Genomic DNA, 144,179 nt, shown 5'->3' on the forward strand with positions numbered 1-144,179 from the left:
GCCTTCTTAACCACCTTATCTACCTGTCCTTTACAGTTGCACCAGATAGGCAACACACCCTCCTGGACTCTGGGTTGCGACTGCAGAAGACGCTATCTAACCCCCTGATTATCAAATCCCCTATGACTACAACCTTTCTATTCTGATCCTCTCTCCCCCCCCCCCCGCCCGCCCCCTAAGACTGTCTCATGCTCCACGTGCCCTGGTTAGCCTTCTGGGAATCCTCCCTGCAGCCTTCATCCTTATCCTCACAGATATCAAGTACTTCATGCCTGTTGGATAGGACCAGTGTCTGCGGGACCTCCTTCTCTACCTCCCCCACCCCACCTTATTTGTCAGAGTGTCTCTAACTCTCACTCCAGCTCAAAGCCTCTGAGCTGGAGGTGTCTCAAGCCAGAGACATTTACTGCAGAGGTGGCAATCTGAGACAGTCTCGCTGTCCACAAACTCCCACATATTACAGTACCGACACACAGCCTGTACTGCCATCTCTAGTTTTTATTTATTTAATCAGCAGTTCATTTCTGGGACTAATAGATTCACTTGAGATCTAGATTATATTTAATAAATGGATTTAGCTTGAGTTCAAAATAATTAGTAATTGCTGAATCTTTTTTTCAATGCATATCAACATCTTTCCTAAGAGCTGCCTGAATGTTCCCAATGAGTACTCTGTACTAATAATGGCTGCAGGCTTTCCTTGTAAACAGTAAGATTGCAGGTATATGACATTTGTGAGGTACGGGGGGTAAATTTTAACCCCACGAACGGGTGGGCTGGGGTGGGTGGGAAGGTAAAAATTGTAAAAATATGAAACCCAACCCCAACTCGCTTCCGGTTTTAACAGAGGCAGGTCGAGGGGCGGACGACCAAACCGCACTCAGGAGGCGGGTCCGTCAGTGAAATCTTTTAAGGAGGCTGCAGGCCTCCATTTTGACAGGTTTTTTTTATTTTTAACTCCTGGGGGCCGGGATTCCCGGGCCTTCTGCTTCACTTCACGTGAGAGGAGGCGAGAAGGCCCCCATCAAAAGGTTAGTGCCTTTACTGCACTGCTTGTGGGCCAGGAGGAGCAGGAGTGTTTCCTCCAGGCCCAACAAGCCTAAGTGATCCCACACATGTGATGGGCCGCCCCCCAACCCCCCAATATCAGACCCCCCCACGATCTCCCCCACCCCCATGATGATCTGACCCCCCCCCCCCCCCCATGATCTTCAACTCCCTCCACGACCTCTGAGCCCCCCCCACGATCTCTGACCTCCCCCATGATCTCCGACCACCACCCCACGATCTCCGACCCTCCACCCACGATCTCCGAGCTCCCTCGATGTCCGACCCTCCCGATAACTGAGCCCCTGATGACCCCTTAATGACCACCAATCCCAATAACTCCCCCCAATGACCGACCCCCACACTACCCCTCATGGTAGCCGAGCCCCCCACCGATGACCGCCAATCCCCCGATGGCCCGATGAACCCGGCCCTGACCCCCCCACCCCATCTAATTATCTGCTCGCATCCGCTCCCTGTCTGTTCTCTCGTCCGACTGACAGACAGCCGCTGGCCTGTCAGGCGGGAAATCTACAGAAAATAAATTAAAGTCATCCTTACATCAAAATTATAAGGACGTCCACGAAACCCGTAGTTCCGGGTTTCCGATAAGGAATTTACACCACCCCTGCCCTCTTCCCAGTTCCCCGTTAAAATTTACCCCATGTGATTAAGAAACAACACATTGCATAATGAGAGCCTTATGGCAATGTCAAGGGAAAGATTTCATTTTGGCGAGTGAGATTGAGATATACTACGCACCCCAGGCTCAATTACTGCACACTCACAGCTTGGTGCTCGAATATTTTAAAAATAGTAAGTACTTGAGATATTTTGCCTTTTTTGTTTAAAAAGGATTGCGCAAACACCTCTGCTTTTTCATTTCTTTCACGCAGATTTTAGGTCAGAGTGGTTGAATTTCAGAAAAAAGGTGTCCTTTTACCTCTAATATTTCGGCTCAGTATCAGCCCAGACAGATGGGAGAACCTGTGCTCTTTAGAAGATCTGTGAAGAGCTGAATGAAATGAGTCCAGGTCCCAGTAGACACAACACAAAACCTCATTCCAGTTTAGCACTTACTTGCACTGATTCTGCAAGATTCTCAGAAAGTGCGTATGGGCGTAACATGGAACGATCACACAGGGACAAGCAACCAAGGTCTTCGCTAATGCTAGGTCCCAGAGTGTCCATCAGCATTCTGACAAGTTAAGCATTTCTCCATTGAAATGCAATAACAACTAAAAATGAGAGATCTGAAGCGTTTCTTTAGCATTTTCTCACAAGAATAACTTCTGTGTTCCTTGCATACATGACTTATACTCTTAATTATGTCTTAACAGTTTCCTTTGTTGCAACAAGGGTAAGATGTGTTACATTCAACAATTGACTGCACACGCAACATTTTATTTTACTGTTGTTTTAATAAAGGGAACCCAACAGGGAGCTGTACTCGAAGGGAGAAATAGGGCTACAACTCTGCAGTGTCAATCCTCCGATCTGCCCTTCCTTCGGGCTGAGAGTGCGGGGCCTTGAATTTACACTTGTATCTCTTTATTGTCTTGAACTGATCAACTACGTTATTGTTAAGATGATGGGACCATTAATAAAACTGCTAAAGAACAACAGATAAACAGGAGCCATCAATAGTGGTAATGATCGTGCTGTTTTATGTGACTGTTTCTGGAATTTCAGTGGATTAAGGAGAATTGCTCGTGTTGGTTTGTATTGTTTCTTCCAGTCAGTCTACAACGTACTTCCTCAAAATCTCAAACCCTGTGTTCGGTGACACAAAGCAGCAGGTTGTGACCAGTAGCCTCCAGAGTTATTAGCAAGAACCCGAAGCAAATATGGATAAACTCGAGTACGTCAATGAATCGGTCTGAATTTAGATGACTCCTGTTAATCTAGGTGCATCTCCTGAAGGAAGGCAAGCCCTATGTCCAATCAACTCAAAAGATAAATGTGTGCACTAACATTCTGCATAAACTGACTCTGTGTTAAGTGTCACAACAAACTAGGTTAAAAATACTTCTACAATCTAGGATAAACACCGCACTACATATTGGGCTGGGTTAACAACCTTATTCCAAACTTTAGACATGCACTGCAAAGCAACAATTGATCATCCAAACCAATAGCATAAACAATGTAACACGCAGTGCAATATTAAATTATTTAACACCACAAAACTAATCAAACTTCCCCAACAGTGATATTTCTATTTGAAACAACAGAACCAAGCAACTACTCCCCCATCGGTGATGCCCGACATAACCACCTACTTCACACCTTCACCTCTACTTCCAAGCTCGATATGTTTCTTCCCATAATTAATGCAGAGCTATGTAGTCCAAACTGACTTGAGCTTCTCCATCGATTTTAAGTGCTTGAAGCAATCACTTGTGAAATGCCTCTACTCCCATCATTACGTACAGCTCCCTAAGCAGGCTAATATATGATTTATACAGTTTGCAACTTCTATATTCTTTGCATCGCCCACTCTGTATCTTTTCTTCTTAAAAATGTATGCAGTCTTCCCAAAGTCCATCATACTCAGAGTATTATATAACTATATCGTTGATTTTAAGGTGAATCAAAGTGAATCTATCTCCCCCTGGAGGGCAACTCTCATCAAAGCGAGGTTAATCTTCAGTAACAATGCTTTGTCCCAAAAAAATCAACCACTGCCAATTAAAGTGGTCAGTGAACAACTATTCCATAAGATTTAATCTTAATGATCTCAGACATATATTGCTACATTAAATTTAAACTATTCAGGTCTTTCTCTTGGGATCTATTGGTGGAAATAGCCTGGGAAATTCAGTAGATGAAGCTTGCTGTATCTGTTCAGAGGAATGAATCGCAGTCTTCCAATAGAAGATTTGTTTTGCTCTATTGATTTTCATTGACAATGAGATAGGTCAGAGAAGGGTATCAACCAAACATTTTTAAATGAATTTCACACTTCTTCCTAAAGAACACCATGAAATGGACCTTATCTGTAGATTTAAGCAACATGAACCTGTTTGGAGATGGGTACTTGATCTAAAGTAATATTGAACTTTGAAGGTGCGGGGAGATTTATTTTGGTTGCTTTGCGTTATCATGAGGGACAGGTTGTATAAACTTGGTTTGTATTCCCTTGAGTATGGGAGATTGAGGGGTGATCTAATCGAGCTGGTTAAAAGGATTCGATAGTGTAGATGCAGAGAAACTATTTCCTCTGGTGGGGGAAACAAGAAAAAGAGGACATAATTTTAAAGTTAGAGCTAGGCTGTTCAGGAGTGAAATCAGGAAGCACTTTTTCACACAAAGTGTAGTGGAAATCTGGAACTCTTTCCCCCAAAAGGTTGTGGATGCTGGGAGACAATTGGTGCTTTCAAGAGTGAGATCGATAGATCTTTGTTGGGTAAGGGTATCAAGGAATATGGAGCAAAGGTAGGTAAATGGAGTTGAGGTGCAGATCAGCCATGATCTAATTGAATGGTGGAACAGGCTCGAGGGGCTGAATGGCCTATTCCTGTACGTAATGTTCATATGAGCACAACAACAACAATAACAACTTTTATTTATATAATGTCTTTATCGTAGTAAAACGTCCCAAGGCACTCCACAGGAGCGTTGTCAAACAAAATTTGACACACAGCCACGCAAGGACAGATGAGGCAGGTATCCAAAAGCTTGGTCAAAGAGGTAGGTTTTAAGGAGCATCTTAAAGGAGGAGAGAGAGGTAGAGAGGAGTGGAGGTTTAGGGATGCAATTCCAGAGCTTAGGGCTTAGGCAGCTGAAGGCACGGCCGTCAATGGTGGAGCGATTAAAATCAGTGATGCACAAGAGACAAGAATTGGAGTAGCACAGAGATCTCAGGGGGTTGTAGGACTGGAGGAAGTTACAGAGATAGGGAGGGGCGAGACCATGGAGGGATTTGAAAAAAAAAGGATGAAAAATTTAAAATGGAGGTGTTGCTGGACCAGGAGCCGATGTAGGTCAGCGAGCACAGAGATGATGGGTGAACAGGACTTGGTGTGAGTTAGGATACAGGCAGTAGAGTTTTGGATGAGCTCAAGTTTATGGAAGGTGCAAAGTGGGAGGCCGGCCAGGAGAGCATTGGAATAGCAAAGAGAGGAAATTTTCCCACTGCGTTTACAATGTCGCCAACACGTAGCAACCTGATGGAATGACGTGTCCACCCTGCAGAGTTTGAATATATTGGGGCAATTTTCTGACTTTGTGCTCCTGGGAGGGAGCCTCACCCGCCAGGATCACATGTGAACATATGAAACTGACGGGCAGGAAAAGACCAGTTAATCCATCAAGCCTGCCCCACACCATGATGGCTGGAGCATCATGACTAAACAATTCTTCCCCCCCCCCCCCCCCTCAACATCCCTCCCTCCCCACCATCTCCCCTCGCAGCCACATAATCTCCTGGGAGAGGGGAAACAACAGAGAAGAAATCCAGGGCCAATAAGGGAAAAAAATACTCTGGAAAATTCCTCTCTGACCTCCTCAGGCAATTGAAACCAGTCCAGGAGATTGCTATCGGAAATTCAGATGCACGGAGGTAGGAGAATCACCACAGTGCATAAAATTCCACCACATGGGGAGCACGGAGTCAGAAAATGACCCTTGTTTAGCACAAGAGGAGGAGCCTTAAGCAATAAGGTGATGGAGAATGTCGGAAAATTCAGGCGGCGAGGCCAACCATAAGCGCCGTCAGTGTGAGCTGTCGGGCCGTTTCTGCCCCTTTAGGGTCTTTCGCCACCTCTTCCGGTGCTGCGAGGTCCCAGTGGCTGCACTGCCAGAGGTTCCTCCCTCGCAATGGTGGACTTCCTCTTTATCTTTAATACGTTCGTTCATGAGATGTGGACGTCACTGGCAAGGCCGGTATTTATTGCCCATCCCTAATTGCCCTTGGGAAGGAGGTGGTGAGCTGCCTTCTTGAACTGCTGCAGTCCGTGTGGTGAAGGTTCTCCCACAGCACTGTTAGGTAGGGAGTTCCAGGATTTTGACCCAGCGACGATGAAGGAACGGCCGATATATTTCCAAGTCGGGATGGTGAGTGACTTGGAGAGGAACATGCAGGTGGTGTTGTTCCCATGCACCTGCTGCCCTTGTCCTTCTAGGTGGTAGAGGTCGCTGGTTTGGGAGGTGCTGTCAAAGAATCCTTGGCGAGTTGCAGCAGTGCATCTTGTAGATGGTACACACTGCAGCCACGGTGCGCCGGTGGTGAAGGGAGTGAATATTTAAGGTGGTGGATGGGCTCTCGATGCTGGGAATCCTGCAGTGAGCCCACCGTGCATGCGGAATGATCCCTAACCCAGGAAAATGGGTCAGGCCTGAGGTGGGGGGGATACAGGGAGGCAGCAGAAGTCTTGGCCTGCTCCAACACAATCCTGAAGAGGAGAATTCCTCCCCCAATATGTGGCTTGAAGGGAGCTAAGACTTTTGAGGTCCTCACAACCTTAGGTTTAAGGTTCCATAAGATGGGTTCCAGTAGAAGAATGCTCTTATTACAGAGAATCACTTTCCACTTCATTTTTGCTATTATGCTGCATATTCAATCACTTTTATTCCTAACTCAATGAAAAATTGTTCTCAGATTGGAAATATTTGATGTAGGTGAAAATGATGCGATGGTGAAATTGTCTTTATTCTCTGCAATAGGGCCAGTAAAGACCACCAATGGCAACGGCACAATATCTGTGAGGAAATATTTAATGGAGTGAGTCTTTAGCTTAGTGTTCGGCACTCCTGCCTCTGAATCAGTAGATGTAGGGTTTTAAACCCCGCTCAAAACAGTCCTGGTGAGTGGAGACCGGAGCTCCAGGACTCTGAATTCTGGGTTGATGTCCAGCGGAGGTACTCACATCTGGTGGGTGTGGGTGCCCCCTCACCCCCCCCCCCCCGACCCCGGTGCCCCCCCACCACCACCTCATCGATGGGTTAAGGGATTCCGAAAACCCTTCCGCTGCATAAGGCTAATCGCCCCCATCAACTGGCGCAATCTGGTTACAGAAACTGCCAGTGTGAAAGCTGACCGAGGCGACGCTGCTTCTAATCAGGATGTGGCTGCAGAAAATATTAAATGCATCACCTCATATGAATCCTGCCGTCATTTATAAAGGTGCTGTAGATTCATTTTTCTACTATGGCACCTCACTAAGCACTCATTGTTTGGTGTTGCACATTATGCTTTTCCCCAACAACGTACCTCAACCCCGACCACAAAATAGCAAACTCTCTATTGCACTAGTGTGAGTGTCCTGTTCTCGTGCCAGTACCCTGGAAACCTCTCCGAGGAGGCGTGTCAGTTTAGTGCCAATTGGGCTGAATTGTGCAGCGAGTTCGCACTCATTGAGAGCGAGGTTGACTGACTAGACAGTACAACTGTCAGAACGTAAGATTTTCATCCCACGAGCCTCGAATTAATTTGAACCAAGGCCCTGCTGCCCCACCTAGCTTCCAGAATTGTTAATTAAGGATGAGACGGCGTTAGATTACAGAGATATTTCGAGTCTTAACATGTCTGAAACCATCTTGCGCCTGCAGGCCACATGACCTTGGGTAGCGTATTCTAAATATAAATCATTACTTTGTGCATTGTTAGACAGTGATAATCACTTTGATTATACATCAACTAAACCTACAGTAGCAGCAAGGCTGAGAAAAAGCCACCTCCAGATTTTCATGTAATTAAGAGAATTGTATTGCCTCCCATAGAACACAGGTCTCAATAGCTCAAAGGCCCTCAGAAAAACCACAACATAGCGACAAAGTCATCTTATCAGTATTTAAACATGTATAATTTTTAATGCATTTTTCTGCACGTCATCTTTTCAACATTGTTGCACTCTGCGTTGTGGTAATTTTTCAGATTTTTTTTAATGTGTCACTCAGTCCCTTTACTTTATCATCACAAGCTTTGCTGGTAAATATGTTCAAGTGATGTGAACTGCCAGTTTTCACTATACTGCACCCTTGCTACAAGTGTAATAACTAGCCAATTAGTCAACTACACTTGAAATCATTTACATTTTTTATGGATGATAAATAAAAAATTGATTAGAACTGAGCTCTATTCCACAACATAGTACCGCCCCTACAGTTTCTGCAGAAAGAAATTAAAGGGAATGAAGTATAAATTTAATTTGTCATTGACCCCAGTAATTACGAGCTCCAGTTCCCTATGCCGACGCTATGCTTCCACTGTTTTGTTGGAGTATCATCTTTCAGTTAGTTCCGTTCCAATTCTTTCTGTTTTGTTATGGCATGGTCTCTCGGACAACACCCCTTTCTCCCTTCCTTGTGCCTTAACCTGCTCCTTCTCCACCAACTGCCCTAGCAAGACGCCTCCTACCAACAGTGATAAAAAGAGCTACAGCCACCATTGCCTGCCCATCGCAGATCACCTTATCCCACAGCTGCTGTGTGTTGCAATGATTTGATCCCCAGTACGCGGTCATCCCCTCCTGTTAAGTTAAATCAGCCACTTACAAGTGTGTGTTAACCTCAGGGGTAAAGTAGCTTCTCCCCAAACTCTGAAACAATGCGGGTGAAATTGGACTTGGGGGAGAGGAGTGCAAAACGGGTGATTACACCCAGTCCGATATCCATTTCCACTGAAGTCAGTGGAAAAGACAATCGGGCAGGGTGAAAAACAGGCTGCAATTCTCTACTGCCCATTTTGCATCACCGCCCAAGACAGTTTCACCCCCAATATGACTTGGTGTCATTGCCCATAATGCAAAATGCTGGGGTAGATATTCAACTAGCCGTTTGGGCATAAAGCTAGAGTTGCTGGTCGTTATAGAAATCACCAGATTTTCATTTCCATTGAAGTCAAGCGGTTGGATTTTATATCGGGCAGCCAATCCACCATACCAGTTTGACACCTGGATTGCTAGTTAAAGATGTAGTCCACTGTCTTCAATTACATTGCAGAGGGCATGGAGCAGAAAGGCCACATGGTCCAGGCACTTCAAAATCGTTTGGTAAGATGTCAGTGGCCATTGAGTCGTACCAGGTTCTTAGATCAAAATTTCAGAAAGGGGATCTTACACATACTAATGTTATGTTGTCTGGTCAGGACAAGAAAGGGTCATCGGGTGCTCATTCTACTTCTTACTGGTCTTATCCCCATGTACCCACCATTACTTCCTCCAGTCCCATCTCCTGGAAGAAGCAAAAAGACACATAGACCCACAGCAAATTCAGGAACCCATGTCAAAAATTCCTCTCCCACCCTTAAAAGGCAATCAGGCAAGTCCCAGCAGGCCCCGAATCCATTAGTAATTACCCAAAATCTTACCACCCCTCCGCCAGATCTTGTAGATTTCCAAACATGGGTCTTAACACCTTCCTGATGGACGGCAAGGAGTCAGTCCTTACTAACACCTCCAGAATCCATAGGTCGATCACCATAGGGGGAAAAGAAATATTGGTCTGGATCAGGCCTTTCAATTTGAGTGTTTTATCCTCACTGAAAATTCTACAACCGAATGGACCATTGCAACCTAGATACAGTAATGGACTGGTGAACTAGTGGCATTTGTCTTGGACGGTGACTCAAAATGGGCACTAGCTAATCGGCAGGCCATTTAATGCTCCGCCTTATTTTGTTTTCCCACTAGGTTCCTGCCAGGGAGGCTAGAAGGGGCCCAAAGAGGTAAACCTTTTGACTTTTTTTTATATTCCTTGAGGGCCCAGGAGGATCAGGAGTGTCCCTCCAGGACCCACAAGCAACGTATAGGCCTCCTCTGTCCCGGGCTCCCCCCCCCTGCTCCCTGAACGTGAGGACCTCCCGAGACCCTCTCCCCGCGACTAACCTGAGCGCCGGGGGCTTAAGTGTTGAATCAGCCTTTAGCCGATATTCTGTGGAATTACTCATGGCTAGGCTGGTCCATGCAGTGGGGATTTCTGATGCTTACTCTCATCCCTCAGCTGTCAAAACATGTCAGCAGTTTACTCATTGCAACAAAACAGAAAATTTACTGAAGCAATATATCACATGATTGACATGAGCTAAAAATATTGCAGGCTTTACTGTTACCGCAAGGTGAAGACTTCAGAAATACAATATTGACAATAATATTTAGCTGTCATTTTATAAAACTCACTTAAGATTCAAGTAACGCTGCTCTTCCCTCCCCCAACATATCCCTCAAATTCTCAGTTATTTACTTTGTGTAAATGAATTTTTTTGCCTTCTCTCCCATGTTGGATTTGGTTAGATGCAAGCAATTTCATTTATCTATTTATTCCTCCTTCCTTCCTCCCCATCACCTTTTTTCTCAGTTCTTTACATGATAATAAAAGGTATTTTTTCTCTCCTTACTTCACACTGTGGAAGTGTAATTTTACAAAGACCTTCACACACCAAAGCCAATATTGGGAATTTGGGCTTGCTCCTCCCACTTTTTCCTGTCCGTCAAAATTAATGCTAGGAAAGTCAATGCTACTGGGATGATTTTATCCCTCTATCCATGTCCATTCCTTTCAGAAGTGGAGTGCCTGGACATTTGGAGTGCATTTTCCATCTTATTATTCAGACCTTATTATAATAACTAGAAATCTAAGCCCGAGAGAACAACAGTTAGGTAAATGATGATAAGATTACTTTTTGTACTGCTATTGACTACCATGGACAAAAAATCCTGGCAAAGGTCAAAGGTGAATTAAGCAGTGGGCCCTTCCCGGGCATTCTTCAAAAAGGCAGGAGTGGTCAAGCAATATTAGTGAAGCTACTATCTGAAGTAACCCTCCAATCCTCACGCATTTACTAAATGTTGATGTTTAGACTTAACTCCTATAGGAGATTCAGAGTTTGGAAAGTTAGTCCTTGGTGACGGTTTCAGATTCCAATCTGGAGATACACTTCTTCCTCTGACTGCACTACTGCATCAGAATCATTGGTAAATAGAGGATGACAAATGCAGAACAAGGGTAATTGATTACTTCAATAGAGTCTTCCCCGATCTTCCTCCACTCACCCAACACATATTGACTGACCCTACTTACTTAATGTTGGCGTTTGCAAGAATTAGTGAGCCCTTCCATTTTCTGTTGGTGATTTATTAAGTGTTTTAAAATATTAACAAGCATACTTATTTGTTGTGTGCCTACAATTTCATGTGAAAGAACCAAAGGGAGTGCCTGAAAGGGAGAGCTAAATTCAGAATGATTCCCCACTTTCCACCTCACAACCATTGTTGACTTGAGCCATCCATTGGTATAATGGACAGTCACATCATTTGAAAAATGAGGATGGGTCCACCAAGATACGTAAAGTGTCTTTATGTGAACATTACTTTGTAAGTTCATTCATGTTTCGAATAAGAAGATTGACACAAGAAGATATGTAGCTTGCTGCAGTAAAGTTCACAACATGACATTCAATAACATGTAGCACATGAATAAAGTGCTCCATTTAAGATGGGATTCTGTTGTAAATGGATTTGCTCTAAGTGCATTATGTCCCAAGGAAAATAGAGTGTGAACGCATTAAAGTATTAAATTAGGGATCGATAAATTTTATGGATGAAGGGAAAGGGACTGTAGATTAAAAGTGCACTTTATTTTAGCATGACCATTTACAACAATTACTTAAATAAAGTGGAGATGTGAAGTTTTGTTTTGCGCAGAACTGAAGCTGCACTTAAACATGTGGAAATGATTTTGAAAGAGGATTGGATTGCGTCAATAATTTCAACTGCAACATAATTTTTTGATCAAAACTGTGCCATAATAGGGGCGCTCTATGGCTCAGTGAGTAAACTCACAGCATAGGTGATACTTAAACCATAAAGGCCAGGGAGGTCCCAGGTACCATCCTTGATTTATGTTGAGTTAGTTGGTTTCAGCCAAGGCAGCAATGGGAATGCTACGATTTTAAAATTCTCCTCCTTGTTTTCAATTCCCTCCAAGGTCTCGCCCCTCCCTATCTCTGTAACCTCCTCCAGCCCTACAACCCTCCATGATCTCTGCGCTCCTCCAATTCTGGCCTCTTGTACATCCCCGATTGTCTTCACTCCACCATTGGCGGCCTTGCCTTCAGCTGCCTAGGCCCTAAGCTCTGGAATTCTCTCCCTAAACCTCTCTGCCCCTCTACTTCTCTCTCCTCCTTTAAGACGCTCTTTAAAACCTACCTCTTTGACCAAGCCTGTCCTAATGTCTCCTTATGTGTGCTCGGTGTCAAATTTTGTTTGATAATGCTCCCGTGAAGCGTCCTGGGACGTTTTACTACGTTAAAGGTGCTATATAAATACAAGTTAATGTTGTAGGAAGGGGCAGGGTTGCTATTTCTGATTGCTGTCTGGTATATCCCACTCGAAAGTGCAACAAATGTATAGACATTGGCATGGACAAATAAAATGAATGGATGGAAAATCCTGGGGAGTGTGTGCCTGAGTTCATGACTAGCTGCTTGGATTGGGTTCTCCAGGGCTGACATCACCAGTGGAATCCATCTACATGCATAAAGGCGGTTTCCACCAAAGTCCTGGCAAGGTTATGACAACGGAACGGAAGAGGGAACTGAGGAAATTCAGCTGCTAGCGTATCACCTTGGTAGCACTCTTACCTCAGACTCAGAACGTTGTGGGTTCAAGCCCCGCTCTAGAGACTTGAGCACAAAATCTAGACTGACACTCCAATGCAGTACTGAGGGAGTGCTGCACTGTCAGAGGTGCCGTCTTTTGGATGAGATGTTAAACTGAGGTCCCATTTGCCCTCTCAGGTGGACGTAAAAGACCTCATGGCTCTATTTCCTGGCCAATATTTATCCCTCAAAAACATCACTGAAACAGATTATCTGGTCATTTATAAACGTAAGCCTTTCTTTCTTTTTATTATGTGCAACACACAGGAGATCTGCAAGTATTTTTAAAACATAAGCTAAGATAAGCAGTAGAAGCCGTGTCAAGTGCAACATGAAAGATTACTTCACTCACTGAACCCGATGCACTCCAAAGACTTTTTCCGTGCTCCTCCTCAATATTAATTTGTAATACTTCTGCACCACAGACGACAATTAATTTGTTGGGTCATCGATATGACAGATGTGATAGCAATAGAAATTACCAAATAAATTGAGTACATGTCAGCACTGAGAAGGAATCAATAGGGAGAAATTAAATAGCTTCTCCAAAGTATTGATGACATGACAGCGTTCTACGTCCTTTGAATGCTTCATTTGAAGAAACTGAGACTTTTAACAGTAAATGAAGGTGATGTATGAGGCTTAATTGCTCCTTGGCACAAAGCTACAGAATTTGAAGTAAAGAAACTGTTGCTACAACATCATAAAGTGGGTCCTTGCGATCGTCACATGCTGAGTTCTGTTTGACGAGAGCAGACCTGCCTTAAGGACCAACAGTTATTTGTTTTGGTTTAAACACAGAATCGATGTTGAGCCAAATTTCACATGCAAAAATACTTGAATTGGACCAATTTGAGTTCATTCGCCAAATAGCTTAATTTGGCTCAATTTGGATTCTTTGATATTCCTCAGAGTGCTATATAAGAGTCACACTTTTTTTACTGTCTTTTTAATCCACTACCAGGGACTCACAGCTTTGCTCTGCGCACTTTCGGAGAACTCGGGTGTATTCGAGCGAGCTAAAACAACTCCAATACACTGCCTTCCTCAAATGTCTGGCTCAGATCCCTAGCAGGTTGCAACTTGAGTCTGAGACTGAACAGGGAAGTGTAAGGCTTGCTACGTGTTGAAAGAGTGGAAGGATTATCCAGATTTACACTTATTGAGAGCTCATTAGTTGGGCTGAAGAGCTGGAGCAGCAGACTTACTTTGGCTGGAACTAGGAGCAGAAGAAAGGTCAAATTTGTACACAGATACACCAAAGGGCTGATTTTCCTCTTCCGTCGTAATGGCGATGAATCTTCAGCAGGTGAGGATTTCTGCCTGCCCCTTGCCCACGTCCCGGCTCAATTACTGGGGCTAGGCCAATTTGCGCACGGAGAGCAGGCATTTATGGTACTAAGCGGATGCCTGCCTCCCGTGGGGGGAGGGGAATTGCTGTGGCATCTCGCTGCGAAAGAGCCTGGCAGATGGCGCCAGCTGAAGATTGGGGAAAAATGCTTTCAACTTTTACATTTTTGAAATTGCGGCTTTGACTCAGGCAATCGGTCACTCTGCGATCGGTTGCAGCCTCAGTCAAAGTGGCCATTTGGACTTTAACTCCCCTCCACCAACCACTCCCAAGCCCATTGCAATGCTGAAACACACCCAGCATTTCTTGCACTCAATGCTGCTCAGGAGCAGCAAATGATGGGATATATGTCGTATGGCACATTCCCAGCCCATTTGCCTCTACTTCTACTATGCCTGATGTCACTTTTGGTGAAAGCGTCAGAACTGCTCCGGGGAGAGGCTAGGAGATGGTGGAATGGCCACCTGCTTGATATTCCACCCTTCCCTGCCCAGGTTACACCACTTTCCCAGTGTAACCCAGCAGAAAATTCGACCTCAACTTTTTAAAACATTGCAAAGTCAAAGATAAGTATCACTTATCCTGTATAGCAGGAGTTAAACTAGTCCAAGGCTTTCAGACTGGGCTTACTAAAAGATAAAGAAAGTTGGTAAAAGTCAGCACTGTGTTTCTGTCTGTATGCTGCATGAGAACCTGTATTAACCCTATTAACATCATTTCTATTCAGTAGTGAATCAAAATACTGAGGCTATTTGTGGTAAGATATAACAGGCGACTGGGTTGTCCTCCAGTAACTCTTTTTGGCAGCTTTGGGTGCTATGTACCTGGACCTGCGGCTGTTACTTCACAATTCTGATAGGGAACTGGTAGGATTTAATAAACACCAATTCTTGAACTTGCTCCAGATGTAATTTTGATTTGTCAGTTGACTGAACACTAGCGGTGATGATATTTATGTGGCAACTTAAGTGCGATAGCGCTGGCCAAGCCAAGTTCCAATGCGTCATGGGAATGGGCTTTGAGACGTCCTTTGTCTCCTCCTAGCAAGTATAGGGTTGACCTTTGGAGCAGGTCCTTAACGGCGCTGTTTGCTTTGCAGCTTACTAAAATATTGAATATTGGTCTTTAAACCAGAACCTCAATTGCCCGTGCTTGCTTGCTAAACAATGATAATTTTTTTTATTTCTATAGATATTCCTGGACATGTCTGCTTGAATTTCATGTGCCTTGACTCTCCCTGCTAGAACGCTGGTAGTTGCTCTCAGTTAAAAACACCAGATAAGGTGGCAATAGTCATGCCTTCAATAATGAGTAAATGTGCTGAGGTTACTAATGATGAATTATTAAAGCTAGCTCTGTTACCCTTCCCCTGTCCCCAAAAGAATTACATAGAATGTACTGCACAGAAACAGGCCATCTGGCCCAACTGGTCTATGCCAGTGTTTATGCTCCACACGAGCCTCCTGACGAACCCTACTTCATCTAACCCTATCTGCATATCTTTCTATTCCTTTCTCCCTCATGTATTTATCTATTTCTCCCTCAAGTACTTACCGAACCTCAGTTGTTCTGTAAAGTCATTGCATGAGAATCCAATCCCACCTGCCTCATGCTCTAATGTCATGACCTGGATGACCATTTCCTCCTACAACTCAAGGTCTTTATGGTCTCCCAGACCTCCGTTCGTAATGATTGGGTGCAGGGTATGAATAGGAGATATGTAGGAAAGAGCCCTTCTCACCGTGGCCCCTCCAATGGTTATCCAAGAGGGAAGGTTAGAATGTACCGAGCGCTCTGGCAGGATGGATCTTCCGCCCACTCCTCTGACCTCCCCACCACCACCATGTCCCTGGGTTGGGCTAATGAAAATGCACAGTGCCTTCTGATTAAGCATATCCTAAATGAGATGACGTGTTCTCCCTGTACCTGTACAAATTATCCGATGGCAATTATGAATCATAAGAAAGTTTAAAGAAATGTTTTTATTAAAGGTTATAGCATTGAAGACAGATCCCTAGCAACATAGGAACAGGAGGAGGCCATTCAGCTTCTCGAGCCTGTTCCGCCATTCAGTTAGACCATGACTGATCTGTATCTTAACACCATTTACATGCCTTGGTTCCACATCTCTTAATACCCCGACCTAACAAAAATCTAACAATCTCTGATGGTTAATGGAACCTTTCTTTAGATTTTAGTGGTATTTTATAGGGAAAAAACAAGCTGAAAATAGATTAATGCATGATTTCCAAATTTTGTTTTCAAGGGTTTTTATGCAGGTACTTATTTTTCTAGAATCATTTTATGCTTTGATTGCACGGTGCTTGTGGGAGGTATAAAAGTATGTTACTATCAGGGCTGTACATGCACTGGAGGCAACGCATGTTTAGTGCAATTAGTTTGGTCTACAAAATCTATATGTGCTGTGACACATTTTACATTATGCATCACATTCCACATTCATTTGAGTGTTTTGATATGCTTTTCTCAAATGTCTTTCAGCACATAATATGACTCAATCATAAAATGGATATTTAAAGTGTCCAATTTCCATATCAAACTTAATTTTGTAGAGGGATATATTATACCAAAAAGTATAAAATGGCTTCTGCCCTGTTGCTTTGCTGATTTCAAAATGGCTGACAGTTATTGATGGTAAAAGCACAGAAGCAGGAGCGTCTCTTAGAGTTTGTCATTTTATTGATCGGGTTAGTTAAGCACAGTTTTTGTTTACATGGAACTGTTGGATGACCAGTGTGATGGGTCAGAGGATTTGGAGTGTCAGCTTCACACAATAATGATTGTCTACATAAGTGACTGACTGTACTCATCTTTCGTGGCACAATACCAAAACTTTGTAAACTTCTTCCAGAGCAACTGCCTGGGCCCAATCTATTCATTAGGCCCTCAGAATCATTTTTCATGCCACAACTGCCTTTTTTCCTGGAAGACACCTCACTCTATCAGCTTCTTAATGTCCCTGTAACAGCAAAGGAGAAACACGGAGCCATTCTTTACCATGACTTTTCCAATACCTTTGCAATCTATCAACAGTACCTGTGTGGGATAGCACCTGCCCACTGTAACAGGAGTAGTTTTCACCTATTAATGAGCAGGTGGCATACACTACCAATAATATCCTGACAGATGTGTAGGAAATTATCTGGGGAATATCTATGATTCTCTTACCCTTGAAAATCTTTGTGCTAAGCAGGCCGTTCACAGAAGGAGAATTGGACACTGTCGACGTTCTCTCTCTCAGTGCTCTGTTTGATTACAGCCATTCTCTATTTGATAGATAAGGCTCTGGTCTAAAGCAATGTTTCATAGCTTCAAAACAAAATCCCAAGTGCAAGACAATTACGGAAAGGCATAGACTCCTAGAAAGTTAATATGAGAAGCATTATTTGGAATTTTGATGTTTAGGATCAGTGTGGCCAGATCACGTTTACAGTCCGAGGAACATCCGGGTTTGTTGCACGCTCTATGTCATCGTAAGGTTCTTACAGGTGAGCTGTCGGAGGCTCCAATAGCAGAAAGGTGAAGTGGACAGAACAAGGCTATTGGAAGCGTTTTTTGTTGAACTTTTACTTTCTTTTTGGGAGGTTTTATTTTAAAATTTTGACCTGCTTTTCAGATCAGAACATGGAGAAAAGTATGGGCGCTAAATTGTGCCGTGTAGCGCCCGTTGTTTCGGCGCGATGAGGCCTCTTCGACATCCAAGATGGCGTCTTGGATGCGCATGCACGTTTCCTGCATAACGCACACCAGACGCCATCTTGGTATAGGAGTTAGCGCAGGTGCAGATAACGAACGCTGGTATCATGTAAAGTAGGAAGAAACTGGCTTCAATCAGTGTACAACGCTGATTTAAATTGATAGACACCATTTTGGGACTTAACGCTCAACTCAACAAACAGTCTTAACCCCAACCATCTGACCGTGTCTTAGAGTGCCTGGAGGACCCCTCACCAGCGCTATTTAGAGGGACCATGCAGGATTTACAGGTTAGTGGCTGGATTATTGCTTCTGGCTGCCGAGACATTTGTAACAGTTTTTGGAGGTCTCCTACACTTGAATACTAGGACACGGAGACATAGCCTAACATTTAGAGCCAGGACGTGCAGGAGTGAAGTTAGGAAATGCTTCTACACGCAAAGGGTGGGAGAAGTTTGGAATTTGGAACGGTCTTCTGCAAATGGCAGTTGATGCTAGCTCAATTGAGAATTCTAAGCCTGAGATTGATAGATTTCTTTGAACAAGGGCATTAAGGGATATGGGGCTAAGATGGGTATATGGAGTTAGGTCACAGGTCCAACCTGATCTGATCAAATGTTGGAACAGGCTCGAGGGGCAAAATGCCACCGCCACTTGCAGCCTCCTGATATGTGCCAGCTTCTCCTGCAAGAATGCGGGACGTGTGTTTGAGTGATGTGCCTATCATGGTTGAATAGCTGCCAGAGTGTGTGGCCTGTGAGCTGTGGGTGGGCGGCTTGCAACGGTGGTAATGTGTAAGGGTGAGAGGGTTGAGTACTGATGGAAAGAGTTTGTTGGTATGTGGGTGATGGGGGGTGTAGTGTGTGTAGCAGTGGATGCGGCTAGTGGTGTAATTGGTAGGAGACGCCACTTGACAGTTGACCTCACTCATCATGTCAAAGCATTGAACTTCTTCCCGTACTGCATCCATGTTCATGATGCTGTGCGCCTGGCATTGACTTCATCCCCTACTGCCTCCCACTGCCTTTTGGGTGTATGTCTGGAGGGCCTCTTGCTCACTCCCCCCCCCCCCCCCACCGTCGATATAGGATGTCCCTCCTTCTGTCCACCTCTTGCACCAAGGCATCTGGTGCATCAGCAGAGAACCTTGGTGCACAGAGTCTCAGATCGGCAGATTGGTGAGGTATGGCGTGCAGATTGGAGGATGTGGGATTTAGTGGTGCGCAACCTTTATTCAATGTTTTAACATAACTCATCAGTATGTAAAAATAGGGATGGGACCTGCATCTGTGCTTTACATGTGCGATGTCTGATCTCCGTTCAGACTCCGTGCAGACAGCAGGCTGTTATATTCAGCAAATAACAGGTACCAGCTCCTTTAAGAGATTTCTGACAGACAGCCCGCCTTTAAGAGATTGGAGCTTCCCCCTGCTGGTGGAAAGTGTGAATTGCATGGAATCCTCGCTCAACGCTGATTTCCAACACAAATTGCAAATAAGTCCTCAGGCCTGACGAAAGTCTCGTCCTGCCTGCGCTGGGATAATTGGGCGTGGGGTAATAGTGGATCGTGCTACCCCCGCCCAAAAACAGGCCATATCCAATTATCCCCCCAATGTTTCTGCCACGAGACAAATTCAAATCGTTGCTTCCAATTTCACCGAGAAATCAACTGCAAAGAAATTTCCAAGAGGGCAGCAGAACAGGTGGATCATTAAACACTGTCCCCTCTGAGTCAGAAGATTGTGGGTTCAAGTCCCACTCCAGAGGCTTGAGCACAAAATCTAGGCTGACACTCCAGTGCGGTACCGAGGGAGTGCTGCACTGTCAGAGGTGCCGTCTTTTGGATGAGACATTAAACCAAGCCTCTCTCAGGTGAACGTAAAAGATCCCATGGCACTAGAATCATAGAATCATAGAATCATAGAAGTTACAACATGGAAACAGGCCCTTCGGCCCAACATGTCCATGTCGCCCAGTTTATACCACTAAGCTAGTCCCAATTGCCTGCACTTGGCCCATATCCCTCGATACCCATCTTCCCCATGTAACTGTCCAAATGCTTTTTAAAAGACAAAATTGTACCCGCCTCTACTACTGCCTCTAGCAGCTCGTTCCAGACACTCACCACCCTTTGAGTGAAAAAATTGCCCCTCTGGATCCTTTTGTATCTCTCCCCTCTCACCTTAAATCTGTGCCCCCTCGTTATAGACTCCCCTACCTTTGGGAAAAGATTTTGACTATCGACCTTATCTATGCCCCTCATTATTTTATAGACTTCTATAAGATCACCCCTTAACCTCCTACTCTCCAGGGAATAAAGTCCCAGTCTGTCTAACCTCTCCCTGTAAGTCAAACCATCAAGTCCCGGTAGCATCCTAGTAAATCTTTTCTGCACTCTTTCTAGTTTAATAATATCCTTTCTATAATAGGGTGACCAGAACTGTACACAGTACTCCAAGTGTGGCCTCACCAATGCCCTGTACAACTTCAACAAGACATCCCAACTCCTGCATTCAATGTTCTGACCAATGAAACCAAGCATGCTGAATGCCTTCTTCATCACCCTATCCACCTGTGACTCCACTTTCAAGGAGCTGTGAATCTGTACTCCTAGATCTCTTTGTTCTATAACTCTCCCCAACGCCCTACCATTAACGGAGTAGGTCCTGGCCCGATTCGATCTACCAAAATGCATCACCTCACATTTATCTAAATTAAACTCCATCTGCCATTCATCGGCCCACTGGCCCAATTGATCAAGATCCCGTTGCAATCCTAGATAACCTTCTTCACTGTCCACAATGCCACCAATCTTGGTGTCATCTGCAAACTTACTAACCATGCCTCCTAAATTCTCATCCAAATCATTAATATAAATAACAAATAACAGCGGACCCAGCACCGATCCCTGAGGCACACCGCTGGACACAGGCATCCAGTTTGAAAAACAACCCTCTACAACCACCCTCTGTCTTCTGTCGTCAAGCCAATTTTGTATCCAATTGGCTACCTCACCTTGGATCCCATGAGATTTAACCTTATGTAACAACCTACCATGCGGTACCTTCCCCTGCTATTCGAAGAAGAGCAGGGGAATTCTCGCCAGTGTCCTGGCCAATATTTATTTCTCAACCAACATCACTGAAACAGACTATCTGGTCATTTATCTCATTGTTTTTTGTGGGACCTTGCTGTGCGCAGATTGGCTGTCGCGTTTCCCACATTACACTAGTGACTACACTTCAAAAGTACTTCGTTGGCTGTAAAGTGCTTTGGGAATTGTGAAAGGTGCTGTAAAATGCAAGGTCTTTCTCAATTTAATGTCTCATCTGAAAGAGGTGAAGCACATGAGTGGACTCCAACCCCCCCGAATCACCACGTGGAGCAGCACCTGTAAGATTCACAACTTGAGGCTCTTTAGCCCAAACTGCAACTCCCGCCTCCTCTCCTTCTTTCGACAGAAGCTGCTCACTCTCATTCATGCTGTGCCTCTGACTCCTTTCGACAGAAGCTGCTCACTCTCATTCATGCTGTGCCTCTGACTCCTTTCGACAGAAGCTGCTCACTCTCATTCATGCTGTGCCTCTGACTCCTTTCGACAGAAGCTGCTCACTCTCATTCATGCTGTGCCTCTGACTCCTTTCTAGCTCACAGTCAGGGGCGGTGTTTTGCCTTGCGGAGGCCCCCCCCCCCCCATGCCAAGTTTTGGTTTGGGGGAGTTGGGGGACGGGGGTCTGGATCCCCCTCGGCGTCCTCTGATTGCACAGGTGGCATAGACCCTAACAGCCGATCTCTGACTGCACCGATGACGGTGAAGATCCACCTAGGACGGTCGTGCAGAGACGGTGTGCATTAAGCCAAGACCTGGGCCTGCCTGGACTGACCGATGCTTGCCAGCAGTGGCCATTTATGGGGACTGGATCCACTTGGGGCCCCTGAATGACTCGTGGGGCCCCGTGCAATTGCACGAATTGCACAGCCCTATTGCTGCCCCTGCTCACTACCCTTAATGGAAGATCTGGGTGGGTTATCTTACCTTGCCTAGTGTTGTTCGTCCCAGTGAGACCCTTTTACAGGGTGGAATTGAGTACACAAGAATTATTTGTCAGACCCTGGGGGAGGGTTGTACCATCAGATGCCCTCCGATCTGTCAAAGCACCTGAAGCACAGCTTTACAATCCCATTGGTGTGTTCTATAATCATTCTAATGGTTGTAGAAGCCTTGTCCTTGCACTCTGTGTTTATCTGTGGTTGGAATCGCTATATGATTGTGAGTTGTTGTTGTTGTTGTTTCTCTGTGATTGGTGAGAGAGTATCATTCGGCATGGCTGCAGAGAAGAGTCTTGTTCTACAATGAACGAATGTTCTTCTCTGCCATCCCGTTCAATTAAGCCTGAGACAAAAGACTGCCTAAAAATGAAAGGATAGTGAGAGCTCCCAGGAGGAAGCAGACAGCCAGTCACCTGCATCACTCTGTGCCGGTGGTCATTGTATTCCTGTGGTCACTCTGTTCCTGTGGTCACTATATTCTGGTGGTCACTGTTCCTGTGGTCACTCTGTTCCGGTGTCACTGTTCCTGTGGTCACTCTGTTCCGGTGTCACTGTTCCGGTGGTCACTCTGTTCCTGTGGTCACTGTTTCTGTAATCACTCTGTTTCTGTGATCACTCTGTTCCGGTGTCACTGTTCCTGTGATCACTCTGTTCCGGTGTCACTGTTCCTGTGGTCACTCTGTTCCGGTGTCACTGTTCCTGTGATCACTCTGTTCCGGTGTCACTGTTCCTGTGGTCACTCTGTTCCTGTGGTCACTCTGTTCCGGTGTCACTGTTCCTGTGGTCACTCTGTTCTGGTGGTCGCTTTTCCTGTGGTCACTCTGTTCCTGTGGTCACTGTTTCTGTGATCACTCTGTTCCTGTGATCACTCTGTTCCTGTGATCACTCTGTTCCTATGGTCACTCTGTTTCTGTGATCACTCTGTTCCTGTGGTCACTGTTTCTGTGATCACTCTGTTCCTGTGGTCACTGTTTCTGTGATCACTCTGTTCCTGTGGTCACTGTTTCTGTGATCACTCTGTTCCTGTGGTCACTTTTCCTGTGGTCACTCTGTTCCTGTGGTCACTGTTTCTGTGGTCACTCTGTTCCTGTGGTCACTGTTTCTGTGGTCACTCTGTTTCTGTGATCACTCTGTTCCTGTGGTCACTGTTTCTGTGGTCACTCTGTTCCTGTGGTCACTGTTCCTGTGATCACTCTGTTCCTGTGGTCACTCTGTTTCTGTGATCACTCTGTTCCTGTGGTCACTGTTCCTGTGATCACTCTGTTCCTGTGGTCACTGTTCCTGTGGTCACTCTGTTCCTGTGGTCACTGTTTCTGTGGTCACTCTGTTCCTGTGATCACTCTGTTTCTGTGATCACTCTGTTCCTGTGGTCACTGTTCCTGTGGTCACTCTGTTCCTGTGGTCACTGTTCCTGTGGTCACTCTGTTCCTGTGGTCACTGTTTCTGTGGTCACTCTGTTCCTGTGATCACTCTGTTCCTGTGGTCACTGTTCCTGTGGTCACTCTGTTCCTGTGGTCACTGTTCCTGTGGTCACTCTGTTCCTGTGGTCACTCTGTTCCGATGGTCACTCTGTTCCGCTGGTCACTGTTTCTGTGATCACTGTTTCTGTGATCACTCTGTTTCTGTGGTCACTCTGTTCCTGTGGTCACTTTTCCTGTGGTCACTCTGTTCCTGTGGTCACTGTTTCTGTGGTCACTCTGTTCCTGTGGTCACTGTTTCTGTGATCACTCTGTTCCTGTGGTCACTCTGTTCCTGTGGTCACTCTGTTTCTGTGATCACTCTGTTCCTGTGGTCACTGTTTCTGTGGTCACTCTGTTCCTGTGGTCACTCTGTTCCTGTGATCACTCTGTTCCTGTGGTCACTCTGTTTCTGTGATCACTCTGTTCCTGTGGTCACTGTTTCTGTGATCACTCTGTTCCTGTGGTCACTCTGTTCCTGTGATCACTCTGTTCCTGTGATCACTCTGTTCCTATGGTCACTGTTCCTATGGTCACTCTGTTCCTGTGATCACTGTTTCTGTGGTCACTCTGTTCCTGTGATCACTCTGTTCCTGTGATCACTCTGTTCCTGTGGTCACTGTTCCTGTGATCACTCTGTTCCTATGGTCACTGTTCCTGTGATCACTCTGTTCCTGTGATCACTCTGTTCCTATGGTCACTCTGTTTCTGTGATCACTCTGTTCCTGTGATCACTCTGTTCCTGTGGTCACTCTGTTCCTATGGTCACTCTGTTTCTGTGATCACTCTGTTTCTGTGATCACTCTGTTCCTATGGTCACTGTTTCTGTGATCACTCTGTTCCTGTGATCACTCTGTTCCTGTGATCACTCTGTTCCTATGGTCACTCTGTTTCTGTGATCACTCTGTTCCGATGGCCACTCTGTTCCTGTGATCTCTCTGTTCCTGTGGTCACTCTGTTCCTGTGGTCACTGTTTCTGTGGTCACTCTGTTTCTGTGGTCACTGTTTCTGTGGTCACTCTGTTTCTGTGGTCACTCTGTGTCAGTGATCAATGAGCCACGGCTTTTTTTTTATTTGTTCATGGGATGTGGGCGTCGCTGGCAAGGCCGGCATTTATTGCCCATCCCTAATTGCCCTTGAGAAGGTGGTGGTGAGCTGCCTTCTTGAACGACTGCAGTCCATGTGGTGAAGGTTCTCCCACAGTGCTGTTAGATAAGGAGTTCCAGAATTTTGCCCCAGCGACGATGAAGGAATGGCGATGTATTTCCAAGTCGGGAAGGTGTGTGACTTGGAGGGGAACGTGCAGGTGGTGGTGTTCCCATGTGCCTGCTGCTCTTGTCCTTCTAGGTGGTAGAAGTCGTGGGTTTGGGAGGTGCTGTTGAAGAAACCTTGGTGAGTTGCTGCAGCCACGGTGCGGTGGTGTGGAAGGGAGTGAATGTTTAGGGTGGTGGACGGGGTGCCAATCAAGCGGGCTGCTTTGTCCTGGATGATATCGAGCTTCTTGATTGTTATTGGAACTGCATTCAACCAGGCAAGTGAAGAGTATTCCATCACACTCCTGACTTGTGCCTTGTAGAGGGTAGTTTCACCAGGTTGGCACCACATTTTTAGGTAAGCCTGGTGCTGCTCCTGGCATGCTTTTCCACACTCCTCATTGAACCAGGGTTGATCCCCTGGCTTGTTGGTAATGGTAGAGAGAGATATGCCGGGCCATTAGGTTACAGATTGTGGTGGAATAAAATTCTGCTGTTGCTGATGGCCCACAGCGCCTCATGGATGCCCAGTTTTGAGCTGCTAGATCTGTTCTGAATCAATTCCATTTAGCACGGTGGTAGTGCCACACAACACGTTGGATGGTGTCCTCAGTGTGAAGACGGGACTTCATCTCCACAAGGACTGTGCGGTGGTCACTCCTACCAATACTGTCATGGACAGATGCATCTTGCGACAGGTATATTGGTGAGGATGAGGTCAAGTAAGTTTTTCCCCTCGTGTTGGTTCTCTCACCACCTGCCACAGGCCCCGTCTAGCAAATACGTCCTTCAGGACTCGGCCAGCTCGGTCAGTAGTGGTGCTACCGAGCCACTCTTAGGTGATGGACATTGAAGTCCCCCACCCAGAGTACATTCTGTGCCCTTGCTACACTCAGTGCTTCCTCCAAGTGGTGTTCAACATGGAGGAGGACTGATTCATCAGCGGAGGGAGGGCGGTAGGTGGTAATCAGCAGGAGGTTTCCTTGCCCATGTTTGGCCTGATGCCATAAGACATCAAGGGGTTCGGAGTCAATGTTAAGGACTCCCAGGGCCACTCCCTCCTGACTGTACACCACTGTGTCGCAACCTCTGGTGGGTCTGTCCTGCCGGTGGGACAGGACATACCCAGGGATGGTGATGGAGGAGTCTGGGACGATGGCTGAAAGATATGATTCTGTGAGTATGGCTATGTCAGGCTGTTGATTGATTAGTCTGTGGGACAGCTCTCCCAATTTTGGCACAAGTCCCCAGATGTTAGTGAGGAGGACTTTGCAGGGTCTGACTGGGCTTGGTTTGACCTTTGTCATGTCTGGTGCTTAGTGGTCTGTCTGGTTTTATTCTTATTATGACTTTTTGTAGCAGGATTGTATAACTGAGTGGCTTGCTAGGCCGTTTCAGAGGGCGACTAAGAATCAACCACATTGCTGTGGGTCTGGAGTCACATATGGGCCAGACCAGGTAAGGGCGGTGGGTTTCCTTCCCTAAAGGGCATTAGTGAACCAGATGGGTTTTTAACAATCCAGTAGTTTCATGGCCACCATTACTGATATTAGCTTCTTATTCCAGATTTTATTTTTTATTAACTGAATTTAAATTCCCCAGCTGCCGTGGCAGGATTTGAGCCCATGTACTCTGGATTATTAGACCGGGCCGACTTGATTACTAGTCCAGTAACATAACCACAATGCTATCGCACCCATACCCATAGGTGATACTATTGCTAAAGTACCTCTTATCGAGCAATAATAAGCTTAACTGCCCTAATGCATTTCAATGGCATGTAGGAGCCACTACCTCTGAACAGCAATTTGGCAGCATTTGAGAACCAAATGGCAACTGTGCAATATTTCAGCCTCCCAATATTTCTGCTCCTTAACACTCCAATTGTGCCCGTCTTAACAGTAATTTTCAGCCTTTGATGTTTTGACTGACATTCATTGCCCAACCATCATTTCCAAACATAAATTAACCGGCCGCTTTCTCCACCTTACATTTGTTAAACAAATTGTTGTTAAACATGGCCCGGAATTTCCTGGAACTTTTCGGCGTAAGTACAGCGTCGGAGTGGCATTGAGCCGTTTTCTTTCCCGAGGAAATTCGAGTGGACCTGAGTTACGCACTCACTGTTACCCCTATTGGCAGCGTTGCATTCGCATTTGTTCTACACTGGATTTTATGTTCTGGCATAAGTAAATGAGCTCCAGAGGAAATTTCGAGGTAAGTTCCTGTCGGCGAGATCGGCATAGAAACCGATGTAAATTTCGGTGTAATTTCTGCACGGGTGCCATCCTGGCAATTCTGGGCCATTAATGTCGGCTCCGCATCTTCCAAATGTCCCTCTGAAGCAGCAATCCAAAGGTGAAACGTTTTATAACACATATTGATTGTGAGATAAGGAAGATCATTAAAGCAGGCAACATAAATAGGTTTTAAAAGACAATCTGATGAGTTTCTGCAGAGAGTTGAGGTTTGGTGGCAAGACAGGTAGGCCGGGGTTAATCTGTCAAAAAGATCTGGGTTTGTTGCCGTTAATGTTCTTTTCCTGCTTGTAAAGATTTTTACTCTCTTGAATTTTCTGGTCACCAGCCACTGATTATCATTTAGTCAATAATCCTTCAGAATGGAACATTAACATCTATCAACAATGTCGAGCACAATGATCATCGATTCCATTCCAACACCCACTGCCACCCAAAAACAAACTGACTCAATAAAACTAACTCAGGAACTCCCCATATATCTGTACGGTTTAAAGGCTTGCATCTGCACACGTGTGACAGCACACATTTAAGGTGTCACACTTCAGCATGTCACACATCCGTAGGGCAGAATTAGGTATTGGCTGCAATGAAGATTTATCTGTTAAATTAGCAATCAAATATCCAATTGGCTAGACATAACTAATTGAAGGCACTTTGATTCAGTCAGTAACTACCAATGAGGAACAAGTAACTAGGAGAAGACTAAGCAATCAAATCGATCATTTTTTTAATCCAAATCACCATTCACGAGGCAGCAAATATCACAAAATTGGCCAATAAAATCGGGCGAATAATTTCTTCAGACAATTTTGGCTACAATTTCTCAGGTAAAAGTATATATAGAAATAACATTTTTAACATAGCACATAAAAACTGAGACAATTCTGAAAAATATCATTAAACCAATCCATGAAAATGAACTAATCAATGTTACAAAATGAATGCAAGATGTTCTCCTCAGATAGGCTTGCCCTTCTGTCTGGAAATTCAAAATTGGAACTTTCTTCTGGGCTGGGTGCTGGAATGTTCACTTATGACAAGTTCTATGTGTGTGTGTGTGTGTGTGAGAGAGAGAGAGACTGCGAATATGTGTGTTTGTGTACAAGTGTGTGCATGCGAGTGAGTGTGTGCGAGTGAATATATGCGAATGAATGTGTGCAAGCAGGTGTGTGTGTGCTTGTGTGTGCGAGTGTGTGCGTACGTGTGTGTGTGCGAGCGTGTGTGTGTGAATGCATGTGTTTCATGTGCTTGTGTGCGAATGTGTGTATGTGTGTATGAGTGTGCGAGTTTGCATGTGCATGTGTGTGCACAAATGTGTGCGCGAGTGAATGTGTGCATGTGTGTGCGAGTGTATGTGTGCGTGTATGGTGTATGTGCGAGTGTGTGTGTGAGTATATGTGTGAATGTGTGACCGAGTGAATGTATGCGAGTGTGTGTGCTAGTGTGTGTGTATGTGTGAGTGTGTGTGTGCAAGTGTGGTGCATGCAAGTGTGTGTGTGTGAGTGTGTGTGTGTGCGTGTATGATATGTGTGTGTAGGATGTATGTATTGTGTGTGTGTGCGCATGAATATATGTGTGAGTGAGTGTGTGTGCATGTGTGTGAGTGAGTGTGTGTGAGTGAGTGTGTGTGAGGGAGTGTGTGCATGTGTGTGAGGGAGTGTGTGAGTGAGTGTGTGCTTGTGTGTGAGTAAGTGTGTGTGAGGGAGTGTGTGTGCATGTGTGTGAGTGAGTGTGTGTGAGGGAGTGTGTGCATGTGTGTGAGTGAGTGTGTGTGAGGGAGTGTGTGTGCGTGTGAGTGAGTGTGTGTGAGTGAGTGTGTGTGAGGGAGTGTATGTGCATGTGTGTGAGTGAGTGTGTGTGAGGGAGTGTATGAGGGAGGGAGTGTGTGCATGTGTGTGAGTGAGTGTGTGAGGGAGTGTGTGTGCATGTGTATGAGAGTGTGTGTGAGGGAGTGTGTGCATGTGTGTGAGTGAGTGTGTGTGAGGGAGTGTGTGTGTGCATGTGTGTGAGTGAGTGTGTGTGAGGGAGTGTGTGCATGTGTGTGAGTGAGTGTGTGTGAGGGAGTGTGTGCATGTGTGTGAGTGAGTGTGTGTGAGGGAGTGTGTGCATGTGTGTGAGTGAGTGTGTGTGAGGGAGTGTGTGCATGTGTGTGAGTGAGTGTGTGAGGGAGTGTGTGTGCATGTGTGTGAGTGAGTGTGTGAGGGAGTGTGTGTGCATGTGTATGAGAGTGTGTGTGAGGGAGTGTGTGCATGTGTGTGAGTGAGTGTGTGTGAGGGAGTGTGTGTGTGCATGTGTGTGAGTGAGTGTGTGTGAGGGAGTGTGTGCATGTGTGTGAGTGAGTGTGTGTGAGGGAGTGTGTGCATGTGTGTGAGGGAGTGTGTGTGAGGGAGTGTGTGCATGTGTGTGAGTGAGTGTGTGTGAGGGAGTGTGTGCATGTGTGTGAGTGAGTGTGTGAGGGAGTGTGTGTGCATGTGTGTGAGTGAGTGTGTGTGAGGGAGTGTGTATGTGTGTGAGTGAATGTGTGAGGGAGTGTGTGCATGTGTGTGAGTGAGTGTGTGTGAGGGAGTGTGTGCATGTGTGTGAGTGAATGTGTGAGGGAGTGTGTGCATGTGTGTGAGTGAGTGTGTGTGAGGGAGTGTGTGCATGTGTGTGAGTGAATGTGTGAGGGAGTGTGTGCATGTGTGTGAGTGAGTGTGTGTGAGGGAGTGTGTGTGAAGGAGTGTGTGCATGTGTGTGAGGGAGTGTGGGTGAGTGAGTGTAAGTGTGTGTGAGTGAGTGTGTTTGAATGTGTGTGCATGTGTGTGAGTGAGTGTGTGTGAGTGAGCCTGTGTGAGTGAATGTGTGTGTGTTTGTTTATTAGAAAGCGAGCTATCCATGATGGGAGTTGTTTACATTCTGCAACTACGATACACCAGAACAATCATGCCACACGACAACCACAGAATTCCAGTTCCTGTTTGTGTGTGGATGTGTGAGAGAGAGAGTGAGAGAAAGACAGAGAGAGAGACAGAGAGAGAGAGTGAGAGGGACAGAGAGAGAGAGTGAGAGAGATACACAGAGAGAAAGTGAGAGAGAGACAGACACAGAGAGACAGAGAGTGAGAGAGAGAGACACAGGGAGATAGTGAGAGAGACAGAGAGAGAATGAGAGAGAGACACAGAGAGAGTGAGAGAGAGACAGACACAGAGAATCAGAGAGTGAGAGAGAGACAGAGAGAGAGACAGAGAATGCAAGAGAGTGAGAGGGAGAGAGAGACAGACACATAGACAGACAAAGAGAAACAGACACACAGACAGACAGAGAGACAGAGACAGACAGATAGACAGAGAGAGACAGAGAATGCAAAAATGCAAGTGTGAGAGGGAGAGACAGAGAATGCGAGAACTTGAGAGAGAGAGAGAATGCAAGAATGAAAGGAGGGGCATCTTCATCAATGGCCCAATCAATGCCAACAAAATTGATGTTTTCTTTGCCGATGATAACACCCTCTTCAAAAAGACAAGCAGCAATCAAATTACCAAAGGTCAATTTAGACAGGACTGAAGAGTGGGTGGACAAATGCTGCATTATCATCAGCATTGAGAAGGCCCAGTCAATAAAACCATCAGGGAAGATTGAGTATGATGTTTCCCACCCATCCCACTATATGAGAGGAGCAAATTCTCTTCAGCTTCTTGGTAATCACATTTAATCGAAGTTGGCATAAGTGATGGAAATTGATGCAAACACTGGAAGGCAAAGAGCTTATACCTGCTCAGGGATTGAATTTGATTGGGACACTGCAGAAAAAGCCCTTCTCTTCTTCTTGCACTCAGTATCGTCTCAAGCCACAAGGACATGTGGACTTGATGAGGATAGCCTATTTGATGCAAAGACAATCTTCTACAGTATCGAAGAAATGTACCAATCGTCCACAAGATTGCCACCCAAACAGCATCACCAGATCGTGTATGTGCCAGAGTTTCTGGAAATGAATCTTAAGGCCCGATTTTATCCTAACCCGCCCGACGAGAACGGGATGTGTTGGGGTTGGGCACCTGTTTTACACCCCGCTTCGATTTTATTCTCCATTGACTTCAAAATCGGACGGGTTGTAAAACGGGTGTTTGACTCGAACTTGCCCCGTTCCCGCTGGGTGGGTTAGGTTAAAATCGGGGCTATAGTATTCTGCACACAATGCCCAGTGGATAACACTTCACAGGCCAATCTCCCTGGCTGCAGAATTCATCCAGATAGCTCTATCACCTGCAATTCTGTAACTTTGGCAAACGATCAGCAGAATTCCTGAATAAACGGTGTTATAGGCCCATTTTTTGCCATTTACACCATATCTAAGGTTCCAATGATCTCCTAGAAGATAACTCCACAGAAAATCCAGCCACAAATTCAGAGTTAACTATCATTTTCTGAACTAGAGGCATTGCAGTCTGTAAAGCTATGATCTGGATCTTTTACGTAGCTATATTTATCTATAACATATTAAAAATCTTACCTCTATCTGCACTTCCAGTCAACCTTTTCCACTTACTTCCATTATAAATTACATACAGCAAAGAATGACTAAAAGAATAATAAGGAGGGAGAAATTAGAGTACAAGAGAAAGCTAGCTAGAAATATAAAAACAGATAGTAAGTGTTTCTACAGGTATTTAAACAGGAAAAGAGTAAGTAAAGTGAGCATTGGTCCTCTAGAGAGAGAGTCTGGGGAATTAATAATGGAGAATAAGGAAATGGCAGATGAATTGAACAAATATTTTGTGTCTGTCTTCACTGTAGAGGATACAAATAACATGCCAGAAATAACTGTGAATCAACAAGTGAAAGGGAGGGAGGGACTTAAAACATTTACAATCACCAGGGAAAAGGGTTCTGAAAAAAATATTAGAACTAAAAGCTGACAAGTCCCCAGGTCCTGATGGACTTCATCCTAGGGTCTTAAAAGAAGTGGCTGCAGAGATAGTAGATGCATTGGTAATAATTTTCCAAAATTCCCTAGATTCTGGAAGGGTCCCATCAGATTGGAAAATAGCAAATGTAATTCCTCTATTCAAGAAAGGAGGGAGACAGAAAGCAGGAAACTACAGGCCAGTTAGCTTAACATCTGTCATAGGGAAAATGCTAGAATCTATTATTAAGGACGTTATTGCAGGGCACTTAGAAAATCTTAATGCAATCAGGCAGAGTCAACACGGCTTTGTGAAAGGGAAATTGTGTTTGACTAATTTATTAGAGTTCTTTGAGGAAGTAACAAGCAACGTGGATAAAGGGGATCTTGTGGATGTGGTGTACTTGGATTTCCAGAAGGCTTTTGACAAGGTGCCACATCAAAGGCTACTACACAAAATAAGAGCTCATGGTGTAGGGGGTAACATATTAGCATGGATAAAGGATTGGTTGGCTAACAGGAAACGGAGAGTAGGCATAAAAAGGTCATTTTCAGGTTGGCAAGATGTAATGAGTGGAGTGCCACAGGGATCAGTGCTTGGGCCTGAACTATTTACAATCTATATCAATGACTTGGATGAAGGGACTGAATGTATGATTGCTAAATTTGCTGATGACACAAAGTTAGGTAGGAATGTAAGTTGTGAAGAGGACATAAGGAGTCTGCAAAGGGATATAGATAGGTTAAGTGAGTGGGCAAGAAGGTGGCAGATGGAGCATAATGTGGGGAAATGTGAACTTGTCCACTTTGGCAGGAGGAATAGAAAAGCAGTATATTATTTAAATGGAGAGAGATTGCAGAACTCTGAGGTACAGAGGGGTCTGGGTGTCCTAGTACATGAATCACAAAAAGTTAGTATGCAGGTACAGCAAGTGATTAGGAAGGCAAATGGAATGTTGTCGTTTATTGCAAGTGGAATGGAATATAAAAGTAGAGATGTTTTACTACAGTTGTACAGGGCATTAGTGAGACCACATCTAGAATACTGTGTGCAGTTTTGGTCTCCTTATTTAAGAAAGGACATAATTGCTTTGGAGACGGTTCAGAAAAGGTTCATTCGACTGATTCCTGGGATGAGGGGGTTATCTTATGAGGAAAGGTTGGACAAGTTGGGCCTGTATACACTGGAGTTTAGAAGAATGAAAGGTGATCTTACTGAAACATATAAGATCCTGAGGGGACTTGAAGGGGTAGATGCTCAGAGGATGTTTCCTCTTGTGGGAGAGACTAGAACTAGGAGCCACAGTTTAAAAATAAGGGGTCCCCCATTTAAGACGGAGATGAGGGGAAATTTTTTATCTCAGAGGGTCGTGAGTCTGTGGAACTCCCTTCCCTAGAGAGCGGTGGAGGCAGGTCATTGAATATTTTTAAGGCTGATTAACAAGGGAGTCAAAGGTTATAGTAGGTAGACGGGAAAGTAGGGTTGAGGTCACAATCAGATCAGCCATGATCTTATCAAATGGCAGAGCAGGCTCGAGGGGCCGAATGGCCCACTCCTGCTCTTAATTCGTATGTTCGTAAATCCCCATGCCCGCATTTATAATGTAAACAGACTATGTATAAGTAAAAATAAGGACAGAATGTATGATTTTAAAATGGGGACTGAATTACATCTGTGTCTGCTGGTCCAATTACCCTCTGGCCTCTAACCCCACTTCACCTGAAGATGACACTTGGTATCGACTTCCTCTAAGAAGCATCATGGGAGATCAACAACAACTTACACTTATATAGAGACTTTAATGCAGACAAACATCCTAAGGCGCTTCACAGAGGCATAATCAGATACAAATGGACACCGAGAAAAAGGAGCTATTAGGAGGGTTGATCTTGGTCAGACAGGTTACATACAATTACATAGAATGCACCGTACAGAAACAGGCCATTCGGCCCCTCAGATCCATGCCGGTGTTTATGCTCCACACGAGCCTCCTCCCTCCCTACTTAAGAACACAAGAAATAGGAGCAGGAGTAGGCCATACAGCCCCTCAAGCTTGTTCCGCCATTCAATCAGATCATGGCTGATCTTCCTCCTCAACTCCACTTTCCAGCCCGATCCCTATATCCCTTGATTTCCTTAGAGTCCAAAAATCTATCAATCTCAGCCTTGAATATACTCAACAACTGAGCATTCACAGCCCTCTGGGGTAGAAAATTCCAAATATTCACAACCCTCTGAGTGAAGACATTTCTCCTTATCTCAGTCTTAAATGGCCGTCCCCTTATCCTGAGACTATGCCCCCTAATTCTAGATTCTCCGCCAGGGGAAACAGCCTTTCAGCATCTACCCTGTCAAGCCCTCTCAGAATCTTATATGTTTCAATGAGATCACCTCTCATTCTTCTAAACCAGAGAGAGTATAGGCCCATTCTACTCAACCTCTCTGCATAGGACAACTCTCTCATCCCAGGAATTAATCTAGTGAACCTTTGTGGCACCGCCTCTAAGGCAAGTATATCCTTCCTTAGGTAAGGAGACCAAAACTGCACACAATACTCCAGGTGTGGTCTCATCAAAGCCCTGTACAACTGCAGCAAGACTTCCTTACTCTTGAACTCTAACCCCCTTGCAATAAAGGCCAACATATCATTTGCCTTCTTAATTGTTTGCTGTACCTGTATGATAATGTCCTGTGTTTCGTGTACAAGGACACCCAAATCCCTCTGAACACCAACATTTAATAGTTTCTCACTATTTAAAAAATATTCTGTTTTTCTATTCTTCCCACCAAAGTGAATAACCTCACATTTCCCCACATTATACTCCATCTGCCGCCTTCTTGCCCAATTACTTAACCTGTCTGTATCCTTTTGCAGACTCATTGAGCGCTAAATTGGGCCGTGTAGCGCCCGTTCTTTCGGCGCTACATGGCCTCTCCGACATCCAAGATGGCGTCTTGGATGAGCACGCACGTTTCCAGCGTGACATGCGCCAGACGCCATCTTGGTATAGGAGTTTGCGCAGGCACGAGTAAAGATAGCTGGAATCATGTAAAGTAGGGAGAAAATGGCTTCAAACAGAATGCAACGCTGATTTGAAGTGAAAGACACCATTTTGGGACGTAACGCTCAACTCAACGCACAGTCCTAACCCCGACCATCTGAACGTATCTTAGAGTGCCTGGAGGACCCCCCACCAGCGTTATTTAAAGGGACTAAGCAGGATTTACAGGTTAGTTGCTGGATTATTCTTCTGGCTGCCGAGACATTTGTAACTGTTTTTGGAGGTCTCCTAAACTTGAATACTAGGACTAGGGGACATAGCCTAACATTTAGAGCCAGTATATGCAGGAGTGAAGTTAGGAGATGCTTCTACACGCAAAGGGTGGGAGACGTTTGGAACGCTCTTCTAAAAAAACAGCTGTTGATGCTAGCTCACTTGTGAATTCTAAATCTGAGATTGATAGATTTCTGTGAACCAAGGTTATTGAGGGACACGGGGCTAAGACGGGTATATGGAGTTAGGTCACAGGTCCACCATGATCTCATTGAATTAGTCCCATTAATTTCACCAGTACCTTTTATTTACTAATCTTAATTATTTTAAGTTCCTCATTCTCATTAGACCCTTGGTTCCCCATTATTTCTGGTATGTTCTTTGTGTCAGATACAAAATATTTGTTTAACGTCTCTGCCATTTCCTTATTCCCCATTCTAATTTCTCCTGTCACAGCCTCGAAGGGACCCATGTTTACTTTTGCTACTCTCTTCCTTTTTACATACTTGTAGAAGCTCTTACAATCTGTTTCTATATTTCTTGTTTATTCTCATATTCTATTTTCTCCCTCAATATCAATTTTTTGGTCATCCTTTGCTGGTTTCTAAAACTCTCCCAATCCCTAGGCAACATTATAAGCCTCTTCTTTTAATCTAACACTATCCATAACTTCTTTAGTTGGCCACGAATTGATCATTTTCCTGTGGAGTTTTTTTCCTCAAGGGAACGTATATTCGTTGAGAAATATGAATTATTTCTTTAAATGTTCGTCATTGCTTATCTACCGTCATATCTTTTAATCTAATTTCCCAATCTACCTTAGCCAACTCGCCCCTTATACATATGTAATTGGCTTTGTTTAAGTTTAAGACTCTAATTTCAGACTTAAGTATGCCACTCTCGAATTCAATGTGAAATTCTATCATATTATGATCACTCTTCCCCAGAGGATCCGTTATTATGAGATTACTAATTAACCCTGTCTCATTACAGAAGACAAGATCTAAAATAGCCTGTTCCCTGGTTAGTTCCATGATGTATTGTTCGAGGAAACTGTCTCGAATGCATTCCATGAACTCGTCCTCCAGATCAACCTTTGCCAATTTGATTTGCCCAGTCCATATGAAGATTAAAATCCCCCACGATTATTGCATTACCTTTGTTACAAGCTCCTCTTATTTCTTGATTAATACTCAGTCCAACACTATAACTACTGTTAGGGGCCTATAAACTACTCCCACCAGTGTTTTCTGCCCCTTGTTATTTCTAATTTCCACCCATACTGATTCTATTTCCTGATCTTCCAAGACAAGATCCTTTCTCACTACTGTCCTTATCTCATCCTTTATTATCAGGGCTACACCCCCATCTCTTTTTCCATTTTGCCTATCTTTTCTAAAAGTCAGGTACCCTAGAATATTTAGTTCCCAACCTTGGTCACCTTGCAACCACGTCTCAGTAATGGCTACTAGATCAAACCCAATTATCTTCATGCCCCATGAATTGAAATCCCTTCCTCCCACACCACTCTTTGAGCCATGAATTTAACTCTCTGATCTGTTTGTCCCTATGCCAATTTGCGCGTGGCTCAGGTAGTAATCCAGAGATTATTACCTTTGAGGTTGGGCTTATTAATTCAAACTCCCTCAGCAGAACCTCATTCCTATGTCGTTGGATCCTCCCCCTCATGTTCCAAGTTCTTCTTCAGCCGTGAGGAGATATCCTTAACCCTGGAACCGGACAGGCATACAGCGTTTGGGACTCCCGGTCCCGGCTGCAGAGAACAGTGTCTATCCCCCTGACTATACTATCCTCTAACACTACCACATTCCTTTTTACTCCCCCTTTTTGAATGGCCTCCTGTCCCACGATGCCGTGGTCAAATTGCCCATCCTCCCTGCAGTCTTTGATCTCATTCACACAGGTAGCAAATACCTTGGGGTAAATTTTAAAGGAGAGCCGGGAAGAGGGTGGTGGGGGGAGGAATTCCTGATGGGAAAGCTGAAAGTACAGGAGTTCCCGGATGTCCTTGCGATTTTGATGTAAGGACGTCTTTCATTTATTTTCTGGAGGTTTCCCGCCCGACAGGCCAGCCAGATTGACAGGCTGGCTGTCAGTTGGACAGGAGATCAGCCAGGGAGCGGATGCCAGCAGGTAGTCTTAGATCGGGGGGGGATGGGTCATTGGTGGGGTCTGGGTTAGGGGTCATTGGGGGGTCGGGAGTCATCGGGGGTCGGTCATCGGGGTCGGCGGTCATTGTGGGGTCTTCAGGGGCTCAGTCATGGGGCTGGTTGGACTTCTGGGTGGTCGGACATCAGAGGGGTCAGAGATCGTGGGAGGGTCAGAGATCGTGGCAGGGTTGGGGTTTGTGGGGGACGTGGGAGACCATGGCTGTGTTCTGAGATCATGGGGAGGGGTCAGGATTCCCGGGGTCGGAGATCATGGGGGGTGCGGGGGGGCAGGGATCATGGGTGGGAGTCGGAGATGGGGAGGGATCTGGCCGATTGCGTGTGTGGTATCGCGGCAGGTCGGCTTGTTGGGCCTGGAGGAAATCCTCCTGGCCGACAAGCAGTGCAATAAAGGCACTTACCTGTTGATCGGAGCCTTCTCGCCTCCTCTCATGTGGCGAGAATCAGAAGACCTGGCCTCCAGAAGTTAAAAATAAAAGAGCTATTAAAATAACCGCAGCTTCCTTAAAAGATTTCACTGACCGACCCATCTCCTGAGAGCGGATTGGTCGCCTGCCCCTCGACCCACCTCCGTTAAAACCGGTAGTGGGCGGGTTGGGGTCAGGCTTTACCTTTTTTACAATCTTTACCTTCCCACCTGCTCCTAACCTACTCGTTCGTGGGATTAAAATTTACCCCTTTGTACCTGTTGGACAAGGTCAAAGGCTGAGGCTCCTCCATCTCTGTATCCTGGGTCCCTATACCTGCCTGACTCGCAGTCACATCCTCCTGTCCCTGACCACTGAACAGAAACCACTACCTAACCTAAGGGGTGTGACTGCCTCCTGGGTCAAAGTGTCCAGATAACTCTCCCCCTCCCTGATGCATCGCAATATCTACAGCTCGGACTCCAGCTCAAAACTCTGAGCCGAAGTTCCTTGATTGCAGACACTTACTGCAGATGTGGTTGCCTGGGATCACACTGCTCTCCACAAACACCCACATGCTGCAGTTACAGCACATCACATGCACTGCCATCCCTATGTAACATTGTTTTATATATTCAATTAGTTAAAGTTTTTATTCACTCAATACTTTTAGTTTTATTAAGTAATTAGTTTATCTAATTTAAGTTATTAATTTAATAAAGTAATAGCAAGTTATAGTTTCCCAGCTCTTAGTTTAAATCACTGCCCTAGTTTAGAGAGTAAAAAAAATGGTAATACTCACCGACCACTCACCTATAAAAGCGGTGGTGACATCACTCCGCGATGATTTTTTCTGTTTTTGATTTCACCCTTTTATAGGGAGTGGTTCCAGGGCCTCTTGCTCAGATCCGCTCTCTTGCTTATCCAACCCTATCAACAAATCCTTCTATTCCTTTCTCCCTCACGTGTTTATCTAGCTTCCCCTTAAATGCATCTATGCTATTCGCCTCAACACTTTGTGGTAGTGAGTTCCACATTCTAACCACTCTCCAGAATTCCCTATTGGATTTATTAGTGACGACCTTATATTTATGGCCCCTGGTTCTGGTCTCCCTTTAAGGTTCGTTTTAAGGAGGGTCTTAAAGGAGGAGAGGGTGGGGGAGAGGCCGAGGGGTTTAAGGAGGAAATTCCTGATCGACTAAGTTGTGAGATAAGTATATTGACTCTTTGTTAGGTTGTTGCATGTAAATTCTTGCTGGAATCTAAAAGTGAATTAGATTTTACTTGCTACTTTTAATGGTCTCGGCGACAAAATCATAACGATTGTCTTTTAGTTGAGTCTGAGTTTCATACTGACCTGTATTTTTTAAAAAAGGAATGTTGCATTTTTAACTCACTCCCATTGTTATGTAATTGTAATGCTGATGGCATCTCTCTTATTCTTAACACGGAAACTTGGATGTCGTTTAAGTGGTGTGCCTGAAGAAAGAGGTTGCATGTGTCACAGGGTCAACAGAATGGAAAGCTGATTAAAAACTCTAGAAAACTTAACAAAGACATTAATGAGAAAGCTCTGACCTTTTCCTCTCGTGCAATAGATTTGACTGGTGTGGGCTTACCTTGACTGACAGATCTGAATGAAGAATTGGCCTCCGTTCTGTCTATTCTGCTGACTGAGTAGAGCCTAGCCACAGAAAATCATCTTAGTGAATGACAGACAATATAATGTAGTTAAGATTGTGTACCATCAAAGAAGCCCTTTAGAGAGAGAAAAAAAATCATCTGCCATTCTGGGAAGGAAGCAGAAGCCTGGGTTAATACTCCTGCAAGCCTCTAACTTGTTTGTATCAAAACTGCAGTTAATAAGATATTGGCCCTAAAATCCCATGAGGTGATTTCCCTGGGATTTGCGCCAATGCACCCAGAGTTGTATCCACCAATGCACTGCATAGCTCAATTTGCCAGAAATTTGTATGTCACCTCATTTGAAAATCTATATTTTTTTAAACGTTCTTCTTGGAATGTGGGCAACACCAGCAAGGCCGTATTTATTGCCCATCGCTCGTTGCCCTGAGGTGATTAAGAGTCAGCCACGTAGTGTGGGACTGGAGTCACATGTAGGCCAGACCAGGTCGGGGGTAGTAGGTTCACTACCCTGAAGGGTGTTAATGCACCAGTTAGAATCTCTAGAGCAAGTCCCTTACAAAACAGGAACAATGTACTTGGGGGAGTTTGGAAATTAGAGTGCAGCCATTAAAAAGTCAAGTCGGACTGAAGATTGCAGAAGCAGGCTGGGGGGTTGGGAGGTAAGTAGGAAAATGTTTGCATCACAGAGTTAGGAACACAAGAGTAGGCCAAACAGTCCCTTGATCCTGTTCCGCCATTAAATTAGATCATGGTTGATCTGTATCTTAACTCCATTTACCTGCCTTGGTTCCGTAACCCTTGATACCCTTACCTAACAAAAATCTATCCATCTCAGTTTAGACATTTTTAATTGACCCCCAGCCTCAACAGCTTTTTGGGGGAGAGAGTTCCAGATTTCCACTACCTTTTGTGTGAAGAAGTGCTTTCTGACATCACCCCTGAACGGCCTAGCTCTAATTTTAAGGCTATGCCCCCTTGTTCTGGACTCTCCCACCAGAGGAAATAGTTTGTCTCTATCTGCCCTATCAAATCCTTTAATCATCTTTAACACCTCAATTTGATCACCCCCTAATCTTCTATACTTAAGGGAATACAAGCCTAGTCTATGCAACTTGTCCTCATAATTTAACCCTCCAAGTTTGCTGTCAATTGGCTGCACTGGATGGTTCATGTGTGATTTTATCCCACTTTCCATTGGAAGATTTGGCACAGAAGCTGAGGAAGGGATAAGAGGAACAGAAGAAGTGCTTAGAATTTCAATGAGACTGATCTCCAAACCTTCTTCGAGGAGAGACAGACTGCTGGGTTTGCACACAGAAGACCTTACATACCAACTTGCTGGCCATAAAATATACTTCCCCAATTTTGCACTAAAGGACCTCTGAAAACAGTGTGTAAGTTCACGGCCATAGTATCTGTCAGAGTCCTGTTGAAGTTACACCGACCGCAGAGGAGAAGCTCTGAGGAGATTCGCCCCAATGATTTCATTTCTTTTTCTAGGCAGAAAAGGCTTTGGCAACTGTCCAAACAATATTGAGTTCTCCTTTAAATAAAAATCACAGATAAATATATTAGATCCTGAACGCCAATAAACAGTAAAAGTTTGCATTTATATAGCACCTTTCATGACCTCAGGACCTCCCAAAGCGTTTTACAGCTAATGAAGTACTTTTGAAGTGTAGTTACTGTTGTAATGTAGGAAACTCAGAAGCCAATTTGCGGACAGCAAGATCCCACAAATAACAATGAGATAATGATCAGATAATCTGTTTTAGTGACATTTTTTGAGGGATAAATGTAGGCCAGGACACTGGGGAGAACTCCCCTGCTCTTTTTCATAATAGTATTGTGGGATCCTTTACATCCACCTGAGAGGGCAGACAGGGCCTCAGGTTTAATATCCTTCAATACTGCACTGAAATGCCAGCCTGGATTTTGTACTTAAGTCTGTGGGTTGGGACGATGAACCTGCAAACTTTCTAACTCAGAGACAAGCGTGTTACCACTGAGACACAGCTGACACGGAATAGAAAACATTGCAAGTGCAGGAGAGAAAGCTCACACAGACACGAGTGACTCTCGAGAGTGGGAAATCATTACTGGGATCATGGCAGCGAACCATGAGCCAAGTGAAGAACGACAGGCAGAACTTTGACATTTATTCCAAAAAGCATCAGCATTTAAATTATTCAAAGCTCATATAGTGTTACATAGAGTTACATCTGCACTGAGGACACCATCCAATGTGTTGTGTGGCACTATCACCGTGCTAAATGAGATAGTGCGAGTGACTGCCCTCGACATCAAGGCAGCATTTGACCGAGTGTGGCACCAAGGAGCCCGAGTAAAATTGAAGTCAATGGGAATCAGGGGGAAAACTCTCCAGTGGTTGGAGCCATACCTAGCACAAAGGAAGATGGTAGTGGTTGTTTGAGGCCAATCATCTCAGCCCCAGGGCATTGCTGTAGGAGTTCCTCAGGGCTGTGTCCTAGGCCCAACCATCTTCAGCAGCTTCATCAATGACATTCCCTCCATCATAAGATCAGAAATGGGGATGTCCGCTGATGATTGCACAGTGTTCAGTTCCATTCGCAACCCCTCAGATAATTAAGTAGTCTGTGCCCGCATGCAGCAAGACCTGGACAACATCCAGGCTTCGGCTCACAAGTGGCAAGTAACATTCGCGCCAGACAAGTGCCAGGCAATGACCATCTCCAACAAGAGAGCATCTAACCACCTCCCCTTGATATTCAACGGCATTACCATCGCCGAATCCCCCACCATCAACATCCTGGAGGTCACCATTGACCATAAACTTAACTGGACCAGCCACATAAATACTGTGGCTACAAGAGCAGGCAGAGGCTGGGTATTCTGCGGCGAGTGACTCACCTCCTGACTCCCCAAAGCCTTTCCACCATCTACAAGGCACAAGTCAGGAGTGTGATGGAATACTCTCCACTTGCCTGGATGAGTGCAGCTCCAACAACACTCAAGAAGTTTGACACCATCCAGGACAAAGCAGCCCGCTTGATTGGCACCCCATCCACCACCCTAAACATTCACTCCCTTCACCACCGGCGCACAGTGGCTGCAGTGTGTACCATCCACAGGATGCACGGCAGCAACTCGCCAAGGCTTCTTCGACAGCACCTCCCAAACCCCCGACCTCTACCACCTAGAAGGACAAGAGCAGCAGGCGCATGGGAACAACACCACCTGCACATTCCCCTCCAAGTCACATACCATCCCGACTTGGATATATATCGCCGTTCCTTCATCGTCGCTGGGTCAAAATCCTGAAACTCCCTTCCTAACACCACTGTGGGAGAACCTTCACCATACGGACTGCAGCGGTTCAAGAAGGCGGCTCACCGCCACCTTCTCAAGGGCAATTAGGGATGGGCAATAAATGCTGGCCTCGCCAGCGACGCCCACATCCCATGAATGAATAAAAAAAAACATAGAGTCGACAGCACAGAAACTGGCCATTCAGCCCAACTTGTCTATGCCAGCATTTATGCTCCACACGAGCCTCCTCCCACCCCCCCTTCATCTAACCCTATCAGCATATCCTTCTATTCCTTTCTCCCACACGTGTTTGTCTTGCCTCCCCATTAAATGCATCTATGCTAGTCATAGAATCATAGAAAGGTTACAGCACGGAAGGAGGCCATTCGGCCCATTGTGTCCGTGCTGGCTCTCTGCAAGAGCAATCCAGCTAGTCCCACTCCCCCACCTTATCCCTGTAGCCCTGCAAATTTTTTCCTTTCAAGTACTTATCCAGTTTCCTTTTGAAGGCCATGATTGAATCTGCCTCCACCATCCCCTCAGGCAGTGCGTTCCAGATCCTAACCACTCACTGTGTAACAAAGTTTTTCCTCATTCATATTCACCACAACTACTCCTTGTGATAGCGAGTTCCCCATTCTAACTGCTCTCTCGGGAAAGAAGTTCCTCCTGAATTCCCTATTGGATTTATTCGTGACTATCTTATATTTATGGCCCCTAGTTCTGGTCTCCCCCACAAGTGGAAACATCTTCTCCACATCTACCCTAATCAAACCCTTTCATTATCTTAAAGACCTCTATCAGGTCACCCCTCAGCTTCCGTTTTTCAAGAGTAAAGAGTCCCAGCCTGTTCAGCCTTTCCTGATAAGTATATCCTCTCAGTTCTGGTATCATCCTTGTGAATCTTTTTTGCACCTTCTCCAATGCCTCTATATCCTTTTAATAATATGGAGATCAGGGGGGAAAAATTGGATAGTTTTTGGGCGCAGGTAATGTGATGTGCTATTACCCCGTGCCCAATAACCCCCGCACAGGCAGGATGCAAGTTTCGGCCGGCCCGAGGACTCACCTGCAATCAGAGTTCCATTCCACGTGGAATCAATGCAATTCACACTTGCCACCATCGGGGGAGCTCAATCTCTTAAAAGGAGGATGTTTCTTAGAAATCTCTTAAAGGTAGCTGGTACCTGTTATTTGCTGAAAATAATAGTCTACTGTCTGCACCAAGTCTGAATGTAGATCAGACATCGCACACGTAAAAGACAGATGCAGGTCCCATCCCTATGTTTACACACTGATGAGTTATGTTAAAACATTGAATAAAGGTTGCGCACCACTAAATCCCACATCCTCCAATTTGTACGTCAGACCTCACCAATCTGCCGATCTGAGTTGATACCAGGCCTGCGAGAGTGCATGCACCAAGGTTCTCTGCTGATGCATTAGAGATCTTGGTGCAAGAAGTGGAGAGAAGGAGGGACATCCTATATCCGCAGGGTGGGTGGGGTTGGGGGTGGGGGCAAGAGGCCCGCCGGACATATACTCAAAAGGCAGTGAGAGGCAGCGGGGGTCGAAGTCAATGCCAGGCAAACAGGGTCATGAACATGGATGCAGTGCAGGAAGAAGTTCAATGATTTGACACAAGTGGTCAAGGTGAGTGAGGTCAACAGTCAAGTGGGGTCTCCTATCAACTACACCACACACTACACCCCCCCATCACCCACATAACCCACATACCAACAAACTCTTTCCATCAGTACTCAAATCTTCCAATCAGATGCTTCCTCTCACCCTTACACATTACCACTGTTTCGAGCCGCCCACCCAAAACTCACAGGCCACACACACTGGCAGCTATTCAACCATGACAGGCACATCACCCAGACACATGTCCCGCTTTCTTGCAGGGGAAGGTGGCGCATATCAGGAGGCAGCAAGTGGAGTGGCATTTAGCACCTCGAGCCTGTTCCTCCATTCAATGAGATCATGATGAACCTGTGACCTAACTCCATATACCCACCTTAGCCCCATATCCCTTAATACCCTTGGTTCACAGAAATCTATCAATCTTAGATTTAACTTTCACAATTGAGCTAGCATCAATTGCCATCTGCAGAAGAGTGTTCCAAACCTCTCCCACCCTTTGCGTGTAGAAGCATTTCCTAACTTCACTCCTACATGTCCTGGGCTCTAAATGTTAGGCTATGTCCCTGCGTCCTAGTATTCAAGTTTAGGAGACCTCCAAAAGCAGTTACAAATATCTCAGCAGCCAGAAGCAATAATCCAGCCACTAACCTGTAAATCCTGCATGGTCCCTTTAAATAGCGCCGGTGGGGGGTCCTCCAGGCACTCTAAGACACGTTCAGATGGTTGGGGTTAAGACTGTTGTGTTGAGCCATGCTCCCCAGCAGCCCTCCGGACATCCTGGCGTCAATAAATTCCATCTTCACTCTCTCCCCTGCTTGGCTGCAGCTGTGTGCCTGTCTGAAGTGTGTTTTAACCTAACTTAACCCCAGTTATTCTAGCTTAATATCTATATAATGTCAACCAGCATATTCTATTTAATAATCTATATGTACCTATCCTTACAAGAACTTTTAAAAGATCCGTTATCAGTGTGAACATGTTGGTGTTTCAGCAGGCTGGATGACCGAGTGAATCCCTTCCCACACACGGAGCAGATGAACGGCCTCTCCCCGCTGTGAGTGCGTTGGTGTGCAGTGAGGTTGAATAACCACCTGAATTTTTTCCCACAGTGAGAGCAACCGAAAGGTCTCTGGTCAGTGTGAACTCGTTGATGTTTCATCAGTTCCTCACAGCTTTGAAAGTTCTTCCCACAGTCAGAGCATTTAAAAGGTCTCTCCACCATGTGAACTCATAGGTGTGCCAGTAGGGTTGGATGACTGACTGACGGAACAGGTGAACGGTTTCTCTCCAGTGTGAACATGCTGGTGTTCAATGAGTTGTGATGACTGACTGAATCTCTTACCACAGTGAGAGCAACTCAACGGTCTCTCATCAGTGTGAACTCGCTGGTTTTTCTGGAGGCTGGATGACTGAGTGAATCACTTCCTACACACGGAGCAGGAGAACTATCTCTTCCCAGTGTGACATATACATGTATGGAAACTATATTTCTTCCTCCCCACCCCCCAAGTAAAAAGTTTTTTTTTAAATGCCAAGACACTGCATTACCTTTGAATTAAGATTCCTGAGCGCCCTACAAATGGCAATAACCCGCTTGTTCAAAGCACAGTACAGATGATGAGCTTCCTGCAAGTTTTTGCAGCGAGTGTCATCCCTTCCCTTTGGCATTTAAGTCAAAGAGAGATTAGTCTTCAAGCTGTCACTGAGAGATAACCCAGCAGAAGGCATCAAAAGCAGAGACAGCTCTGCACCTAAAATAAAAAGATCAACATTTTATGCAAGGCCGAGTGGTCAATATTGGCACTGTAGGGCAGAAGGGTAATTGGAGATGGAGGAAATGGTAGGAAATCATGCAAGGGGCAGGATTTATTTCTACTGCAGATTGACATTAACATTTTTATTGGTGTGAGTTTCCAACAACAGTGATTCTGCGTTTAGTTGTTAGTTTTATTTTCCAATTTGCTCTTCAATGTAGCTCAGCAGCTTTCAATTTCAATTAGATACCAGGACGCACAAAAGCTAGATTCTGAATACGTATATTTTCTTGAATTTATATACTTCATGTTACATTCTGAATAATACATCAGCAATTTTTGCTGCTGCTAGAATATTAGTAAAGGGCTGTCCTAGCAATAGTTGCTTTTCATTCTTTGACACAAAGCTCCATCAGATGCACAGTAAACCCACTGCAGATGAAGACCATGTACAGATAAAGGAAGAAAGAGCTTGCATTTATCTAGTGCCTTTTACAACCTCAGGACATCACAAAGCGCTTCATATCTAATTAAGTACTTTTTGTTTTGAAGTGTAGTAACTCTTATAATGTAGGAAATGCAGCAGCCAATTTGCACACAGAAATGTCCCACAAACAGCAATATGATAACGACCAGAAACTTAACTGGACCAGCCACATAAATACTGTGGCTATAAGAGTAGGTTAGAAACTGGGTTTTCTGTGACGAGTGACTCACCTCCTGACTCCCCAAAGCCTTTCTACCATCTACAAGGCACAAGTCAGGAGTGTGATGGAATATTCTCCACTTGCCTGGATGAGTGCAGCTCCAACAACACTCAAGAAACTTGACACCATCCAGGACAAAGCAGCCCGCTTGATTGGCACCCCATCCACCACCCTAAACATTCACTCCCTTCACCACCGGCGCACCGTGGCTGCAGTGTGTACCATCCACAGGATGCACTGCAGCAACTCGCCAAGGATTCTTTGATGGCACCTCCAAAACCCGCGACCTCTACCACCTAGAAGGACAAGAGCAGCAGGCACATGGGAACAACACCACCTGCACGTTCCCCTGCAAGTCACACACCATCCCAACTTGGAAATATATCGCCGTTCCTTCATCGTCGCTGGGTCAAAATCATGGAACTCCCTTCCTAACAGCACTGTGGGAGAACCTTCACCATAAGGACTGCAGCGATTCAAGAAGGCGACTCAGCATCACCTTCTCAAGGGCAATTAAGGATGGGCAATAAATGCTGGCTCACCAGCGATGCCCACATCCCATGAACAAATAAAAAGAAAGATAATCTGTTTTGTGATGAATATTGGCCAGAAGAATTCAACTCCCTCAGTTGTTAGTAAAGGAGGAAATCAATGCAATAGTGAGGAAGGATATTGGCTCGGAAAATCACGATGTGGAATCTGTAGGGTGATTCTAAGAAACACCAAGGGGCAGAAAACATTGGTGGGAGTTATCTATAGGCCCCCAAACAGTAGTGGAGATGTAGGGGAGGGCATTAAACAGGAAATTAGAGACGCATGCAAGAAGGGATCAACTATAATCATGGGTGACTTTAATATACATATAGATTGGTCAAACCAAATTAGCAATAATACTGTGGGGGAGGAATTCCTGGAGTGGGTACGTGATGGATTTCTAGACCAATACTTTGAGAAACCAACTAGAGAACAGACGATCCTTGACTGGGTATTCTGCAATGAGAAAGGATTAATTAACAATCTTGTTGTGCGGGGTTCCTTAGGGAAGAGCGACCATAACATGATAGAATTCCTCAATAAGATGGAGAGTGAAGTAGTTGAATCTGAAACTCAGGTCCTGAATCTAAATAAAGGAAATTACGAAAGTGTGAGGTGTGAGTTGGCTATGATAGATTGGGGAACTTTACTAAAAGGGATGACGGTGGATAGGCAATGGCTAATATTTAAAGAATGTGTGCAGGAATTACAATAATTATTCATTCCTGTCTGGCACAAAAATAAAACAGGAAAGGTGTCTCAACCATGGCTTACAAAAGAAATTAGGGATGGTATTATAAAAGAGGAGGCATAGAAAATTGCCAGAAAAAGCGGCAAGCCTGAGGATTGGGAGCAGTTCAGAATTCAGCAAAGGAGAACAAAGAGATTGATCAAGAGGGGAAAAATAGAGTATGCGAGTAAACTAGCAGGAAACATAAAAACTGACTATAAAAGCTTCTATAAATATGTCAAGAGAAAAAAATTAGTGAAGACAAATGTAGGTCCCTTACAGTCAGAAATGGGGGAAATTATAATAGGGAACAAAGAAATGGCAGAACAATTAAACACATACTTTGGTTCTGTCTTCACAAAGGAGGACAGAAATAACCTGCCAGAAATGTTAGGGAACAAGGGTCTAGAGAGAGGGAGGAACTGAAGGAAATCAGTATTAGTAAAAAAATAGTGCTAGAGAAATTAATGGGGCTAAAGGATGACAAATCCCCAGGGCCTGATAATCGACATCCCAGAGTACTAAAGGAAGTGGCCCTGGAAATAGTGGATGCATTGGTGATCATCTTCCAAAATTCTATAGACTCTGGAACAGTTCCTACAGATTGGAGGGTGGCAAATGTAACCCCACTATTTAAAAAAGGAGGGAGAGAAAAAACAGGGAATTACAGACCAGTTAGTCTAACATCAGTAGTGGGGAAAATGCTAGAGACTATTATAAAAGATGTGATAACAGAACACTTGGAGGGCATTAACGGGATTGGACAAAGTCAGCACGGGTTTATGAAAGGGAAATCATGCTTAACAAATCTACTGGAGTTTTTTGAGGATGTAACTAGTAGAATAGAAAGGGGAGAACCAGTGGATGTGGTGTACTTGGATTTTCAGAAGGCTTTTGATAAGGTCCCACACAAGAGGTTAGTGTGCAAAATTAAAGTACATGGGATTGGGGGCAATATACTGGCATGGATTGAGAATTGGTTGACAAACAGGAAACAGAGAGTAGGAATAAATGGGTCTTTTTCCGGGTGGCAGGCAGTGACTAGTGGGGTACCGCAGGGATCAGTGCTTGGGCCCCAGCTATTCACAATATATATTAATGATTTGGATGAGGGAACTAAATGTAACATTTCCAAGTTTGCAGATGACACAAAGCTGGTGTGGATTGTGAGCTGTGAGGAGGATGCAAAGAGGCTCCAATGTGATTTAGACAAGTTGGGTGAGTGGGCAAGAACATGGCAGATGCAGTATAATGTGGATAAATGTGAGGTTATCCACTTTGGTTGTAAAAATAGAAAGCAGATTATTATCTAAATGGTGATAGATTGGGAAAAGGGGAGGTGCAACGAGACCTGGGTGTCCTTGTACACCAGTCGCTGAAAGCAAGCATTCAGGTGCAGCAAGCAGTTAGGAAGGCGAATGGTATGTTGGCATTCATTGCAAGAGGATTTGAGTACAGGGGCAGGGATGTCTTACTGCAGTTATACGGAGCCTTGGTGAGATCACATCTGGAGTATTGTGTGCAGTTTTGGTGTCCTAATCTGAGGAAGGATGTCCTTGCCATGGAGGGAGTGCAATGAAGGTTTACCAGATTCCTGGGATGGCAGGACTGACATTTGAGGAGACATTGGGTCGACTGGGCCTATATTCACTTGAGTTTAGAAGAATGAGAGGCAATCTCATCGAAACGTACAAAATTCTAACAGAACTAGACACGGGGAGGATGTTCCCGATGGCTGGGGAGTCCAGAACCAAGGGTCACAGTCTCAGAATACGGGGTATGCCATTTAGAACCGAGATGAGGAGAAATTTTTTCATTCAGAGGGTGGTGAACCTGTGGAATTCTCTACCACAGAAGACAGTGGAGGCCAAGTCATTAGATGTATTCAAGAAGGAGATAGATATATTTCTTAAAGCTAAAGGGATCAAGGGATATGGGGAAAAAGCAGGAACAGGGTACTGAGTTAGGCGATCAGCCATGATCATTTTGAGTGGCAGAGCAGGCCCAAAGGGCCTATTCCTTATGTTTCTATGGTACTGATGGATTAGCCTGGATTTTGTACTGACGTCTCTGACTTGAACTCATAACCTTGTAACTCAGCTGAGAAAGTGCTACCCACTGAGCCACAGCTGACACCTGCAAGGACGATGGTATATTATTCTGATAGTGTGAAAAGATCATGTTTTTCCCCATCCCAGGATGAAAGGATGTGTGGTTGCTATGGACTGTGATTGCCGTCTGCATTGCAGGGCTCCTTCTAAGTGAGCACAAACAGGAAGAGCTGGGCATAAAAGGTTTCTTCACTAAGGAAAGACAGGCTAATGCTTTTTTTTTCTGTGAACCCTTTGCCAGAATTGGATGTCTCCTGCAGGCACCATGTGGAATGTTAACCTATATTTTCTCTTTCCCGGCACTGACAGCCCTGTTGTCCATTTCCAGTGGTTTGTTTTTATTTCAGAGGTCCAGCATCCGCAGTTGTGCTTTATTCAAACAGATTTCCGACTCTCTGTTTGAAACTTGCTGCTGTGCCCATGAAATCCGGCACTCGTTGAAGAGAACTGCTGGTTTAATGAACACTGAAAGAGACTGGCCCTATGCCAATTTCAACCTCAATCATCCAAAAATGGACTGGTTACCAAAATTGTAATGGGCTTGTATTTCTGCTGTGCCCATCAGATAGTTCCAGTTTCAGAAATAGGCCACAAAGGGGTAAACCTGCAGGTGTTTGTCACCCAACTGTGATGGTGACGTATAAGACTTATATCGCAGAACATCGCCAGAGGCCCGAGGAGCGGCTACATAAGGAGCGGGAGAGAACAGGCAGAGAGAGAATATCGCCAGAGGTCCGAGGAGCGGCGACATAAGGAGCGGGAGAGAACAGGCAGAGAGAGAATATCGCCAGAGGCCCGAGGAGCGGCTACATAAGGAGGGGGAGAGAACAGGCAGAGAGAGAATATCGCCAGAGGTCCGAGGAGTGGCTACATAAGGAGGGGGAGAGAACAGGCAGAGAGAGAATATCGCCAGAGGTCCGAGGAGCGGCTACATAAAGGAGGGGGAGAGAACAGGCAGAGAGAGAATATCGCCAGAGGCCCGAGGAGCGGCTACATAAGGAGCGGGAGAGAACAGGCAGAGAGAGAATATCGCCAGAGGCCCGAGGAGCGGCTACATAAGGAGCAGCAAGTCTGAAACAGACAGGAAAGAAAATTAAAAAGTCAAAAAGTGACGTCACAAGACAAGGAGGAGCGCCGAGGGTAAGTCAGTTTAATTATTTAGTTTATTGGTTAGTGTTTTTAGTAGTTATTGTTTTTAGTGGTTAGTATCTTTAGTGGTTGGTTAGTGTTTTTTAGTGCTTGGTGTTTTAGTGTTATATGAACAGTTAAAAAGCCTTAAAGCTAAACAAACAGTTTAAATAACTGTAGCTAACATGGCAGGACAGCTGTGGCCCATCGCATGCTCATCCTGTGCCATGTGGGAACTCCCAAACACTTTGTGTGTCCTGGAGAACTTCATGTGCAGGAAGTGCCGCCAACTGCTCGAGCTCGAGCTCTGAGTTTCTGAGCTTGAGGGGCGGCTGGCGTCACTACAGTGTATACAGGAAGCTGAGAGTTTCATTGATAGCACGTTTCAGGAGGTGGTCACCCTGCAACAACAGAGTGCTCAGACGGAGAGGGAGTGGGTGACCACCAGACAGAGTAGGAGGAACAGGCAGGCAGTGCAGGAGCCCCCTGGGAGTGTGGCACTGACAAACCGGCATTCAGTGTTGAATACCAGTGAGGGTGTTGATATCTCGAGGGCGTGCAATCAGAAGCAAATCCACGGCACCGTGGGAGACTTGGCTGCACAGGGGGGGCACAAGATGGTGTAGAAATGCAGTTGTTATAGGGGATTGATAGTCAGGGAGATAAACAGCCATTTCTGCAACTGCAGACGTGAGTCCAGAACGCTGTGTTGCTTCCCTGGTGTCAGGGTTAAGGATATCATTGAGAGGGTGCAGGACATTCTGTGAGGGGCAGGGGAACAGCCAGAAGTCATGGTCCTTGTGGGAACCAATGATATAGATAGGAAAAGGGTTGAGAACCTTCAAACAGAGTTTCAGGAGCTAAGGAGGAAGTTAAAAAGCAGAACCTCAAAGGTAGTAATTTCTGGATTACTCCCAGTGCCATGTGCTTGTGTGGCTGGAGAAGTGGTGCAGGAGGGAGGGCTTCAGATTCCTGGGGCATTGGTACCAGTTTTGGGGCAGGAGGGACCTGTACAAGCTGGACGGGTTGCACCTGACAAGAGCTGGGACCAATGTCCTCGCGGGAAGGTTAGCTAGTGCTGTGGGGGAGGGTTTAAACTAATTTAGCAGGGGAGGGGAACCAAGACGTAGCAGCAGAGAGGAGAAACAAGGTGCATAGAAAACTAGGAGGGGCAAATAGCAACAGAATAAAGAATAGTGTAGAAAGAGCAGGAATTAGATGGAGGAAAAAAGCAAAGCAGATTAGCATGGTGTTGGAACGCATGTGTGTTAATGCGAGGAGTGTTACAAATAAGGTTGATGATCTACAGGCACAAGGCGCCACATGGAGTTATGATATATTGGCTATAACAGAGACCTGGCTTAAACATGGACAGGAATGAGAATTAAACATTCCTGGTTACAAGGTATTCAGGAAGGATAGGGAAGGAAAAAAGAAAGGAGTGGGGTGGGGTGGCAGTATTGATCAAGGATAATATTACAGTTCTACGGAGGGATGATATACTAGAGGGTTCAAAGACTGAATCTATTTGGTTAGAATTATGGAACAGAAAAGGAGCTGTTACATTGCTGGGTGTTTACTATAGATTCCCAAATAGTGAGAAGGAGATAGAGGAGCAAATCTGTAGGCAAATTTCAGAGAAGTGTAAAAATAATAGAGCAGCAATAGTAAGGGACTTCAATTACCCTAATATAGACTGGGGAAAATGTGTAATGGGCAAGAAGGGTGAAGAATTCCTAAAATATGTACAGGAGAACTTTCTTAATCAGTATGTTTCCAGCCCAACGAGGAAGGAAGCAGTGCTGGATCTAGTTCTAGGGAATGAAGTCGGGCAAGTGGAGTGTGTTTCAGTGGGAGAACATCTGGCTAATAGCGATCATAATATAATTAGGTTTAAAGTAGTTACGGAAAGGGACAAATAAAAATCAACGGTGAAAATACCCAACTGGAAGAGAGCCAATTTCAGTGATTTGAGAAGGGATCTAGCACAGGTGGACTGGAAGCAAAGATTGTCCAGGAAAACAGTAAATGAGCAATGGCAGGCCTTCAATGCAGAGACAATTCGGGTACAAACTAAGTATATTCTCATAAGGAGGAAAGATGGGGCATCCAAAGCTGGCGCTCCCTGGATTACAAAGGAAATAGAGGTTAAAATAAAACAGGAAAAGGAGGTTTATGACAAATGTCAGGTACAGAATACAATAGAAAATCAGGCAGAATACAGAGAGTGCAGGAGAAAATTGAAAAATGATATAAGAAGGACAAAGAGAGAATATGAGAAAAGATCAGTGGGTAACATAAAAGGGAACTCTATAATCTTTTATAAACATATAAAAAGTAAAAGGTTAGTTAAAGGAATGGCAAGGCCGATTAGGGACAAAGAATGAAATCTTCTTGTGGAGGCAGAGGACATGACTGAGGTACTAAATGAATATTTTGCATCTGTCTTCACAAAAGAAGAAGTTGAAGTTAATGTCACAGAAGAGGAGGAGGAAGTAGAGATATTGGATAGGATGAAAATTGATAGGAAGGACATGCTAAATAGGTTGGCATCACTCAATGTTAACAAGTCACCCAGTCCAGATGGGAAGCATCTTAGGTTGCTGAGGGAAGCAAGGATGGAGATTGCAGAAGCTCTGACCACAATCTTTCAATCCTCCTTAGATATGGAAGTGGTGCCAGAGGACCGGAGGATTGCAAATGTTACACTCCAGTTCAAAAAAGGGAGAGGGATAAACCATAGGCCAGTCAGTCTAATGTCAGTGGTGCGTAAACTTCTAGAGACCATTGCCAAGGACAAAATTAATGCTCACTTGGAGGAGCATGGATTAAAAGGGACAGCCAAAGGTAAATCGTGTTTGACAATCCTGATTGAGCTACTTGATGAAGTATCAGAGAGGATTGATGAAGGTAGTGCAGTAGATGTTGTATATATTTTCTTCTAAAAGACATTTTAAAAGGCATTTTAAAAGCAAGGAGGTTATGATGAACCTTTATAAAACAGTGGTTCGGCCACAACTGGAGTATTGCTTCCAATTCTGGGCAAAGATTTACTAGAATGGTTCCAGGGATGAGGGACTTCAGTTATGTGGATAGTCTGGAGAAGTTGGGGTTGTTCTCCTTGGAGGAAAGAAGATTGAGAGGAAATTTGATAGAAGTGTTCAAAATCATGACTGGTTTAGATAAAGTAAATAAAGAGAAACTGTTCCCATTAATGGAAGGGTCGAGAACCAAAGGACACAGATTTAAGGTGATTGGCAAAAGAGCCAAAGGTGAGATGAGGAAAAACTATTTTTACGCAGCAAAGTAGTTATCATCTGGAATGTGCTGCCTAAAAAGGGAAGTGGAGGCAGATTCAATCATGACTTTCAAAAAGGAATTGGATAAATACTTGAAGGGAAAAAATTTGCAGGGCTACAGGGAAAAAGCTGGGGAATAAGACTAATTGGATTGATCTTACAAAGAGCCGGCACAGGTTCGATGGGCCGAATGGCCTCCTTCTGTGCTGTACCCGTTCTATGATTCTATTCTATGGTTCTATTTGATAAAGTACCACATAGCAGACTTATTCGGAAAAGAGAAGCACGTGGGATTAAAGGGACGGTGGTAACTTAGGTACGTAATTAGCTAAGGGATAGGCAGCAGAGAGTAGTGGTGAATGGATGTTTTTCTGACTGGAGAGAAGTATGCTGTGGGATTTCCCAGGGGTCGGTATTAAGACCATTGCTTTTCTTGTTATATAGAAATGACCTGGACTTGGAGTACAGGGAGTACAATTTCAAAGTTTGTGGATGATACAAAACTTGGCAACATAGTAAATAGTGAGGAGGATAGTAGCAGACTTCAGGAGGACATAGGCAGACTGGTGAAATGGGCAGATATATGGCAGATACAATTTAATGTGGTTAAGTGTGCACTTTGGGAGGAACAACATGGAGAGGCTGTATAATCTAAACTGTACTATTTTGAGGGGGTGCAAGAACAGAGGGACCTGGGGGTGCATATTCACAAATATTTGAAGGTGGCAGGGCAAGTTGATAAGGTGGTTAAGAAAGCGTATGGGATACTTGGCTTTGTAAACAGGGGCATTGAATACAAAAACAAGGAAGTCATGCTAAATCATTAAATCACTGATTAGGCCTCAGCTGGAGTATTCTGGGTACCACACTTTAGGAAGGATGTCAAGGCCCTGGAGAGAGTACAGAGGAGGGTTACCAGGATGATTCCAGGGATGAGGGACTTCAGTTATGTGGAGAGATTGGAGAAGCCGGGATTGTTCTCCTTAGAGCAGAGAAGGTTAAGGGGAGAGCTAATAGAGCTATTCAAAATAATGAGGGGTTTTGATAGAGCAAGTAGGGAGAAACTGTTTCCATTGGCAAATGGGTCAGTAACCAGAGGTCATAGATTTAAAATAATTGGCAAAAGAACTAGAGGGGAAATTAGGAGATTTTTTTCACACAGAGGATTGTTAAGATCTGGAAGGCACTGCCTGAAAGAGAGGTGGAATCAGATTCCATAGGAACTTTCAAAAGGCAATTGGACATGTACTTGAAGGGAAATAATTTGCAGAGTTATGGGGAAAAAAACTGGGGATTGGGACTAAATTGGACATTTTATTCAAAGAGCCGGCACAGGAACATCAGACCGAATGGCCTCCTTCTGTGCTGTAAGATTCTGTGATTCTATGAGTCTATATTATTTTTTTCATAGAAGTTACAACATGGAAACAGGCCCTTCGGCCCAACATGTCCATGTCGCCCAGTTTGTACCACTAAGCTAGTCCCAATTGCCTGCACTTGGCCCATATCCCTCTATACCCATCTTACCCATGTAACTGTCCAAATGCTTTTTAAAAGACAAAATTATACCCGCCTCTACTACTGCCTCTGGCAGCTCGTTCCAGACACTCACCACCCTTTGAGTGAAAAAATTGCCCCTCTGGACCCTTTTGTATCTCTCCCCTCTCACCTTAAATCTGTGCCCCCTCGTTATAAACTCCCCTACCTTTGGGAAAAGATTTTGACTATCGACCTTATCTATGCCCCTCATTATTTTATAGACTTCTATAAGATCACCCCTAATCCTCCTACTCTCCAGGGAAAAAAGTCCCAGTCTGTCTAACCTCTCCCTATAAGTCAAACCATCAAGTCCCGGTAGCATCCTAGTAAATCTTTTCTGCACTCTTTCTAGTTTAATAATATCCTTTCTATAATAGGGTGACCAGAACTGTACACAGTACTCCAAGTGTGGCCTCACCAATGCCCTGTACAACTTCAACAAGACATCCCAACTCCTGCATTCAATGTTCTGATTATAATACGGTATGGTAATGTAACAGTTATGTTGCAGTATTAGTAATTCAGAGGCCTGGACCAATAATCCAGAGAACGTGAGTTCAAGTCCCACAAGGGCAGTTTGAGAATTTGAATTCAGTGTATAAAATAAAATCTGGAAATAAACAGCTGTTATCAGTAAAGAATGACCATGAAGCTGTCGGATTGTCGTAAAACCCAATTGGTTCACTTGTGTCCTTTAGGGAAAGAAACCTGCCGTCTTTGCCCGGTCTGGCCTATATGTGACTCTAACTGGTTGACTCTTAACTGCCCTCTGAAGTAGCCTATCAAGAGTTGTATCAAACTGCATCCTCTTCTCAGGGCAACCAGGGACTTTGCCAGCGATGCCCACATCCCGAGAAATTTATGTGCTCTTGAACCTGATCTACTGCTCCTTCTACATGCCCCCCCCCCCCCGGGAGCTGAGGTCGGTGACAACAATGCACATTGAACATCTTGGGACTGAGGTGGCCCTGCTTCTCCTTAGAGCTGGGTCTTCGATGACCATATTCTCCGCTGCAGTGCCTGCCTGCTCCTGAACACTTTCTGGCACCTGTACAGAAAGTGGATGGTAGGACGCGGATGTACGGCTGTCCAGAGAGACAGCTGTTTTATCTTTGACAGCCTCGACCAAGGACCTGCTGCTGGGGCTGTGGGTCACCAGGCCAATTAATCTGTGTGGCAGCAGACCTGATAGCACCAGTGTGAGGCCCGTGGGGGTGCTGCTTCAGTAACAAACTCATGAAATGATTCTCTTAGAGTGAGAATAAAGAAGATGATCAAATTGGCTCTAGCCACCAGCTTGGACAGGTCCTTCAACCTCCCCATTCCCCACATCCCCCACGCCAAGTTCCCCTCAATGTTCCTTCTTCAGGAGGACTGAGGGGCCAGTATTTGCATTCTCCTCTTTCCTTACAGATCTGTCCTATAAGGAACGAAGCAGAGATAAGAAGTTCACATTGTTAGGATATACAGTAATAAGTAAGGGCCATTGTGCATTCAACATGTGGACGTGCAATAATAGTTTTACATAGGTTACATACCATTTTGGACTTTCAGTGGACATTAAACGTGCACTAGAGCAGGGGAGTGGGACTAATTGGATAGCTCTTTCAAGGAGCTGGCACAGGCACGATGGACCGAATGGCCTACTTCTATGCTTTATGATTCTATGATTCCAGAGTATTGCTCAGAAACAACATTTCAGCAAAGAGCCTCTCACGGACTCAAAATCCCTCCATTGTGGAGGCGAGAGAAGAGCACAACCTGAGTGGGTGGGGGCGGGAATTTGGGATAGGACTCACTAGTGCCAGATCTCCACTGTGTCCAGCCTAAGTGCCAACCAGAAATGGGGACGAGTGCTAAAGTGAAAGAAGCAGAACTGGTGGAATGTCGACTTCTGCTCTAAATCCCACCAGTCTCGCCTCAGTTGCCCCGACACAATGTAAGTCTACACAGAGCAGGCCGAAGTGTTCACCAGGACCTGATCCTGTCAGAAGTGGGGCCAGCTCTAATAACAGTGATCGACTGCCATTGTCGTCATCATCTAGGGGCTCATCTGTAAGATGACGTTGCCGCTACCAGCTTCTCCCAACCGTTACGGTACATGGCTCTCCCTTGTGCCTCATCGGCAGCAAGGCCCGCTGGTAAGGAGAACTTTTATGTTGTCTGCTCCATCTTGTTCTGGGTCTGCCTTTTCCATGTTGGTGGTGGTTTGGTGGTGAATGTTCTGGCTGGGTCAGACTCGAGGTGGTAATTGCGGTGTCCATACCAGAGGAGCTGGTAATGATTGGTAATGGAGGTGTCAGCTGTGGCTCAGTGGTAGCACTCTGGCCTTCTGAGTCATAAAGGTTCTGGGTTCAAGTCCCACTCCAGGCTGGTACCTCAGTGCAGTACTGAGGGAGTGTAGCACTATCAGAGGTGCCATCTTTCGGATGAGATGTTAAACCCTGTCTGTCCTCTCAGGTGGATGTAAAAGATGCCATGGTGCTATTCAGAGCAGTTCTCCCTATTGTCATGGCCAATATTTATCCCTCAACCAACATTACTAAAACAGATAATCTGGCCATTATCTCATTGCTGTTTCTGGGACATTGCTGTGCAAATTGACTGTTGCGTTTCCTAGCTTACAACAGAGTCTACACTTCAAAAAGTACATAATAGGCTTTAAAGCACTTGGGATGTCCTGAGGTCATGAAAGTCGCTATATAAGTGCAAGTCTTCCTCTTTTAAGCAACCAACCAGGACAGTGGTGGTTGATTAGTCAGGTTATGTACAGTATCATTAAGACTTTGTACTGAGGCTTAACCTTTAGTGGTGTGTGAAGTGATCTAGAATCGAATGCATCAATTCACCTGTTCATTATCTTGGTGCATACCCACATCTGAGCAGTGTTTAAATATGGATATTACTAATGCGTTGTAGAGCCGTACTTTGAGATCGCGACTTATGTTCGATCTCCATATATGGGATAAAGAGTTCATTGTGGAGCTCGCAAGTGCAATGGGCCCACAGCAGTCAGGCAAACAGTTCCTGTTGGAAGAAATCACGCTGCCTATATAAGTGAATTGTGTCACTGCTTCCATTGTTTTGGATGGATCACTATCTATTAGCCAACTCTTGTTGGACGTATTTCTGTAGGTATCGTCACGTGACCCTCCCGCCATTGGTCACCGACACAACCATCGTCATGGTACCTCGCCTTCCTGCGCCAATTGGAAAGTGAACAGACTCTCCTAACCGATTGGATGATTCTTGACTGTCAGTCAATCAGTCTTTTTTCCTCATTTCCAATATTTTTTAAATTGATAAATGAAAGTGTTCAAAGAAAATGACAAAAAAAAAACATTTTTTTAACGCCCCAATAATTTTTTCTCCCCGATTAATCTTTCATTCCTGGAGACTCCAGGACACTCCTGGAGGGTTGGCAACCCTGCCAGCAATTGCACTTTCGTTTTGTTCCAGTTGACCTGAAGAATAAGGTCAGATGCCTCTTGATCAAAGGGCTTCTATGAGCAGTGTCCACAGTTTCAGTCCAAATTTAAAACGTTTTTAAAAACCTTTGGCCCGCACGGGGTGGGGGGCGCCCAGTTACTCTACGGCAAAGCTCCCTCCCCACCTCACCACCAAAAATGGTGCAGGTGTGTGCGGACCATGTGAAAATGGCCCTGACCCGGTGATTCAGGAGGGATTGGGGATGTATCATTGGAGTGATGAGAGCTTCCACCCTCACCAGATCCAACCCAAACAGGTCTCCCCAGGAACCTCTCGGTTTACTGAGTTACTCGGAGGGGGAGTAAGAAACCAAAAGTGTTTGCTTGCTTTTGGCTTTCCGCAAATTTGATAAACACGTTTCTTCAGAAGGTGTGTTACTTCCATTTCTGAATTTTTAACTTCAGTCCATAATTAAGAGATCTGTACATTTGCATATTGTTGAATATCAGGTTGCACAAAAATGTCATTTCATTACGTTAAAGAAAGAAAAAAAGAAAAACTTGCATTGATATCATACCTTTCACAAGCTCAGGACATCTCAACGTGCTCTACAGCCAATTAAGTAGTTTTTTTGAAGTGTAGTTACTGATGTAATGTAGGAAACGCAGCGGCCAATTTGCACACAGCAAGATCCCACAAACAGCAATGTGATACTGACCAGATAGTTTGTTTTTAGGTGTTGGTTGACGGATAAATATTGGCCAGGAAACCAGGGAGAACTCCATTGCTCTTCTTCAAATAATGCCATGTGATCTTTTACGTACAACTGAGAGGACAGACAGGGCCTGGGTTTAACATCTCCTCTGAAAGACGGCACCTCCGACAATGCAGCACTCCCTCAGTACTGCACTGAAATGTCAGCCTGGATTATGTGCTCAAGCCTCTGGTGTGGGGCTTAAACTCACGACTGACTCAGAGGCAAGAGTGCGACCACTGAGCCACATCCATTGGTAAGGAGAAAAGAAAATTGAAGGTTGGATAATCAAGGTCAAGAATTTTCACCTCCAACAAATCATCGTTCTCAGAACTCTCCTGGTGCTCCAGTCCCCTGGGTCACAGAGACACGCACCGGTCTCCCAGTCCCCTGGGTCACACCGGTCTCCCAGTCCCCTGGGTCACACCGGTCTCCCAGTCCCTGGGTCACAGAGACACGCACCGGTCTCCCAGTCCCCTGGGTCACAGAGACACGCACCGGTCTCCCAGTCCCCTGGGTCACAGAGACACGCACCGGTCTCCCAGTCCCCGGGTCACAGAGACACGCACCGGTCTCCCAGTCCCCTGGGTCACAGAGACACGCAGCGGTCTCCCAGTCCCCTGGGTCACAGAGACACGCACCGGTCTCCCAGTCCCCTGGGTCACAGAGACACGCACCGGTCTCCCAGTCCCCTGGGTCACAGAGACACGCACCGGTCTCCCAGTCCCCTGGGTCACAGAGACAGGAACCGGTCTCCCAGTCCCCCTGGGTCACAGAGACACGCACCGGTCTCCCAGTCCCCCTGGGTCACAGAGACACACACCGGTCTCCCAGTCCCTGGGTCACAGAGACACGCACCGGTCTCCCAGTCCCCTGGGTCACAGAGACATGCACCGGTCTCCCAGTCCCCTGGGTCACAGAGACACGCACTGGTCTCCCAGTCCCCTGGGTCACAGAGACAAGCACCGGTCTCCCAGTCCCCTGGGTCACAGAGACACGCACTGGTCTCCCAGTCCCCTGGGTCACAGAGACACGCACCGGTCTCCCAGTCCCCTGGGTCACAGAGACACGCACCGGTCTCCCAGTCCCCCGGGTCACAGAGACACGCACCGGTCTCCCAGTCCCCCGGGTCACAGAGACACGCACCGGTCTCCCAGTCCCCTGGGTCACAGAGACACGCACCGGTCTCCCAGTCCCCTGGGTCACAGAGACAGGAACCGGTATCCCAGTCCCCCTGGGTCACAGAGACACGCACCGGTCTCCCAGTCCCCTGGGTCACAGAGACACGCACCGGTCTCCCAGTCCCCCGGGTCACAGAGACACGCACCGGTCTCCCAGTCCCCTGGGTCACAGAGACACACACCGATCTCCCAGTCCCCTGGGTCACAGAGACACACACCGGTCTCCCAGTCCCCTGGGTCACAGAGCGACGCACCGGTCTCCCAGTCCCCTGGGTCACAGAGACACGCACCGGTCTCCCAGTCCCCTGGGTCACAGAGAGACGCACCGGTCTCCCAGTCCCTGGGTCACAGAGACACGCACCGGTCTCCCAGTCCCCTGGGTCACAGAGACACGCACCGGTCTCCCAGTCCCCTGGGTCACAGAGACACGCACCGGTCTCCCAGTCCCTGGGTCACAGAGACACGCACCGGTCTCCCAGTCCCCTGGGTCACAGAGACACGCACCGGTCTCCCAGTCCCCTGGGTCACAGAGACACGCACCGGTCTCCCAGTCCCTGGGTCACAGAGACACGAACCGGTCTCCCAGTCCCCGGGTCACAGAGACACGCACCGGTCTCCCAGTCCCTGGGTCACAGAGACACGCACCGGTCTCCCAGTCCCCCGGGTCACAGAGACACACACCGGTCTCCCAGTCCCCTGGGTCACACCGGTCTCCCAGTCCCCTGGGTCACACGCGGTCTCCCAGTCCCCTGGGTCACAGAGACACGCACCGGTCTCCCAGTCCCCTGGGTCACAGAGACACGCACCGGTCTCCCAGTCCCCTGGGTCACAGAGACACGCACCGGTCTCCCAGTCCCCTGGGTCACAGAGACACGCACCGGTCTCCCAGTCCCCTGGGTCACAGAGACACACACCGGTCTCCCAGTCCCTGGGTCACAGAGACACACACCGGTCTCCCAGTCCCCTGGGTCACAGAGACACGCACCGGTCTCCCAGTCCCTGGGTCACAGAGACACGCACCGGTCTCCCAGTCCCCTGGGTCACAGAGACACGCACCGGTCTCCCAGTCCCTGGGTCACAGAGACACGCACCGGTCTCCCAGTCCCCTGGGTCACAGAGACACGCACCGGTCTCCCAGTCCCCTGGGTCACAGAGACACGCACCGGTCTCCCAGTCCCCTGGGTCACAGAGACACGCACCGGTCTCCCAGTCCCCTGGGTCACAGAGACACGCACCGGTCTCCCAGTCCCCTGGGTCACAGAGACACGCACCGGTCTCCCAGTCCCCTGGGTCACAGAGACACGCACCGGTCTCCCAGTCCCCGGGTCACAGAGACACGCGGTCTCCCAGTCCCCTGGGTCACAGAGACACGCACCGGTCTCCCAGTCCCCCTGGGTCACAGAGACACGCACCGGTCTCCCAGTCCCCCTGGGTCACAGAGACACGCACCGGTCTCCCAGTCCCCTGGGTCACAGAGACACGCGGTCTCCCAGTCCCCTGGGTCACAGAGACACGCACCGGTCTCCCAGTCCCCTGGGTCACAGAGACACGCACCGGTCTCCCAGTCCCCTGGGTCACAGAGACACGCACCGGTCTCCCAGTCCCCTGGGTCACAGAGACACGCACCGGTCTCCCAGTCCCCTGGGTCACAGAGACACGCACCGGTCTCCCAGTCCCCTGGGTCACAGAGACACGCACCGGTCTCCCAGTCCCCTGGGTCAGAGAGACACGCACCGGTCTCCCAGTCCCTGGGTCACAGAGACACGCACCGGTCTCCCAGTCCCCTGGGTCACAGAGACACGCACTGGTCTCCCAGTCCCTGGGTCACAGAGACACGCACCGGTCTCCCAGTCCCCTGGGTCACAGAGACACGCGGTCTCCCAGTCCCCTGGGTCACAGAGACACGCACCGGTCTCCCAGTCCCCACAGAAGGCAGATGTTGCCATCTACAAGCTGCTGTCAATAGAAGGTGACGGGGCATTAAAAATATCAGAACCATTCTTGTCGCCCTGCTTTGCGGTTTCAGGAAAGGTTAAGCTTTGTGGTATTTCAGCTCATTCAGCTCTTGCCAAAGGCAATTCAATTTCCCGTGCAAGAAGTCTAGAGGCTCTGCCCAAGGTCCTTCCAAATTTCTATTTGTAAACTCTGCAGGACCTCAAAAGTCACCTTTGGAGGCCAGATTGATGCATCAGCAGCTTGGAAATCATATTGTGCTGCATGGGCCCCAACCCACTCAGAGCAGAGAGTGATGTGTCTTTAAATGTAATGAAGCATTTCATGACACTATTTGAGTCGGTGAAAAACTATCTGGGCTTTGCACCAATGCAAATGACTCAGTGTAATTCAGGTGTGAAATCACCATTAGTGTACTTAAGCGAGGAGACCAGACTGCCTGCAGGAGGTGGTATCACTCTGCTTTAGTTCAAACCCCCACTGCGTTATAACTGGGAACTTTGCAAATCGCTTTTTAACGTTAATCAGACAGGGGTTTGCTAATGTTAACATTTAACTGGCATTCAGTGAGCCAGACTTGGCATGAAGTCTGTTTTCCTTGGCTGGAGAACACAGCATGCTGATTGTATGGCCTTCACATTGGGTCGCCAAACTCTGGTTGGACATATTCCTGGAGGTTTCATCACATGACCTCCCGCCTCCAACAGCCCCACCCAGTCAAACATCCTTTATTCCCCCTCCCCAATATATTTATAACCAATAAACGAAAGCGTTCAAAGAAAATAAAAAAATACCCCATGTAATTTTGTTAATGCCACTATGATGTTACTCCCAGGTTGCTTGCCCCAGTGTCCAGAGGATGAATCTTTAATTGCTGGAGACTCCAGGACGATCCTGGAGAGTTAGTGACCCTAGTTTTTCAGAGGGTAACAGTCACAGACCAGTAGCTGTGATGTACCAATGTCCTAATTGTAAAGCAAATATTACGACACCAAGATAAAGCGTGAGCAACAGGAAAATTTAACAAGCTTGAAAGGAACAGTTGAGCCGAGAGTCACACCAGACTGTTGCATCTTCCCTTGTGTCTCTTCCTTTCCCATTGTCCACTGATATGAAGCTAATGTCCCAGTTGGTCTTTCATATCCTCGACGATCCCTTAGCTGGGCTCCTCTGGCCCTCTATAAAACCGGCCCTGTGTAAATCAACATTCAAAGTGTCAAAATTCATGCACAGTTCCCAGGAAGCAACAGATGACTTGTGGCATGTATGCAAAGAAAGGAATAAAGATAAAGCAGCCCGTTTGATTGGCACCCCATCCACCACCCTAAACATTCACTCCCTTCACCACCGGCGCACAGTGGCTGCAGTGTGCACCATCCACAGGATGCACTGCAGCAACTCGCCAAGGCTTCTTCGACAGCACCTCCCAAATCCACGACCTCTACCATCTAGAAGGACAAGAGCAGCAGGCACATGGGAACAACACCACCTGCACGTTCCCCTCCAAGTCACACACCATCCCGACTTGGAAATATATCGCCGTTCCTTCATCGTCGCTGGGTCAAAATCCTGGAACTCCCTTCTTAACAGCACTGTGGGAGAACCGTCACCACACGGACTGCAGCGGTTCAAGAAGGCGGCTCACCACCACCTTCTCAAGGGCAATTAGGGATGGGCAATAAATGCCGGCCTCGCCAGCGACACCCACATCCCGTGAACGAATAAAAAAAAAAGGAATGGAGCCAAGTAACTTTTATACATCTCGTGCCCAGCCAATATCGCTGACATGTCAGTTCTATATTTAATGATCTCGAATCTCTCTTCTACCACAAACATAGATCGGTGCAATAAGAATTCTAAATTGAGTAATATAAGGACCCCGGTATTTACGGGGAGGAGGTGCAGCGACCTGGAAACCTGGAAGGACGGGTTTTGCGGAGGCCCCGGCCGAATTTAACGGCAGGACCTGATATAAATTTTTTGTCTCCGGTTCCCGGCCGCAGCCAGATTGAGAGTCTGCAGCACTCGGCCGCAGCCAGGGAGAGGAGAGGGGGGAGAGAGGGAGGGATCGTGAGTCAGGGGGACATCGGGGCGGGTTGGTGGCAGGAGACAGATCGGGGCGTGGAGAGATCGGTCGGGGGCTGGATAGATCATGGGCGGTGGGGGGGGGGGGGGGTCTGATCGTGGGAGGGGTCCAGTTCTGGCGAAAGGTCATCGACCTGAGACGTTAACTCTGTTTCTCTCTCCACCGATGCTGCCTGACCTGCTGAGTTTTTCCAGCATTTTCTGTTTTTCTTTCAGATTGGAGGCAGGCAGCCTCACTAAAATATTTAAATGACAGACCCGCTTCTGGAGAGCAGATTAGTCGCCCGCCCCCCCCCCCCCCGCCACCCCAAACCACCTCTGTTAAAACCAGAAAGGGAAGCGGGTTGAGGTTGGGTTTCCCATTTTTGAATTATTAACCAGATTCCCCCCGCCCCCCGCCCCTCTCCCACCCGTCCTGGAGTGTTAAAATTCCCCCACAGGTCTCCAGAAAGCCATAAGACAGACTTCAAGTAGTATTTGGCTAGGTAGAGGGTGATCAACAAGTAGAAGGGGAGGGCAATTTTAACCCTGCTCGCCCGGCAAAAATCGGGCAGGTGGAAAGTTAAAATCGCCTGGGTTACATCCCCTTCCTGCAGATGCCGGGAGCTGACCGGTTGCAATTTTAACCTGCCCAAAGCCGGCAAAGTCCATTTAAATATATACTTGTCGGGTCCTGATGATGTCATCGTGACTCGACTGCAATTTTAACTCAGTGCAGTGAGTTTCCCAACAGGTGAAGACAGCGAGGAAGAGGACCCCGTGGGGCCTGAAGAGATCGCTGACTTCAATCAGAAGAGATGTTAAATGGGCCGCCTAATGCTATGACCCGTTTTACACTATCGCACAAAATCAAAATCTACCCCAATGAGTTAATGCCTCCATTAAAATATTGGCCAGAGGAATATCATGAGTTAATTATTTGTCCAATGCCATTGCCGCCAGCCGTTTCTGCCTGAGAATTGAGGTTGATTCACCTCACTGAACTTAACTCTTGCTCAGCCAAATTAATTTCTGGAATTTGCCAACACTGACTTTCACATCCACAAACTCATCAACACAGCAACCAAAAGGATAAAAGAATTGATTTTTAATTTCTCTTATTCCATCAGACTGCTAGCGGTTTTGAGGTTGAAAGCAATCACTTGAGAAAGGTCTCTCTTGAATAGCAATACAGGACACCCTGCCAGTATATAATACTACAATTCAGGAGGGTGAGAAGGCAAAGCAACACTTCTCCGTTCTCCACCCGTGATGATATCCTGCATTTGCGGATCAGCTGGGGACATTGGTTCGGATGTAATCTAACAGCCCTGTTACTGTTCAGTCGCAATCCTGAAGAGTGTTCCACTTGATCAGTTTGATATTCTCTTCACAATCTATCCTTCCGCCTCCTAAGAGTCCAACTACTGAATTAGTGCCAATTAGTGCACCAGTTTTAGAGCAGCTTTGTACTGTGGACTTGTGACCTCTGGGAGCTGGGATGTAAGTGACCGTAAGCTTGTTTAACTCGATCCCTTGACAACCACCTGAGCAGTTTCAGCGGCCGTTATCCCATCTGTCTGATCTACACCTATCCCAGTAGTAAGGGTGACGTTTTGTCAGCCGTGGCTCAGTGAATAGCACTCTCGCCTCTGAGTTAGAAGGTAGTGAGTTCAAGCCATACTCCAGGGACTTGAGCACATATTCCAGGCTGACACTCCAGTGCAGTACTGAAGGAATGCTGCACTGTCGGAGGTGCCGTCTTTCGGATGAGACGTTAAACCCGTCTGCTCTCTCAGGGAGACATAGAAGATCACATGGCACTATTCGAAGAGGAGGGGAGTTCTCCCCAATGTCCTGGCCAATATTTATCCCTCAGCCAACATCACTAAAAAAACAGATTATCTGGTCATCATCACATTGCTGTCAGATTTCCTACAGTACAACAATGATTACAGTTCAAAAGTACTTCATTGGTTGTAAAGCGCGTTGGGACATCCTGAGGTCATGAAAGGCGACATATAAATGCAAGTCTTTCTTTCTTTTATATATTGTTACCTTCAAACTCCTTCAACAAAATAATGTTTAATTCATCATGCTGCGAATAAAGTGCTGTAGAGACACTTTACCTCACTGCTGGCATTGCCATCAACTGAGTCAGCGGTGAGGAACTAATTTTATTTGAATGAAAGAATTCTGCTAGTTTCATTCCATGTAAAACATGACCTTTCTAACAACCTGTTCAGTAATTAGAGGTGACTCCTCTGATTAAGCTTGTTACCTACATGTATATGTGGCAAAGGCAAATCTAATAATGGCCCAACATGGGAAGCTGAAAGCTGATGTGGACTCTAACAAGTCTTGTATGACTAAGTAGGAAAGTTTGTTCATGCCCCTTTGAATATGAGACAACGTATTAAAAAAGATTATCCAAAATTTAGCATTGCAGATGTACTGGGGTGAAATTCATTGGAACTTAGGAATTGTTAGATGTGAAAAGCCCACGGTCCATCTAGTTCATCTCCCACCATCCCGGGAGTCACGTGATACAATGATAATGGAGTTGTTGACTAATCGTGACAATCAGTCTCCATCAATTAGTCTACAACAGACCCAGACATGAGGTGAGGAAAACCTCCAGTGGTGGAGAGCTTTGGGAACCATAGGAGGCATTTTAACCACCCCACCACGACGGGCGGGAGAGGATTGCGGGGGGTGGGGGCAGGGTTAAATTGGTAAAAATGCGAAACCCAACCCCAACCCACCAAGAATGCGCCTACATCCGGTTTAACCACGGTGGGTTTGGGGGCGTCCAAGTAACTCGCTCTGGAGAGGCGGGTCAGTGGTTATAATATTTAAATGAGGCTCCGTTCCTCAGATTTTGGCAGCCATTTGAATTCAAAGGCTGCCGGCCGGGTTTCCCAGGGCTCGGGAATGAGGCCGGCGCGCGTGATGTGGTCAGATCTCTCACTCCCTCCACGCTGCCGCGCTCTGCGTATCCCCCCCCTCCAACCCCTGATCAACTCCTATTGCCGGTACCGTTCCCAAGGGTCCCCGACTGCGGCCTTGTACCACAGGCTTCCCCGCCTGGCAGCGACCAGCCTCTCAATCTGGCTGCTGGGCGGGAAACGGAGCAAAAAAACGCAAACGCAGTCCTGCCTAATGAGGCCAGCGGCAGGACCGCGGCAAGCTAAGCTGCCAGCCTCATTAGTTTATTACCGGTGAGCTGCAGGCGCCAGTCACGGTCCCAGAGACAGCTCGCCGGTGGCAGAGGGGCAGCAAGATCAGTAGGCCCGGACTCTGCCGTCTGAGAGCCTCAGCAGAGTTTGGGATTTGGGGGGAGACGAACGGTGGCTGGCAGTGGCCTTGGTTTTAATGTGGAGCCTGCGGGAGCGCTCCTGTTCCTCCCGGCTCCACAATAAGGTAAGTAAAGAACCTTCAGACTCACCTTTCCGGCAGTAGCCTCCAGTGGTCCCTTTAATGACCGTTGGTTTGGCTGCTGAGGGCCTGAAGAAACTGACCAGAGCAGGCACGGTCATTCGCTAACCAATTTTGCAAAGGGGCCTGAAACAGGAGTTAGACACCTAATTTGCATATATTAAGAGCCTAATGGTTCTGATATTGCCATTTACAGCTCCTCCGGACCCATCTTTTGTTTCTTTACTTGTCCCATTACCACCCTCCTTGCCTTGCACCATCATCCTGTTTGTCATTTAATCACTCCTGCCCTCCACCCTATCACAGACCTTCCCTTTTGTTCTTTCCTCCCCTCCCCTTCCTTCCCCTCTTTCCCTGGCTCTGTATTCGCTTAAAAACTGCTAAATCTTCAACTTTTTCCAGTTTTGACGAAGAGTCGTTGACCTGAGACGTTAACTCTGTTTCTCTCTCCACAGATGCTGCCTGACCTGCTGAGTATTTCCAGCATTTTCTGTTTTTATTTCCGACTTCTAGCATCCGCAGTATTTTGCTTTTGATTCAGTTTTTAATTCATGGCCACTTCTCCTCCAGGAATTCCCACCGTGAAGAAGTTCTGCTCTTCTCTCCGACAGGATTTCCGTTTGGCTCTTTTACCTTGTTCAACTTCATTGCTTTCTGTTTCCCTTCTCGTGTTTGATGAGGTATTGACTAAAACTCGCTTTCACGGCCACATCTCTTTCCTCAGCAACTGTCTCCGGCTCCGACTTATTCCACGTGGATTCCAACTTAAATTCCACCCTTCGTGTTTCGGATCCACCCGCGATTACAGGTATCTCCGTGATATTCAGCGTTCCTCGAACCGTTTCCTGAGATCCACGCTCAACGCCATGTACTGCCACATGCACGCTCTCCACCTCTCTCTTCACCAGCACCGACTCACTATTTCAGAGTTGTCCTGGTCCACAGTTCCATTTCATCCTTCGCCTCATCCAGCGCTTTAACAAAGAACTTTTCTTCCTCCTTTCAGGTGTCAAGGACCGCAAGTTTCAACAACTCTTAGATACCAACGCCCCTCCTGATCCTTCTTCCCCTTCACTTTCCTCTGACCCCATCCCTCCTTCCAATCTCACCCTTTGTCATGTTTTTACTATCCCCTCTGACCTTCCCCTCTCTGACCACGAATGATCAGGCCTCAGCAAAGGCCTCAGCTTCATCCCCTTACGCCCCCACCTCAATGAATTTCGAGCTCGACACAATGCTGGGCTCTCCTTCTGTCGCCCTCGCCTCCACGCCCACTTCTTTGGAAAGGGGTCCTCCCCCCCGCACAGCGGGCCCATTCTCCCACCTTCAGAATTCCCATTCCACCTGGACCCCTCCCTCCAGCCTCTTAACCTCTCTCTTGATCGTTTCATTGGGAACTGCCGGTGTGACATCGGCCGTCTCAATTTCTCTACTCCCCTCACTCACTCCAACCTCCCTCCCTCTGAACTCGCAGCACTCCGTTCTCTCAGGTCCAACCCTGACATTGTCATTAAACCTGCTGACAAGGGCAGCGCTGTTGTTGTGTGGCGAACAGACCTTTACCTTGCAGAGGCTGAACGCCAACTCTCCGACACCTCCTCCTCCTACCTTCCCCCTGGACCATGACCCCACCCCCGAACATCAAGCCGTAGTTTCCCAGATCATTACTGACCTCATCTCCTCTGGAGATCTTTCCCCCACGGCCTCCAACCTCATAGTCCCCCAAACCCACTTCTGCCTCATTCCCAAGATGCACAAAGAGGACTGCTCAGTAGACCCATTGTTTCAGCCTGTTCTTGCCCCACGGATCTTATTTCTTCCTATGTTGACTGTATTTTTCTTTCCCTTGTCCAGTCCCTCCCGACCTACTTCCGCGACTCTTCCAATACCCTGTGCCATTTTAACAGTTTCCAGTTTCCCGGCCCTAACCATCTCCTTTTCACCATGGACGTCCAGTCTCTCTACACCTCCATCCCTCACCAGGACAGCCTGCAGGCCCTCTGCTTCTTCCTTGAACGGAGGCCCAACCAGTCCCCATCCACCACCACCCTCCTCCGCCTGGCTGAACTTGTTCTTACATTGAACAACTTCTCCTTTGACTCCGCTCGCTTCCTCCAAATCAAAGGTGTTGCTATGGGAACCAGTATGGGTCCTGGCTATGCCTGGGATATATGGAACATTCTTTGTTCCAGTCCTCCTCAGGTCCCCTCCCTCACCTCTTTTTCGGGTACATTGATGGAGGGATTTGAAAACAAGGGTGCGAATCACATCCCTCGATTGGATTGTCACCTGCAGGTGCGGCTGGCAGCTGTAGATAATTACGCGAATGAGCTGGCCCCTACAACATTGCTGGCGGTCATCTCACTGATTGATTGGCTAGCCCTGCACTTGCATTGAGGCCTCAAACTCGTCTGGGCCACAAAAACCAACTCTGTCATTCTGATTTTACTCCCTAATTTCTACAGCCAGGTGCTTAACAATTTCAATATGAAGCATAGCCGGTTTTATGATTAATGTCATTAAAATGACACACTTCAGAGAGATTCTTGTTTACAGTGGCGTTGGATGGCACTGAGGTTTGTTCCACACATCAACAAGCTATACGGAAAAATCTGCAAGTTGGAAAAGGTTAATGCATTAAAGCAGTTTCTTCTAGACTTATATTCATGCTCAGAATCAATATTAAATCATCTTCAATAATGCAATTTCTCTCCAGGGTTTGCTTGCCTTCATTTCTCTCGTTAAAATAAAATAATCGTGCGTAGGGGATTAGGATCCAAATTTTACCTTGGGATTAACATTCAAAGAAGCTCTTTCCAGGAGGTAATGTTGAAGTGAAGTGAAAGGAATATAAAGGCTGAGTTTAGAGAAACTGAGGCAGATTGGTTGCCAGAAGGCTGAAAAAGTGCTAAGTTATGTCAACGTTATCAGCCAAACTCATTTAAAATCCATCTGCCTTCAAACCCGAGAATTGAAACTAACCTGAATACAGCACTTTAATTTGTAGAATGCATCCAAATGAACCCAACTTTTACATGCGCCAGAGATTTTCGAAACCTGCTGATCACCGTGTTTCAGTGTAAAGGGAGAGGCTGTGAGCTGTAGTATGTTACCGTAGATGTTGCTTAAATGCCTAGATATTTATTTCCTGACTCACTAATGCCAAAAATTCTTCGAAGCCAAAGGAGTGTGCAATCGAATCAGAAAATGCTGGAAAACACTCAGCGGGTCAGGCAGCATATGTGGAGGGAGAAACAGAGATAACGGCCCCGGTATTTACGGGGAGGTGAGGACGGTGTGGGGGAGCGCAATAGCGTGGGGGAAACCCGGAAATCCTGGCGACAAGGGGGTCCTGCCGAATTTAACAGAAGGACCTCATTATAATTTTTTAACTCCACTTCCTGCAAGGCAGCCGGCCAGATTGACAGGCTGTTTGGCTTTCGGGCGGGAAAGCCTGCAGTAGAAGGTCAGAGCTGGGGGCCATTGGGGATGGACCCAACAACTGGGAAACATTGCAGGTTGGGTGGGCAATCCGGGAGGGGGGTGGTGGGGGGGGGACCAGGAGACATTGCGGGTTTTGGTTGGGGGGGGGGAGGGAATCGGCAGATCATGACAGAAGATTTGCTTGAGGGGGCCGGGGGCAAGCACTCCGGCTTCTCCTGAGGAGTGGAGCCTCATTAACATATTATAATGAGGGACCCGCCTCTCCAGAGCAGGTGACTCGGACGTCCCCGAACCCACAGCGGTTAAACCAGAAGTAGAAGCGCTCGTGGTGGATTGGGGTCGGATTTCACATATTTGCCGATTTAACACCACCCCCCCCGCCACGACACTCTCCCACCCATTGTGGGGGGGTTTAAAATTTAAAATTTTTAATTTCCCCCTACCGTTCATCAGAACTGGAAGATGTTAGAGATGAACAGCTTTTAAGCAACTGCAGAGCCAGAGAAAAGGGGTTGGGAGGTAGAACAAAGGGGAAGGTCTATGATAGGGTGGAGGGCAGGTGTGATTAAATGACCAAAGGGATAATGGTGGAAGGAAAAGTATGAGAGCTCTTTTGGGTACAAACCATTTAGGTTAAACTCAAGGGAGGCAATTGTCACCTTCACCACTCGGGCTACCCGTTATAGAAATCACCCAATTTTAATTTTCGTTGATTTGCAACCCTTCAGTCCGAGCCCGCATGCAGCAAGACCTGGACAACATCCAGGCTTGGGCTGATAAGTGGCAAGTAACATTCACGCCAGACAAGTGCCAGGCAATGACCATCTGCAACAAGAGAGAGTTGAACCACCTCCCCTTGACATTCAACGGCTTTACCATCGCCAAATCCCCCACCATCAACATCCTGGGGGTCACCATTGACCAGAAACTTAACTGGGCCTGCCATATAAATACTGTGGCTACAGGAGCAGGTCAGAGGCTGGGTATTCTGCGGCGAGTGACTCACCTCCTGACTCCCCAAAGCCTTTCCATCATCTACAAGGCACAAGTCAGGAGTGTGACGGAATACTCTCCACTTGCCTGGATGAGTGCAGTTCCAACAACACTCAAGAAGCTTGACACCATCCAGGACAAAGCAGCCCGCTTGATTGGCACCCCATCCACCACCCTAAACATTCACTCCCTTCACCACCGGCGCACCGTGGCTGCAGTGTGTACCATCTACAGGATGCACTGCAGCAACTCACCAAGGCTTCTTCAACAGCACCTCCCAAACCCATGACCTCTACCACCTAGAAGGACAAGAGCAGCAAACGCATGGGAACAACACCACCTGCACATTCCCCTCCAAGTCACACACCATCCTGACTTGCAAATATATCGCCGTTCCTTCATCGTCGCTGGGTCAAAATCCTGGAACTCCCTTCCTAACAGCACTGTGGGAGAACCTTCACCACAAGGACTGCAACGGTTCAAGAAGGCGGCTCACCACCACCTTCTCAAGGGCAATTAGGGATGAGCAATAAATGCTGGCCTTGCCAGCGATGCCCACATGCCATGAATGAATAAAAAAAATCTGTAACTGGTGGCCGATCTACAACGGTCGACAAGTATTCTAACTCGCATCAAGTCCCATTCACTCATCACCCCTCTGCTCACTGGCCTTCATTGGCTTCCGGTCCGCCTCTATTTTTAAATTCTCATCCTTGTTTTCAAATCCCCCCATGGTCTCGCCCCTCCCTATCTCTGTAACCTCCTCCTGCCCTACAACCTCTGAGATCTCTGCGCTCCTCTAATTCTGGCCTCTTGTCTATCCCCAATTTTCATTGCTCCAACATTGACGGCCGTGCCTTCAGCTGCCTAGACCCTAAACCTCTCCAGCTCTCTACTTCTCTCTCTTCCTTTAAGACACTTCATAAAACATACTTTGATCAAGCTTTTAGGAACATAGGAACAGGAGTAGGCCATTTAGCCCCTCAAGCCTGTTCAGCCATTAAATGAGATCATGACTGATTTGTGACCTAATTCCAAATACCCGACGTAGCCCCATATCCCTTAACACCTTCGGTTAATAAAAATCTATCAATTTCAGGTTTAAAATTAAAAATTGAGCTTGCATCAACTGCTGTTTGCGGAAGAGAGTTCCAAATTTCTACCACCCTTTGCGTGTAGAAGTGTTTCCTAACTTCATTCCTGAAAGTCCTGGCTCTAATTTTTAGGCTATGTCCCCTAGTCCTAGACTCCCCAACCAGCAGAAATAGTTTCTCTCCATCTACCCTGTCAGTTCCCCTTAATATGTTGAAAACTTTGATCAAATCACCCCTTAATCTTCAAATTTCCAAGGAATACAACCCTAGTTTGTGTAATCCCTCCTCATAATTTAACCTTTGGAGTCCAGGTATGATTCTAGTATCTACACTGCACTCCCTCCAAGACCAATATATCCTTCCTAAGGTGCGGTGCCCAGAACTGAACACAGTACTCCAAGTTTGGACATCTGTCCTAATATCTCCTTATGTGGCTCGGTGTAAATTTTGTCTGACAACGCTGCTGTGGAGTGCTTTGGGACGTTTTACTAAATTAAAAGTACACTATAAACGTGAGTTGTTGTTGTTGTTGCTGTTGTTGACGACAACCTGCCCCGAAGTTCAGTATGAGCAAAACAGTCTGCATGTTCAAGGGGTTTCATGCTGTAGTTTATGGCACTTTGCCTTCTTAAAATACCTACTTAATTTCCAATGATTCTCTGATTTCTTCAGTTGCCAAGGCTACAGAAATGTGCCAAGTGATTTACTCAGTTATAATACTTCCCCAGATGTATTTTAGTAGACACATGGTAATAGAATGTCTCTTTTTAATTGATAAATGCTATCACTGTTTTCCGAAACAACATTCTATTTACATGATTAATATTTTTGTACTTCTTCCACAGAATGTTAAAGAGCTAGCATTCCCTCAGGCTTTAACACAGGAAGAGGAGTAGACCACTCAGCCCCTCGAGCCTGTACCATCATTCAGTTAGATCATGGCTGATCTATATCTCAACTCCATTTACCCCCCCCTTTATTCCAGATCCCTTGATGCTCTTACCCAACAAAAATCTATCAATCTCAGTCTTGAAAATGTTAATTGCCCCAACATCCACAGCCTTTCGAGGGGGAGGGGGGGGGGGGAGAGTTCCAAATTTCTACTACCCTTTGTAAGAAAAAGTGCTTCCTAATTTCATTCCTGAATGGCTTAGCGCCAATTTTAAGACTACGCCCCCTTGTTCTTTTTTTATTATTCGTTCACGGGATGTGGGCATCGCTGGCAAGGCCAGCATTTATTGCCCATCCCTAATTGCCCTTGAGGTGGTGGTGGTGAGCCGCCTTCTTGAACCGCTGCAGTCCATGTGTTGAAGGTTCTCCCATAGTGCTATTAGAAGGGAGTTCCAGGATTTTGACCCAGCGACGATGAAGGAACGGCGATATATTTCCAAGTGTGATGGTGTGTGACTTGGAGGGGAATGTGCAGGTGGTGTTGTTCCCATGTTCCTGCTGCCCTTGTCCTCCTAGGTGGTAGAGGTCGCGGGTTTGGGAGGTGCTGTTGAAGAAGCCTTGGCGAGTTGCTGCAGTGCATCCTGTGGATGGTACACACTGCAGCCACTGTGCGCCGGTGGTGAAGGGAGTGAATGTTTAGAGTGGTGGATGGGGTGCCAATCAAGCGGGCTGCTTTATCTTGGATGGTGTCGAGCTTCTTGAGTGTTGTTGGAGCTGCACTCATCCAGGCAAGTGGAGAGTATTCCATCACACTCCTGACTTGTGCCTTGTAGATGGTGGAAAGGCTTTGGGGAGTCAGGAGGTGAGTCACTCGCCGCAGAATACCCAGCCTCTGACCTGCTCTTGTAGCCACAGTATTTATATGGCTGGTCCAGTTAAGTTTCTGGTCAATGGTGACCCCCAGGATGTTGATGGTGGGGGATTCGATGATGGTAATGCCGTTGAATGTCAAGGGGAGGTGGTTAGACTCTCTCTTGTTGGAGATGGTCATTGCCTGGCACTTGTCTGGCGCGAATGTTACTTTCCACTCATGAGCCCAAGCCTGGATGTTGTCCAGGTCTTCCTGCATGCGGGCACGGACTACTTCATTATCTGAGGGGTTACAAATGGAACGGAACACTGTGCAATCATCAGCGAACATCCCCGTTTCTGACCTTATGATGGAGGGAAGGTCATTGATGAAGCACCTGAAGATGGCTGGGCCTAGGACACTGCCCTGAGGAACTCCTGAAGCAATGTCCTGGGGCTGAGATGATTGGCCTCCAACAACCACTACCATCTTCCTTTGTGCTAGGTATGACTCCAGCCACTGGAGAGTTTTCCCCCTGATTCCCATTGACTTCAATTTTACTCGGGCTCCTTGGTGTCACACTCGGTCAGATGTTGCCTTGATGTCAAGGGCAGTCACTCTCACCTCACCTCTGGAATTCAGCTCTTTTGTCTCTTGATTTCCCCACCAAAGGAAATAGTTTCTCTGTATCTACCCTATTGAATCCCTTTATCATTTTAAACATCCCGATTTGATCACCCCTCAACCTTTTGAAGTCAAGGGAATACAAACCAAGTTTATGGAGTCTAGTAGCAACTCCATTTAGGGTTAAACGTTACGATTTGTTCAATTTACATTTGCCAAAGCCAATCGAACTCAAACTATAAACTTTGCTCTTTCACATACAAAATTATAAAATAATATCAAAGTATAAACACTTGAGCACTTTTGGAGCAAGGTGGATTCGGTCATCATTTCGGGTAATAATGTTAAAACAACAACATTCATCAACTTCCTCACGACCAAAGTCGCTGAATATTCTGGGGTCGTCCTTACTGAATTACTCATGGTGAAGAATTGAGCCTAGTATTGGATGCTCACCAAAAAGGGAGGGAGGGGAGGGGAGGGGGGGAATTCCAATACTAAACATATCAGCATTCCTTAAAGGGCTCCTGCTAAAATTCAAAGATACGCATGCCTCTTAAAAGGTATGTGTGCAGATATGGGGTAAAAATTGTCACTGCCTTTGCAAAGGTTGTAATTATTTTAAAATGTATTTTTCAGCCTTTTCAAATGTTGTGGTTAGATATTCATCCACTAGCCCGCCCAGTTCCCAGCTCATTTCCCTCCCATCCGCCCCTGTTCTCCCCACACCGTGGGATCACAGGGTAGGCCTGGGTAGCAGCGGGCCATGGTCCACTTCGCCAAACGGGTGGGAGCGGTCCTTGTAGCGGCCTTCTCTCCCTCCGACCTGACCCCATGCCTTACACGCTGAACGCCTCAATGGACACCTCGGACCATCCTTCGGTGCTCTGCAGCACCTCTGAGAGGTCTTCAACCTTTTCTTGTAGCCCCACTGCAGTGGTGGCTTCATTATCCCACGGACCCATTGGTGAACTCCCACTTGTTGACACGAAGTTGGCTGGGGGCCCACCATGAATGGCTAATGTTGTCCTTTATCTCAAGAGACCTGGAATACAAAGGGGTGCAAGTTATGCTACGCTTGTATAAAGCTTTGGTTAGACCACATTTCGAGTTCTGCGTTCAATTCTGGGTACCACACCTCAGGAAGGGGGTGCAGCGCAGATTCACCACAATAATACCGGGGCTAGAAGGGTTAAATTATGAGCACTGGTTGCATAGACTATGCTTGTATTCCCTTGAATATAGATGGAGTTAGGATACAGATCAGCCGCAATCTAATTGAATGGTGTAACAGGCTCGAGGGGCTGAATGGCCTACTCCTTTTCCTATGTTCCTATGTAACAGTGGAATCGAGAATCAAAGGGGTATATTTTAGTTATCGGGAGATGGACGGGGTGGTCAATATTGGAGCCCACTGTCTGACCGCCCGATAGTGGGAGGGACAGGCCCCGGTCCATTTCGAGGGCCGATGTCTCGTTACCAGCAAGTGGGGCTGCAGGCGCCAAATGAAGCAACGAATATCGAATAACCGGACGATTTAAAAATATGAACGTTTCCCCAGCAAATCAAGAGTCACAGATATCATATAACATAACATTTTAGATTTACCTGGTCTCTGTTGCTGGTCCATTCCAGTGCGTCTGCCAAAAGCGGTCGCCTTTGCCAAGGTGTGAGATCGTGATTAAAAGCAAATACGGAATAACCACACTGATATTCATTCACTCAGCCAGACGTGAACCAATTGTGTGACCGTGTGGATTCCGAATAATTAAAGCTTTCAAAACACTGGCGATTAGCGACATCCATTGCTCACCCTCATGCTCATTAAACTTGGAGCATCCAGCGGACTGAGGCTAGAAGGTGACCTAGGGATCAACTTCTATTAATTGTCCATCTGGATTAACACTGGATTTCTGTGACAACTTGTACATTTATTGTGAGTTCTAACCACGGCTCCCCAGCCAGTAGGGATCCCCCAACGGACAGGGGACAGATTGAGACAAAGTGCATGCGACATTCTAAAGGACCTTTGGGATCACTTTTCAACTTGCCACCCAGGCTAAGACTGGCATTCCGGATCAGAAAGAAAGACTTGCATTTATATAGCGCCTTTCACAACCTCACAACATCCCAAAGAGCTTTACAGCCAATTAAGTGCTTTCGTAGTGTAGTCACTGTTGTAATGTAGGAAACATGGCAGCCAATTTGGGAACAGCAAGGTCCCACAAACAGCAGGGTGAACAAGCCTTTAACTGAGGGGAAGCGTTCAAGATTTAGATCCTGTGGGCTGGTAATTCGGCCGCATGGCGCCCCTTGTTTCGGCGCTACGTGGCCTCCCGAAATGCCAAGATGGCGTCTCGGCTGCGCACGCACTTATCCAGCGTGACGTGCGCCGGACGTCATCTTGGTATAGGTATTAGCGCATGCACAAATACTGAACACCGGAAGCATGTAAAGTAAGGTGAAAATGGATACAATCAGTGTAAAACACTGATTTAAAGTGATAGACACCATTTTGGAACTTAACGCTCAACTCAACGCACAGTTTTAACCACGACCATCTGAACGTGTCTTCGAGTGCCTGTAGGACCCCCCACCAGCGCCATTTAAAGAGACCATGCAGGATTTAAAGGTTAGTTGCTGGATTATTGCTTCAGGCTGCAAATACATTTGTAACTGTGTTTGGAGGTCTCCTATACTTGAATACTAGGACACGGAGACATAGCCTAACATTTAGAGCCAGGACGTGCAGGAGTGAATTTAGGAAATGCTTCGATACGCAAAGGGTGGGAGAAGTTTGGAACGCTCTTCTGCAAACGCTCAATTGTGAATTCTAAATCTGAGATTGATAGATTCCTGTGAACCAAGGGTATTAAGGGATATGGGGCTAAGGCGGGTATATGGAGTTAGGTCACAGGTCCACCATGATCTCATTGAATGGCGGAACAGGCTCGAGGGGCTAAATGCCACTGCCACTTGTTGCCTCCTGCTATGCGCCACCTTCTCCTGCAAGCAAGCGGGACGTGTGTCTGGGTGATGTGCCTGTCATGGTTGAATAGCTGCCTGTGTGTGTGGCCTGTGAGTTGTGGGTGGACGGCTTGAAACAGTGGTAATGTGTATGGGCGAGAGGAAGCATCTGATTGGAAGATTTCAGTAATGCTGGAAAGAGTTTGTTGGTATGTGGGTGATGGGGGCTGTAGTGAGTGGTGTAGTTGGTAGGAGACGCCACTTTACAGTTGACCTCACTCACCTTGACCATTCATGTCAAAGCATTGAACTTCTTCCTGCACTGCATCCATGTTCATAGAATCATAGAATCATAGAAAATAGGAGCAAGAGTAGGCCATTCAGCCATTCGGGCCTGCTCCACCATTCAAAATGATCATGGCTGATCGTCTAACTCAGTACCCTGTTCCTGCTTTTTCCCCATATCCCTTGATCCCTTCAGCATTAAGAAATATATCCATCTCCTTCTTGAATACATCTAATGACTTGGCCTCTACTGCCTTCTGTGGTAGAGAATTCCACAGGTTCACCACCCTCTGAGTGAAGAAATTTCTCCTCATCTCAGTTCTAAATGGCATACCCCGTATCCTGAGACTGTGACCCCTGGTTCTGGATTCCCCAGCCATCGGGAACATCCTCCCTGCATCTAGTCTGTCTAGTCCTGTTAGAATTTTATATGTTTCGATGAGATCACCTCTCATTCTTCTAAACTCAAGTGAATATAGGCCCAGTCAACCCAATCTCTCCTCATATGTCAGTCCTGTCATCTCAGGAATCAGTCTGGTAAACCTTCATTGTACTCCCTCCATGGCAAGGACATCCTTCCTCAGATAAGGAGACCAAAACTGCACACAATACTCCAGATGTGGTCTCATCAAGACCCTGTTTAACTGCAGTAAGACATCCCTGCTCCTGTACTCAAATCATCTTGCAATGAATGCCAACATACCATTCGCCTTCCTAACTGCTTGCTGCACCTGAATGCTCGCTTTCAGTGACTGGTGTACAAGGACACCCAGGTCTCGTTGCACCTCCCCTTTTCCCAATCTATCACCATTCAGATAATAATCTGTCTTTCTGTTTTTACAGACAAAGTGGATAACCTTACATTTATCCACGTTATACTGCATCTGCCATGTTCTTGCCCACTCACCCAACTTGTCTAAATCACATTGGAGCCTCTTTGCACCCTCCTCACAGTTCACATTCCCCTCCAGCTTTGTGTCGTCTGCAAACTTGGAAATGTTACATTCAGTTCCCTCATCCAAATCATTGATATATATTGTGAATATCTGGGGCCCAAGCACTGATCCCTGCGGTACCCCACTAGTCACTGCCTGCCACCCGGAAAAAGACCCGTTCATTCCTACTCTCTGTTTCCTGTCTGTCAACCAATTCTCAATCCATGCCAGTATATTGCCCCCAATCCCATGTGCTTTAATTTTGCACACTAACCTCTTGTGTGGGACCTTATCAAAAGCTTTCTGAAAATCCAAGTACACCACATCCACTGGTTCTCCCCTATCTATTCTACTAGTTACCTCCTCAAAAAACTCCAGTAGAATTGTTAAGCATGATTTCCCTTTCACAAACTCATGCTGACTTTTTCCAATCCTGTTAATGCCCTCCAAGTGTTCTGTTATCACATCCTTTATAATAGACTCTAGCATTTTCCCCACGACTGATGTTAGGCTAACTGGTCCATAATTCCCTGTTTTCTCTCTCCCTCCTTTTTTAAATAGTGGGGTTACATTTGCCACCCTCCAATCTGTAGGAACTGTTCCAGAGTCTATAGAATTTTGGAAGATGACCACCACTGCATCCACTATTTCCAGGGCCACTTCCTTTAGTACTCTGGGATGTAGATTATCAGGCCCTGGGGATTTGTCAGCCTTTAGCCCCATTAATTTCCCGAGCACTATTTTTTTAATAATACTGATTTCCTTCAGTTCCTCCCTGTCTCTAGACCCTTGGTTCCCTAACATTTCCGGGAGGTTATTTGTGTCCTCCTTTGTGAAGACAGAACCAAAGTATGTGTTTAATTGTTCTGCCATTTCTTTGTTCCCCATTATAATTTCCCCCATTTCTGACTGTAAGGGACCCACATTTGTCTTCACTAATCTTTTTCTCCTGACATATTTATAGAAGCTTTTACAGTCAGTTTTTATGTTCCCTGCTAGTTTACTCGCATACTCTATTTTTCCCCTCTTAATCAATCTCTTTATTTTCCTTTGCTGACTTCCAAACTGCTCCCAATCCTCAGGCTTGCCACTTTTTCTGGCAATTTTATATGTCTCCTCTTTGGATCTAATACTATCCCTAATTTCTTTTGTAAGCCACGGTTGAGCCACCTTTCCTGTTTTATTTTTGCACCAGACAGGAATGAATAATTGTTGTAATTCCTGCACACGTTCTTTAAATATTAGCCATTGCCTATCCAACATCATCCCTTTTAGTAAAGTTCCCCAATCTATCATAGCCAACTCACACCTCATACTTTCATAATTTCCTTTATTTAGATTCAGGACCCTAGTTTCGGATTCAACTACTTCATTCTCCATCTTAATGAGGAATTCTATCATGTTATGGTCGCTCTTCCCTAAGGGACTCCGCACAACAAGATTGTTAATTAATCCTTTCTCATTGCACAATACCCAGTCTAGGATCGCCTGTTCTCTAGTTGGTTCCTCGACATATTGGTCTAGAAATCCATCACATACACACTCCAGGAATTCCTCCCCCACAGTATTATTGCTAATTTGGTTTGACCAATCTTTCTGTAAATTAAAGTCACCCATGATTATAATTGTACCCTTCTTGCATGCGTCTCTAATTTCCTGTTTAATGCCCTCCCCTACATCTCCACTACTGTTTGGGGGCCTATAGACAACCCCCACCAACGTTTTCTGCCCCTTGGTGTTTCTTAGCTCCACCCATACAGATTCCACATCGTGATTTTCCAAGCCAATATCCTTCCTCACTATTGCATTGATTTCCTCCTTTACTAACAACGCTACCCCACCTCCTTTCCCTTTTTGCCTGTCCCTCCTAAATATTGAATACCCCTGGATGTTCAGTTCCCATCCTTGGTCACCCTGCAGCCATGTCTCCGTAATCGCAATTATATCATAACCGTTAATATCTATCTGCGCTGTTAATTCATCTACCTTATTGCGATTGCTCCGCACATTAAGACACAATGCCTTTAGATTTGTCTTTTTAAGATTGCTAGTCATCTTAGTTTTATTTTGCACTATGGCCCTATTTGTTTTTTGCCCTTGTTTTCTCTGCCTTCCACTATTGCTTCTTCCCTTTCTGTCTTTTGTTTCTATCCTTGTTCCCCTCCTCTGTCTCCCTGCTCAGGTTCCCATCCCCCTGCCATTCTAGTTTAACCCTTCCCCAACAGCACTAGCAAACCCCCCCGCAAGGACATTGGTCCTGGTCCTGTTCGGGGTAACCCGTCCCGCTTGTACAGGTCCCACTTTCCCCAGAACCGGTCCCAATGTCCCAGGAATCTAAATCCCTCCCTCCTACACCATCCCTGCAGCCACGCATTCATCTGGTCGATTCTTCTGTTCCTATACTCACTAGCACATGGCACTGATAGTAATCCTGAGATCACTACCTTTGAGGTCCTGCTTTTTAATTTATCTCCTAACTCCTTAAATTCACCTTGCAGGACCTCATCCCTTTTTTTACCTATGTCGTTGGTACCAATATGGACCACGACTACTGGCTGTTCACCCTCCCCCTCCAGAATGCCCTGCAGCCGCTCCGTGACATCCTTGACCCTAGCACCAGGGAGGCAACATACCATCCTGGAGTCATGTTTGCAGCCGCAGAAACGCCTATCTGTTCCCCTTACAATTGAATCCCCTATCACTATAGCCCTGCCACTCTTCTTCCTCCCCTCCTGTGCAGCAGAGCCACCCGTGGTGCCCAGAACTTGGCTCTTGCTGCTTTCCCCTGATGAGCCATCTCCCCCAACAGTATCCAAAGCGGTATATCTGTTTGAAAGGGAGATGGCCCCGGGGGACTCTTGCTCTACCTGCCTAGTGCTTTTACTCTGCCTGGCAGTCACCCATTTCCTTTCTGCCTGTGTAATCTTTACCTGCGGTGTGACCACCTCACTGAAAATGCTGTCCACTATAATCTCAGCATCATGGATGCTCCACAGTGAATCCACCCGCAGCTCCAGCTCCAAAATGCGGTTAGCCAGTAGCTGCAGCTGGACACACTTCCTGCACACATGGTCGCCAGGGACACTGGTAGTGTCCATGACTTCCCACATAGTGCAGGAGGAGCATATCACGGGTGCAAGCTGTGCTGCCATGACTTGCCTTCGATTTACACTGCGTTCACCTCTCGGTCTCTCCTCCCACTCTCAGACTCTCCTGACTCACCTGTGACATCGCACAGTAGTTTTCTCTTGTCGCTGGTCTGCTGCTGCTTTTATCCCCGCTCTCAGTCTTCTGCTGCTCAGGTCCGCCACTGCTTGCGGAAAAAGTTAGGAAAAGCAAGGCAAAGCAGCACCTCCTTACCCCACTTCACCGAACTCCCACACTCACCAAACTCTCAGCTGCACACTCTGTGCTCCGTTGCACTCAGTGCAGCCTGAAGCCAGGATTAGACTTTTTTTTATTCGTTCATGAAGCTGTGCGCCTGGCATTGACTTCATCCCCCGCTGCCTCCCATTGCCTTTTGAGTATATGTCTGGAGGGCCTCTTGCCCCGCCCCCTGCAGATATAGGATTCCCTCCTTCTGTCCACCGCTTGCACCCAAAGTCTCTAGTGCATCAGCAGAGAACCTTGGTGCATGCACTCTCACAGGCCTGGTACAAACTCAGATCGGCAGATTGGTGAGGTTTGGCTTGCAGATTGAAGGATGAGTGATTTAGTAGTGCGCAACCTTTATTCAATGTGTTAACATAACTCATCAGTTTATAAACATGGGGACGGGATCTATGTTTTACATGTGCGATGTCTGATCTCCGTTCAGACTCCGTGCAGACAGCAGACTGTTATTTTCAGCAAATAACAGGTAGCTTTAAGAGATTTTAAGAGACAGTCTGCCTTTAAGAGATTGGGGCTCCCCTTGCTGGTGGAAAGTTCAAATTGCATTGAATCCTTGTGTCAACGCTGATTTCCAACTCACCTGGAAGGTAAGTCCTCAGGCCGAACCAAAGCCTAATCCTGCCTGCGCAGGAAGCACCGGGCGTGGATTAATAACGGATCGCACTATCTGCGCCTGGTTTCTGGGGTTATCCAATTTATCTCCAAATCAAAATATATTTTGTCGTGCAGCCTGAAGCCAGGATTATAATTTTCTTTTATTCGTTCATGGGATGTGGGCGTCGCTGGCGAGGCCGGCATTTATTGCCCATCCCTAATTGCCCTTGAGAAGGTGGTGGTGAGCCGCCTTCTTGAACCGCTGTAGTCCGTGTGGTGAAGGTTCTCCCACAGAGCTGTTAGGTAGGGAGTTCCAGGATTTTGACCCAGCGGCAATATATTTCCACGTTGGGATGGTGTGTGACTTGGAGGGGAACATGCAAGTGTTGGTGTTCCCTTGTGCCTGCTGCTCTTGTTCTTTTAGGTAGTAGAGGTCACGGGTTTGGAAGGTGCTGTCAAAGGTGCTGGCGAGTTGCTGCAGTGCATTCTGTAGATGGTGAAAGGAGTGAATGTTTAGGGTGGTGGATGTGGTGCCAATCAAGCGGGCTGCTTTGTCCTGGATGATGTCGAGCTTCTTGAGTGTTGTTGGAGTTGCACTCATCCAGGCAAGTGGAGAATATTCCATCACATTCCTGACATATGTCTTGTAGATGATGGAAAAGCTTTGGGGAGTCAGGAGGTGAGTCACTCGCCACAGAATACCCAGCCACTGACCTGCTCTTGTAGCCACAGTAGTTATGTGGCTGGTCCAGTTAAGTTTCTGGTCAATGGTGACCCCCAGGATGTTGATGGTGGGGGATTTGGCGATGGTAATGCAATTGAATGTCAAGGGGAGATGGTTAGACTCTCTCTTGTTGGAGATTGTCATTGCTTGGCACTTGTCTGGCACGAATGTTACCTGCCACTTATCAGCCCAAGTTTGGATGTTGTCCAGATCTTGCTGCATGCGGGCATAGACTGCTTCATTATCTGAGGGGTTGTGAATGGAACTGAACACTATGCAATCATCAACGAACATCCCCATTTCTGCCCTTATGATGGAGAGAAGGTCATTGATGAAGCAGCTGAAGATGATTGGTCCTAGGACATTGCCCTAAGGAACTCCTGCAGCAATGTCCTGAGGCTGAGATGATTGGCCTCCAACAACCACTACTATCTTCCTTTGTGCTAGGTATTACTCCAACCACTGTAGAGTTTTCCCCCGATTCCCATTGACTTCAATTTTACTCGGACTCCTTGGTGCCACACTCTGTCAAATGCTGCCTTACTGTCAAGGGCAGTCAGTCTCACCTCACCTCTGGAATTCAGCTCTTTTGTCCATGTTTGGACCAAGGCTGTAATGAGGTCTGGAGCCGAGTGGTCCTGGCGGAACCCAAACTGAGCATCAGCTAGCAGGTTATTGGTGAGTAAGTGCCACTTGATAGCACTGTCGACGACACCTTCCATCACTTTGCTGATGATTAAGAGTAGACTGATGGGGCAGTAATTGGTCGGATTGGATTTGTCCTGCTTTTTTGTGGACAGGACATACCTGGGCTTTTTTCCACATTGTCAGGTAGATGCCAGTGTTGTGGCTGCACTGGAACAGTTTGGCAAGAGGCACGGCTAGTTCTGGAGCACAAGTCTTCAGCACTACAGCCGGGATGTTTTCGGGGCCCATAGCCTTTGCTGTATCCAGTGCACTCAGCTGTTTCTTGATATCACATGGAGTGAATCAAATTGGCTGAAGACTGGCTTCTGTGATGGTGGGGATATCGGGAGGAGGCCGAGATGGATCATCCACTCGGCACTTCTGGCTGAAGATGGTTGCAAACGATTCAGCCTTGTCTTTTGCACTCACATGCTGGACTCCACCATCATTGAGGATGGGGATGTTTACAGAGCCTCCTCCTCCCGTTAGTTGTTTAATTGTCCACCACCATTCACGATTGGATGTGGCAAGACTGCAGAGCTTTGATCTGATCCGTTGGTTGTGGAATCACTTAGCTCTGTCTATAGCATGTTGCTTCTGCTGTTTAGCCTGTATGTAGTCCTGAGTTGTAGCTTCACCAGTTTGGCACCTCATTTTTAGGTATGCCTGGTGCTGCTCCTGGCATGCTCTTCTACACTCCTCATTGAACCAGGGTTGATCCCGTGGCTTGTTGGTAATGCTAGAGGGACGAATATGCTAGAGAATATGCCGGGCCATGAGGTTACAGATTGTGCTGGAATACAATTCTGCTGCTGCTTATGGCCCACAGCTGCTTATGGTCCTCTCCAAGGACTGTGGAGACGAAGCTACTCGGCTGTACTGACCATTAGACTATACGGAGCACTAGACTGTACTGGCCACTAGGCTGTACTGTCCACTAGGTTATACTGATCACTACACCACTAGGCTGTATTGACCACTTGACAATATTGACCACTGGGCTATATTGACCACTAGACTATACTGACCACTGGATTATATTGACCATTAGACCAGCAGAAACACAGTGGGGGAGAAATACAGGGCAAAAAGAGTCAATTTCACAGAGCTATGTCCAAGAATGCCTGAAAGACATCTGACCCTATATTGGGTCAGTTGATTTTTCAGGCATCCCTGGCAGCCACCTAAAACAGGCGTTAGGTGCTGAGGGGCCTAAAACTGTTTAGGACCCATTGCTGAAATCGGGCATAAAGACATTTCAACCCCTTCATTTCCGATGAAGTTCCAGACAGGCTGTATAAAAGTATTGTTCTAAATAAGACTTATGAAGAGATTTGATGGAACTTGAAAGAAAGAGCCATATGCCTCACACCATACCTTTGAGTGGCATATTCAATGGCAAATAAAATGGCAAATAATGACATGGTTACTGTGATACCAACATTGTCGATGATTCAGCTGCTTCATTCCATGTCCAAGCACCCTGTAGGGTTTGCCATTGTAATGGATGTTATGGATGTAAATGAAAAACTCCAAAGAAAGGTGATTGCAATCGTTACCTAAAAGGAGTTGGTTTACACCCAAAAGGTCTTTGTAAAATGTCACTGAGAGTTTATAAAGGCTGTAACATACTGTTAAGTAATGAAGTAGACCAAAGAAAAGTAAAATAATGATGATGGTAAGTACTATGTAAATAATACATTATAAGCTGTAGTGTAGGAGATTTAGAAGTGTTGGGGGATGCTTTGAGATGCAATGATTGTTTAATAAAAACCTCATATAACCCTACATAAATATTTATGTTATAGCATAGGCTAAATGTGCTCCATTAACATCTAATACAGACTCGCTCTTGTAACTGTAATGAGACTATAACTGATAATGCCAGTCATTAAGGGATACGAATTCCAATAACCTCAGATGAAGATTATCGTCACTATTCATTTGCCACAGTATTCCAACTTGATGTGTTGTAGTAAATGTTTGTATATCTGTTGGTACTGCAGCTGGAGATAAGTGTTTTGAGTGATAGCAAATCAGCTGCCCGTTTTACACCCCGATCAATATTCTTTTCCATTGGAAAATAACCGCCTGCCTTCAGCCACATTCCCGGGCCATGGGAGCCTCCTCCACTTCGTCAGATTTTCCATGCTTCCCTCTCCCTCTGCTATTCTGCTGTAACCATTTATACCTCCTCTGTACCTACCTGTTGTTTCTATACTTCTCCCATTATCACCTCTTTGTGCCTTGCACCATCATCCCTATTGTCACTCCTGCCCTCCACCTTATCACAGACCTTCCCTTTTGTTGCTTCCTCTCCCCTCTCCCCTCCCCGCCCCCACTTTTCCCTGGCTCTGGTCTTGCTTAAAAACCGTTCATCTCGAACATCTTCCAGTTCTGATGAAAGGTAATCGACCTGAAACGTTAACTCTGTTTCTCTCTCCGCAAATGCTGCCTGACCTGCTGTGTGTTTCTGGCATTTTTTGTTTTTTTTTCTTTTGCATTGACTTCTATTCATTACAAAGGTGTCAGCTGTGGCTCAGTGGTAGCGCTCTCACCTCTGAGTTAGAAGATTGTGGGTCATATCCCACGCCAGAGACTTCAGCACAAAATATAGGCTGACACTGCAGTGAAGTACAGAGGGAGTGCTGAGCTGTCGGAGGTGCCATCTTTCAGATGAGATGTTATACCATCTGCCCTCTCAGGTGGACGTAAAAGATCCCATCCTAAAGATTGAAGAAAACCAGGGGAGTTCTCCTTGATGCCCTGACCAACATTTATCCCTCAACCAACATCACTAAAAAATGATCTGATTATCTGGTCATTACCTCATTGCTGTTTGTGGGACCACACATTGGCTGCTGCTTTTCCTACATCACAACAGTGAAACACTTCGAAAGCACTTAATTGACTGTAAAGCATTTTGGGACATCCTGAGGCCATGAAAGGTGTTATCTAAATGCAGGTTCTTCCTTTCTTTTACAAAAAATATCTTGGTTGAAAAGCCCATGGTGAAGATTGGTACTTTGTTGGAATTAGGTCTGATGTACCTGTTCCTGATTCAGCACATGTAAAAAGATATAATTCTCTTCACTACAGCCCAAAAGGCTTCAATATGTTTTTCCTCTTCCTGCTGGAGATGGGTGCAGAGGTAAAACAGAAAACCAAAACACAGCAGATACAGGGAATGTAGAGTGGGCCAGTGAGTACTTGAAAGAGAAAGAAAGCTTAACTTCTTGGTTGTAACTCTTCATCAGAACTGGTGGGGTCAGGCTGGAGGAGCCCGGCAAGGACAAGATAGGATGTACTCAAGGGACGAAAGGCAATGAAGGAATGAAAGAGCTTTGTGTCAAATGGGAGCATTGAGACAAATCGCTGTACCAATACTTGGTGGAATATATCAGAAAGAAGCCAAGAGATTACTGCTGTGATATTATTTTAAACAGGCTAATATCGCTAATAATACTGCTGACAAAAAGAATGTCCTACAAGATAAAAGATTTACAAAGTTGATACCAGACCTGAGAAGTTATAACTATCAGGAAAGGCTGAACAGGCTGGGGCTCTTTTCTTTAGATAAGGGAAGGCTGTGGGGTGTCCTGATAGAGGTCTTTAAAATTATGAAGGGGTTTGATAGGGTAGACGTAGAGAAGATGTTTCCGCTTGCGGGGGAGGCCAAAATCAAGGGCCATAAATATAAGATAGTCACTAATAAATCCAATAGGGAATTCAGGGGAAACTTCTTTACCCAGAGAGTGGTTAGAATGAGGAACTCACTACCACATGGAGTAGTTGAGGCGAATAGCATAGATGCATTTAAGGGGATGCTAGATAAGTACATGAGGGAGAAAGGAATAGAAGGATATCCTGATAGAGCTAGATGAAATAGGGAGGGAGGAGGCTCATGTGGAGCACAAACACCGGCATAGACCAGTTGGGCCGAATGTGCTGTTAATTCTATGTACAGAAGCACCAAAGCACCCATCCAATTGTATCACCAGCAGTAATCGCTAGACACATAGTTACACCAAAAAATGCAAATAGATCAAGGTCATTGGATATAAAACCTAAATAATACCAGATCATCTAGGGAAAAAAAAGTAAGGGAACAGTCAGCCAGACCTCAATTAATCAAATAATTGCAGCACCATCGTTGTGCAAAAAATGATTAATTCAATAGAAACAAATTAACTTCTTGAAATGGGTAACAGATGGTTCAATATCTATTTTTTCAGTAGTCCCGACCCTAATAGATTTCTTGGGAAAATCCCAAATGCCATTAGTGGTGGGTTTTTAGAATAGGAGCAGGCAGATGGCTGTTCTCTTCCCAAAGGCCTGTGCAGGAACCCTGAACAGCTGTCCATACACAGGAATAGCATTGTCACCCGTCCGCTGTGGATTCTCTGTAGGAATCTAAATAGTAAGAGAGGACAACTCTGCTCCCAAGAGAGTCTGATCATTAAACGTGACTCATTTGTTAGTATTCCGCTAAATTTCATTACAATTCATCAATCATAACCAAACATTGGTTGGTAATTATTCAGCTGTAAAGGGAAAATATGTTGAAAATCAAATATGAACTCATTATGTGACACTCGAATAACCTGAAGGATGTTTTACCTGCACAAGAAGGGAAACTGTTACTGAACTGGCTGCTGAGAGGATTTACTTATAGGGACCACCATGATGGGGGGCGGGGGGGAACATTTCTATCGCTCTTTTTCTCTCTTCTTTCTCTCTGTTTCTTTATTTTCCACTCCCTCAACAGGGATCACTTTAACATTTGACAATAATGTTCAACAGGCGATAGCAACTTGTCCGCACATTATAAAACCCGCCCGACACACACCCCCACCCGACACACCCCCCCGCCAGACACACACCCCCACCCGTCACACCCCCCCCCGCCAGACACACACGCCCACCCGTCACACCCCCCCCGCCAGACACACACGCCCACCCGTCACACCCCCCCGCCAGACACACACCCCCACCCGACACACACCCCCGCCAGACACACACCCCCACCCGACACACACCCCCGCCAGACACACACCCCCACCCGACACACACCCCCACCAGACACACCCCCCCACCCGTCACACACCCCCACCCGACACCCCCCCCCGCCAGACACACACCCCCACCCGTCACACCCCCCCGCCAGACACACACCCCCACCCGACACACACCCCCACCCGACACCCCCCCCCGCCAGACACACACCCCCACCAGACACACCCCCCCGCCAGACACACCCCCCCACCCGTCACACACCCCCACCCGACACCCCCCCCCGCCAGACACACACCCCCACCCGACACACACCCCCACCCGTCACACACCCCCACCCGACACACACCCCCCCCCCGCCAGACACACACCCCCACCCGTCACACCCCCCCGCCAGACACACCCCCCCACCCGTCACACACCCCCGCCAGACACACACCCCCACCCGACACCCCCCCCCGCCAGACACACACCCCCACCAGACACACCCCCCCACCAGACACACCACCCCACCCGACACACCCCCCCGCCAGACACACCCCCCCCACCGGACACACCCCCCCACCCGACACCCCCCCCCGCCAGACACACCACCCCACCCGACACCCCCCCCCGCCAGACACACCCCCCCCACCGGACACACCCCCCCACCCGACACCCCCCCCCGCCAGACACACCACCCCACCCGACACCCCCCCCCGCCAGACACACCCCCCCCACCGGACACACCCCCCCACCAGACACACCCCCCACCAGACACACCCCCCCCCACCGGACACACCACCCCACCCGACACACCCCCCCACCAGACACACCCCCCACCAGACACACCCCCCCCACCGGACACACACCCCCACCCGACACCCCCCCCCGCCAGACACACACCCCCACCCGACACCCCCCCCCGCCAGACACACACCCCCACCCGACACACCCCCCCGCCAGACACACCACCCCACCAGACACAACCCCCCACCGGACACACACCCCCACCCGACACACCCCCCCGCCAGACACACCACCCCACCCGACACACCCCCCCACCAGACACAACCCCCCACCGGACACACACCCCCACCCGACACACCCCCCCGCCAGACACACACCCCCACCCGTCACACACCCCCACCCGACACACCCCCCCGCCAGACACACCCCCCCGCCCGTCACACCCCCCCGCCAGACACACACCCCCACCCGTCACACCCCCCCACCCGACACCCCCCCCGCCAGACACACACCCCCACCCATCACCCACCCCCGCCAGACACACCCCCCCACCAGACACACACCCCCACCAGACACACACCCCCACCGGACACACCCCCCCGTCCCTCACACCCCCCCGCCGGACACACACCCCCACCGGACACACCCCCCCGTCCCTCACACCCCCCCGCCGGACACACACCCCCACCCGACACACCCCCCCGCCAGACACACACCCCCACCCGTCACACACCCCCACCCGACACACCCCCCCGCCAGACACACCCCCCCGCCCGTCACACCCCCCCGCCAGACACACACCCCCACCCGTCACACCCCCCCACCCGACACCCCCCCCCGCCAGACACACACCCCCACCCATCACCCACCCCCGCCAGACACACCCCCCCACCAGACACACACCCCCACCAGACACACACCCCCACCGGACACACCCCCCCGTCCCTCACACCCCCCCGCCGGACACACACCCCCACCGGACACACCCCCCACCGGACACACCCCCCGCCAGACACACACCCCCACCGGACACACCCCCCACCGGACACACCCCCCGGCCAGACACCCCCCCCACCAGACACACACCCCCACAGGACACCCCCCCCCCCACCAGACACACACCCCCACAGGACACACCCCCACCGGACACACCCCCCCACCGGACACACCCCCCGGCAAGACACACCCCCCCACCGGACACACCCCCCACCGGACACACCCCCCGGCCAGACACCCCCCCCACCAGACACACACCCCCACAGGACACCCCCCCCCCCACCAGACACACACCCCCACAGGACACACCCCCACCGGACACACCCCCCCACCGGACACACCCCCCGCCAGACACACACCCCCACCGGACACACCCCCCACCGGACACACCCCCCGGCCAGACACCCCCCCCACCAGACACACACCCCCACAGGACACCCCCCCCCCCACCAGACACACCCCCCCACAGGACACACCCCCACCGGACACACCCCCACCGGACACACCCCCCCTGCCAAACACACACCCCCGCCCGTCACACCCCCCGGCCAGACACACACCCCCGCCCGTCACACCCCCCGCCAGACACACCCCCACCGGACACACCCCCCCCGCCAGACACACCCCCCCGCCCGTCACACCCCCCGGCCAGACACACCCCCCCGCCCGTCACACCCCCCGGCCAGACACACCCCCACCGGACACACCCCCCCCGCCAGACACACACCCCCGCCCGTCACACACCCCCGCCAGACACACCCCCCCGCCAGACACACACCCCCACCGGACACACACCCCCACCGGACACACACCCACCGGACACACACCCCCACCGGACACACACCCCCACCGGACACACACCCCCACCAGACACACACCCCCACCAGACACACACCCCCACCGGACACACACCCCCACAGGACACACACCCCCACAGGACACACACCCCCACCGGACACACACCCCCACAGGACACACACCCCCACCGGACACACACCCCCACAGGACACACACCCCCACCGGACACACACCCCCACAGGACACACACCCCCACCAGACACACCCCCCCACCGGACACACCCCCACCGGAGACACACACCCCCACCGGACACACACCCCCACCAGACACACACCCCCACAGGACACACACCCCCACCGGACACACACCCCCACAGGACACACACCCCCACCAGACACACCCCCCCACAGGACACACACCCCCACAGGACACACACCCCCACCGGACACACACCCCCACAGGACACACACCCCCACCGGACACACACCCCCACCAGACACACACCCCCACAGGACACACACCCCCACCGGACACACACCCCCACCAGACACACACCCCCACAGGACACACACCCCCACCAGACACACCCCCCCACAGGACACACACCCCCACAGGACACACACCCCCACCGGACACACACCCCCACAGGACACACACCCCCACCAGACACACACCCCCACAGGACACACACCCCCACCGGACACACCCCCCCACAGGACACACACCCCCACCAGACACACACCCCCACCGGACACACACCCCCACCAGACACACACCCCCACAGGACACACACCCCCACAGGACACACACCCCCACCGGACACACACCCCCACCAGACACACACCCCCACAGGACACACACCCCCACCAGACACACCCCCCCACCAGACACACATCCCCACCGGACACACACCCCCACCGGACACACACCCCCACAGGACACACACCCCCACCAGACACACACCCCCACCGGACACACACCCCCACCGGACACACACCCCCGCCCATCACACACCCCCGCCCATCACACCCCCACACCCATCACACCCCCACACCCATCACACCCCCACACCCATCACACCCCCACACCCATCACACCCCCACACCCATCACACCCCCACACCCATCACAATCCCCAGCCCATCACACCCCCACACCCATCACACACCCCCGCCCATCACACACCCCCGCCCATCACACACCCCCGCCCATCACACACCCCTGCCTGTCACACACTCCCCCTCTCGTCACAACCCCCCGCCCATCACACACACGCACCCAGCCCATTACACTCACCCCCACCTGTCACACACTCCCGTCTATCACACACTCCCGCCCATCACACACCCCAGCCTGTCACACACCCCCGCCCGTCACACACCCCCACCGATCACACCCCCCCGCCTGTCACACCCCACCCCCCCGCTGATCACACCCCCCCCGCCCGTCACACCCCTCCCCACCCCGCCGATCACACCCCCCCGCCTGTCACACCCCACCCCCCCCCGCTGATCACACACCCCTGCCTGTCACACACTCCCATCTATCACACACCCCCACCGATCACACACTCCCCGTGCCCGACACACCCCCCCGTTCCACTATTCAGTATTGATATAAAGCAACCAGATTTGACAAATATTTTCAAAAAAAGCTGCAGATGCTGGAAATCTGAAACAAAACCAGAAAGGTCCACACCTGAAACTTTGGCCCAAAATTTGCTGCAGTTAGACTTGCCCTTGCTCGTTTAATTTCCATGAGTTCTTGCACTGGAAGTTACTGGAAGTGTGAGATGGAAACGGCATCTGGGATCTGTGTGAACAGGGCAAGCAACGGGGTATCTCCTTAACAAATCAGATTGAAGGATTGTGAAATTACAGCGCAAGGACTGAACAAGGAATTGTAAGTTAGAATAGTGAATTCAATGTCAAATCAGGTACAGAAAGAGAAATAAAGAGAGGGAAAGAAAGATTGGATTAAGAGAGAGAGAGAGAAAGAGACAGAAAGAAAAAGTAAAAAATAAGTTTTAATTTTAATTTTTTTAAAAACCTCCAACAACAATTAAAATCTGAAGGAATGAGACTCCACACGTGTAAAAGTTAATTTTCAGTACCAGTTTGATTGGCAGTAATTAAGACTTATCACGCCGTTAAAAAGGGTACTTATACTGAAATGGACAAGCCCTAACTTTGTGGCGAGTTTAGTTTGACTCTACCGTGTAAATACAGCCACTTCACGCCGTTCAATGCATTTCAGTGGTGAGGCAGACAGCGAGATACTGTTTCCACGAAGCTCATGGGGGAGCAGCTCATCTCGGACAGCAACTTTTGGATTTTCGGGTTTAACCTCGCACCTGCTCCTCGCCTGAAGTTGCTGTGCAATTTGCCCATAAATAACAGCGAGTGCCATTAGTCTCACCATTATTTTGACAGCAAAATCTGGGCCATTAACTCATCTGTCCTCTCCTCAGATACTGACTGCCCTGCTGAGCATTTCCAGCATTTTCTGTTTTTGACAAGTCTATTTGACTGTTTTGATCATTTCCTCTTATATGACACTTGGGAAAAGATGTACAATCACACAAGTGAAGAAGTTGACATGTATCTAAGTTTGCTGATGACATTAAGTTAGATGGCACAGTGAATAGTGTAGATAGGAGCAGAAAGTTGCAAAGGGACACTGATAGATTAAGTGACTGGGCATAACCGTAGCAGATGGAGTTTAATGTGGGGAAGTGTGAGGTCATCCGCTTTGGGCATAAGAAAGTTATTTCAGAGTATTTTCGAAATGGTGAGAAGCTAGGAACTGTGGATGTGCAGAAAGATTTAGGGGTCCAAGTACAGAAATCACTAAAAGCTGGTGGACAGGTACAAAAAATAATTAAAAAGGCTAATGGAATGTTGGCCTTTATATCAAGAGAGCTGGAATACAAAGGGATGGAAGTTATGTTACAGATGTACAGAGCTCTGGTTAGACCACATTTAGAGTACTGTGTTCAGTTCTGGACACCGCCCCTCAGGAAGGATATATTGGTCTTGGAGGGGGTGCAGTGCAGATTCACCAGAATGATACTGGGGCTAAAAGGGTTAAATTATGAGGACAGGTTCCATTGTCCAGGCTTGTATTCCCTTGAGTATAGAAGATTAAGGGGTGATCTAATTGAGGTTTTTAAGATGACTAAAGGAGTTGATAGGGTAGATAGAGAGAAACTATTTCCTCTGGTGGTTGAGTCCAGAACAAGGGGGCATAACCTTAAAATTAGAGCTAGGCCATTCAGGGGTGATGTCAGGAAGCACTTCTTCACACAAAGGGTAGTGGAAATCTGGAACTGTCTCCCCCAAAAAGCTGTTGAGGCTGGGGGCCAATTGAAAATTTCAAAACTGAGATTGATAGATTTTTGTTAGGTAAGAGTATTAAGGGATATGGAACCAAGTCGGGTAGATGGAGTTAAGATACAGATCAGCCATGATCTAATTGAATGGCGGAACAGGCTCGAGGGGCTGAATGGCCCCCACCCCTGTTCCGATGTTCCTATGTTCCATTCATTGTTTAGACTTTCTGTACTTCATGCCGAATTTACCATCACCAAGCTAGCTTTTCTAGTTTGTGAAATACAACTGCAGTCACTCAATGACCCCATATGGTAGAGTCCGCATTGAAGGTATTCTGACCAAAGGTTATGTCTCATTTAAATTATTTAGCGAATTTCTGTATGCAAACTTTCCCAAGGACATGGTGTAAATTCAGTGATGTCAAATTACATCTCCAGAGATGAATTACATTTTTAGTCACACGTCACAGTCAAAACTTCACCACGACCAGTTCTTGTTGTATTTGATAAGGACATTACAACCCATAATGAATCTTTAACTATATTAGTGAGGAACACGACCTCTGAAAACTATCACTCAGATGGGAGCTGATAGCGTTAAATTTTACTCTTTTAAAGTATAGCACTATATCACAAATGCATATCAAACCTTGGACAGCTGTAACTGAGGGTTTTATTTCTATATGGGAGCCATTGGAGAATTTGAACACATTTTTCAACTTTTGGTATTTATTACCAAGTGACAGAACTAAAAACATTACACTAGCAACATGACTTATTGCTGAATCAAGTGGCATTTGGTATTCAGTCAGCCTTGAGATTTCATACTTTCTAGGCACTTACTATTCTTTCAAGATACCAATCAGCAAGTATCACAAATGCATGGATTTACTTCTGAATTTTTAATCAAAGAACAGATGGTATCTTTTGATCCAAAGATTAAAGTTGTTTGTTTTAACGATTAATTCATTGATTGAAGGGGCTTGTTAATTGTATTTGGATCTCTAAAGACAAGCCTGTATTTTCCTTATGAATCCAGTCCAGCTCTACAGTTGCATGATGCACTTATTTGTGTTTTTGCATGTAGTACTGCCAAATTATATTTGAACATAAGTGTGTCTGAAAATCTCTGCTTCAAAAGAATTAAAAGGTTAAAAGCCAGAGTTTCAAAGTTTTCAGGAGCTCTTTTGGAATTCTGCTGCATGATCAAAGGACTTGGTTTAGTGCTCTGTTTCAGACGCAGTGTTCTAATATGTGATATTTCCATATACCAAAAGCAAAAGTGATATGAAAAAATCAAACCTATTAAATTTAACCTTGCCAGACACCAGGGGGTCAATTTTCGGATGGCCGAGCGGGTGTGTTCGTGGCGGGGGGGCTCCTAAAATTGGGAATTCCCGGAGCGAGTCTGGAGCCCGGCTCCAACCCGCCCACTTCCGGTTCCCCAATGACGTGAATCGATGTGCGCGCAGCCCCCCCCCGTGCGGGACTCCCACCTGCAATTAAGGCCGGCGGGATCCCACTTTAGATCATTATCTGGGTATTGAGGTCGTTGACAGACCTCATTAGTTGGAGATTTTAGGAGGATTCAGATCTTGGACGACCCAGAGCGTGTTTCCCATGCTGGGGGAAACACTCCCTGTTTAAACAGACGTGTTGCAGCCAGCAGCCAGTGGCAGCTGCAAAGGTCCATTTAACAGGTGTGGGGTTAAACCCTCATTCATTGCAGCAGGGCACTCTGTCACCTCAGACAAAGTTTTGCCCGCCACACCGTTATCTCCACACTCCAAATTATTAAATCATTCCCTAAACTCTGCTGTCCAAAAACATTTACCTACTTTGAAGACCCCCTCACACCCACACCATCAGGATGGGGGTGGGGGGTTCCATTGCTGCATTCATCATTCCATTGGAGGACGAGCAACATCATCAGCCTCGCCGGCCACGCCGTCCACCTCCACCACGTGGAGCTACACAACACAGTGCTGTGCAACAGGCACCTGCACAAAGTAGTCGTGCAACTACACATACACCCACTGTAGGGTGACCCAATGGGTGGCATCAAGGGTGTTCATGGAGAACCTCATGAAGGGGCATTATTGCACAAGCCAGTCAAGAATGGCCAAGACGTGGCAGTAGTGGTGACAATATAATATGCAATGTGAGTTGATCAGAAATCAAATATAGGTAAAAACCATGACAAACCCTCAAACACCCTTGTGCATCCCCTTCATGCTCACAACACGTTTGCCTTACGCTTCCCACTACACATATGTGATGCATGCCCTGTGGCTGCAGCACAGGTAGTGGCAGGTTGGGTGAGACTGACCATGAAAGAGGTGCATCAGAGGGTGAGTATGAGACAGAGCCATGACATTGCATGAGGATTGGGTTGAGTGGTAGTGGTGGGATGAGTACTGGTGAGTAAGTGCAGGTAAGATGAGGATGAGCTTTGAGTGGGTGTGAGGAGTGATGTGATAGAGTAGTGTTAGCAGTGCAGAAGGAGATGTGGGGTGGGGGCGGTGATGTGGCAGACGGAATGTAGGGGAATGAGTAAGTGTACTCACTTCGGCTGACCTACTTAGGTCATTGAAGCGCCTCCTGCACTGTATGCAGGTGGGCAATATGTTGGTGGTGCTGGTGACCTCCTCTGCCACCTCGAGCAAGGCCTTCGTGGTGGCAGAGGCAGGCCACTTCCTCCCGTCCGCCGGGGAGAAGATCTCTGTCCTCCTCCTCCTCCTCACCCCATCCAGTAGGACCTGGAGTGAGGCATCATAAAATCTGGGAGCAGCCTTCCCCCTGGGTTTTTCCATTCTGTAATTTTGGCTCCTTTCTGCAGCATCAGTCAGTGGAAGACTGCCCCTTTAAATAGGGCTCCTCCAGCTGACAGCCTATGATGCGGGTGCGCAGTCCGCCCGCTGCGCAGCTTTCCAGCGTGAAACCCGGAAGCCAAGGTGAGTGGCTTCAATTTACTTACGATCGCGTGGGGAACCCACTGATTTTACTGGGCGGGTTACCCACGCGCCCAGTCGACCCCCCTCTGGCAACCCGCCTCCCTCCTAATATCAGGCCCCAGGACTTTGCTTAGTGAACTCAGTCGTTTGGGTGTCATATTCATAAAGTGTACTTTATTACAGTGTTTAGTTATAAATGCATTTATTAGTGGCTTTAGTTTGTTAAAACAGTAGTGTATCTTTAGTACAAGCTGAATCCAGTAAACAGATTACTACCAATAAGGCGATTGTTAATCCTTGGGATAGGGCAAATTGACAATGTCTCCTAATCATAGGAACATAGGAACAGGGGTAGGCCATTCAGCCCCTCAAGCCTGTTCCGCCATTGAATTAGACCATGGCTGATCTGTACCTCAATTCCATTTATCTGCCTTGGTTCACTGTTAAACATTTAAAAACTGAAATTGGCTGTATATAAAAAAAACTTGCAATAATAAAATTAAGAACCAGAACAAACATCAATAATGAAGGCGCTTGAATTGGGCCATTTTGGTTTCATTAAGTAATATCCAAATTTTCCTCAGTTAAGAATATTTTGGATTCAAAATGGCTTCCTCAGAGACAATCAAAATCTGCATCTGTGTTTGATCACCGTCTCTGTAAGGTCATGTCAAGTCTGTGTAACAAAGCTAGTTTTCTCAAAATGCTATAAAACATATTTATTTACCTTGTTATTACCCGGTAGACTAGTGAGAGACAGGGAATTCATCTCTGGTGAACTCATTGCAACAACTGGTCCATGGAAATTTAGCGACAAAGTATTTATCCATTTTTTCCTGGGAGTGTTGTGAGATTCATCAGTCTTGAGGAGGAAGTTTCAACATCTAATAGTGGGGAGTGTGTTTGACAGACTAATCAGAAATAGAAAGATCGATTTGCATTTGCCTTCTGATGATGAATGGATAATAAGTGATTTATTTTTCTTTTGTCGTATAGCCAACAATTTAATCAAATCCCTTGGCATCAGTGGAAGCTTTTGTACTGTCCCTTGGGAGATCGGTTTGGATATTCAGAGTTAATTTCTCAAAACATTCTAACATTTGAATCTCCAAAGTAGAATTGAAAGCAAAGTTCCAAAGAATGTCATTTTATTTTGACTCCCAGCAACTGGTTCTTTCTTAAAAAAAAAGTAGGAGTAAATTCACATGAAATAACATCATAATTTACTGTCACAGTGGTCTCCATCAAAATAATGAAATACAAAATATATATCTTAAAATACAGTAATATTTAAGAATCCACTTATACTTGTTAGGTTGGCTTGCTTTGTAATGTGGTCACTTGAGAGTTAGAAGGTTGATTCAATACAGATGAGCACATAATTCAGGCTGACACTCCAGTGCTATACTGAGGGAGTGCAGCACTGCCAGAGGTGCCGTCTTTTGGATGAGACGTTAAACTGTGCCCCTTTATGCCTGCTCAGGTGAATGTAAAAGATCCCACGGCACTATTTCGAAGAAAAGCAGGGAAGTTCTCCCGGAGTCCTGGCCAACATTCCACCCTTAACCAACATCACAAATCATTCATTTATATGCTGTTTGTTGGATCTTGCTGTGCACAAACTGGTTGCTTAATTTGCCTGCATAACAAGAGTAACCCATTGTTTGCAAAGTGCCTCAGAATGACCTAAAGATGTGATAACGTGCTTTATAAACGCAGGTTCTTTATTGTGCCTATAATAATCGATATGCACCTGTGCGATGGCAGATCAGAGTGAACACAACAGTGACCCACTTTGTTCACTTGTGAGAAGAAAGCACTTTTGGATTCACAAAGAAATAGTCCGTGCATTTCCTCAACTCTTCTAATCACAGCTCTGTTGGCAAGAACCAGTTTGCCCTTACTCCAACTTTCTCAACTGAAGCCAACAACAATTTGCATTTATATAGCGCCTTTAACGTAGTAAAACGTCCCAAAGTGCTTCACAGGAGCGCTATCAGACAAAATTTGACACCGAGCCACATAAGGAGTTACTAGGACAGGTGACCAACTTGGAGCGTCTTAAAGTGGGATAGAGAGGTAGAGAGGTGGAGAGGATTAGGGAGGGACATTTTAGACATTTGATGTTGTGGACACAGCCATTGGTAGTACATACCTCCCAATTCACCCTTAAAACTGGGATAGATACATGTGCAGGTATTTTACTTTCAAAGGAGGTAGTCCATTAGTTTATCCAAAACACCACTCTGAAACTACAAAAAACCTTTGGGTGTTCTTTGACACAGAACATCTGTGTGAGTTTAGAGTCATTGTTTTTTTTCCCATGGATTGCACAGTTTATTATTCTGTGTGACATAATTCCACAGACTGCCCCAGCGTGACCCCTCCTGTTCAGGAAAACAACCTAACAATCATTAAAAGAAATGAATAGATGAATAGTTTCATACCTACCCTGCCGAGATTAAAATGTATATTCTGCTAGCTTAATGTATTTGTAGGTAATGGGTAAATCATGATATGTAATAGGTTGTGACCTCAACAGTAGTAAGTTTACAGTAAATAATGTTGTGGTTTAATTTGAATGACACAGTGGCTGAAAGGGTTAAATTATAAGGACAGGTTGCATAAACTTGGTTTGTATTCCCTCGACTATAGGAGATTGAGGGGCAATCTGATCGAGGTGGTTAAAATGATGAAAGGATTCGACAGTGTCGAAACAAAAAAACTGTTTCCTCTGGTGGTGGAAACAAGAACAAGGGGACATAATCTTAAAATTAGAGCTAGGCTGTTCAGGAGTGAAGTTAGGAAGCACTTCTTCACACAAAGTGTAGTGGAAATCTGGAACTCTCTCGCCCAAAAGACTGTGGATGCTGGGGGACAGTTGTAGCTTTCAAGACTGAGAGCGATAGATTTTTGTTGGTTAAAGGTATCCAGGAATATGGAGCTAAGGCAGATAAATGGAGTCGAGGTACAGATCAGCCATGATCTAATTGAATGACAGAATGGGCTTCAGGAGCTGAATGGTCTATTCCAGTTCCCCAATGTTCCTATGTTCTATCCCTGGTCTGTATGACGTGGAGACAGAGGCCTGGATATTCCTCCAGGGCCGCTCCACTTTAGCTCAAAGTTGATGACCCCGTCCTTCTCACGATGTGCGCACCACTTGCAAGGCTGGCATTTATTGCCCATCACTAGAGACACAACCGAGTGGCTTGTTAGGCCATTTGAAAGGGTAGTTAAGAGTTAACCACGTTGGTGTGGGACTGGAGTCACATATAGGCCCAGACCGGGTAAGGACGGCAGGTTTCCTTCCCTAAAGGATATTAGTGAACCAGTTGGGTTTTTATGACAATCTAACAGCTTCAGTGTCATTAGACTTTTCGTTAGAATAAAACCAAAGTTAAAAGGACATTAGTCCCTAGTGCCCCATCTCGAAAGGGGTTTAAGAACTTAAGAACTAGGAGCAGGAGTAGACCATACAGCCCCTTGAGCCTGCTCCGCCATTCAATCAGATCATGGCTGATCTTCAACCTTAACTCCACTTTCCTGCCGGAAGTAGAGGGAATTAGGGGTTACGGGGAGCGGGCATGAAATTGGACATGAATTTAGATTTGAGGTTAGGATCAGATCAGCCATGATCTTATTGAATGGCGGAGCAGGCTCGAGGGGCCGATTGGCCTACTCCTGCTCCTATTTCTTATGTTTTTATGTTCTTATCCCCATATCCCTTGGTTCCCCTAGAGTCCAAAAATCTATCGATCTCAGCCTTGAGAATACTGAGCATCCTCAGCCTTCTGGGGTTTCCTACTTACATTCCCTAACTTCAGAGATATAAATCCTACAGTGCAACAGAATCAACACTGATTATTCTATCCGAAGTGATACTTCCCAATGCAGAGTACATGTTTATCCCATCGCTTCTGTAATCAGCTTCATTTGATTGAGAACAAAGTGCTACAGTTCGTGGATGCAAAGCACAAAGCACGTCTTCATCATCAGAAGGATTGATGTTCTTTTTGCAATCGTTTCCTTCATGACTTTTGGTTAATTGTAAATCTTTGTTCATAATTCAAGAAATATTAAAAATCTTCATCCACCCGAGGTGTCTGTGATGTTCCAAATCCTGAAAATCAGATGGAAATACTATTTGTGTATTGTAAACCAGTTCTAAAACTAGGGGTCATAAAGATAAGATGGTCACTAATAAATCCAATAAGTAATTCAGGAGAAACTTCTTTACTCAGAGAGTGTTGAGAAGGTGGAACTTGCTACCACATGGAGTAGCTGAGACGAATAGCATAAATGCATTTAAGGGGAGGCTAGATAAACACATGAGGGAGAAAGGAATAGAAGGATATGTTGATAGGGCTAAATGAAGTAGGGTGAGAGGAGGCTCGTGTGGAATATAAATATCGGCATAAACCCGTTGGGCCGAATGGCCTGTTTCAGTGCTGTAAATTCTATGTAAACAAGGGACACTAGAGATTCTGTGACACCATTTTATAGTTGTCTGACCCCCATGGCTGGTTCCACCACTCACATGTACCAAACGATGGGAAGTGTCCTTTGGGAAGTCGCCCCAGGACATTAAGCCCGAGCCAGCATTACAAATCGGAGTTACAAAAAATAATATTTTGGGATACAGTACGTGAGTAATTTGAGACATGACATATGGTAAGTGTAACATGCTTGGGAGGAACAGGTGACTTTGGACCTATGGTTCCCAAAACTCTCCACCACTGGGTGTTTTCCTCACCTCAGGTCTGGGTCAGTTGTAGACTAATTGATAGAGATTGATTGCCATGATTAGTCAACAACTCCATTATCATTGTATCATGTGACTACCAGGATGGTAGAAGGTGAACTAGATGGACATTAATCTTTTCGCATCCACCAATTCCCATGTTCCTATGTCACTCCTACAAGGTTTGCCCCATTGGGAGTAGCTTTAGAAGAAGGGTTTGAGTTGAAGACATGTTGTGCATCACATTTGAACAAAAGTTACCTCTTGCATGTTGATGGTCTTTCATTCTGGTAACTTTTATTCAACCTTTCAATGTTTCCTGCTTTAATCCTACATTTTTCCAACTTTTATCCCTTCCATTCTTCATTCACTCCATCCAGCCATCGATACCGTCTATCTATTATGTATTTTTCATTCTTTAAACTCTTTGGGCTATAAATTGGGCCATGTAACACCCGTTGTGTAGGTGCTACACAGCCTCCTATGGATTCAAAATGGCATCTGGAATGCGCGCGCACGCTTCTAGCGTGATGAGCACCAGACGCCATCTTGGTAAAGTCATTTGCACATGCGCAGATAATGAACGCCGGCAGCATGTAATGTAGGGAGAATATGCATTAGATTAGTGTGCAATGCTGATTTAAAGGGACAGATGAGATTTTGGAACTCAACGCTCCAGCCAATGCACTGTCTTAATCACGCACAGCTGAACAGCTTGGAAGATCCCACGCCAGCGCTATTTAAAGGGATCATGCAGGTATTGCAGGTTAGTTGCAGGATTATTGCTTCTGGCTGCTGATGCATTTGTACGTGTTTGTTGAAGCTTCCTATACTTGGAGAAAGTAGCAACATTATATAGAGAGTGGTCTGGCAGGTCCTGCATTACTGTTGGTGGCATTTACAACAATGTGCTGAACAAGATTTCTGGCATACATATGTGGCCTGCTAGGGATCCCACTGGGCATTGAGCACGACTGGGAGCATGCAGAAAGGCCATGCAGAGCAGGTCAAGCTGCGAGGAGAGGGAGGAGGAGGAGGCGCAGGGCACTGAGCAGGAGGCCATATCCAAAGAGGGCCTTCAGGGACCAATTCTCTTACCTCAACCTGAATGAAGATCAGTGCACCCGACGGCTACGGTTCACGAAAGAGGTCGTGATGGAAATTTGTCAACTGCTGCAGGCACAACTGCAGCATCAGAGCAGGACAAGGACAGCGTTGCCTGTGGCTGTGAAGGTAACCGTGCCGCTGAACTTCTACGCCTCTGGATCCTTTCAGGCCGCTGCTGAAGATATGTGCAACCATCTCGGAGTTTCTAGTGCATTACTGCATAAGGGAGGTCACTGAGGCTCTGTCCGAGCTGCACAACAGATTCATAATGTTCCCTCTTGACAGAGAGCAGCAGAATGAGTGAGCACGAGGTTTGCTTGTATTGCAGGCTTCTCCATGGTGCAGGGTGCCATTGACTGCACGCATATTGCCAGGCGTGCTCCACATCACAACTCGGCCATCTTCATGAACAGAAAGGGATTCCACTCCCTCAATGTACAGCTGCTGTGCGACCACACGCAGCACATCATGCAGGTCAATGCCCGCTACCCTGGCAGCAGTCATGACACCTCCATTACACGGCAGTCCAACGTCCCACCTATCTTTCAACCAGCAGGGCAAGACAAAGGCTGGCTGCTGGGCGAGAAGGTCTATCCCCTCATGAGGTGGCTCATGACTCCGGTCAGGAACGCACGCACATGTGCAGGGCAGGCCTACAATGAGAGCCATGCGGCCACAGGAAACGTCATCGAGCACACCGTAGGCATCCTAAAGCAACACTTCCGCTGCCTGGACCGTTCTGGAGGAGTCCTGCAGTACTCAGCTGAGTGGGTATCAAGATCCGTCGTTGTATGCTGTGTGCTGCACAACCTCGCCCTTATAAAAGGACAGCCCTTGCCATCGCCTATCCGGCAAGACCCTGAGCCAGAGACAGAGGAAGAGGAGGAAGAGGAGGAGGAGGAGGAGGAGGAGGAACTGGAGGAAGAGGAGGAGGAGGAGGAAGAGACAGAGGAGGAGGAGATGGAGGAGGAAGTCGAGGAAGAGGCAAGGAGGCAACAATGTGCACAGTTCCTGTTTGCCAGGACTCTGCATGATCACTTTATTCATGAGTGATATCAGTAACCTCAACGACACCTCCCCATTCACCAACAGTCCTTCACTCCTCACCTTTCCTCTCCCACAGGACCATCAAATCGTCCTCTTTATGATTACACATTGCTTCCTCCCACAACTCATCGTATAAATAAAAACCACCACCAACAGCGATGTCAAATAAATTTATAAACCAACACATGAAATGATGTATACAACGTTACACTATTCACCCTGTGCATTCTCTTAGAGCCTGTCGTTCGTGTGCCTTTACCTTTCCTAGTGCTCCTACGAGGTGCATCGCAGTGGCTGGAGCATGGGTGGTGGAAGGCTACTGACCTTCAATGGAGGAGCGTGCAGATGGCCTTGGAGGATGGCCTCGAGCAGCTCTGGGCCGGGAGGGCCTGGTTTCAGACTGCACCATCTCAGCCTGGGCTGCAGCAGCCTGGCCTGGCTGACTGACAGGCAACTGGCAGAGTGGCAGGGGTGGGAGCAGGAATGCTGTCATCCTGAGAGAGGACAGCAGGTCCGACTGCCATGGCGCCACTGCCACTCTCCCGGGGTGGGGCCTCAGCAATCCCGGTGATCTGCTGGAGAACAGATTGCTGGAGTGCTGTGACGCCCTGGAAGCCTCATTCCACAATGGCTCCTAGATGCATGATAGCAGCAATCTGAGCCTGTAACACAGCAGTCTGAGCTTCCAAAGCAGCAGTCTGAGCTCCAAATGAAGCATGCTGACCTTTGATGGCAGCTGTTTGTTCTGCAATGGAAGCTGAGGCATCGGTCATCGGATGCTGTATCATGGTGGGTTCCACAGATGTCCTGATGGAGGTGACCACCTGTTACATGTGGGAAAGGATGGGCTGAAAGATCTGTGCTAGGCCCTGTGCCAAGTTGGAGCTGGAGTCCTCGATGGTCCTTGATATTGTGCACAGGCTTTCTAGCAGGCTTTCCAGTGCACCAAGCAGTTAGTTGTGTGCACCCATCAGCCGTCTTCTGTAGCCTGGCCCATCGAAGTCACCATCTGACTCGTCGGCAGCGGAACTAGTGAGCGGCCTCGCCCTCCAGCGAGCTGGCACCTGTGGTATCCGTTCTCCCCGCCCCGGCTCCTGCACACTTGTGCCCAGTGTCTCACCACGTGCAGATCCCTCCTCTAACCCAGCCTCTAAACGACGCGCAGTGTCAGTGTCTGTGCTGGTGGATGCGAGTGTCAGATCGAGTGTCACCGTCCTCCTCCTCCTCCACCTCGGACGGTGCCGGCTCCAGTTCTCGGGTATCTGCAATGATTAGGTATGCAGAGACCCTCATCGTTGATACCTTCAGCACCGCCAGTGGCCACGGCCGCAGCGACGGCCCGCCCAATGATCCCCAGCACTGTCTCCTCCATGGGGGTGAGGGCGTGTAGCTGTGCCTGTCCTCAGTCCATTCTTAGCTGCTGCCGGCTGTTATGCTCCACCTTCACCTGCAAGACAAATGGAAGTATGGCAGTGAGCGTCCTGCAAGGTATTTGGGTAATGTGCCTGTCATGGTTGAATAGCTCCCATGTGTGACCTGTGAGTTGCGGGTGTGTGGATTGCGGGAGTGGTACTGTGTGAGGGTGAGATGCAGCATCTGAAGTGCAGCGTTGCGTACGGATGGGAAGCGTTTGTTGGTGGGTGGGTGATGGGGGGTATCATGCGTGGAGCAGTGGTGCAGTTGGTAGGATGTGCCACTTGATACTTGCATTCACTCACCTTCACCACTCATGTCAAATCATTGAACTTTTTCTGACACTGCATCCACGTGCAATGCTCCTGGCATTCACTTCAGGGCCACTTCCTCCCACTTCTGCCACAGCTGGTGTCTGGAGGGTCTCCTGCCACCCTGTGGATACAAGACGGCCCTCCATGTGTCCACCTCCTCCACCAAGTCCTTCAGTGCGTCATCGGAGAATCTCGGTTCACACTCTCTTGCAGGTCCAGTCATTGCACTTGTCCTCCTCCACCAATTGCATTAGCAGTGAACCTCCCCTTTAAGAGGTGCAGGCTGCCTTTAAGTAGTGCTGGTCACGCCCCATATCGGGCCCCCTGCTGGTGTGTGCAGCCACTCAGCAGCGCAGGTAGGCACTGGCTGCACGTAGAAATCATGGAGATGATCCACAGCATGAATCTCATGTGCTGCCTGCATCTCAACGGTTAATCACGCACTGCCACCCCCGCGCCCAGATTCAGGGGTTATCCAATTTAACCCATAATAGTTTTTATTCTTTACGGTAGGCCTACGGAGTCATTTCACCTGCACTAAGAAACATGAATATGAAAGAACTGATGTTATTTCCACTCCTGCACTGGAAAGGGAGAAACTACCGATTTGGAAATAAACTCCACCAGCCCAGGCTCTCAAAGTTGCTTGTGATAGCATCCAAAAAAAAAATCAAAATTGTCGGACAATCTATTAGTAAGGCTCTGGCTATTGGATTTCTGCAACGATTGTCTTGCCACGTAATGGCACTTAGAATCATAGAATCATACAGCGCAGAAGGAGGCCATTCAGCCCATCGTGCCTGTGCCGGCTCTTTGAAAGAGCTATCCAATTAGTCCCACTCCCCCTGCTCTTTCCCCATAGCCCGGCAAATTTTTGACTTATCAAGTATATATCAAATTCCTTTTTGAAAGTTACTATTGAATCTGCTTCCACCACCCTTTTAGGAAATGCATTCCAGATCAGAACAACTCGCTGCGTGAAACAATTTCTCATCATCTCCCCTCTGGCTTTTTCGCCATTTATCTTAAATCTGTGTCCTCTGGTTACTGACCCTCCCACCAGTGGAAACAGTTTCCCTCCATCTACTCTATCAAAACCCCTCATAATTTTGAACGCCTCTATTAAATCTCCCCTTAACCTTCTCTGCTGTAACTTGTGCCAACGAAAGCTTTGAAAATTTGAAGAGTGCTTTTTGACGGGTTTCTGCAGTGGGACGCGCCATTCGTTCTTAGAGTCGCTGCACAGCTGGAACAGATTCTGCCCTTTAACTGAATGGAAGGAAAATCAGGAGGGTTCTGGTACAGGTGTGTAACCCTCCCCGCCCGATCCCCCGCCCAGCTAATAATTCACACCCAAGCAGCACAGACAATAATCGACCCTGTTGTGTTTGCACAGGTTTTTACTTTGAAAATGGTCTGCAGACACCAAATGTTTGCAACAGTATTTTTGTTCGATTAAAGGGCTTGAAATTTAGTGCTCGTATTTATTTGGGCAGATATTTTATTTGACATCTTCCCATTCTCCTTCCTTATGCCTTCCCAATCCACCTACCTACCCAAATCCAGCAGCCAGGCAGATAACCTGTTCTCAGGCGTCTACCTATGCCACCTGGGCCAGATGTGTAGAAACATAGGAACAGGAGGAGGCCATTCAGCCCCTCGAGCCTGCTCCGCCATTCAGTTAGATCATGGTTGATCTGTACCTCAACTCCATTTAAATGTCTTAGTTCTGTATCCCTTGATACCCTTACCTAACAAAATTCTATTGATTTCAATCTTGAAAGCTCCAATTCTCCCAGCGTCCACAGCCTTTTGGGGGACAGAGTTCCAGATTTCTACGACCATTTATATGAAAAGGTGCTTCCTGATTTCACTCCTGAATGGCCTGGCTCTAATTTTAAGATTATGTCCCATTGTTCTTGATTCCCCCCACCAGAGGAAATAGTTTCTCTGCATCTACCCCATCCCTCAGTCTTCTATACTCAAGGCAATACAAGCCAAAGTAAGAGCCAGTACATTGCCTCACCTGATTACTGGCTCTCATTTCCCAAATGTTTTACCTCATAGAAACATAGAAAATAGGAGCAGGAGTAGGCCATTCAGCCCTTCGAGCCTGTTCCGCCATTCAATATGATCATGGCTGATCCTCCATCTCAATACCATATTCCCGCTCTCTCCCCATACCCCTTGATGTCTTCTGTGTCTAGAAATCTATCTAGCTCCTTCTAAAATATATTCAGTGACTTGGCCTCCACAGCCTTCTGTGGTAGAGAATTCCACAGGTTCACCACCCTCTGAGGGCAGAAATTTCTCCTCATCTCAGTCCCAAATGTCCGACCTGATATCCTGAGACTGTGACCCCTCGAACTGGACCCCCCGCCCCAGCCAGGGGAAACATCCTCCCTGCATCCAGTCTGTCTAGCCCTGTCAGAATTTTATATGTTTCAATGAGATCCCCTCTCATTCTTCTAAATTCGAGTGAATTCAGGCCCAGTCGACCCAATATGACAGTCCTGCCATCCAAGGGATCAGTCTGGTGAACCTTCACTGCACTCCCTCTATGGCAAGTATATCCTTTCTTAGGTAAGGAGACCAAAACTGCACACAATACTCCAGGTGTGATCTAACCAAGGCCCTGTATAACTGCAGTAAGACATCCTTGCTCCTGTACTCAAATCCTCTTGCAATGAAGGCCAACATACCATTAGCCTTCCTAACTGCTTGCTGCACCTGCATGTTTGCTTTCACCCAGGTCCATTTGTACATCAGCATTTCCCTATCTAGCACCATTTAAATAATACTCTTCCTTTCTGTTTTTCCTTCTGAAGTGGATAACTTCACGTTTATCCACATTATATTGCATCTGCCATGTATTTGCCCACTCACTCAACTTGTCTAAATCGCCTTGAAGCCTCTTTGCATCCTCCTCACAACTCACGATCCCAGCAAGCTTGGAAATATTACACTTGGTTCCCTCATCCAAATCATTGATATATATTGTGAATAGCTGGGGCCCAAGCACTGATCCCTGCGGTACCCCACCAGTCACTGCCTGCCACCCCAAAAAAGACCCATTTATTCCTACTCTCTGTTTCCTGTCTGTTAACTAATTTTCAATCCATGCCAGTATATTACCACCAATCCCATGTGCTTTAATTTTGCACACTAACCTCTTATTTGAGACTTTATCAAAGGCCTTCTGAAAATTCAAATAAACCACATCCACTGGTTCTCCCTTATCTATTCTACCAGTTACATCCTCAAAAAAACCCCAGTAGGTTTGTCAAACATGATTTCCCTTTCATAATACCATGTTGACATTATCTAATCCCGTTGATATTTTCTAAGTGTCCTGTTATCACATCCTTTATAATAGACTCTAGCATTTTCCCTACTACTGATGTGAGGCTAACCGGTCTGTAGTTCCCTGTTTTCTCTCTCCCTCTTTTTTCAAATAGTGGGGTTACATTTGCCACCCTCCAATCAGCAGTAACTGTTCCATAATCTATAGAATTTTGGAAGATGGCAACTAATGCAACCACTATTTCCATGGCTACTCTGGGATGCAGATTATCAGGCCCTTGGGATTTATCGGCTTTCAGTCCCATTAATTTCTCCAGCACTATTTTTTTACTAATACTAATTTCCTTTAATTCCTCCTTCTCACTAGTCCCTTGGTTCCCTCGCATTTCTGGGAAGTTATTTGTGTCCTCTTCCGTGAAGACAGAACCAAAGTATTTGTTTAATTGCTCTGCCATTTCCTTGTTCCCCATTATACATTCTCCCGTTTCTGACTGTAAGGGATCTACATTTGTCTTCACTAATCTTTTTCTTTTTACATAGTTGTAGAAGCTTTTACAGTCCACTTTTATGTTCCTTGCAAGTTTACTCTCATACTCTATTTTTCCCCTCTTAATCAATCTCTTGGACCGTTTTTGCTGAATTCTAAACTGCTCCCAATGCTCAGGCTTGCTACTTTTTCTGGCAACTTTATATGACTCCTCTTTGGATCTAATACTATCCTTAATTTCTTTTGTTAGCCATGGTTGGGCCGCTTTTGCTTTTGTGTTTTTGCGCCAGATAGGAATGTATAATTGTTGCAATTCATGCATTCGTTCCTTAAACTTTAGCCATTGCCTATCCACCGTCATGCCTTTTAATGAAGCTTCCCAATCTATCATAGCCAACTCACTCCTCATACCTGCGTAGTTGCCTTTGTTTAGATTTAGGATCCTAGTTTCGGATTGGACTACTTCACTTTCCATCTTAATGAAGAATTCTATCATGTTATGGTCACTCTTCCCTAAGGGACCCCGCACAACAAGATTATTAATTAACCCCTTCTCAATGATTAATACCCAATCTAGGATAGCCTGTTCCCTGGTTGGTTCCTCAATATTCTGGTCTAAAACATAATCTCGTACACACTCCAGGAATTCATCCTCCACAGTATTACCTCCTCTCAGTATCTATTCCAGATCATCCATCTAAAGTGAGTAAGAGGAATCATATGGAAGACTCTATGGTTCAGAATTTCAATTTAAGTAGTGCAACAGGGAGAAAAAAGGGGGTAGAAATTGGTTAGTGTCCACCTACGGGTGTGAAATGGGCGGAGCGACTGCAATGCATGCCCGAAGAGATCGGTAAGAGAATCTCCTGAAATTGGGCCTCGGGCCTCATCTTAATAATAATCGCACCTCCGGAGGCAGCTCACCAGTCGCCTTGAGTCGGCTGCCTTGGCACTCCTGCTCCACAAAGAAGTAAGTTTAAAAAGATTTACTGACTTGGTGGCCATGAGCAGTCCCTTTAAAGACAGCTTGTTAGGCCCTCATTAACATATTCAAGGGACCTAACGCCTGCCTTAGGTGGCCGCAAGGGACGCTTATGGAGTTTGCCAAAAGATAATTTGACTTTGGCTATTCTGCAGGATGCTTCTTTATCTAAATTGGTACCAAATTGGCAATCTCACTCAGAGACTGTAGGATGAATGATGTGGCAGATGAAAAGAATGCTGCACCATATGGCAGTAGGATGTGTTTTCAAAGGCTGAGGAATATTACTGTTAGTTGGTTAATTAAGAAAGAAGAAAGAAAGAATTTGCATTTATATAGCACCTTTCATGACCTCAGGACATTCTAAAGCTGCTCGTCAGCCAATGAATTACTTTTGACGTGTAGATACTGTTGTAATGTAGGAAACGCGGCAGCCAATTTGTGCACAGCAAGCTCCCATGAACAACAATGTGATAATGACCAGATAATCTGTTTTAGTGATGTTGGTTGAGGGATAAATATTGACCAGGACACCGGGGAGAACTCTCCTGCTCTTCTTCGAAATGGTGCCATGGGATCTTTTACATTCACCTGAGAGCGCAGACAGGGCCTTGGTTTAATGTATCGTCCGCATGATGGCTCAACCAATAAATGCACTTCCCTGTGTGGTGCCGTCGTACAGATAAGAAAGGTCTAAAGTCCGATATCTGGTTTGAGTGAACCAGTGTAATGGTAGGAGAGATTGAATTGGCCTCAGAGTACAGGACTGTCCAATAGATTTCATCAGAACGGAGATCAGGAAGAGCATCCAGGACAGTGAATTTGGAGCTTAGAAGGAACAATTTGGAAAAGTTCCAAGGAACATTACTCTTGTAGTATCGATTAAACAGAGAAAGACAAAGTAAAAACTACAATACAGCGCCAAGTTTGTGCTCTGGAGGTAAGAGAAGGATTGCTTATTCGATGATGGACTTTTTTTTGTACCTTGTCCAGGAGTGTGAATGAGATGCTAGAGGTACATTCTAAGATACAGAGAAATTTTTAATTATTGGAGGACTTGGGCTTTACAGAGCGGAATATTAAGGTTTGAACGAAAGAGGAAACAAAGCTTCTTGGATGCAATGAAAGAGATGTATGTGTCCCATGTGAGGTCAGAGGAAATTGTGAGACCAAGAATATGGAATCATAGAATCATAGAATAGAAGCACAAAACGAGGCCATTCAGCCCATCATGCCTGTGCCGACTCTTTGAAAAAGCTATCCAATTAGTCCCACTCTTTCCCCATAGCCCTGCAAATTTTTCCCTTTCAAGTGTTTATCCAATTCCCTTTTGAAAGTTATTATTGAATCTGCTTCCACCGCCCTTTCAGGCAGCGCATTCCAGATCATAACAACTCGCTGTATAATAAAATTCTCCTCATCTCGCCTCTGATTCTCTTGTCAATTACCTTAAATCTGTCTCCTCTGGTTACTGACCCTTCTGCCGCTGGAAACAGTTTCCCCTTATTTACTCTATCAAAACCCTTCCTGATTTTGAACACCTCTATTAAATCTTCCCTTAACCTTCTTTGCTCTAAGTAGAACAACTCCAGCTTCTCCAGCCTCTCTGTGTAATTGGAGAGATGACAAAGAACCAAGGGTGGAGGCAACAAAGGCAAAGATGATAACTAGGTTAGAAAAAAATTCAAAGTTGCTGATTCTGATTGTTATCTGGTGATATTTTAGAAATGCAAGTGGTAAAAAAATAATGATCCAACCACCACTTTCCATTCCTGCTAAGATGATAGTGTTCGATGTTGTGGAATTACTTTTGATCATATATACTTCAAAATTCCCAATTTCTCCATTCCTCACACATCTAGTCTGAGGGAGAAATTTAATCAAAATCACACATTCCTGCTGATCAAAATTGCATTCAGTCTTGAAAATGTGACCTTATCAGCTCCTCGTTGCACTTGTTAGAAGAATGATAATGATTACCAAGACAGATGTCAGCCAGGTGCTTATTTCATGTGTCTGCTCGATGAAGGAAGCATCTCACAGCAGTACAAAAAGTGTTGGCTGGAAGTTGATTTAATTAAACGTCGGGAAACTCTTTGGGCTCGATTTTAGGGTCGGGTTACCTGCGGGTTTCCAGCGGGGGGGCCCCGAAAATCCCGATCTCCGATCACGTGACCGGATTCGGACGAAATCCCGGCCACTTCCGGGTACCGCGCTGACGTGCGGGGCTGCGCGCGCAAGCCCCGCTGGTGGGAATCCCGCAGGCAATTAAAGCCAGCGGGGTTCCACTTGAGAGCACTTAACTTGCTCGTTGTGGTCAGTTAATGAGCTGAAGCAGCTGTCAAAAGAGGAAGTGTGGGATTTTACGGTCAAAGCAGTCAGTTTCCCACACTGGGGGAAACAGGACCCTTCAAACCAGGCGTGTTGCAGCCAGCAGCCTGTGCCAGGTGCCAAGGTGCGCTCCACGGGGTAGCGCCCTCACCCACGCAGGAGGCCACCGCGTCACATAGGGCAACCCCTGCCCTCCACCAACCCCCGCCAAGCCAGAGGACAGACCGACACGAAACCGCAGCCCCAGTCCGAGGACCCACCCACCTACCCTGCACAACCCCTCACACCAACACCTGCCAGATGGGTGGTGCGTTGACATCGTCGGAGGACGAACAGGATGACCAGCCCCAGCAGCCTCGCAGTCCACGCCGTCCGCCTCGGAGAGGTGGGGCCCCCCAACACGGTGCTGCGGCACACCCACCTGCACAGCAGGAGGGAGGGCAACCGCAGAGAGAGATGCGTCGCAGGAGGCACTACCCTCCGCACAGGGTGTACAGAGCGAGGCTCAGCTTCATGGACCTCTCCGAGGAGCAGTGCATACGGAGGCTCAGAGTCAATCGCCAGGTAGTCGCCGACATCTGCAGCCTCCTTAACGACGAGCTGCTCCCTGATGGACCAAGCAGCATCTTCTTACCTGTCGCCGTCAAAGTCACCACTGCCCTCAACTTCTTCGCATCCGGTTCCTTCCAGGGTGCCACCGGGGACATCACCGGGGTCTGTCAGTCCTCTGCACACAAGTGCATAAGGCAGGTCACCGATGGGTTGTTCCGCAGGGCCTCCCACTACATCAACTTCGCCATGGACGAGCGCAGCCAGATGGAGAGGGCGGTTGGATTCCATGCCATGGCCGGCTTCCCACGGGTGCAGGGTGTAATCGACTGCACCCACATCGCAATACGGGCACCTCCGCATGAGCCAGGGCTGTTCATCAACAGGAAGGGGTATCACTCCATGAACGCCCAGCTCATCTGTGACCACCGCCAGAGATTCCTACACGTGTGCGCCAGATACCCCGGCAGCTGCCACGATGCCTTCGTCCTCAGGGAGTCCGCCGTCCCGCCCATCCTGCAGGCACCCAACGCCAGCAACGGCTGGCTCCTCGGCGACAAGGGGTATCCCCTCCACACGTGGCTCATGACACCTCTGAGGAACCCCATCACCGAGCCGGAGCGTCGGTACAATGACAGCCACACTGCTACCAGGTCTACAATTGAGCAGACCATAGGGCTTCTCAAGATGCGCTTCAGGTGCCTTGATCGTTCTGGGGGAGCGCTCCAATACACACCATTCAGAGTGGGACGAATCATAGTTGTCTGCTGTGCCCTGCACAACATGGCCCAACAGAGAGGGGTGCCGCTGGAGGAGGCCCCATCCACACCCGTCACCCACATTGAGGAAGGCGAGGGCGAGGAGGAGGAGGAGGAGGAGGAGGAGGAGGAGGCGGAGGCGGAGGAGGCGGAGGAGGAGGACGCGCCCGAGGATGTTGGACGACCCATGCGCCGAGCCGCGACTCACCGGGATGGTCGCCGGGCCAGGGACGCACTCATACGTCAACGGTTCTCCTAGAGTCAGACACTGCGAGGCGCTCGCATCTCCTCACCTGCACATGCGAGCGGCCATACCAGCCCCCTCCACTGAAGAGTGCTGCCAGTAATCCTGCACCCACAGCAGTGTGCCCAATGGGTGGCAGCAGGTGTTCGCCGTCATGATGGCCTCCACGGAACGCAACTACTGCACAAGCCGCGGAAGAATGGACGAGAGGTGGCAGGAGTGGTGAGAATAGACTATTTAATATCTCCAATGTGACATCATTTAAGAAACAAAGTACAAAATAATAAACACCCTGGTGTATTCCCTTTGTGATTATAAGGCCTTTGGAATTCTTCTCCGGGAACCCCTACGTGGTGCTACCCCTGTGGCTCCAGCAGAGGTAGTGGCAGGTTGCTCGTCTTCTTGCCTTGACCGGGTAGATGCTTTTGGCGGACGGCCCCTGGGTTTCGGTGCCCGTGAGGGCACCTCCACAGACTGCTCCTCCTGCACCGGGGCAGGGGCAGACTCGGCCATCTGGAGAGGAGGCACCATTGCGGGTGCTGGTTGAGAGGTGGGCGACGGGTGGGACGTGGGGACGCCTTGAGAGGCGTCCCCGCTTCCATGTCCCCGGTCACCATCATCCCTCTCTTGGCCTCGGCCCACATCACCCCTTCCACCCTGCTGGACGGCAGTTTGGATGGCATGTGTGAGGCCTTGCAAGGCCACCCCTAGTGTATCCCTCAGCCTGTTGGTGGCATCGGAATGTTGCTCACCCTGAATCCGTACAGACGTTGTGAGGGCCTGCAAGGACTCGAAGTGGAGCTGTGCGTGACGCTCGAGGGAGGCCAGCCTGTCCTCCACCGCAGACAGTCCCGCACCTACCCGCGACACTGTGTCGCCGGTACCCTCCTGTGCCTGCGCCACCAATGCCCACATGCAGGAGGTGGACTCCTCCATCGCCTGCGCTATTGTGGACAATGCGCGCGGCACCTCTGCCAGCACCTCAGCAATTAGCTGGTGGCCCTCGACGACTCTCCTTTTCTCTGGTGGCCCCCTGGGTTCAGCATCTGGGTCCGGCTGAGCAGAGCCTGGAGATGAGTGCTCCCTCCGTCGCGGACCCTCCGCGGCTGCCCCTGCCACCAGGGTCTGCTCATGCTCACTCGTGCGCAGTGACTCACCAAGTGCTACCCCAACTAGTTGGCGAGGGGGACCCACCGAGGTGCGTGTCTCTGCGCTGGTGGATGGTTGGCTCTGATGTGACGATGCACCCTCAGAGACCGCCATGTCCTCTGAGGAATCGCCCTCCATGCTCGCTTGATCCAAAGACGCACCTGCAAGAGAACAGAGGGCACTTTGAGGCATGTGGACCAACTTGACAGTGCGCCTGATGGCAGGTGATGATACGGTCACTCGCGATCATGGGTGTTGAGTGTCAGCTTTCCCTTACCGGCCGTTTCGGCAGCGACACACTCGCCATCGGCCACCGACAGGCAATGTCGCGTGCGGGCGAGGTCGAGCGCCTCCACCTCTGCGTCGGTGAGCTCCACCACTTGCGGCGGCCCACCTCCGGTGCGTGCCCTTTCGCGGTTGTTCTTGCTCCTCTTCTCCTGTGAAGGCAAAACACAGATGTGTGAGTGGGTGCGTCTTGCATCGTGAGACGCATCGAGCATCGGTGTGGTTGGGTTGAGCGTGGCGCGGAACGGATGGGAGGAAGTGTGGGCCACGTGCCCATCCCATTGCATGGGGATTGGGGTGTGTGGTAGTGTTCGGGTGGGGTCAGGGACGGTGGGTACTTGCGTGCACGGCGAGGATGGTGAATGAGTGGCTGTGAGGATTGCTGATGGAGCGCAGTGGTGGCTGTGCAGGAGGGGGTTGTGATCTGCTTGGCGTGATGGTGGGGACGGGATGTGGGAGGGTGCGTTGGTGTACTCACCTTGCCAGACCTAGTCAGGTCATTGAAGCGCTTGCGGCACTGCTCCCAAGTCCTTGGGGTGTTGCCCCTGCTGCTCACCTCCGCCGCCACCTCTGCCCATGCCTTCCTGGTTGCGGCGGCAGGGAACTTGCGCCCATCCTCAGGGAAGAGTGTTTCCCTCCTCCTCCTCACGCCCTCCAGCATCAGCTGCAGTGCCAGATCTGAAAAACGGGGCGCAGCCTTTCCCCTTGGTTGAGCCATTCTCCCAGACCTCTTGCTTGCAGCAGGAGGGGCTTTGGGAGACTGCCCCTTTAACTGGAGCTCCTACATCGCGTCGACGGTACTGCGCATGCGCAGCCGGCCGGCACGCAGCTGGGGAGCGCAGAACCCGGAAGCAGGCCTTAATGGGTCCAATTATCCCGCGATCGCGTGGGGGACGCACACAATTACCCGTCCGCGTTTTCGACGCTCCCGGAGGACCACCCGCTGGGAACCCGCAGGCCTGCTAAATTCGAGCCCTTTGTTTTTCTTTCTGGTTCTCAGAAATAAACACATTTCCTGACAGCAACGAGTGAATTCATCTTAGTTTGAAGCTTCTGATTGGTCCAACTTGCGTTAATAATTTAGTCACAAACTTGTGTGTGGCGATTTCGGTTTCTGGATTGTTCTGCCAAGAAGGAGGTGTTTTGCCTCGGTAGTACTTTAGGGATTAAAAGTTACTGTTACTAGCTTAATATGTTCCGAAGATATTCCGTGGTCACCATTAACCAATTTTTAATTGAGTTACATCAGGCTCTAAATTGGGCCATGTGGCGCCCGTTGTTTCGGCGCTACACGGCCTTTCCGACATCCAAGATGGCGTCTTGGATGCGCACACGCGTTTCCTACGTGACGTGCGCCAGATGCCATCTTGGTATACGAGTTAGCGCAGGCACAGAACGCTGGAATCATGTAAAGTAGGGAGAAAATGGTTTCAATCAGTGTACAACACTGATTTAAAGTGATAGACACCATTTTGGGACTTAACGCTCAACTCAACGCACAGTCTTAACCCCAACCATCTGAACGTGTCTTAGAGTGCCTGGAGGACCCCCCACCAGCGCTATTTAAAGGGACCATGCAGGATTTACAGGTTAGTGGCTGGATTATTGCTTTTGGCTGCCGAGACATTTGTAACTGTTTTTGGAGGTCTCCTAGACTTCAATACTAGGACACGGGGACATAGCCTAACATTTAGAGCCAGGACGTGCAGGAGTGAAGTTAGGAAATGCTTCTACACGCAAAGACGTTTGGAACGCTCTTCAGCAGACAGCAGTTGATGCTAGCTCACTTGTGAATGTCAAATCTGAGATTTATAGATTTCTGTGAACCAAGGGTATTAAGGGATATGGGGCTAAGACGGGTATATGGAGTTAGATCACAGGACCACCATGATCTCATTGAATGGCGGAACAGGCTCGAGGGGCTAAATGTCACGGCCACTTGCTGCCTTTTGATATGCGCCACCTTCTCCTGCAAGAAAGCGGGACGACGTGCCTGTCATAGTTGAATATCTGCCACTGTGTGTGACCTGTGAGTTGTGGGTGGGCGGCTTGAAACAGTGGTAATATGTAAGGGTGAGAGGAAGCATCTGATTGTAAGAGTTGAGTACTGATGGAAAGAGTTTGTTGGTATGTGGGTGATGGGGGGTGTAGTGTGTGGTGCAGTTGGTTGGAGACGCCACTTGACAGTTGACCTCACTCACCTTGACCACTCATGTCAAAGCATTGAACTTCTTCCTGCACTGCATCCATGTTCATGATGCTGTGCGCCTGGCATTGACTTCATCCCCCGCTGCCTCCCACTGCCTTTTGGATATATGTCTGGAGGGCCTCTTGTCCTTCCCCCCACCCCACGGATATAGGATGTCCCTCCTTCTGTCCACCTCTTGCACCCAAGGTCTCTAGTGCATCAGCAGAGAACTCTCGCAGGCCTGGTACCAACTCAGATCGGCAGGTTGTTGCGGTCTGGAATGCAGATTGGAGGATGTGGGATTTAGTGGTGCACAACCTTTATTCAATGTTTTAACGTAACTCATCAGAGTGTAAACATAGGGATGGGACCTGCATCTGTGTTTTATGTGTGCGATGTCTGATCTCCGTTCAGACTCCGTGCAGCCAGTAGTAGACTGTTATTTTCAGCAAATAACAGGTACCAGCTACCTTTAAGAGATTTCAAAGAAACATCCTCCCTTTAAGAGATTGAGCTCCCTCCGGTGGTGGAAAGTGCAAATTGTATTGATTCCAAGTGCGAGGCCTGTAATGGAACACTGATTGCAGGTAAGTCCTCCAGTGGGCGAAACTTGCGACCTGCCTGCCTGAACCCCAGTGCTTGGTTTGCCTTTTTATAGCCTAATTACCCAGTGCCACTTCTTTTAGTGATTAGTGTATCTGTACCCATAGGTCCCTTTTTCCTCTATCCAATTTAGACTCTTATTATCCAAGCAGTATGTGGTCTCCTTATTCTTCCTACCAAAATGCACCGCCTCACACTTATCTATATTGAAATTAATTTGCCAATTACATGCCCATTCTGCAAGTTTATTAATGTCTTCTTGCATTTTGACACATTCTTCCCTTGTATTAACTACACCCTCCAATTTGGTGTTGCTCACAAATTTTGAAGTAGTACTCCCGATTCCCGAGTCCAAATCCTTAATGTAAATTGTGAACAACAGTGGTTCCAGCACCGATCCCTGTGGAACACCACTTCCCACCTTTTGCCAGCCTGAGTAGCTGCCCTTAACCCCACTCTCTGTTTTCTGTTTTGTAGCCAGCTTGCTATCCATTCTGCTACTGACTCCACATGCTCTGACCTTAGTCATGAGTCTACAATGCAGTACCTTATCGAAGGCCTTTTGAAAGTCCAAATATATGGACTAAATTACCCTTGTCTACTCTTTGCGTTACTTCTTCAAAGAATTCAATAAGTTTGGTCAAGCATGACTTTCCCTTCTGAAATCCGTGCTGACTATTCTTTATTATATTTTCATTCTCTAGATGTTTTTCTATTACATCTTTGAGTAAGGATTCCATTATCTTTCCTACCACTGACATTAAGCTAAACTGGTCTATAGTTCCCTGGACTTGTTCTATCTCCCTTTTTAACTATAGTAATCACATTAGCTGTCCGCCAGTCCTCTGGCACTATTCCCTTTTCTAATGAATTTTTTTATATATATGTAATAGTGTCTCTGCTATCTCTTCCCTAACTTCTTTTAATATGATGTGGAGATGCCGGTGATGGACTGGGGTGGACAAATGTAAGGAATCTTACAACACCAGGTTATAGTCCAACAAATTTATTTTAAAATCACAAGCTTTCGGAGATTATCTCCTTCGTCAGATGAATGAGTGAAAAGGTTCTCAAATCGCATATCTTATACTATGTTGGGACAGCATCACACCAATCAAAAGGTGTCGTTGTTATTCAAACAGGCCAGTCACGGAGAACAGCACGTCCCAGTACACTGGATATACATTGTGTCAATTACACAGACAGGCAGAAAGAAACTCAAAATGGCAGAGAGAGAGAGAGAGAATTTTAAAAAACATATAATTTTTCCCCCCCTTTTTGCTGGTGGGGTTACGTGTAGCGTGACATGAACCCAAGATCCCGGTTGAGGCCGTCCTCATGGGTGCGGAACTTGGCTATCAACTTCTGCTCGACGATTTTGCGTTGTCGTGTGTCTCGAAGGCCGCCTTGGAGAACGCTTACCCGAAGATCGGTGGCTGAATGTCCTTGACTGCTAAGGTGTTCCCCGACTGGGAGGGAACCCTCCTGTCTGGCGATTGTTGCGCGGTGTCCGTTCATCCGTTGTCGCAGCGTCTGCATGGTCTCGCCAATGTACCATGCTCCGGGGCATCCTTTCCTGCAACGTATGAGGTAAACAACGTTGGCCGAGTCACAGGAGTATGAACCATGTACCTGGTGGGTGGTGTCCTCTCGTGTGATGGTGGTATCCGTGTCGATGATCTGGCATGCCTTGCAGAGGTTGCCGTGGCAGGGTTGTGTGGTGTCGTGGACGCTGTTCTCCTGAAAACTGGGTAACTTGCTGCGAACGATGGTCTGTTTGAGGTTGGGCGGCTGTTTAAAGGCGAGCAGTGGAGGCGTGGGGATGGCCTTAGCGAGGTGTTCATCGTCATCGATGACATGTTGAAGGCTGCGGAGAACATGGTGTCGTTTCTCCGCTCCAGGGAAGTACTAGACGACGAAGGGTACTCTGTTGGTTGCGTCCCGTGTTTGTCTTCTGAGGAGGTCTATGCGATTCTTCGCTGTGGCCCGTCGGAACTGTTGATCGACAAGTCGAGCGTCATATCCCATTCTTACGAGGGCGTCTTTCAGCGTCTGTAGGTGTCCATCGCGTTCCTCGTCTGAGCAGATCCTGTGTATTCGTAGGGCCTGTCCATAGGGGATGGCCTCTTTGACGTGGTTGGGGTGGAAGCTGGAAAAGTGGAGCATCGTGAGGTTGTGGGCTTGCGGTAGAGTGAGGTGCTGAGGTGCCCGTCTTTGATGGAGATTTGTGTGTCCAAGAAAGAAACCGATTCTGAGGAGTAGTCCATGGTGAGTTTGATGGTGGGATGGAACTTGTTGATGTTATCGTGTAGTCTCTTCAGTGATTCTTCGCCGTGGGTCCATAGGAAGAAAATGTCGTCGATGTATCTGGTGTATAGCGTTGGTTGGAGGTCCTGTGCAGTGAAGAAGGCGTGCTCGAACTTGTGCATGAAAATGTTGGCGTATTGGGGTGCGAATTTGGTCCCCATGGCTGTTCCGTGTGTTTGGGTAAAGAACTGGTTATCGAAGGTGAAGACATTGTGATCCAGAATGAAGCGGATGAGTTGTAGGATGGCGTCTGGAGATTGGCTGTTGTTGGTGTTGAGTACTGAGGCTGTTGCAGCGATGCCGTCATCGTGGGGGATACTGGTGTAGAGTGCCGAGACGTCCATCGTGGTGAGAAGTGTTCCTGGTTCAACTGGTCCGTGGGTGCTGAGTTTTTGTAGGAAGTCTGTAGTGTCGCGACAGAAGCTGGGGGTTCCCTGTACGATGGGTCACGAAACTACAGACTTCCTACAAAAACTCAGCACCCACGGACCAGTTGAACCAGGAACACTTCTCACCACGATGGACGTCTCGGCACTCTACACCAGTATCCCCCACGATGACGGCATCGCTGCAACAGCCTCAGTACTCAACACCAACAACAGCCAATCTCCAGACGCCATCCTACAACTCATCCGCTTCATTCTGGATCACAATGTCTTCACCTTCGATAACCAGTTCTTTACCCAAACACACGGAACAGCCATGGGGACCAAATTCGCACCCCAATACGCCAACATTTTCATGCACAAGTTCGAGCACGCCTTCTTCACTGCACAGGACCTCCAACCAACGCTATACACCAGATACATCGACGACATTTTCTTCCTATGGACCCACGGCGAAGAATCACTGAAGAGACTACACGATAACATCAACAAGTTCCATCCCACCATCAAACTCACCATGGACTACTCCTCAGAATCGGTTTCTTTCATGGACACACAAATCTCCATCAAAGACGGGCACCTCAGCACCGCACTCTACCGCAAGCCCACGGACAACCTCACGATGCTCCACTTTTCCAGCTTCCACCCCAACCACGTCAAAGAGGCCATCCCCTATGGACAGGCCCTACGAATACACAGGATCTGCTCAGACGAGGAGGAACGCGATGGACACCTACAGACGCTGAAAGACGCCCTCGTAAGAACGGGATATGACGCTCGACTTGTCGATCGACAGTTCCGACGGGCCACAGCGAAGAATCGCATAGACCTCCTCAGAAGACAAACACGGGACGCAACCAACAGAGTACCCTTCGTCGTCCAGTACTTCCCTGGAGCGGAGAAACGACACCATGTTCTCCGCAGCCTTCAACATGTCATCGATGACGACGAACACCTCGCTAAGGCCATCCCCACGCCTCCACTGCTCGCCTTTAAACAGCCACCCAACCTCAAACAGACCATCGTTCGCAGCAAGTTACCCAGTTTTCAGGAGAACAGCGTCCACGACACCACACAACCCTGCCACGGCAACCTCTGCAAGGCATGCCAGATCATCGACACAGATACCACCATCACACGAGAGGACACCACCCACCAGGTACATGGTTCATACTCCTGTGACTCGGCCAACGTTGTTTACCTCATACGTTGCAGGAAAGGATGCCCCGGAGCATGGTACATTGGCGAGACCATGCAGACGCTGCGACAACGGATGAACGGACACCGCGCAACAATCGCCAGACAGGAGGGTTCCCTCCCAGTCGGGGAACACTTTAGCAGTCAAGGACATTCAGCCACCGATCTTCGGGTAAGCGTTCTCCAAGGCGGCCTTCGAGACACACGACAACGCAAAATCGTCGAGCAGAAGTTGATAGCCAAGTTCCGCACCCATGAGGATGGCCTCAACCGGGATCTTGGGTTCATGTCCAGAAGGCATTCGACAAGGTGCCACATAAAAGATTATTACTTAAGATAAAAAATCACGGGATTGGGGGTAATATTCTGGCATGGGTGGAGGATTGGTTATCGAACAGGAAGCAGAGAGTTGGGATAAATGGTTCATTTTCGGACTGGCAACCAGTAACCAGTGGTGTTCCACAGGGGTCGGTGCTGGGTCCCCAACTCTTCACAATCTATATTAACGATTTGGAGGAGGGGACCGAGTGTAACATATCAAAATTTGCAGATGATACAAAGATGGGAGGGAAAGTAGAGAGTGAGGAGGACATTAAAAACCTGCAAGGGGATATAGACAGGCTGGGTGAGTGGGCGGAGATTTGGCAGATGCAATATAATATTGGAAAATGTGAGGTTATGCACTTTGGCAGGAAAAATCAGAGAGCAAGTTATTTTCTTAATGGCGAGAGACTGGAAAGTACTGCAGTACAAAGGGATCTGGGGGTCCTAGTGCAAGAAAATCAAAAAGTTGGTATGCAGGTGCAGCAGGTGATCAAGAAAGCCAACGGAATGTTGGCTTTTATTGCTAGGGGGATAGAATATAAAAACAAGGAGGTATTGCTGCAGTTATATAAGGTATTGGTGAGACCGCACCTGGAATACTGCATACAGTTTTGGTCTCCATACTTAAGAAAAGACATACTTGCTCTCGAGGCAGTACAAAGAAGGTTCACTCGGTTAATCCCGGGGATGAGGGGGCGGACATATGAGGAGAGGATGAGTAGATTGGGACTCTACTCATTGGAGTTCAGAAGAATGAGAGGCGATCTTATTGAAACATATAAGATTGTGAAGGGTCTTGATCGGGTGGATGCAGTAAGGATGTTCCCAAAGATGGGTGAAACTAGAACTAGGGGGCATAATCTTAGAATAAGGGGCTGCTCTTTCAAAACTGAGATGAGGAGAAACTTCTTCACTCAGAGGGTGGTAGGTCTGTGGAATTTGCTGCCCCAGGAAGCTGTGGAAGCTACATCATTAGATAAATTTAAAACAGAAATAGACAGTTTCCTAGAAGTAAAGGGAATTAGGGGTTATGGGGAGCGGGCAGGAAATTGGACATGAAGCTGAGTTCGGATCGGTCAATGCCCTGTGGGTGGCGGAGAGGGCCCAGGGGCTATGTGGCCGGGTCCTGCTCCGACTTCTTGTGTTCTTTAGATTTGTGGTTGGGATCAGATCAGCCATGATCTTATTGAATGGCGGAGCAGGCTCGAGGGGCCGATTGGCCTACTCCTGCTCCAATTTCTTATGTTCTTATGTTCTTATGTCACGCTACACGTAACCCCACCAGCAAAAAGGGGGGAAAAAATTATATGTTTTTTAAAATTCTCTCTCTCTCTCTCTGCCATTTTGAGTTTCTTTCTGCCTGTCTGTGTAATTGACACAATGTATATCCAGTGTACTGGGATGTGCTGTTCTCCGTGACTGGCCTGTTTGAATAACAACGACACCTTTTGATTGGTGTGATGCTGTCCCAACATAGTATAAGATATGCGATTTGAGAACCTTTTCACTCATTCATCTGACGAAGGAGATAATCTCCGAAAGCTTGTGATTTTAAAATAAATTTGTTGGACTATAACCTGGTGTTGTAAGATTCCTTACATTCTTTTAATATGCGCGGAGTTATTTCAAACAGGCTGAAAGCTCTGTTAAAACAACGACAACTTGCATTTATATAGCGTCATTAACATAGTAAGACGTTCCAGGGCTTCACAGGAGCGTAATCGGACAAAAGGTGAGACCAAGCCAAAGAAGGAGACATTAGGACAGGTGACCAAAAGGAATAAAGTCAGAAATGCTGGAAACACTCAGCAGATCAGGCAGCATCTGTGGGGAGAGAAACAGAGTTAATGCTTTTATTTCAGATTCCCAGCATCCAGCGTATTTTGCTTTTGTTTTGGTAGGTTTTAAGGAGTGTCTTAAAGGAGGGGAGAGGGGTGAAGAGGCGAAGAGGTTTTGAGAGGGAATTGCAGAGCTTAGGGCCTAGACAGCTGAAGGCACGGCCGCCAATAGAGGAGCGAAGGAAGTGAGGGATGCACAGGAGGCCAGAACTGGAGGCACGCAGAGATCTCGGAGGGTTGTAGGGCTGGAGGAGGTTACAGAGATAGGGAGGGGCGAGGCCATGGAGGGATTTGAACACGGGGATTAGGCGTTGGTTGACCGGGAGCCAATGTAGGTCAGACAACTGCTGTAGGATCTGTGGCAACTTATCAGCTGAGGCACTGCGTCACTTAAATTAGTCCCAGACTTTTCTAATATAGACACTTTAACCAACCCAGTAATTTGTTTTAGTTAAGTTTTATTAATAATAAACTTTGAGAGTGTTGTACAACATTCATTAATTGCTACCAAAGTTTAAATCATGAGTTAATATTTCCGCATAAGGAACATAAGAACATAAGAAATAGGAGCAGGAGTAGGCCATACGGCCCCTCGAGCCAGCTCCGCCATTCAATAAGATCATGGCTCAACTTCACTTTCCCGCCCGATCCCCATATCCCTTGATTGCCTTAGAGTCCAAAAATCTAGCGATGTCAGTCCCCATGCAGGGTGTTCAAACTAGACATTGCGCACGTGCAAAGGATTATCTCCCTCAGCACTGCAATGGAGTGTCAGCCTTTTGTGCTCAAGTCAATGGGGAGAAGTGTGAAACAACACACTCAATAGAAAGAGACTGGAGGACGTGGATGAACAGAGAAAACCAGGGGTTCAAATATAGAATTACTCGGGAGTGCAAGTGCCAGTAGATAAAGCCACAAAAAGGCCAGTTGACCCTATGTGTTGGTGTAAGTGTACTAGAGAGCAGGAGACCCATTGTGCCAGTGGCGCTATCTAACCCCGCTGGAGAACCTGGGATCAAGGCGGCCTCATCTATTTTGAACGATCCCAGTAGTTGCCTGTCCCATTATGGGCACAACTTCAACACCAGATTGGGTCCCACCCAATTTCTCTTCCCACTCCACTGCGCTCCCAGACGATTTATGGCGGGAATGTGTCCCAGGCCGCGAGCGAACATCTTTGTCCTCTTTTTATCATGCATTTTTCACATTGCGAAGAGTAATATTTTTTCTCATAGCTTAAGAAGTAAATGCAATGAGGCCTTGCCATCAAGAATGCCAAATTCTGCCCTTGTTCTTTCTGCTTCTCTGTGCTTCAATCTACAAATGCAAATCTCAACCCAACACAGCAGTCCTTCACATTCTAACCATTTTATCTTCATTTAGAATAGATACACAGTTCCCAGAAATGCAGCAGTAAGGGCTGCTTTTAATTAATCTTAATAGTTGATCATGTTTCACAGCATAGGGAATTAGACAAATTCACTATAACTAAGAATATGCTTCATTTCTCAGTTGCTTTATCAGAAATAATAGGAGAGGCTTCTCACTAACAATCGACTTTCATTGGTGTGAAGTATAATATGTTGAGATCATCTAGGATCAAATTAATATATTAGCAGAAGGGGACACGCAGAGCAGGAGCCAGTCGCAGAGAGAGAGAGAGAGAGAGAGTTCAAACGGCTCAATATTTGACAAATCTGCAGAGAAATGAATTCGAACAGAGGAAGGTTTCCCCTGTGCTTTGTTTAATGAAATCGGGAAGCTGTTCTTTATAAACAGATTTACGATAATGCTACACCTCACACTGAGGAATTGCTCCCCAAGTGGGTTAGACTTTACCGGTGAGCCCTGTGAAGTTGACGTCCACCTACATGTCTAAGGAACAGCTTGCCCAGAAAATAAGCAATCGGAACTCCCCGTGAGCAACAGTAGTCCAGACCTATTATAGGCCCACAGTGTGGAAAGGAACTGATTGGGGTTCAGGTATCAACAGCTTCTCCCTGCTCTCCCTCTAGTGGTGTGAGAGTCAGTATACGGGTTGCACTAACCTGCCGAATAGCCTCAACAAGGTGATGAGATTGTTCGATTTTATCACTGTTCTTGCTCTAGAGGAAGGCAGGATATTTCAATAATAGAATCATAGAGGGTAATTTTAACCCTCCAGGACGGGTGGTGGGGGGGGGGGGGTAAAAATTTTAAAGTGTGCGTCCCGACCCCAACCCGCTTTCAACCCGCCCACTTCCAGATTTAACGGAGGCGGGTTGGGGATGGGGGCGGGCGACCAACCTGCTCTCAGGAGGCAGGTTCGTCCTTAAAATATTTTAAGGAGGCCGGGTGCCTCACGTTTAACTTAGCTTTTGGTTTTAACGCCTGCAGGCCAGGTTTCCCCGGGATGCGAGATGTGCTTCCCCCCAACCCCTCAAGCTAACCTGCTTCCATCCCCGCGATGGGACCCGCACGATTGGCCGACCCCTCTCCCCCCCGCGATGTCCCGACTTCCCCACCCGTGATCAGACCCCTGCGATGGGCTAACACCCACCCCCCCTGCAGTGGCACTCCCGCCTGCCCATCTGACAGCCAGCTAGACTGTCAATCCAGCTGTGACCGGGAAACCTGTTGAAACAATTTAAAACAGGTCCTGCCATTAAACTCGTCAGGACCTGCGGGAAATCGTTACTTCCGGGTTTCCCGGCCACAAATCTTCACCCCACCCCCCTCCCCACCCCGCCTCTCTCTTGCCACATTGCAGTTATTATCGGGGTCATAGATTCATAGAATCATACAGCACAGAAGGAGGCCATTTGGCCCATCGTGCCTGTGCCGGCTCTTTGAAAGAGCTATCCAATAAGTCCCGCTTCCCTGCTCTTTCCCCATAGCCCTCAAATTTTTCCCCTTCAAGTATTTATCCAATTCCCTTTTGAAAGTTACTATTGAATCTGCTTCCACCGCCCTTTCAGGCAGTGCATTCCACATCATTACGACTCGCTACGTAAAAAAATGTCTCCTCATGTCGCCTCTGGCTCTTTTGCCAATTAACTTAAATGTGTGTCCTCCGGTTACTGACCCTCCTGCCATTGGAAACAGTTTTTCCTTATTTACTCTATCAAAACCCTTCATGATTTTGAACTCCTCTATCAAATCTCCCCTTAACCTTCTCTGTTCTGAGGAGAACAACCCCAGCTTCTCCAGTCTCTCCACGTAACTGAAGCCTCCCATCGCTGGTCCATTCTAGTAAATCTCCTCTACACCCTCTGAGGCCTAACCCATGAATTATAATGGTTTAGCATAACATTCTAATGTAGAATGTTTTCCTCCTTTTATATCTGGGGTCCGTACAGCTGCACACAGAATTTCTGGCACAAATTCCGGGCATTACTCTTCACAAGTCAGCTTCAGTTACTGATTTACTCCTGCTATCTCCATGTAAATTTCACACAGCCCTCTGCTCCTGGAGCTGCATTCACAAGGCCAATGTGCCATCTAGTTTCTGTGCGCTGTCTACAATTACCGGTTCACTACAGCCTGCGGCTCCATTAATCTGCGGTTAGATAATTGAATAGATGCCCCTTGTGAAACAACTGATTGGAAAAATGAAAAACAAGGATCTGCCAGATCACATATTTACAAAATCTCCAAATGATATGATTGAAAACCAAAGGCCTCGGTCGTGCCGACTGAATTTGCGGTCATTTGTCTTATTTACTATGTAAACCGGGCTTCTCTTTCCGAGTGGGATTTGTCATTTACTATTGCCAAGTAATTGTTCCTTTGGAATTGCTCTCCTGCTGCTGTCGTGCTGCAGGAACAGACCTGACAGTGATTAGGTCAATGTTATTTTTCCCCCACCTGCCCTTGTATGTTGTCAAATTCATTCAAATGAAAACTTCACATGGCATTAAGATACGTTCCCTGGCACTTATTTCATGACAAATATAACTTGAGGCCCAGAGCAGCAGATCATAGAATTACAAAGAATTATATAGAATTTACAGCACAGAAACAGGCCATTCGGTGTTTATGCTCCACACGAGCCTCCTCCCACCCTACTTCATCTAACCCTATCAGCATATCCTTCTATTCCTTTCTCCCTCATGTGTTTATCTAGCTTCCCCTTAAAAGCATCTATGCTATTTGCCTCAACTACTCCATGTGGTAGTGAGTTCCACATTCTAACCACTCTCTGGATAAAGAAGCTTCTCCTGAATTCCCTGTTGGATTTATTAGTGACTATCTTATATTTATGGCCCCTAGTTTTGGTCTCCCCCACAGGTGGAAACATCTTTTTTACATCTACCCTATCATAATCTTAAAGACCTCTATCAGGTCACCCCTCAGTCTTCTCTTTTCTAGAGAAAAGAGCCCCAGCCTGTTCAGTCTTTCCTGATAGTTATAACCTTGTGACCATCAGTATAAATTTACTGGCCATAAAAGTGCTCACAGTTTGCATTGCTTAGATTGGGACCAAGCCAACTCCTGCAGGTTGGGCCAAGATTCCATAGAATACAAGAAAGCGTAGCAAATGATGAAAAGGCCATTCGGTCCATCCAGCTCACCGTTATCTTTTAGACCCGTGGATAGAATTCAATCCCTCTTCTGCCTTGGGACCAAACCCGTATCTCTCTATTCCTTGGTCCATTTCCTTTTTGAATGCTTCAACCTAGGTGACAAGTTGGTGTGCAAGTTTAACAATTCAAAATTGTTGAAAGGGTTAAATTATGAGGACAGGTTGCATAAACTAGGCTTGTATTCCCTTGGGTATAGAAGATTAAGGGGTGATTCACTTGAGGTGCTTAAGATAATTAAAGGATATGATAGGGGAGATAGAGAGAAACTATTTCCTCTGGTGGGGGAATCCAGAAAAGGGGGCATAACCTCAAAATTAGAGCTAGGCCGTTCAGGGCTGATGTCAGGAAGCATTTCTTCACACAAAGGGTAGTGGAAATCTGGAACTCTCCCACAAAAAGCTGTAGAGGCTGGGTGAATAGAAAACTTCAAAACTGTGATTTGGCAAAGGTATTAAGGGATATGGAACCAAGGCAGGTAAATGGAGTTAAGATACAGATCATTGACAGGCTGGTGGAATGAGCGGACACGTGGCAGATGAAATTTAACGCAGGTAAGTGCGAAGTGATCCATTTTGGTCGAAAGAACGAGGAGAAGCTGTTCCCATTGGCTGAAGGGTTGAGAACCAGAGGACACAGATTTAAGGTAATTGGCAAAAGAACCAAAGGCGACATGAGGAAGAACTTTTTTACTCAGCAAGTGGTTATGATCTGGAATGCACTGCCTGAAAGGGCGGTGGAGGCAGATTCAATCATGACTTTCAAAAGGGAATTGGATAAATACTTGAAGGGAAAAAATTTTCAGGGCTATGGGGAAAGGACGGGGGAGTGGGACTAGCTGGATTGCTTTTGCAGAGAGCTGGCACGGGCTCGACGGGCTGAATGGCCTCCTTCTGTGCTGTAGCCATTCTATGATTCCATGATTCAGCCATGATCTAATTGAATGGCGGAACAGGCTCCAGGGGCTGAATGGTCTACTCCTGTTCCCATGTTCCTAAAGTGTGAAGGAGTTACTCTTTCAGTTAATAACAGGCTCGGCTCATAACTCGGCGGGACTGAGCAATACAAACCTCAGAGGTCCATGATTCGATCCCTAGCCTGCTCTTAATTGGCCAATATTAGTCGTGATGGCTGCACAAGAAAGAAGGATTTGCATTTATATAGCGCCTTTCACGAACTCTGGACCTCCCAAAGTGCTTTACAGCCAATTAAGTATTTTTGCAGTGAAGTCACCGTTGTAATGTAGGAAACGCGGCAACCAAATTGCACACAGCAAGATCCCACAAACAGCAATGTGATAATGACCAAATAATCTGTTTTTGTGATGTTGATTGAGGGATAAATATTGGCCAGTACAAAGGGGAGAACTCCTGTTCTTTTATTCGAAACAGTGCCATGGGATCTTTTGCATCCACCTGAGAGGGCAGACGGGACCTTGGTTTAACGTCTCATCTGAAAGACGACACCTACGAAAATATAGCATTCCCTCAGTACTGCACTGAAGTGTCAGCCTAGATTTTGTGTTCAAGTCATGACCTTCTGATGCAGAGGCGAGAATGTTGACACCAAGTGGTCTCAGGATCTCTGAGATAGGGAGATTCCTGTCCTGTGACAATTTTATGGCCATTGGGTGCAGACAGGCTTTGAGTTAGGCTATGATAGCACTTTTACCCCTGAATCCAAAGGTTGTGGGTTCAAGCCCCACTCCAGGCTCTGAGCTGAGAGAGATATAAGGTGCATCAGCCTCCAAAAGGGGTCTGCAAGTGGAGTCCCTCCTGAGGAGGGAGTGGGGAATTCCAGGCCACCAAGAGCATGAAAGAAAGGAATTTTTTTAAAAACAAAATCTCTTGTCAGTCCGTAGCACGGGAGGTCAAGGGTGGAGCAGTCTGGATGTCTTGATTTTCTTTGGTTAGAAACAAATATGGCTCATTAAACACTTTTAGATGATAAAGTGTGAGCTGTCTGATTTAAAGATAAATCAATTAGAATTAGAAAATACAAACTGCAAGAGGCTTCAGCAAGGAGAGATGCCACTCAGTCTGCAGAAAGCGGGAAAGGCTTCAATGGGACTCACACCAGCTCTCAGAAGGGTGGAATTCTTGGGACAGTCCGAGAACCCCCTCAGACGCACCCCCTTTGATGTGGGGGTGGAGGGGGAGACTGGTGGGAGATTTACCCTCTCCACCCCTACTAACATTTAAAGGGGTACTGCAAATGGGACAGAACCAGGTCCCACGCCAAATTGCTACCACTCCCCGGCGGCAGAAATATTAATTCCGCCCTCCCTCCGACCCAGGAATTTCAGGCCTCATTTTCTTTCATTTGTGAGCTTGATTTTTCTCAACAATACCCTTCACAACCCTTTCACAAGTAGCATCAAACTATGACATTTCAGCAGTTTTCCAGTGAGGGTTGTTTTGTACCGGGGACTTTCCTTCTTCAAGGACGATTTTTTTTACATGGGACGCATCAATGTGTTTGGCCCCACAATTCATAACATACAATGAAAACACTGAGACGTCTTCACATCAGTTTATAACCCAGTTAGTAGGCTGAGGGTGCCCTCCAGAGGAAAGTCAATGTAAGGCTCAGCCCTTTCTCTTCCATGACTTTCCTCTGTCTTACTTAACAAGTAGCCCATTCCCCCATTTTGTGAAATTTACGCTTGATTCGGCTTCGGCCTACAGCTGCCTGGGCCTCACGCTCTGGAACTCCCTCCCTAAACTCCTCCGCCTCTCCTCCTTTAAAACCCACCTCTGTGACCAAGCTTTTGGTCACCCCTCCTAATCTCTCCTTCTCCGGCTCAGCGCCTGTTATTCTTGTACCTCTGTGAAGCACGTGGTAAAGGCTCTATATGAGTGCAAGTTATTTTAAGGCATGAAGCACCATAATAACAGCTTTGGTAAAATCCTTTGACATAATTTAGCTGCAGTCTTAATTGCAGTAATATCACTCATCTTCTCTCCATTCAGCTGCAAAGAGCCCGTGTCCTATTTATTGCAGTATGTACCTTTATTGACAGCTTGTCTAAACACTCAGCATGCCTGTTAACTTTAGTGCTGAGGTGTTAATTTGATTGAAACTCCATTAAGATATCTAGAAGTCTCAATGATGTGGAGATGCCGGTGATGGACTGGGGTTGACAATTGCAAACAATTTTACAACACCAAGTTATAGTCCAGCAATTTTATTTTAAATTCACAAGCTTTCGGAGGCTTCCTCCTTCCTCAGGTGAAGGAGGAAGCCTCGTTCACCTGACGAAGGAGGAAGCCTCCGAAAGCTTGTGAATTTAAAATAAAATTGCTGGACTATAACTTGGTGTTGTAAAATTGTTTACAATAGAAGTCTCAATACATAGTTCAGGTGTGCAGGTAACCCTACCGATGCCATAGCGAAATGATAAGATATCTAACAGAACCATGTGTCATTGCATCAGATAACGGACAATCCAGCACTTAAAGGACTTGCATTTACTCAGCGCCTTTCATGACCTCAAGGCGTCCCAAAGCACTTCACAACCAATGAAGTACTTTTTGAAGTGTGGTCACCGTTTAATGTAGGAAACAAGGCAGACAATTTGTGCACAGCAAGGTCCCAATGAGATGCATGACCAGATAATCTGTTTGTTAGTTGAGGGATAAATATTGACCAGGAGGATTCCCTGCTCTTCTTCAGAATAGTCCCATGGGATCTTTTACCTCCAACTGAGAGGGCAGACAGGGCCTCGGTTTAATATCTCATCCAAAAGCCAGCACAGCTCTCCCTCAGTACTGCACTGAAGTGTCCACCCAGATTATGTACTCAAGTTTCTGGAGTGGGACTTGAACCCACAACCTTGTGACGCAGAGGCGAGAGAACTACCCTCTGAGCCAAGGCTGACTTTTGGATGGGATGTTAAACAAAGGCTGTGTCTGCCTGTCCAGGTGGATGTTGGCGATCCCATGGCACTATTGGAAGAAGAGCAGGGTAGTTCACCCTGGTGTCCTGGCCAACTAACCAACATCGCAAAAAACAAATTCATTTAGGGTTGCCAACCTTCCAGGATTGTCCTGGAGTTTCCAGGAATTAACGGTTAATCTTCAGGGCACTGCTGCAAACAGCCCAGGAGAAAAATCACAGGGTCATTAAAAAAAATGGTGTTCTTTTTAATTTTCTTTGAACACCTTGGTTGGTCAGTTCTAAAAATATTGGAGATGGGGGAAAATGACTATTTCTCTGATAGTCAAGAATCATCCAATCGGGTAACAAAGAGTCTGTTCGCTTTTCAATTGGCCACGAGGATGGGCATGTTGGGCGACCAATGGTGGGAATGTGGGGGCGGGAGGAGATGAAATCTGCAGGAACAGGTCCAACCAGAGTTGGCAATCCTAAATTCAGAACTAATATCACACAATGTGATTTCAACGCACTAACCCTGAAACTGGCCACACCACATCGATCAAGAAAGGAAAATACATAAGGAAAATACAGCATTATAATTAATAGAAAATAAATGTAAAGATCTGGCAGGCAATCATGTTTCTACTCAGCAGACCCGGTGCCATTATGGTGATTTTATAATTAACCACGTGTGTGGTTCAGACCGCATGAGAGCAACAACAGTGCACCATCACTCCTGTTTACCCTGCTAAAACTGTCTGCCTTATCCCTCGAGTGGAGTCATTTGTGGACCTATGGTGCTGCTGTTATAATAGCTGAGCTGCCGCTTTGATCACTGTGAATGCAAGGAGTTGGCATGCAGTCATTGTTCTCCCATGGTCCAAACTCCAGAAACGCTAAACGGTCAGAGCACCTTATTTTACAGATGTATGCCTTCGACATTGTGCCTGCTGACAACAGGAACCTAATTTCCAGACGCTCAGAGCAATCGATCTTGAGATAGTGCAGTAATACTCGGCGTGCTGTATTTCATGGGCATGTTTGGCCTGTCTGTTTGCAGAGCAAAAGCAGATGTCATTGAGTCACGGTATTCTTAACCTGGTTTGTCACATGAAATTTGAAAACTCGTATATCAAGGAGAGAAAGAAAAAATGAAAACAGCCAAACAGTTCCTACAATCCCTTTAGTGCATAGGAATCCACATTTGAGGGTCAGTAAAATAAGGAAAAGAAGTAGGTAATAATGGAAAGGGTGCTGAAACACTTTGGCATCACTTGGATAGTCACAACATCTCATATTTCACCTACTTGACATTGAACGTGTGCAAGCTTTTTGGCAGTGGGAGCCCATTCCCTTTGGACGATTGATGTCAACGTAAATATCCTCTCAGCCACGGTGACTGGACAGTGATCAGAAGCAGAGAAACTAGCGGATAGTCCCCCATCCTAAAGTGTAGGAACTCTGTAACCAATTCCATTGACTCAGCCAACTCAGTCCAGACATGGGACATTACGGGGTAAATTTTAACTTCGAGCCGGGAAAGGAGTGGGTGCGAGGATGTTCGGGTGCGAAACCCGGAAGGTAAGTGGGCGGGTCGCAATCTATAATGAGGCCAATCAATTTCACTTCTGGGTTTCGAGCCTGATTGACAGGCCGGCTGGCTGTCGGGCAGGAAGGCCTGCTGTAGCAGGCCACAGCTGGGGATTAGAGGGAGGGAGGGAGGGATCATAGGCCGGGGAGAAAATCAGTGCGCCAAGGAAGAAGATCGGAGGTCGCTGGAGGTCAGGTGAAGAGTCGGAGGTAGGTGGGGGTCCACGGTCGGGGTGGGGGGGGGGGGGTGGGGTCAGCCGATCGCAAGGGTCCTGACGTCAGATGAGCTTGTTGGGCCTGGATGAAGCACTCCTGCTCCTCCGGGCCCACAAGCAGTTCGATAAAAGCACTCACCTCGTGGATCTGGCTTTCACTTGACGTGAATGGGAAGCGATGGGTAAGGTTAAATTCATTTTAATTGTCCAATACACAAAATATTAAGTACCTCAAGTATCTCGATGAGGTACATTGCCCCTTTAAGAATCGGCCCACCAGCTTTAAGTAGGGGTGGGACTTCCTGGTGTCTGCTGTCCACACGCAGGCAAACCTGCCTGGGTTAAACCCAGGAGACGGCCAGTTGGAGCCGGGTTGCGGTCCCACTCCAAAAACCTGTTATTTTAACCTCCAACCTGTCCCCAGCCCACCCATTCTTGGGGGTTAAAATTTACCCCACATCTGTATGGCTCAGTACCATACAGAGGGTTTCATGTATCCACTCACCCTTCCAGATCTGTATGACCTAGCTACCAACTGGAGAATCTCAGTGAGGTATCGGGGAAACCTGGAATCAAGCATTCTATCTCAACCCTCAAGGGTATTTGTCCACAAATTCTCGGGCAGTGTGGGCCAAGGAATTGAAGCCAGCGGTGTAGCCCTGTCTCTGACCTGTGCGTCCTGGGAGTGAGGGATTCCCAAAGTGAGCCCTAAACTCAACCACAGAGGATGGTTTCTTTCTATACCAGTAATTGTTTTCTAGCTCTCACCCTGAGATTCTGCATAGGCTTTAGGATTAAGATAGCCAATTTAGCGGCGAGCAAAGCTGAATTAAGGACCATCCTATGCCATAACTCTGCACTCATTAAAATCTAGGTTGAGATTAGCCCAATTTCAATTCAATTTTGGACGTGTGCAATCACAAGAGACTTTTATCCCATCAGTCTGGCCTAGATCCAAATACAGAAACTGGAAATGAAAGGGCACTCTGCTAATCCACTGTATCGTACAGTCGACTGTCGTTAAATCATTACTTGTCTAATGTGAATTGACTTCTGATTCCATATCTCTCACGATAGGTTATTTACGCCTTGCTGCGCACTCGCGAGCATATATCACTTCAAAATATTACTTCATGATTCATAATAGTTCAAAGCATTTAGTCCTGTCATGGAGTTTACCCAGCTCTCAATATATATTACATTTGTTTTGCCATTTCATTTAATTCCTCATCATTTTTATTTTATCTTCTTGCTTGAATGATGAGACCTATGACAGCCATGAATAAATGGGGCCGTAGAATTCCTCATCCAGTGGCTCAATAAGGAGGTGCATCAAAAGCCCCAGAATTCAGCTGTCTTCTGAGATGAGTTAACTAAACCCAGTCAGGGTGGTAGTAATGGTACCATCATTGGCTTCTGTCCCTCTGTGCCAGGAATGGGAAACATCAACCAGGGGTTCCTCTCTGTCACCACTGCACAGTGAATTCCGTCCCTCCCGCCCCGAAAAGGAAAAATTACATAGAATTTACAGCACAGAAACAGGCCATTCGGCCCAACAGCTCTGTGCCGTTGTTCATGCTCATACACAAGCCTCCCCCCACCGTACTTCATATAACCCTATCAGCATATCCTTCTATTCCTTTCTCCCTCATGTGTTTATCTAGCATCCCCCTAAATGCATCTATCCTATTCGTCTCAACTATTCCATGTGGTAGTGAGTTCCACATTCTAACCACTCTCTGAGTAAAGAAGTTTCTCCTGAATTCCCTATTGGATTTATTGGTGACTATCTTATATTTATGGCCTATAGTTTTGGATTTCCCCCACAAGTGGAAACATCTTCTCCACGGGTATCCTATCAAACCCTTTCATAATTTTAAAGAGCTCTGTTTAGATCACCCCTCAGCCTTCTATTTTTTGGAGAAAAGAGCTCCAGCCAGTTCAGTCTTTCCTGATACTTATAGCCTTTCAGTTCAGGTATCATCCTTGGAAGAGGGCGATAAATTTATTTGCGCCAGTTTTTGGGTGCCACGCGTGAACCAGAAGAGTTCAGCCCGAGGACCACCCAAAATTGGTCCGCAGGCCTCGTCTTTATCATTCCCACCTCCAGAGGCAGCTTGCCACTTTGGTGCCTTCCAATTGGGACTGGCAACGGCCCTATGATAAGTCCTGGAAAGGGGGTGGGAGAAGAACAGGAGAGGGTCTCTTGCTTCTCATGGCTCCACATTAAGGTAAGCATATAAAAAACATACCTTTTTGGTGGCAGCCTTTAGGGACCACTGGTTAGACTGCATGTAGACCTGGGAATCCTGAACAGAGCTGGCCTGACGCCTACTCTGCTCAGGGCAGGTGAACTGGGTCCTAAAACAGTGTTAGGCCCCTCATTAACATATCCAAGGGGCCTTGAGTCTGTTTTAGTTGGCCGCAGAGGACACCTGAAAAATCACCCAACCCAATATGGGGTCGGACGTCTTTCAGGTGTCCTCGGGGCGCGAGACGTAGCCGCACAAAATTTGTCCCTTTTGCCTGTGTTTTCCGCCCAGAAAACAGGCTCAACCAGGTCCAATTTCTCCCCCAGAATGTGTGGACATCAGGTGGAGGCAGGTATAGGCTCAGCTTCCTCATCCAAAGACCTAATCTTACATTTGAAGAATGGCCACTTAGGTGATTTATCATCGAACTGCCAGTGGCTGTACAACCCTTCTCTTGTAACTGTCAGCTCATTCAGGAGAGGGGAGACAAATGGAAACAAAATAGGACTGAACGAGGTCCTCTTTAGTCTCTGTTATGCCCCATAAACCAACGTGGACAGGGCACAATCGAGCTTGAAAATGGGGCTCGGTTTAATGCCTCATCCAAGAAATAGCACCTCCAATAATGCAGCACTCCCTCAGTGCTGCACTTAACTATTTGGAACTGACTTAAACCAATTAGGGATAAGGTTTAGGCAATAAATGCTGGCCTTGCCAGCGACGCCCACGTCCCATGAACGAATAAAAAAAAAATGCATTTCATGTTGCTTTTGGTAGCTTTGAAATTTTAGCTTCCTTTCCTGGGCCAGGAACACAGTGCAGAGGACAAGAGTTATTTTCTAGAAAAACTCAATCAAGGTTGTACGTGACAGGGGACCATTGAAAGGCCCAGTCCATCATGGTCAAAGTAGTCAATCAATATTCAAGAGTGTACAGGACTGGAGGCAACTGTCACCGAAGAGTAAATGACCTGAAGACAGTTACAGAAATGGTGCTACCGAACAACCAATAAAAAATACACGCAGCATAGAAAAGCCAAGGAACTATCTCACACCACCAAAGACCATTTAAGTACTTACCCGATCTCCTCAATAGAGCCCAATGCTGACTGTACTGACTGACCTCCCATGGTGTTGCTCACGGATAGTGGGAGGTCCGGACCCCACTTGTGATATTCATCATAGTCTCGTTCTGAGCCAGGGAATGGCGCACATTAGGGGCTGAGGTGTGGAGTTCAGTGTGTGTGTGTGTCGGGGGGGGGGGGTTGTTTTGGGGTGGGAGACGTCAGGGAGCAGGGCATATTGGGGGTTGGCATGTGGAATACAGTGGCGGGGGGGGGGGAAGAGAGAGATCAGGGAACAGAGCACAATAAAGAAAGAGGCTGTGGAATGGAGTACACTAACGGGGAGGGGGTGGGGTGATAAGGAGTAGGGCATGGCGTTGGACAGCAAAGCACAGTAAGAAGATGTTGGGGATGGGAGCAAGAAGCAGAGATGAATGGAAGATGGGAAGGGAGCACAGAGGGGGAAAGAGAATGGAGGAGGAGGCAGGGTACAATATTTTAGAACTAAAACCATTGGAACTTAAGAGAAGTAAGGACTCAGCAGCTTAATAGCCCTGAATATGGTGAACAACGACGATAGTATACTGAGACTCTTTCTCTCTAGATCTGATTGCGAGTCAGAAAGCCATACGTGGGACAAAAAAAATGTACGTTCGTCCAATCTGAAAATCGAATTCTGTCTTTTAAGCATCAGAATATTTTTTTCTTGACTAACGCACTAAATGTTGCTGTTTTATCAGCTCTTTGAAGTGTAGGAAATGTGATTGTGTTTAATTGCTGCCAACTATTATTCTAAGGTTAATAAACAATTATTAATTCATGACTTTGCTGTCCGATTTCTTTGATAATTGTCAAGAAAGGGTTCATTCATGTTGGTTTAATTTCTTTCCTGTGAAGTCCAGTCAGTAATGCACTGGCTCGTGAATTTGTTCATTTTATGTGCATAACGGCGTAAGGAAAAAGGTACAAATCTCTGAGAATGTGAATAGAAAACAGGGTTGTTGCAATACTGCTCCCTGAGTTCTGGTCGACTGCGTAAGGTAGAGAAAGAAAGAAAGACTTGCATTTATATAACACCTTTCAGGACCTCAGGACGTCCCAAAGTGCTTCACAGCCAATCATATTGCTACTTTTTTAAAGATAAAAAGAACCAAGAGAGCTTTACATGGAATTACATCATTTTACAGCACAGAAACAGGCCATTCGGCCCAAGTGGTCTATGCCAGTGTTTATGCTCCACACAAGTCTCCTCCCACCTTACTCCATCTCACCCTATCAGCAAATCCTTCTATTTGTTTAGAAGAATTCCTTAGCATCAAAAGAGGATGTAACTCTCCTAATGACTCAGTTGATACACAGAGAGATATATATTAAGGTATACAAACCCGAAAGGTCCCAGGTTCAGTACCTGGTCGGTGCTAAGTTACCTGATCTCAGTTGGTGCAGTAAGCATTTGCCTTAGAATTCCAGGATTAGGGAGGGGTATAGATCAGCCAATCCCTGAACTTTAGTGGCCCCTCATGGAAGTGTTAATGTGTGGATGTCAGATGAGGACAGGGCTAAAACTCCCCAAAAAAACAAACTGGCCACTTTACATAGAATTACATAGAATGTACAGCACAGAAACAGGCCATTCGGCCCAACAGGTCTATGCCAGTGTTTAGACTCCACATGAGCCTCCTCCCACCCCATTTCATCTAACCCTTTCAGCATAACCTTCCATTCCTTTCACCCTCATATGTTTATCGAGCTTCCCCTTAAATGCATCTATGCTATTCGCCTCAACTACTCCTTGTGGTAGCGAGTTCCACATTCTAACCACTCTCTGGATGAAGAAGCTTTCCTGAATTCCCTACTGGATTTATTAGCGACTATCTTATATTTATGGCCCCTAGTTTGGGTCTCCCCCACAAGTGGAAACGTCATCTCTACATCTACCCTATCAATCACTTTCATAATCTTAAAGACCTCTATTTAGATCACCGCTCAGCCTTCTCTTTTCTAGAGAAAAAAGCTCCAGCCTATTCAACCTTTCCTGATAAGTATAACCACTCAGTTCTGGTATCATCCTAGTAAATCTTCTTTGCACCTTCTCCTGTGACTCTATATCATTTTTATAATATGGAGGCCAGAACTGTGCGCAGTACTCTAATTTTGCTTCAATCTTTGTGGGTCTTGTGGTTGCCACATTTGCCTATAGTCCCTCCACTTCACTAGTAATTCATTGCATTTGCACCATTTTGGGATATTTCTGAGACATGTGACGAGGCACAATATCAATACACCACCTTCTTTCTTTCTTTCCCTCTCCCATGAACACAAAACCATACAGCTGAATAGTCTGCTCACATATTGGGGGTGATTGTAAACCCCAAGAACGGGTGGGTTGAGGGCGGGTGGGAGTTGAAAATAGTTGTTTTTTTTGGGTCGTGACCGCCACCCGGCTTTATTTCCGGGTTTAACGTCGGCGTGGAAAAGTACAGGCCTCCCACTGGGAACGCAAAGTCCGAAAATTTTGCGGTTGCGACCCAAAAAAACCAACTATTTTCAACTCCCACCCACCCCCAACCCACCCACTATTGGGGTTTAAAATTACCCCCATACTATCAATTTGAGGAACTGTACCACAAGCGTAAATTGTCACCTTCTGGGAGAAGAAAGGAGAGGAGTGAAAGAAAAGGGCAAATAATTGAACTCATAGGAAATTCAAAAGTGTCAAGCGAACCTTTAAGTGAAGAGTACTTCATTTAGTTCCAGCCTTTGTACTGAATAGAGAATCTCTCCCTCATTTACCTGTGATTCCAATCTATTTCCAATCAGCATTGCTGTGATTTCCTGTAACAATGGGCCTGATACATTAATGAACGTCATTATATTAAGGCAGAATTAGTTAGTAATCAGATGGTATTGTAAAAATCAAATGAGAGATGTTGTTTTCAGAAAGGAACATGTTAATAGCCTGAGAAGGGTAATACGAAATAAATGTACCAAATCAGATGGATCTGAAAGAAAGTACAGACTGAAGAAACCAGAATACTGAAGGCCCAAACTTGCCACATGGG

This window comes from Heptranchias perlo, chromosome 2 (assembly GCF_035084215.1).
Source record: "Heptranchias perlo isolate sHepPer1 chromosome 2, sHepPer1.hap1, whole genome shotgun sequence".
Taxonomy (NCBI): Eukaryota; Metazoa; Chordata; class Chondrichthyes; order Hexanchiformes; family Hexanchidae; genus Heptranchias; species Heptranchias perlo.